This window comes from Squalius cephalus (assembly GCF_949319135.1).
Source record: "Squalius cephalus genome assembly, chromosome: 12".
In the NCBI taxonomy this organism is placed as follows: Eukaryota; Metazoa; Chordata; class Actinopteri; order Cypriniformes; family Leuciscidae; genus Squalius; species Squalius cephalus.
Genome location: NC_137133.1, coordinates 26,004,396 through 26,148,574, shown reverse-complemented (window position 1 = coordinate 26,148,574; position 144,179 = coordinate 26,004,396). Strand labels below are relative to the sequence as shown.

Below are 144,179 nucleotides of genomic sequence, written 5' to 3'. Positions count from 1 at the left end.
GTGCTAAAATGCTGTATTTTAAGAACGCATAAACGGATTGTTACGAAACTTGGGTCATCAGCACGATGTCCTGAAGGAGCGTGAGAAGCTTCGAAACAGCGCCACCTAGTGGTGATTTTTTTTCCAAATGCTTATAACTTTGGGTGTGGTCGACTTATTTTCACGAGACTCATCTAATTAGACTCCTGAATCCTTGCCGAGTCCAACGATACTAATCATGCTAGGTTTCGCCTTACGGTTTGTGTAGCATTGTGATTTAGCGCTTAAAAAACATTTGCCGATATCTTCGAAACCGCTAGTCCGATCGAGACGAAACCACCATCAGAAGTTTGGAAACATAGGTCGATAGCTAACCACCACTGCCCAAATGCGAAAATATTGATAGTAAGGGGTAGTAAAATCCAATCAAAGTCATGTGTCAGTCATTTTTTATGTTTTTTTTCATATAAATGTCTATAACTCCGAAGCGAATTGAGATATCAAATTCGGAGATTTCACCAAAATTGACACACATATGTATGGGCTCACTCTGAGGACGCATAAAAAAAATGGTGGGACTGAGCCTCTTGGTGGCGCTATAACAGAACAAAACATGAAATTCCCATTGACTTCAATACAGTTTTGTGAAATAAAATGCTATACAAAACAAATGCATTGGTGTAATATTACAAAACTCAGAATGTACCATCAGCACCATCGTCTGAAGGTACCCAAAATATTTCGAGACAGCGCCACCTAGTGGTCAAAAGTGATAATCAATTAAATAATATTTTTAATTACTGTTTCTATGATTTTTCAGCCATTTCGCCTAAAATCCTCTTTAAATGTCTTTAATTGCTCATTGTTGCAGTTGGTCTGACACTCCCAGCCATGTTGGCATGTCTTATTGTCTTTTTTTGCGCTTGGCCCCGGTAATGGCTGCTTGCAGCTATATTTTACATAATACTTTTGATAGTTATGTATACATTATTGTATTTTAAATGGCGGAAAACCCTGTTATTGACATAAAAATAAAGCATTTTCCGGGGACGAGCACTTCTGTGGTGCTTGAAATTCTATATAATTAATTAAAAATCAAATATTGCCACATTGATGGCTCAAGAAGGTGTAACCGTTCAAATAACATATTGTTTTATTTTAAAAATAAAGAAATTGTAACCCTAAAGTGTCTTTTAAGACAGAAAAATGGACATTAGTAGATCGCCCTGGAGTGGTCACTGTGGTGCTTTTGAGTGACAATTCCTCATTTGTCCTTAAACCCTCATTGTGTTGCCTTTCAATTAAAAGATTTTGTTATGGGTGTGCTTGTTGTTCATTTGTCTTAAAAGTATCATAAGATTTGTTTGTCAGCGGTGCATTTAGCAGTCCTTTAGTGCTGTTGATATCAGTCAACATTTTTAATCATCAGCAAGTCAGTCATACAATAAGACAAAAGATGTTTAAAATTATTTATTAAAAAAAAAAGAAAAAAAAAAGAAATAAAGCCCAATTTCAAAAGGAAATATTAGTGCTTGCTCCACACTTTAGTTGAGGTGGGAAGAATAATTGATAAAACAAATTAAACAATACATCGCAATATGGTTTCTTGCAATACATTTTCAATACCCTGGCAGATTACCACTACCATTACCCCTGGCAATCAATACCAGATTGCAGCTTGCTTTACTGCATACCAAAACAAGTATTTCGGTTCTTGAACAGCTAAGAGTCAGTTTAATCAACTCTAGTATGTTCTGTTTATGTTAAAGGGACTGTAAGTAGGAATTTCTCCCATCTAGTGGTGAAATTATATTTTGCATTCAAACGAATAATGCTCTCCAGCGCCTCACTTTTTCAAATGCGTGTTGCATCTACGGTAGCCGTTATGTACCAAAAAGCTATGACAGGATGTCTTATAATAGCACTTCGAGTTTTTCTTTGGGTGAACAGGTTTGTTATTTAAAACAAACTGAAACTTGAAACAACGAAAAAAGAATGTTACAGTATGAATTACTGACTGTGAAAAACATTAACTAAGGTAGTAATAAAGCCTTCTTTACTCGTTATATTTTTTGAAGTACTTGCATTGTTAGATATCATCATCATCAGAGCCTTCTCTAATGTTACTTTACTCAATAGCTGCTATTCATCAAAGAGCCTGTTTAACTTTTATTATAAATGTTCTTCTGTCTATATAATAAAGTACTTCTCTATATAATAAAAAACTTATATAGTTTTTTTTTCTGTCTATATAATAAAAAACTTCTCTAATGTTACTTTACGCAATAGCTGCTATTCATCAAAGAGCCTGTTTAACTTTTACTATAAATGTTCTTCTGTCTATATAATAAAGTACACAACCAAGCAATGAAAAAAAAAAAGCTTGTAATTAAGATCGTAACATTGACTTACCTGTCGAGAAGAAAGCAGGCAACTTCAGGGTCTCTTTTAAAAGCTTTCTCCTGCATTAGCTATCCCGACATTAGCCCTTGTTTTTGTAATCTCCGGTCACGTTTCCTTTTACGGTCTATTTTGGACTTTTTCGACGACGAGGACTCCTTATCCTGTGACTCATATGCAGGGGTTAAAGTGGGCCGGAACGGTCCGGAACTGCGTTCCGGCACCTCAGATAAATTAATAAATAAATAGATTCAAATCAAATTATTCTCATCAAATTCAATGATTCTCATCATTCATCAAATCAAAACTGAATATCACCGCCTGGCCCCGCCTTCACAAACACGCTTCCCGAGTCCCGACGTTATGTTCTCATGGTTCTCCTGTCTGATTTGAGTGCATCTGCACCGGTTCACGCCTCCCTTCCCCGCTGAACGCCAGCGATTACTAATGCGTGAAATGCACTCACGGTGGTTGAGCGCGGTAAAGTTAGTTTTAGATTCGATATTCGCCGGACATTTGTTTTCCCTTATAATATATTTTATTATTTATTATTTTATTATATATTATATTTATACCTGAGAATGCTTTGACGCGTTTCCACAGCACAAGGGAACGTCTGCCAATTCCACCAACCAACTGCATACAGTCCAGTCATTATAAGCCAAAATGGGGGTCAACCTTGAACAAATTGCAACAGAAGCAAACTCAACTGATATTGTTTCCTCAATATGTCCTGAGTAAGGAAAAAAAGCCCCGAGGAATCCCATTAGGGGAAAGTTTAGAAAAAGACCCAAATATAGCCTATTCATAGGCTACACCTATTCATTCTTTTACTTACGTGAATAGGGTAAAAAATCAAGACAAACAAAAAATGTATTACAAGTTTTTTTTAAATTGTTTGTTAACATGGACAAACGGTGCAGAATCTAATTACGTATGTGCTAATTTGCATAAATACCACAACAGGTCTAAACATTGGGTACAGCCAATGAAAATGAAAAGACTATCAGTCAAAGTTCAGCTTTAGGAGGGGAAGAATTAGGGCAGAAGGAGACTGAGAGAAAAAGAAAGATGAAGATGAGGAGAGAGCAGGTATTGACAAATAATCTAATGAAAAAGTTTTAAAGCTATTTCTTTTCAATTTTTTTTGGCCTTCAAAAGCCCTAAATTGCACATATGTTGGTCAGAGAAATCCAAATTTTCTCGGGGGAGCATGCCCCCGAACCCCCCTAACTATATCACATTTCAGTCAGTTTTGGACTTCTCATTTTTATGTTTAAATTTTCATTGTGAAAAACAAGGTTGTGTTCCATATCGTGGTGTTCAGCAATTTTAACATAGTATCGTCATCATATCAGTGTAGATGGACCAAAATTAAAACATTAAAAGTATTAAATAAGTATTGTGATACTTGGTGCCACAGTGACAATCTTGTCCCAAAAAGTATTGCTATACCACGATACTCAATATGTTGTCCCACGGTGAGTAATTTTTCCCTGTTGCTCCTACACAAAATTTGAGGGTTCCCCCACCTGCCAAATCCCACTTTAACCACTGCTCATATGTATGTATGAATGAACAGTGTATAAATAACCGTGCAGTGCAGCCTTTTAAACTTGCCGCGGCAGTGACTCACTGCTCTGCTCCTCCGTTTCTGCTGGCTTCAGTCACGTGACGCTGGCTCTGAACGAAACGCGTTGTGGAAACGCGTTGGCCTAGTACTTTTTGTCCCTCTCTGCTATTATAGTTTTTCAAGATGGCGGAACTACATGGAAGCCTCCGTGGACCTACCCGTCCCATGTATATAAAGATAATAAATTCTTCGTTTACGAGGATTAGTCTGATCATTGGCATAGGTATTTGTACATAATTGAGGGCATATTTATTAATAAAAATATTGATTTTAGATAATAAAATACCTAAAAAGTTACACACAGTCCCTTTAAACTCGTGCGAGAGCGATTCAAAAGCATACAGAACTGTCTGTTCTCTAATCGCTCTCGCGCAGAGGTGTAGTGGTAAAAAAAGAGGTGGGTAAACTATAAATTCTGATGGACCACGACATGGTCACCCGGTGTATGTGGATCCTGATGACATCGCTATATCATTTGATGGTACTACCAAGGGTATCACTGGTTGTTCCCTCATCATATGGTCACACAATCACTATTCAATACATACATTAATCTAACCCAGCAAACATTTGGACGTTTAATGACCGTTGAAAAGACGTCCGTCCGAGACGTCCCGTCATGGTTGAAAAATAGTTCCAAAATGGAAGTTGAACCGACGTCTTTTCTGGCCGTGAATTCCACGTCTTTTCTGGCCGTGAATTCCACGTCTCTTCTGCGCGTCCCTGGACGTCTAAATGCGTCGTCATATGTGTTTAAATGTGTTGCTGCATAATTTAAGTGTATAAGCCTGCATATAAAATAATCACACACCTATTGTGTAACATCGTGAAAGACAATCAAGTCTTGAGGTTTACACATCTTGACAAAGGTTCTAAAAAGGTCCAAAATTGGTCCAGTCAGACCTGAACGTCAATAAAACGTTTTAATCACGTGGTGTACATCAAAAACAATAACACATTATTTGTGGACATAAGCAAAAAAGAAGCATGTTCTGATTAAGCACAACATTTTATTGATCTTGAACAGCCAAAATTTCTCTTTATTTTTTTCAATGTTTAACATTTCGTGAGCTTAGAATTATAAGGTTCTATCTCCACTTTTGGTCGAAATTGAGTTTTTGACAATCTGATTCATTAGGTGTTTATTAATGCCTGTGTGGTGTTATTTTTGTAAAAAAAATATTTTGTTAGTAGTTATTAATAAAATAAAAGGTTCCATCTCACAAAACATAAACCGAGTTTAAAAACTTTGATCCTCAATAAACTACAATAAACGGAGATAGAACCTTATAATTCTAAGCTCTCGATTTGTTAACCAAACTAAATACCAATAGCAAAATACTGAATTATTATATAAAGATAGTTCACCCAAAAATGAAAATTATGTAATTTACTCACCAAATTCCAAACCTGTATGAGTTTCTTTCTTCTGCTGAACACAAAAGAAGATATTTTGAAGAATGTTTGTAACCAAGCAAATAGAGCATCCACTGACTACCATTATTGGAGAAAAAATGATTATTAATGGGAAGCGACATCTGCTTGGTTACAAACATTCTTCTAAATATCTTTGTGTTTAGCATAGAAAGTTATACAGGTTTGAAACATGAGGTTGAGTAAATGATGACAATTTTCATTTTTGGGTGAACTATCCCTTAAACACATTGTTTGGCTCATTTTTTGTATCCACCACCCCCAGCTCTTCCAGGAGCGTGTTTCAGGTGTTCTGCCATTGCTGCATCAATTTCAGTGTCTGTAGCATGTGGGCTCCACCTCTTCACAGCATCTAAGGGAAGAGAATATATTTCTTTTTAAAATAAATGAAAATTAAAAATGAGGTAAATGACATGCACTTATTTTCAAAATATTTTTATGGTCTTCAGCTAAATTCAAAACAGCATTTGTCCCCTGCCTCTTCAATACCACTGTGGTGCCCTTGAGAAAGACCCTTAACTAGGTGTGTAACAGTGAGAAAGTGAACAGGACATTTCTGATAAAGACAGGTGGGCTGTGATGTCCCCTGAATAGACATGTTTAGCAATTCTAAAATTACAAAATATTTTTAAAGCAGTTACTGAAAACATACATGTTCAAATCCAGCTAATTTCATTCTACTTCAGATAATTTACTTTCTGAAAGAAACTCTCAAAAGGCTACATTAATAATTTACAGTAATAACTTTGACTGTATCATTAAACATACTTTATACTATGGTATACCGTTGTATAAGTTCAAATTAACTTTTAGCCTACTAGCTAATTTTAGCCAAACTCAGTTAGCCAATTTCAGTTGACAATGTGGGCATCATTTCTTTCGGTTCATTCATGTCAAACAAGTAAAACTCTAGCACGTGAATCTAATAATACAAAATGTACGTAACGTTACCCAACAGATTTCTAATAAAATGGGCCTCAATTCCTCCTCTCTCCGTGGTTGTTCAAACTTCAGTGTTCCGGAGTGAGTCTATGGGGAAAACGCGTTAACATCTCGTGAGATAATCTAACCTATCGCGGGATTTGGTAATGTCGGGAGATCTTTTGTTACATCTTGGCAGCACAGTTTTGGCAATTACATCCAACTCAGACATAAATGGTGACCAGATATATTTCTGTTTTACATGTATATGCATACATTCCATAAAAAAAAAAAATAATAAAAAAAACACACACAACGTATCAGGTAGGCTACAGGTTGAAATAATGACTAAAATGCAGAGGCTTTGCATTCACTTAACCACACTAGGAACTGTGTGATTATAATTTATTTAAACAAGATAAAGTAAATATATTTACTTTGTATACAATTCGTGTATTTCATAAAGATAATTCCTGGGTTTTTTTTCTGTCTTGCTTGACTAGACGTGTAAAAGACATCAGTGGACGTCTATTCACAGCCTTGACGTGTAAAGGACGTCAGTGGACGTCTTCACAACCTCTTAAAAACTACTTGGGCAATTAAATTAATTTTTACAGTATTAACCATGCAAGGATTAAGCACAGCTTTTGCATATTTCACAAGGATTCCATGATGGAGGGTCATGATGGACTATAAATGCACGTGTAAAAGACGTCGCCAGGTGACGTCCTCTCACCCGATACACTATATTGAACTACACGTAGCTAAAAGTCAAAATAACAATTATACATGCAACCCCAGAGAACTGTAGACATGTACAAATGTATCTGAATGCATTTTTAGGAAATGTTCTGTGTTACATATTTTTACCGATTTATGCCGTCCTACCGCGACTATTTTTGGCCAGGGACACGACGTTGCCGTCGGACCAATGTTTGCTGGGAAGTTCTTGTTAAAGAGACTCAAGAAGGAATAAACTGACTGTGTTGCTTTTTAGTCCAAATGTGTGGGTGGCATCTTCTCTCGGTCTCTCCTCTCTCTGTTCCTTCGTCCTCAGCTTCTCCTCTCTCTGTTCCTTCTCTCTCGAATTGTCCTGTCTCTGTTTCTTCATTCTCTGTTTGTCTTACCTCTTTTCCTCCTCTTTCCACATCTCCTCTCTCTATCTCTCTCCTCTCTATATCTCCTCTCTCTGTGCTCTCTGCATAATTGTCTGTCTCACCTCTGTCTGTAAAATGAAGTTAAAATGGAGAAAAGACAGCTTAGCACACCACATCCAGTCAATTTTTTTCCACCTCAACAAACTTCCTCTGAAACTCCAAATTCTGTTTTTACATTAATGCATGAGTAATAATGATATAATAGTCACAGTTCACTTTTACTCCTTTATGTAAATTTTCCTGATTATACTTGTTTGTATAATGTAAGCTACAAAAATGTATACTTGTTTGTAGAAATGTTTAGATCGGATTATACTTGTATAAATTTTTAACGCAGGACTTTAACGTGTATCAGAGTATTTTTACAGTGTGGTATAACTTAACTACTTTTTACTTTATTAAGTAAATAATAATAGTTAATTATTATTATTAAAGGATCTAAATACTACTTTGTCCACAACTGGAAAATAGCATTTAAGAACCAATGAAAACAATATTCAATATCCAACCCATTGAAAATACAAAACGAAATACTTATAAAAATATAAAGAAACAAATTAAACCATAAAGAACAAAAATCTCGAACTCACCATAGACAGATTGCGAGGCGCTCAGCCGCATTAATAGCACGCCTATAGTTGGTATCTTGCCTTCCAATTCGCGGCCCCACTTTTGACAGCAGGTTGTCAAACTGGTCCCTGTCCAGTCTGAAATATTGCTGGAACCTGCTGTCATCCAAACGCAGCTCCTGCACCAGCCGGTGATATTCACCAAGCTGCTGACGGGCTTGGAGAATATCATGCACCCACACTGATCTCCGACGTCTTCTCCGCAGGTAGAGCAATGCCACACCAAACGCAATAACTTGCTCATCCATAGTGTTGTCAGTTTGATTAGAAAAAGCCGCGCAACATTATTTATAGGCAACATTTTCGCGCTAGAACGCTTGTTTATTCAGCGGGAATGCAATTCATTTGCTCAAAATAATACTGATTTTGACTAATTTCAGCTACAACCAGGACAGTTATTGTAATGTAGATTGCACACAAATGAATGTTAATTAAATACCAAGTCTATTAAACATCCTATTATCTGCATGTTGAAATTAGACTCATGAACACAAAAGCCAGAACACACAAATGGATTTTTTTTTACATTTTCGTTAGCAAAATAACTATAATTGTTAAGGTCTTTCCATCTGCCATTTTGTTACTTTCACATTTAAAAGATTTCATTAGGTTAACTTATACCCTACGTGAGGCCACTCTGCACAAAATAGGATACTGATTTATGTTAAGTTCTTATTTGCTTTGCGGCCCCTTTAAATAAAGTTCACACATAAAAATTCACGTGATAAAAAAAAAAAAAAATAAAAAAAAAAAAATCACACATTCTAATCTACGTCAGAGCGTCCCCGAATCTTTCTACGGCGTCGGTGGCAGGGCGGCGAGAGCGAATTTTGCCGCATCCTCCTGGCAGTGGTGGACGCACAGTACTGCTTCCGGGTAGTGGATGTTGGCAGCTACGGGAGGACAAGCGATGGTAGTGTGCTGGCTAACTCCACCTTTGGCCAGGCACTGCGAGATGGGACCCTTGGCCTGCCACAAGATGCTCTGCTGCCAGGTGCAGAGCATTTGGGACCACAGCCACATGTTTTTGTGGCTGATGAGGCCTTTCCACTCCGCCGGGACCTCATGCGGCCTTTCCCAGGACGCAATCTCTCCGGCAGGCAAAGGGTATTCAACTACAGGCTGTCACGGGCAAGGCTGATTGTTGAGAATACCTTTGGCATTCTCACAGCCCAGTGGCGGATGTACAGGCGAGTTATTGCGATCAGCCCTGCCAACGTGGACGCCTGTGTGAAGGCTACATGTGTCCTGCACAACTTCCTGAGGAGGTCCACTAGCATTGTCAAGTTCTCAGGGTTTCTTTGCCTTAATGTCTGCCCAAACTTGAAAAGGCTTCAATCAACTTTAAGAGGAGGGTGCATGGAATAACTCAAAGCATTGAATTCTTCTTCATCAAATCAATTTATTGAAAATCTTTCCACAATGACTTGATCTTCTTGTTTCAATGAATATCTCAGATGCTTAGCTTAATAACCTATATAGAAAGACATATAAATATATGAGTCACTACACAGAGTATAAATAAATGTACATTCAGAGATATTAAAAGTACAATATTGTTAAACTATTTGCGGTTTATATAGCAGCTTGTAAACAGCAACAACAATGTAAAATCAAATACACCTAGTGCACATGTTCAGTTAGCATGCTAGATGCTAGATGCTAAATGCTAACATCAAACAACTTTCAAACACAATGAATATTTGTCCTACCAGTAGCACTCCAAGTTGATGAATACATTTGGCTTTTCCCAGTAGTCTTTGAACAACTCAATTGACTCGATGCTGATTTACCAAACTTTCTCATTTGATTGTGTAATCTCCAAAATCCACCAGTTTAGGTAGGAGAAGAATATCCACTGCTCAAAGATCTCAGCATGCTGACAATCACACACACCTGGTCCTTTGTGCCATGTGGAGTTTCAATGGCCAATCAGCTTCCCTGGTTGTTCCAGCAACACTGTGCTCACAGCCAATAGGCTGCACCCATTTTGATCTCAATTCTTTTAATTAAACAATGATGAATATTTATTTCTCCCTCTTTCCTTCAATTTCAGATTTAACTTAACACCTCCCACTTGAGCTCCTGGTCAACTGACCCAAGGAGGTCACACACTTCTCGCCTGAAATTTCTTTTACTGTTCTTCAATGGGAATTAGAACCACCAAGCGTCTCACATCCCTATGCAGAATCGTAGCTGAGATCTTATCAACAAGCTTCTTTGCTGGTTTGACATTCTTGGCTGTTTCTGCTTGGTTTGGTTTAACAATCGAGACAGGATAGCTGGGGAATACTCTGACCATTACATCTCTTACGGTTCCTTTCTTGTCTGCATTTATACTGACGACTCTGGCCATCTTGTACTGACCTCTTAGAGCATTCTGGTCAGCCAACCATACCACATCTCCCACGGCAATATTCCGTTCTTTAGTATGCCACTTGTTTCTTACAAAGAGGTTCGGTCCTGCGAGCTGACACCAACTTCTCCAGAACTTGTTGACTTCTTCCTGGATGATCCTTAGTCTTTTGTATGGATAGCCTTCATACTCAAACCTTCCTTGATCCCCTCTTTTTCCAGTACGTCCCAGGAGAAGAGAGTTTGGACTTATGTACTCCACGCAGTCTTCCCGACTTTGTGTCCTGGCATCGATAGGTCTTTCATTGACCAAATTGGTTGCAGTGTAAAGAAAAGTTTGAAATTCTCCCCATGACATACCACCATTACAGCCTAGATTCTGGAGGGCTCGCTTCACCAGACGGACAGCTGCTTCTGCTGCTTCATTTCTGTGAGGGGAATCTGCCGGATGAATTTTCCAAGACCACTCTGTACCATTCTTGGCTGCCTCAATCTCTAACTTTACCCCGTCTTGTCGCTCTAGGAACTTATGAAGATCTTCAAGAACAGGCTTGGCCCCTATGAAATTTGATCCCGAGTCTGACCACAGTTTCCGGGGATGTCCCCTTAAAGCTGTAAACCTTTGGTATGCCATCAAAAATCCTTCTGTTGATTGGTCACTGACAACATCAGTATGGATAGCTCTTGATGCCATACAACAGAAGACAACTCCCCAAACTTTGAGCCCCACCCTTTTCTTTACCTCATCTTTTACCAGATATGGTCCAAACAAATCCAGGGTTGTGAACTCAAATGGCGCAGCTGGTTCAGACCGCTCTGGTGGAAGGTCTCCCATAATCTGTTGGCATTGCTTTGACCTTGCCTTTCTGCAGGTCACACAGTAGTCTACAGATTTCTTAGCTAGTCTGCGGCCTTTTACAACCCAGGCTTTCCTTCTCATTCTCAACAAAGTTCCATCCACTCCTTCATGGTTTACTTGATGAGCTTCCTGAGCCAAAAGTGTAGACACATATGCATTATATGGTAAAATAGGAACAGCAGTTTTGTTCTCATTGAAGATCTGAATTCTTCCTCCACAAACAATCAGTCCAGAATTTCCATCCTTGTACACTGCCAACCTACTAAGGGTAGTATCAGGAAAGACCACATTCTCTTGGGCTGCTAGAAAGAGATCTTCAAGAGCATCCTCCTGTTCACCTACTGTCAGGATTGCTTCATTGATTCCTTCCAAAGACTTTACCTCCCACTTTGATGAACCCGAGGTCTTAGTTCTTATCTTCAGCCACTTCTTGACAGCTCGACGCACCCAAGCAGTAACTCTGACCAGTCTGGACAATTTGCTGAATTTTTCAACATCAAGTAACTTGCTTGCTACTATGCCGTCAGACATCCTTCCTGATGGAACAATCATATGCTTTTCCTTTTGATTTGCAGAGGTGCCTGGATCTGCAATGAGGATATTACCCTTCTCTCCATCCTCATTAACTCTCACTTTAGTTTTCTTCAGGAGGTCTGAGTCTTGCTCTTTTTTGGCCAGACTTCTGGTTAGTACTGCAGAGAATGCCTTTCTCTGCAGTTTGTTAATAGCTTCTCTTGCAGCAGTTGCAACCTCAGCAGCTGACTTAATTGGCCAATCCTCTACTGGCCACTTCAAGAACACAGGCCCTTTCTGCCATGTAGAATCTTGGTTTAGGCCTTCTGGACTACCTCCCCTAGTTATAATGTCCGCAATGTTCAATTCGCCTGGGATCCACCACCAATCCTTAACAAGCGTAGTTCTCTGGATCTCTCCAATTCTGTTGGCAAAGAAGGACTGGTAGCCATAGCTAGCCCGCTGAATAGCTCCCAAAACTGTTTGGCTGTCCACCAGATGGAACCATCGGTCAATCTCCACTTGACAATGTTAAACTGTAAACTGCACCACACATTTCAGCCTTGACTGCTTCCCCTTTTTGATCCAAAGGAGTCAATTTGGCCTTGGATTCAACTAGCCTCACTTCAATTCCTTGGTCTGTTTCCCACCTAAAATATATTACAGCTCCATAGGTCTTATCGCTTCCATCAGAGAAGGTTATTCCCAACGGTTTGCCTTTCCAGCCTCCAGGTGTTAAGCCTCTGGGAAACGTTATCTTGCTTAGCTGAACATACTCTTCAAACATTTTAATGGCTTCTTCTCTGAGGTTTTCTGACAATGGTGTATCCCATGTATCTTTGGTCAAATTCCCACGTCCTGCCTCCTGAAATGCCCTTCGTACAAGGATGGCCCCTTTTTGCTTTTTGCTACCGGTGTGACCAGGCCAATCGGATCATACAGTCCTGCCACCTGACTGAGCAGCTCTCTTCTAGTCAGAGGATTAGGGGTTTTGGCCCTGACCTCCTATCTAAGGAGGTTTTGTCCCATTCTCATTTTCTTTTTTCGCTTGGAGAAGTTAATTGATGTCATGATGTAAAGTTTCTCTTCTTCTGCCAGATACCCAACTCCAAGGGCCCTGTTGTCTTTATCCCTCAACTGGTTTGGAAGTTTTAGGATTCTGTTTTCTGCTGTTGATTCTGACTCACCATCACCAGGCTTCCAACTTTGTCCTGACCGAACCCAGTGCTTCAAGAAAAACCCTCCAGCTCTTAGAATCTCCTCAACGCCTTCGGTTACTTTGTCCAGCTTTTCCTGATCATTGTGGGAAGTTAGAATATCATCTACATAACTATCCTCTTCGATGACTTTGCGCTCTTCATGCAGATGAGAGAACTTTGCCAGTTTTGCAGTTTCACGCATGGCTAACTGCGCAATGCACCCTGCTGGTCGGTCACCAATGTTAACTCTGGTGATTGCATATTCTCCTATTTTTTCATTCTGATCATCTCTCCACAGAAACCTATGTAGATGCATTTCTCTCTCCTCCAGCCATACAGAGTTGTACATCTTCCGGATATCTCCTAGGACAGCATAAACTCCTTTCCTAAACCTTAGGAGGACAGCTCTGATCGGATTAAGAAAATCTGGGCCTTTCAGAAGAAGATCATTCATACTCACTCATTTAAATTTTTGACTGCTGTTCCATACCAAGTGCACTAGAGTCGTAACTGAGTGAGGATTTGGTGCAATCAAATGACTCACATACCATACAGGTCCATTCCAGGAAGTAATCGTATCTTCAGTGAGCTTGATTGCTGCTCCGCGCTCCACCATTTCATTAATTTGAGCTGTATAAGCGACTTGCCACTCTGGTTCCCTCTTGAGCCGTTTTTCTGTTCTCAGGAATGTTGCCTCTACTCCCCCTCTATTATTGGGAAGGGAAGCTGGATCTTCAGTCCAGGGATATTTTGCATGCCAATGAGGAGACTTGCTGTGATCATCACTTTCTAGGTAGGTAAGAAACTTTTATAACCTCGAGTTCTCTTTCCTCTGCCAATGTCATCTCCTTACCACCTGGCTGACAATTCCCACAGCGACAAGATCCACACACTGGTTCACAAGCTGCCCCAATGCTGTCCCACTTCCACCATTCCAAGAACTCACGGTTGGTAACAGCAATGTTTGTCTCAGCTCTGGTTTCTTGAAGTATCTGGACTGACATAGACATCACTTGCATTTCAGGTCCTCCCACTTTCTCTTCATATTTTGTTGCGGCTGTTCTCATTGAGCGAGCAAAATGCGTTTTGGACTCATATGCAGCTACGTTAATTTCCTCAAATAAATCTGGATGAGCTCCGCCTACTGTCTTTCCCAAAAGACTGTCCCATAAGACAAGATCCCCCACAACCTTTACTCTTTGTGGGGCTAATCTCCCTTCTCGATGGCTAATCAGAAGTTCAATCTCTTTAGGTCTTACCAACTCTTCAAGCCTGACTTCTGGGAAGAATCTCTGCAATTGCTTAGGTTCGATGACTTTATGCACTTTAGCAATTTCCTCCAAGCCGTAACAGAGAAGCTCATGTGCTCTTTCTTTGTCCTCATCAGTCTTGACTCTGACTCGAAGAAGATATCGCTTGGTTTTCACCTTGATGGCCATTCCAGCAACTCCATGCACTATCAGTGTGACATCTTCGCTCCTTAACCTCAAACGTTCTGCAGCCTTGTGGGTAATATAGTTGGTATCTGATGCAAGATCTACCAAAGTTCCAATCTTCTGCCCTGCATTGGCTGTTACTTCCATGAGCATCATAATGACAGGTAGTTCTTGTACCCCACTTTCCTTTAGAAGTCCAACTCTGGCTTTTCCAGTGCAAGTCACTGTTGCAGTTTTGTTGGTGAAGGCATTTCTGCACCTCTCAGCAAGCTCTGGGGAAAGTTCAGCTAGAAGTTCCTCTTGCTCTGCTGTTAGCACATTTATCTTCCTACTGTCCTTTCCAAACCTTTTCTCACTCCCACTCGTGAATTCTCTTCTTGGACAGAGAAAATAATGATGATCTGGGACATTTTCTCTTCTGCAGTCTCTATTTTTACACAAGAATGTGTCTCTACAGTCGGTGTTACCTTCATGACATCCAAGGCACTTCTTGCATGCTCCAATCTTCCTCAGAGCAGCTTTCTTTTCAGCTAGCTTTAGCTCCTTAAACTTCTTACAGAAGAAAATCTTGTCCTTATGATTCACAGCTCCACACACAGCACACCCACCGTCAGAATCTCTCTTTGTGGTTCTAGTAGATGCATGCTTCCTCTCAAATCTATTTTCAGATCTATCTACCTTGTCGGTGATTCTGAGCTGTTCGAGTTTTTCCAAGAACATTTTCCTGCTTCCTCAAAAACTTCAACAGGAGGTCAAAGTGATTCTCTGGAGTCACACCATTGTCAGAGTCAATCATGAAGAAAAGCCAGTCCCTTTTTACAAACTCAGGGAGTTTACTCTCAGACTTGATTACGAGAGGGTTCTTAATTGCACCAATGTTCCCAAGATCTGTCAGGTCAGATAGAGCTTTTTCAACAGTCTGGATCAAGTCTATCACTTTTCTGGGTTGATTGCCCTTCACACCAGGAATTCTTTCCAGTTCTTCAATAATTTCCATGGCAATTGTTACCTTGTTGCCAAATCAATTTTCCAGCACTCTAAACACATCCTCAGCAGTGCTATAACTTGACAGCCTTAAGTCCTTGACAATTCTGTCATCCAAACTGTCCAGGAGCTGGATTTTCTTGACCTCTACCGATCCAGTTGGTTCACCTTGTTTCTGCAAACTTTCCCAATCCTTCTTCCAGCGGAAGAAATCTCTCTTGATTCCATTAAATCTAGGCAAACTAGTTGGTTTTATTCTCACAACTGGTGTCATCGGCATAGTTTGGAGAACTGCGTTTGGGTCTATAGGGCCTGCAAATTGAGAACTTCTTTCAGCATTACGTGCAGTAATAAACTCACTGTTTCTTGAAACAAGTGCATTATTTTCTACTTTTAACTGCTTTACTCTGCTCTCAAAGTCCTTTTTCTCTCCTGTAGGAATCCATCGCTCCCAGCTGGATAGAGTTTTGACTGCTCTACTCAAGAGCCTCTCCAAGTGAATTAGTTGAACTTCATATCCTTCACAATTGACACCAGCAACAGGTATTGAAGCACAGTGATTACAAGCCTTCTCAGCTTCATGGACTGCAACAGTCAATTCCTCTTGGCCATACCTCTGCCACAAGTTAATTTGGACAATTTTCCGCACCTCTTCGAGCTTTGTCTCACAATCATTAACAGTCTTTTCAATATCTGCTGCACTTCAAGTTCCACTTTCTCATCACTCTTTGTTTTAACTTCCAGCTCTGCCAGCAACCCCATGTTGTAGTCATCATTCGCATCAAAAAGTGCTCTTGCACTAGAAGAGAGTTTCTGGAATTCCTTCCGAAGTTCAGATTCAATCATTTGACTTGACTCTCGAATGAGAAGGTTGGCTTGCCTTGTGAAACACATCTTTGCAGTGGTTCTCTCTCTTTTAAGTTGATCCACCGTTTTCCCCAAAGCTTCTTCTGCCATCTTATCTTCAAGTCTCAATGATACGTCTTCTTCAACAACTCAATTCTCTGATGACTTGTTTTGACAATGTTGATTCTTGTTTGCACCAGCTTTATTATTTGGACCATCAGAAGCCTTTAATCTTCTTATCCACAAGCGTTGGTTATTAAGTGTCAAGTTCTCAGGGTTTTTTTGCCTTAATGTCTGCCCAAACTTGAAAAGGCTTCAATCAACTTTAAGAGGAGGGTGCATGGAATAACTCAAAGCATTGAATTCTTCATCAAATCAATTTATTGAAAATCTTTCCACAATGACTTGATCTTCTTGTTTCAATGAATATCTCAGATGCTTAGCTTAATAACCTATATAGAAAGACATATAAATATATGAGTCACTACACAGAGTATAAATAAATGTACATTCAGAGATATTAAAAGTACAATATTGTTAAACTATTTGCGGTTTATATAGCAGCTTGTAAACAGCAACAACAATGTAAAATCAAATACACCTAGTGCACATGTTCAGTTAGCATGCTAGATGCTAAATGCTAGCATCAAACAACTTTCAAACACAATGAATATTTGTCCTACCAGTAGCACTCCAAGTTGATGAATACATTTGGCTTTTCCCAGTAGTCTTTGAACAACTCAATTGACTCGATGCTGATTTACCAATCTTTCTCATTTGATTGTGTAATCTCCAAAATCCACCAGTTTAGGTAGGAGAAGAATATCCACTGCTCAAAGATCTCAGCATACTGACAATCACACACACCTGGTCCTTTGTGCCATGTGGAGTTTCAATGGCCAATCAGCTTCCCTGGTTGTTCCAGCAACACTGTGCTCACAGCCAATAGGCTGCACCCATTTTGATCTCAATTCTTTTAATTAAACAATGATGAATATTTATTTCTCCCTCTTTCCTTCAATTTCAGATTTAACTTAACAAGCATCACCAGGACGCCCATACCATCTGCTGGAGACAGAGAAGCTGCTGGCCTACAGGAGGTCAGCCGAGTGGGCAGCAATAATGCCACACGGGAGTCCATCCGTGTCCGGGATAAATTCATGGCCTATTTCTCCACAGAGGGAGCTGTCCCCTGGCAACCTGTGGCATAAGCCATGCCTTTAAACGGCTCTTTTAAGAGCCACCAATTAAAAACAAATTTAAGTTCATATTCATGGTGTCTCGATTTTTTTAAAACAAATTTAAGTTCATATTCATGGTGTTTCGATATTTTAAAAACACATCTCGGTTCATAAACATGGTTTCTCCATATTTTAAAAACAAAATTTTAGTTCATATTAATAGACTGAGCAAGACTGCTCTAAAAACACTTATCGAAGTGTACTTTTAATCTCACCTGGGTTCCCTACACGTTTTCAATATATGGTAGAATATGAAAGATTTGTAATAATATAAAACACACATAACCAGAAATGTTGACAATATTTTATTGCCTCTTTTACTAATAACGTAAAAAAATAAAATGAGATAAAAATGAATAACAAAGTTTTAAACATAGAACTAATACTTTCATACAATACTTTCATACAGAACTGTTTTGTACTTTACAAGAACTAATACTTTCATACAATACTTTCATACAGAACAGTTTTGTACTTTTGAACTAATACTTTCAGAACACTGAACACTTTTTTTAACACTGTTAGAACAAAGGGAGAAAGCACAAGGTGCAGCTGACAAGACTGCGAGGGAAATAAGCTTACAATCACCCCTCACAGACTTGTCAGCTGCCCCCCGTTACTCTCACCCCAGTGTTCTTCAACTTCAGCCTCCAGACATCTAGCCTCATACACAAGCCTGTGTATTTTAAACTTCAGGTCCTGTCTGGTCCTCACAGACAGCGACCTGAAGTCTTCCATGAGGCTTTGAAAAAAAAGGCTGTCACTGTCCTCATTGGTGGTAGCTCTTCTACTAACAGCTTCCAAAGCTGTTAGCATGCGCTCATCAAAGTTGGAGCTGTGGTGTGGTCTCTTTCTCCTCAATGAGGAGGGCTGAAGGCTGGGCTGGCCCTGGCTTACACCTGCCTGTCCCTGGCTTACACCTGCCTGTCCATGAAGGTTGGCCTGGCTCTGGCTTCCACCTTCCTGTCCCTGGCTTATACCTGCCTGGCTCTGGCTTCCACCTGCCTGTCCCTGGCTTATACCTGCCTGGCTCTGGCTTCCACCTGCCTGTCCAAGAAGGCTGGACTGGCTCTGGCTTCCACCTGCCTGTCCAAGAAGGCTGGACTGGCTCTGGCTTTCATCTGGCTGTCCCTGAAGGCTGGACTCACACTGATGACTGGGAACACTTCCAAAAACTTCCCAAAAATCTTGATGTACTCGTTACATCATGAGAAGAATGGCATCTACGCTAATTTTAGTGTCTGTGTTTATCCCGAGGTTTTCCTGCAGCCTGCCGGATCCAGGCCGTATCCAGATCTGACGAAGGACCTTCGCCTGGACCGATGACAACGCAGTGCTGAAGTGCCAACTAGTCTCTCCCTATGGAGGATCCCACTACCACTATACAGATAAGGTGTTGTCGGGAAAATTTGTTTCGCGTTCCTACCCCAAAGCAACAAAATAAAATAAAATTCTTTATCAAAATTTATAAGGAAAGACAAGTACTTTGTTTAGGCTTGGCTTGTAGGGAATTCCAAACCTGCGTATATTCAAACGCACATAACTATAGAACCCATTCTAAATGCGCATGTGAGCGCCATCAGCGTTTCTCACAGGTTCGGGTTTAAAGTCTGTGTAGAGGGAATGGTGTCGTCTTAGCGGCCCCTAATTTAATAACAAATGATCGTTGCGACGGAAGCAAATCAATCAAAACTAACTTTAGATGGAAATAACTTAACTCTGCTATAAAGCCAAAACAATCTCTGTTACCTTAAATTATACGCTTATCTCTGTAAAGCTGCTTTGAAGCAATCTACATTGTTAAAAGCGCTATATAAATGAAGATGACTTGACTTGACTTGACTGTGTGTGCGCATCTCCTCTACCTGACTGTGCCCGGCCATGGCATATTCTCTTTCATCTGGGGTCAGGTCTTCCCCAACCCCCCCTACCATATTACTGCACGTTAACCTATCTTCTAGGAATGGGTTGAGGAAGCCCATGACCCCACTGTAGCGCCATGGCCGGACACTGCTTGCGCCTGCCCCACTCCTATTCCTCTCTGCCTCCTTCCTCTTCTCCTTTCTGATTGTGTCTCTAAGGGACTTCCATCTTTTCCTGCACTCATCCGCTAGTAAAAAGACAATATGAAACTTTATTAAATATGTGACTGATGACATTTTTTATTTATTCAGTATGTGACTGTAATGACATTTATCATTATTTTCTCCAGCTAAGCAATTTGTAGATATATACCACAAGGGGAACAGGAATAGTACACTTTTGTTTTTCCTTGCAGAATTATTTTTAATTAAAAAAAGGCAGAAGTGACTGCTTTCATTTTAAAATATGTAAGAAATATGTTGTACTTCAAAATGAGATAACTATGATTATAACAGCTGATAATTACATCTAATGAAATTTGGCAGGCTAAAGTAGGCTATTGTACAGCATCAGTAAATTGCCATATCATAGTTGCACATTTAATTATGTAGAGACAAAAACTGATCTTGTAAAAACCGTAAAATTAACTTTACTGACTGATTTGCATAAACAACTGTTTTGCGTGACATGGCTCTAAAGTTATTATGCAATTCCCGCTTTTTTCTAGAAAATATATAACGTTAATGCCCATCAGCAACTCACCAGAAACACCAACAATTTCAGACACCTTGTTCCATGCGTCGTTCTTTTTATTAATGTCCCTGTATTTAAACAGGGAGAAGTCGTATAATAACGGGAAACCAGCAACAGAAATGATTAATTTTTCCTCCATTTTGCTTAGGAACTAATGTGGTCGGAACTAAAGTTTACAGGACTGCGTTCTCTTGTATCCTCTCAGGCGGAGGACTTCTACATTCAGATTTGTAGAACAGAGTGCTCTGTAGCTTTAAATCCAACAGACTAAGTGGTAAAAGCTGGTTTCTACGCATGCGCGAGTATGTGTTACGGTGATGAAGTTATATGCTTGTATGTTGAACTTCTGCATCTCCTCTAGTAAAGTTATATGTTGTTAAACAAACCTTTGCCTTGCCGCTCGTCATTCAACATGGTGTCAGAAGTGGTCCTCACGGAATCGTGAATGCAGCGAAGAAAAGAAGATACTCTTCCAACGAACATTCACACAGTAAGCCACCTGTCACACCACTGTATGAACGAGGACACAGAGTAAAGGATAACCAAGGTTTATTTAGACACTGTATGCAGCTCCGGATAACTGGGAAGCACAAAGGGTCAAACTCAGGGAATATAACGTAGAACTAGAGTCTTTTAGAATGCATGAAACATAGGAAGTCACTCGGGGCGTGGAACTGGATAAATGAAGCTTAGCTGGTTGAGACAAACAGGACGGGTCTGGATCTTGAGGGATTCCAGGAGAACACCGGATACTGAGGCTGGCAGGGAACACACAGAGAGAGTAATGAGAGTCTTGAACTTGAGATATACTTGCAAATGTAGAGCATGGAGAATAGCGCTGAAGAGTCACGGGTGTCTGAAGACGAGACCGGACAGTGAGCTGTGGTGTGACTGGGGTTTATATCCAGAGTGAAGTGATGAGTTGCAGGTGCAGACAATCAGAATTCGGGTGAGTGAGATCGCGACCAGGTGTGTTGAGTTGACGCTGGCTGAGGTGTGCTGAGTGGATCCGTGACAGTACCCCCTCCTCCACGGCCAGCTCCTGAGGGCCGTATGCCCCGACGACGAGGGCGACCCCTAGGACGAGGGGCTGGACGATCCGGGTGTTCACGGTGAAAGTCCTGGAGGAGCGTGGGGTCTAAGATGTCGTCCCGGTGTACCCAACAGCGCTCCTCTGGTCCGAACCCCTCCCAGTCCACGAGATACTGCAGTTGGCCCCCCCGTCGTCGGGAATCTAGAATGGCGTGGACCTGATACACGGCTTCGTCAGTGGGGTCCACTGGAGGAGGAGGGGGTACCTCACCAGCGTCAGCTTCTGTGGAAGGGGAAGAGAGAGGTGCAATGTAAGGTTTCAGCAGGGATACGTGGAAAGTGGGTGCAATCCTGTAGTGACGGGGTAGTGCGAGTCGATACGTGACTTCATTGACCTGCCTCAGTATCGCAAACGGACCTATGAACCTGGGACTCAGCTTACGAGAGGGCAGCCGGAGGCGAATGTCCCGGGTGGAGAGCCACACCAGCTGGCCAGGAGTATAATGGGGTGTGGCTCTACGACGTGCGTCGGCCTGTTGTTGGAACCTCCGGACTGCCCCCTGAAGATGGACATGGGCTGAGTCCCAGACCCTCTCACTCTCGGTGAACCAGTGTTGGACCGCTGGAACGTCCGAAGGTTCACCTGTCCAAGGAAAAAGAGGTGGTTGATACCCTAGAACGCACTGGAACGGTGTCAATCCGGTGGATGTCTGGCGTAGGGAGTTCTGGGCATACTCTGCCCATGGGAGGTACTGGTTCCAGCGGTCCTGAGCTTCATGGCAGTAGGTCCTCAGGTACCTCCCGATCTCCTGGATTTTACGTTCTGCTTGGCCGTTAGACTGTGGATGGTACCCCGACGTCAAGCTGACCGATACCCCCAGAAGTTTGAAGAAGGATTTCCAGACTCTTGATATGAACTGTGGTCCCCGATCCGAGACAATATCCTCTGGTATACCGAAATGGCGGAAGATTTCGGAAAACAACATTTCTGCTGTCTTGAAGGCTGTGGGAAGACCAGATAGGGAAATCAATTTGCAGGACTTGGAAAATCTGTCCACGACCACTAGAATGCAGGTCTTGGAGTCGGATGATGGTAGATCGGTGACGAAATCCACGGCCAGATGGGACCAGGGTCGATTCGGAAGAGGCAGTGGCAGGAGCTTTCCTTCGGGTAGACGTCGGGGTACTTTGGCCATAGCACAAGCAGTGCATCCCTGCACGTATCGGGAGGTATCCTGAGCCATGCTGGGCCACCAGTACCGTTGTTGAAGGAGTGAGAGGGTCTGCTGGCTGCCTGGGTGTCCAGAGCCCGGAGAGGTGTGTACAGAGTCCATGAGGGGAAGACGGAGATTGGTGGGTACGAAAACCTTCCCCTCAGGACCTCCCGGCGGAGCAGGTTCGGCAAGGGTGGCGTCGGCTATGAGTTCGTCGATGTTCCACTGGATGGGGCTGACAATCATAGTTGGAGGGAGGATGGTTTCGTTGCTCTCTGTGGTGGATTCAGGCTGATATAAACGTGACAGGGCGTCTGCTTTGAGATTCTTGGAACCAGGGCGGTAAGTAACCGTTAAGTTAAAGCGTGTGAAGAAGAGAGCCCACCTAGCCTGGCGAGGATTTAATCTCTTGGCCTCCCGGAGATACTCAAGGTTGCGGTGATCTGTGATCACTTGGAACGGATGATTGGCTCCCTCCAACCAGTGTCTCCATTCCTCTAGCGCCAACTTAATAGCCAGGAGTTCTCGGTTACCGACATCCTAATTCTGCTCCGCCGGGGACATCTTACGTGAAAAGAAGGCGCATGGATGAAGTCGTGGAGGGGTCCCCTGCCGCTGGGATAGAACTGCTCCAACTCCGTTGGTGGAGGCGTCCACTTCCACTAGAAATGGTAGTTCTGGATCTGGATGACTTAGCATAGGAGCAGAACAGAAGGCTTCTTTGAGGTTTACAAAGGCTTGACTCGCCTCTGTAGACCAGGTTAGCTGCTTGGTGCCCTTCTTCACCATGGATGTCACTGGAGCGCAGATTTTACTGTAGTCGCGGATGAACCGGCGATAGAAATTGGCAAAGCCGAGAAAGCGTTGCAGCTCTTTCAGGGTTTGAGGCTTAGGCCAGTTGATTACCGCCTCCACTTTACTTTGATCCATTGAGATGCCGTCTGGACGGATTACATACCCGAGGAAGTGCATGGATTCTCGATGGAATTCGCATTTTTCTAACTTCAGGTATAACTGGTACTCACGGAGGCGTCTTAGCACTTTCTTCACCTGAAGGATGTGTTCGTCGAGGTTGGAGGAGTAGATTAGGATGTCATCAATGTAGATGATCACAAACCGGTGGAGCATATCTCGGAAGATTTCATTCATGAAGCCCTGGAATATCGCTGGACTGTTGGACAGGCCAAAGGGCATAACCCGATATTCGTAGTGCCCCGCAGGAGTGATGAAGGCCGTTTTCCACTCGTCTCCTTCACGGATACGAACCAGGTTGTAAGCACTTCTCAAGTCGAGTTTGGTGAAGATTTTCGCTGAACGGAGTTGCTCCAGGGCTGAGGGCACCAAAGGTAACGGATATCTGTACTTGACTGTGGCTGCGTTAAGAATGCGATAATCAATACATGGACGGAGTCCTCCGTCTTTTTTCCCAACGAAGAAGAAGCTTGAAGCGGCAGGGGACGTGGATGATCGAATGTATCCTTGGCGTAGAGCTTCCTCCACGTACTCCTCCATGGCCTTCTGCTCCGGGATGGACAATGGATAAATTTTCCCATGCGGTAGTGTGGCCCCAGGCAGCAGGTCGATTGCGCAGTCCCATGGCCGGTGAGGTGGAAGAATGGTGGCGAGTTGCTTACTAAACACGTCCTGGAACGCCCGGTATTCTGGAGGAATCTGAGGAGTTGTATCTGTGGCTGGACTCTCGATGGAGGTTGAACCCAGGATAGCAGGAGAAGTGACCAAGGACGGGGCGGTTGAGTTCTTCTTGATGGGACGTAAACAATGCGATTTGCAGTAATCACTCCATTGGCGTACCTCTCCAGATGTCCAGCAGATGTCAGGCGAGTGCTGGTTAAGCCAAGGGCGTCCCAGGACGATATCAGATGTGGAGCCCTCCAGTACCAGTAATGAACATTTTTCCTGATGTAAGCATCCGATGGAAAGTTGTAACTCGGGGCTGCAGTGAAGAATATTTCTGTTACTGAGGGGTTTTCCCAGAATGGAGTGAATACTCAGTGGGCGACTCAAGCGACGACGGCGGGCTTGTAACCGGCTGAGCAGAGAGGCTGATATGAAATTCCCCGCAGCACCAGAGTCGATCAGAGCTTTCGCTGAAACAGAATGGTTTCGGTAGGTAAGTGACACTGGAGTTTGCTTCAGGTTTGATACAGGAAATGGTAGTTCAACTGTACTCACCGCCGAACGACTGGGACGAACGGGACATTCAGCTCGGTAATGTTCAGAATCCCCACAGTAGAAACACAGATTATTGGTACGACGTCGATTACGTTCTGTTGTGGTTAGACGTCCTGAGTCGATCTCCATTGGCTCTGGTACTGGAGGGTTTACGGGCTCGGAGAGGCGAGGAGTTCGTGCAGAGAAATTTTGAAAGCAAGCATTGCGGTGTTGAGCTATGAGTATGGAGCGTTGAATAAGTTTTTCTATCCCGATGGTGTCGTCATAAATGGCCAGTTGTAAACAGATGTCAGAGTTGAGGCCTTGCCGATAGGCTGTCATCAAAGCGATTTCATTCCACCCACTGCTTGCAGCGATAGTTCGGAACTTCAGGGCGTAATCTGAAACAGAGGATTTGCCTTGCCGTAGGCGATACAACTGATCATGAATTGATATGGTATTGGATGCTTGAGAAAATACTATATTGAAATGATCAAGGAACTCGTTGAAAGACTGTAATGCCGGTGCATTGGAATCCCAGAGAGCTTGAGCCCAGTTCAACGCTCGACCTGTGAGTAGGGAAATTATGAAAGCAATTTTGGCTTTTTCAGAAATGAACTGAACAGCATTTACCTCCATATAAAGCTTGCACTGTAGCAGAAACCCTTTGCACTCTCCGTCGCCCGAATAATTAGCAGGTTTGGCCATGGGACTTACTGAGGCAGGTCGATAGTTCTGAAGAATATGACTGAATTCCCTTAGTGTTTCTTGTAGTGTTGGTTGCGGGGTGACGGCTGCGTGCGCAGGGGTACTCTGAGAGGCTTCGGTGGGTGAAGCGGAGATTCCGGAAGCCGTGGGAGCCTGCATTGTGTGTGGTCCGGTCTTCTGTCACACCACTGTATGAACGAGGACACAGAGTAAAGGATAACCAAGGTTTATTTAGACACTGTATGCAGCTCCGGATAACTGGGAAGCACAAAGGGTCAAACTCAGGGAATATAACGTAGAACTAGAGTCTTTTAGAATGCATGAAACATAGGAAGTCACTCGGGGCGTGGAACTGGATAAATGAAGCTTAGCTGGTTGAGACAAACAGGACGGGTCTGGATCTTGAGGGATTCCAGGAGAACACCGGATACTGAGGCTGGCAGGGAACACACAGAGAGAGTAATGAGAGTCTTGAACTTGAGATATACTTGCAAATGTGGAGCATGGAGAATAGCGCTGAAGAGTCACGGGTGTCTGAAGACGAGACCGGACAGTGAGCTGTGGTGTGACTGGGGTTTATATCCAGAGTGAAGTGATGAGTTGCAGGTGCAGACAATCAGAATTCGGGTGAGTGAGATCGCGACCAGGTGTGTTGAGTTGACGCTGGCTGAGGTGTGCTGAGTGGATCCGTGACACCACCATCGTTCATCGCACAATAAAACATGGCTGAAGGGTTTCGCAGACCTGATCCACTTGTCTTTGATGGCAATATCGCCGAAAATTGGCGTGTGTTTGAGCAGGAATTTGACATATTTATTGCTGCTGCACACTCAGAAAAAGAGCCTCGCACAAAAGCTTTCATACTGCTTAATCTGGCTGGCTCGGAGGCCATTGAGCGCGAACGAACGTTCGTCTATGCACCCGCTGTTTACACGGGTGAGGGAGAAAACCGACGAATAATTACTCCGGCTGAGTCACGTGAGGACCCGGAATGTCTAAAACGCAAGTTTCGCGAACTTTGTAGTCCACAAACAAACATAACGATGGAAAGACACAAATTTAATTCAAGAAATCAAAGGCCAGGAGAGACAATAGAAGCATATGTAACCGACCTACGAAACAAGGCGCAGAGTTGCAGGTTTGGAGATTTACAAGAGGAACTGATAAGGGATCGACTTGTGTGTGGGATACTTAATGATGGAATGAGAAAACTCCTGCTGCGTGACAATGAGCTAACATTGACAAAAGCCATTGAAACATGTCAAATACATGAACTGACAGACCAGCACACTAAAACACTAGCTGGACCAAAGCATAATTTGGCAAATGTGGACAGTGTTCAACAAACGGTAAAAAGAAAAACGTTTCGTACTCCCAAACACAAATCAGACAAGTTTGCCCCACAACAAATTAATAATTGCAGCAATTGTGGAAGCAACCATGAGGCAAAACGGGAGAAATGTCCTGCATATGGCCAGCAGTGTCACAGGTGCAACAAATGGAACCACTTCCAAAAATGCTGCAAATCTATGAAAGTTCATCGTACACGGAATCTAAAAAAGACTGTGAATCAAATTGATGTTGCAAGAGCTTCAAACAGCAGTGAAGACTCATTCTTTATAGATGGAGTTTCCTTAAATCACCAGAAGGTGGCAGAAATTGACGCAAAACAGTCAAAGAAAACCGCAATATCTTGCACAGTCCAAACCAATGGAAAGCCTCTCGAACTAAAGATCGACACAGGAGCATCATGCAACATCATGTCTATGCAGACATTTGCACAGGTAAAGCAAGAAGAGAATCTTCAGTTATCAAGCCATGTGAAGCTTGTTGCGTATGGTGGAGAGGAGATCCAGACTGCGGGTTCAACTGTGTTGTCATGCAACCTGAGTGACAAGAACTATTCTCTACAGTTCTACGTGGTGAAAAAAAATGTACAGCCATTGCTTGGGCTATATGACTGTCTTCGGATGGGCCTCATTTCTCTCAATAACGCAGTGCACCAGGTCAGTCTAAAAGAGAGATCAAGTTTTGCGCAGGAGATTAACACAGAATATGCAGATCTTTTCCTAGATGAAGTAGGAAGGCTTCCTGTAACATACTGCATGAAACTTGACAAAGAAGCTCAACCTGTCGTCCGTCCAGCACGGAGAATTCCTGCAGCAGTGCAACACAAGGTAAAAGCAGAGCTGGAAAGAATGGTCGCTATCGGCGTTATCACTCCTATATCTGAGCCAACCGATTGGGTGTCATCTATGGTGGCCACTCACAAGAAAAACTCAGATGAAATAAGACTGTGTATAGACCCTAGAGACCTGAACAAATTTCTAAAACGTCCACATCACCCTATGCGCACAGTGGAAGAAGTGGCAGCGCAGATGCCAAACTCCACTGTATTCTCAGTACTAGACGCCAAAAGCTCATTCTGGCAGATTTCACTGGATCATAAGTCTTCCCTACTGACTACTTTCAGTACACCATTTGGAAGATTTAGATTTCTTCGGATGCCCTTTGGCATCAATTCAGCCAGCGAGGTCTTTCAGCGTGCTATGGAACAGATCTTCGCTGGCTACCCGTGCGCAGTCATAGTTGATGACATCATTGTGGGGGGCAACGGCGAGCAGGAACACGATGTAAATTTGAAGAAAGTGTTAGACCGTGCTCGTGAAGTGAACTTGAGACTGAATCCTCAAAAGTGCAAATTCCGCCTAAATGAGGTGAGCTATGTTGGACATATTTTCACAAGCAAGGGACTACAACCTGACCCTGCTAAAACAAAAGCAATCACAGAAATGCTGCCGCCAGACAATGTTACTGCACTGCAGCGCTTCCTGGGTATGATCAACTATTTAGGAAAATTCATACCAAACCTCAGTGAGTTGTCTGCACCCCTGCGTGAGCTGACCTGTAAAAACACAGAATGGTGCTGGTTTAAACAGCATCAGGATGCTTTCGAAGATCTGAAGCACAGGATTTCCAGTCCACCTACCTTGAAATACTATGACGTCCAGAAACCCGTCACACTCACCTGTGATGCTTCCCAGTTTGGACTCGGAGCTGCGTGTCTTCAAGAAGATGCACCTGTCGCGTACGCTTCTCGCACTCTGACGCAAACAGAAGTGCGTTACGCACAGATTGAAAAAGAGCTTCTGGCTGTGGTATTCGCGTGCACCAAATTCAATGACTACATATATGGTAAACAAATTCTCATTGAAACGGACCACTAGCCATTGGTAACCATCCTTAACAAGCCTATCCACACAGCTCCAGCAAGGCTGCAACGCATGATGCTACGATTGCAGAAATACAACTTCACAATCACATACAAGAAAGGAAAACATATGTTCGTCGCTGACACATTGTCACGTTCCCCCAGAGACTCACCAGACGAACGCACTGATGACAGAGCTGACTTCGAGGTCATGTCAGTTCAACACATCTCATCATCCAGACTGAAAGAGCTTCAAACTCACACAACACAAGATCCGACCCTTCAACGGCTCTGCAGTATTATCAAGTCAGGATGGCCCTCTAGCCAATCAAAGCTGCCAGCAGAAATTCGTGAGTATTTTCCGTTCAGGGATGAGCTCACAGTCGATGAAGATGTGCTCATGAAGGGGTCGAGAACAGTTGTTCCAGAATCATTGCGCAGCGAGTATATCACTATAATTCACAGAGGTCACCCCGGCCTTGATGCAACTAAACGCAGGGCCCGAGGCATTGTGTTCTGGCCTTCTCTTACCAAAGACATTGAAAAGGAGGTACTGTCGTGCTCCGTCTGTAATAGTATGAAGCCCCATCAACAAAAAGAGCCTCTTCATTTACACGACATCCCTGAACTTCCGTGGTCAAGTGTGGCTACATATATCTTTGAGTGGAATGGTCAACACTATCTCGTACTAGTTGACTCCTTTTCAGGATGGTTTGAAATTGATCTGCTTCGTGACCTGTCCTCCAGTACAGTGATTACAAAACTCAAAAGGCATTTTGCAGTTCATGGGAGTCCACACAAAGTCTTTTCAGACAATGGTACCCAATTTTCAAGCCAACGGTTCAAAGAATTTGCTGCTGCCTGGGATTTTATACACACTACCAGTAGCCCTGAGTATCCACAAGCTAATGGGCTAGCCGAGAGGGCAGTGCGGAGTGCAAAACATCTAATGGAGAAATCCAAAAGGGATGGCTCGGATGTGTTTCAAAACTTGCTCAACCTCAGAAATGTTCCACGCGATGAGACATTGGGTTCGCCAGCGGAGAGATTAATGTCGAGGCAGACACGCACAACTCTGCCAATCAGCAAGTCCATTCTGGTGCCAGCCTCAAAGGACAACGTTGCTGTCAAGACTCAACTCTCAAAAAAGAGACACTGTCAAAAGAGATACTACGACAAGTCCAGCAGAGCTCTCCGGCCACTCATACAAGGTGAGATAGTGAGACTTGCAACTTCTAAAGGCCATAACAGAATCGGACTCGTCAAACAGCTCTGTGATGAACCAAGGTCATATCTTGTGGAGACTGAAGGAAAAGAATACAGACGAAACCGAAAACATATCCTTCCTGTCGCGGAGCCACAACCACAATGGTTCGAGCACAGCGATGTGACATTTCCCATTGTCCAGACCCCCTCTGTTGAATCTAAGCACAAATACTCCACTCCAAGTGAAGTCAAAGAACAATGCACCCCACAAGGAGCCGAGAAGAAGCCGCTGAATGAACATTCAACAAGAATTCCTTCCACAGTTCCATATGTGACCAGAGCAGGTCGCCTTTGCAAACCAAACCCTAAATACATGGAATGAAGAAAAAAAAAAGACAGAGGAAACAGTTTAGTTTAGTAACAAAATGTTCAATTTGTAAATGTTGAGGTTATTTCGGAAAAAAAAAAAAGAGGTTAAGTGTAAAAAGACTTTTTACACTCAGCTTAACTAATCTGTTAAATGTGTTGCTTATAAAGATAAAGGCTTTGAGTTAACTTACAATTTAAGGAACTTTGTAGGGAACTTTTCATTAAGGAATATCTGTCACAATTAAAGAAGGAGGATGTAGAACAGAGTGCTCTGTAGCTTTAAATCCAACAGACTAAGTGGTAAAAGCTGGTTTCTACGCATGCGCGAGTATGTTGAACTTCTGCATCTCCTCTAGTAAAGTTATATGTTGTTAAACAAACCTTTGCCTTGCCGCTCGTCATTCAACACGATTGGTTGCCAAATGTTTAAATGCAAATGTTTATAGGTGTGTTTGGGTTGTTTTAAATTTAAAAAATTATAATTAATATATCATAGAGTTGTCTGATGTGGTGGTGATTAGACGATATATGTGGTGACGTCACAATCGTACTGCATTGTGGGACATATAGGTGCCTGAAGTGTACATTTGAAGCAGACTCGCTCCCTCGGTCAAAATCGAGGGAACGAGGGTTTGTCCATATAAACTTCCCTCGTCCACTTCACGAAGTGGAACGCACTTCAAAATGGCGGCAGGGATTCCCCCAAGGGGAAGTGCTTAGGGAAGTTCGCAAGTGCATGTCTAAAAGTGGACTGGTGGTGATATATATCACACACACAAACGGAAAGAAAAATGTAATTCATTTATTTGACAAATTCAATTCCTTAAGGCCTCTCCTTAGGAGGTTAGACCCTAATTTGTACAATAACAACAACACTCCTCTACTAGGGGTTGCACGACTACTACTAGTCGATTTCTTATCAAAACAATACTCGAGTTACTCGACTACTCGTGGTTCATGCTACTGTAAATGAAAAGACATGAAATAGCTAGGCTAGATCTTATCAATAAACATTTATTACTTCATAGCCTAATGCAACAATTACATAAGTAAACTCTCAAAACATTATAATTATGACATTTCATTTTTAAATTTTCATGTAACAGTCTAAAGCTAAATAAATAGCTGTTCTTGCCTTTCATTTCAGACATCTGCTTCTAGGGGCCGTTCACATATCGCGTCTTTTTCGCGCTCAAGGTCGTTATTTCAACCGTAGGCGCGCGGCCGCGGTGAGCACGCTCATAATGGAAGCAACGTGGTGCGCTAGTTTTTCCAGGCGGGTTTTTCCTTCTCATCTGCAGAAATATATCTAGTAGTAAAGCTAATGCGAGGGCTAGAAATCAATTAATCCTTTGCTGATACTTCTTCGTCGTCATCATGGAGAGCGCAGTTTGGTTGCATAGCAACGACAGACGCCATGGGAGCGCAAGCGTTTGGTCTGAAACGGCGCCCAGTGACGGATGGTGTAGCAATATTGTTGTCCGGGTGGAAATCGGGAGAAATTCGGGAGAAAGGTCGGTCCGGGAGATTTTCGGGAGGGGCTTTGAAATTCGGGAGTCTCCCGGACAAATCGGGAGGGTTGACATGTATGGCGGAGGCTCGTTGCGGACTGGCGCGTGCCTCCCATTTTTTGTGACCGCGCGGACCAAGGGCGCGCGTTCATTAGGTTAAAACCATAGATATCATATAAAGGCTAGATGTCTCGTCCGCGCTGCTGGCCAATGGAGCTCGACATCCGCACACGGCGGCCATCTTACGACAGGGTGCTCGCTCACTCATAACATGGTGCATGTACTTTTAAATAACCATAACTTGCTCAATTTTCTACCGATTTTCAAACGGTTTGGTTTGTTATAAACGTCAGAGATGTAGCTATTATACTGCATACATATGAATAATTATGTTCAAAATGTTTAAGCATTCAGAATTATAGCCACGTTAATAACGTTTGTAAGAAACCAAACCGTTTGTAAATCTGTCCAGATTTCAGCGAGATAAGAGGATTTGTGTGCGTGCTGCTCACTCACCTTAATTCACAGAGCCCTGTCCTAAGATGGCCGCCGGCCAAATATAAACTATAAATATTTAAAATATTATCGATTATACTGGCCAGACCGATCTACTGCGCATGCGTTTAACGCGTTTACCGAGCGGACCTCAGCAGAAAGTATAAATACAAGTAGTCCGCGTCCGAGCTGTGCGCAGCTGTCGTGTACGCGTCCAAACTGGAGCAGAGGCTTTAATGGGCCTTTCACACAGGACGCGGTATGCGCGGCGCTTGCCGCTGGGTTCAGCGTTGCCCTTCAGATACAACGCGATTTTATATACTTTAATATCTGAATCAAAACAAGAATCATGAAGTCAGCTCTTTTTTAGAATAAAACATTTATTCAAACATTAATCCTGAAACTAAAAAACAAATTATATACTAGCCGTTCATCCATTTTGATTTCCGTGCTTGTTTGGATCCCCCGATTCTATTGGACGCGCTGGCGCTGGTAATCGTCACAGAGCGCAGCGGCAAAAGTTGAACTATTTTGAACTTTGACCGCGGCGTGAGCACGCCAATGATGCGCACCGCTGCGCTTGCGCTTTGGTCGACGCAGCAACAAAACGTCCTTGCGCGGCGCAGGCCATTGAAATGAATGGGTTTTATAGCGCAGCGCCGCGCATACCGCGTCCTGTGTGAAAGGCCCATAAGACAGCACGCGGCCGGCTTCAACTTCCGGTCGATGGATTACCCGCCTGCCGCCGATCGGTCTGCGCAGAGCTGCATGAAGTCGAAAAAGCCTCTTGTCTTGCTCTGATGTCATGCTGACGTACGTCAAAAAACTCTCGCGATCGCAAGGCGGATGTGTCGGATTCTGCAGTCGGGCGCAGTTGCTCTCCGCCGACTGCGCTGATCAAAAGCATGATGGGAAACGACTTGCTGACGACACAGCTTAATGCTCATTGGTTTAAACAACCGTGATGTATTGTTCTCTTTTAAAATGTTTGAATTTAAAACTCTGATATCGTGTTTTTATGTGGATAAATTATGTGTGAGTAGGCCTATTCCCAAACTCTCTATATTTGATTGTTGTCATCAGGGCCGTGCAGAGACCTCTGGAGGGGCAGGTGCTCAAAGTATAAAAGGGGGGCACATGGAACAAGGCTTTAAATGGGGCTGTGTTTTTCCTGGCTTAAAATGAGACGGAGGTGGTAAAATCCTAATAATGTATTTTAATAATAAGATAATTAAATTTGTATTTTTTTGTAGATCATCATATAGCCTAATGTGTTTCCCACAGTATTTTTTTGGGTTGAGCTCGCTACCTCTAGGGGGGTCCGGGGGCATGCCCCCCCGTAAGAAAATTTTGTACATTTTAAAGATAAATTCATTAATCTGGTGCACTTTGAGTCACCCGAATCCACTGTTAAAAATAATTAATCCACCCGCAAACCACCCATATTCTTTGATTTAGATATCTTCATCTGATCATCACATTACAATTATTCACATTCTTAGTGTTAAGCATGATAATATGGTAACATATCACACTGAAGTAGGCTGATTTAAAATTAACATTTATATAAAATAAAAGTTCTTCTTTTGGCAAAATTACATTTCCTTAATAGCCTAAACAGAGGCTTTTCTCCCTTCAAACTTAAATTGTCAATGTTTCATTACATCACTGTTTGAAAACTCTAATTTTTTGTACCTTTTATAAAGGGCATCTTTCCCCTAATTTTATTAAATGTATGCTCCATCTTTCATTTCAAATTCTTAAATTTGATCAATATATTCAATTAAAATAATAAGACACTAGGCTGTTACCAATCAAATTAAATAATTTACATTGAAAAATTATAACTGTATTAAATTAGATTATTTTAAATATTTTTGAATATACAAAAATAAGGAATGTTGAAAAGATGATACTTTATGAAACTAAACCGCCAGTAGGAGGCGGCAGGCGACCGTTTTAATGAGCGAGTCATTGAGTCATTCATTCAAACGATTCGTTCAAAAAGCTGATTTATTCAGAATGAGGCAGTTTGTGAATGGGTAATTGAATTTTTGACTCAACCGATTCGTTCAAAACGCTGAATCATTCAGTAATGCAACAAGTGTTGCTGTGAGATGCCCTATGGTTCTGCTGTGATCTTTGTTTGGAACTATTTTCGCTGCTGAAACAGAACAAAAACAGTCATTGCGTCTAAAATGTAAGTGACTTAATTTTAACTATTTGTTTATTGACCTGTTATGAAATCAGTCTCGGTTTCAATCTTGATGGCATTCAGGAAAACAGTTACTTCTACAGCCTACACACTGCAATATAAACAACATCTCTGCATGCTCTCTTCACGTCGTCCTTGTAAAATAATAATAATAAGTAAACAAACATCAAAATCACTTCGCTGAGAATGAAACGCCACTTACCAGCAGCCGCAGATTTGAAGATTTCTTCTGGTAGTGCGCGTAGCCGCGCGAAATTAAAAAATGTGCGTGTAGCGTAAGGAATCGCCCCGGATGAGTTCGTCAGGTGAAAGGACATCATGTGGGTCATTTCATTTACGGCTAAATTATTATTAATTAATTTTACTAATAGTTAGGTTGGGCAGGCATCCACAAAAGGGCCTTTAATTACAAAAAAAGGAGAGGAAATTTAGCCTTGACAAAAGGGCACTTTGGGCACCAAGGGGCAAAGAGGCAGGTGCTCGAGCACCAAAGCCCCCCCCCCCCTCTGCACGTGCCTGGTTGTCATATTTATAATATCCCAATATCGTGTACAGGTAGCAGATCCATTGCGAGAAGAGAGAACTGTCCGTCTTGCCTGCGCTTTTTTCACTGCTCCCCTCACTGCAGCCGCCTACTCTTGCATACATTTCAGGCGAGGCAAGGCGCATCTCAAACAAGCCTACTATTTCCGAATTTTGGGAGGTGCGTAAACTACATCCCTGCTCTCGCGGTACTTTGATATCATACACCGACCGGTCTGTGCAGCGCTGCTTTAAACAGTGAGCAACTTGAAGTGGACGTAACTTGAATGGACGTAACTTGAAGGGGCGTAACTTGAAGTGGGGCGTAACTTGAAGTCTTGCAGGACTGTGTAGACTCGGAATCATCCCACTCTGAAGTTTTTAGTGGTGAAGTTTACCCTTTCATTTCCACAGAACTCACACAAGTAGCTGAAATGAAAACAGCGTTCACGTTGACCAAATGAACCAAACACTTATAAGGTCAGAGGTCTGCACCAAGAGCTCCAGCTCCAATATGAAAAAACAAGCTCCAGACTAAATAGTACGAGAAGGATGGCTCTGGTGTAATTTTTTATTATTATTATTATTATTATTATTTACAAACGGTAGAACCACTACTTGCTTACTGTATGTATCCAGGGCTGGAAATGGGGGGTAACGCGGGGATAACGCGGGGGGACGGCATTCCAGTTCATATTGTTTAAAAAAACAAAAAATTAGGGAAATGAAGGGATTTCTATGTTACTCTCTCAAGTGACTACAAAAGCGATACGAGTTCAGAATAGCGCAATTAAATTGCATAATTAATCATTAAAAGATCACGATTTGGTTCCAAACACCCACTCTCTCTTACTCAGTGCTTGAAGCGGACCGGTGTTGTACCGAAATCCGGCACTCCTCGGACAAATCACACTCCCCTTCGCGTGCATGCGCCTCCCACATAACTAGTTTAAACGCACTTCCTTTGCCATATCCGTTTATCGATGGATTTCACACAGCAAGCACCCAGATCCTGCATGGAAGCTTTATCTACACTTAAATAAATTAACAGAAAGTGAACTAGTGTGGATAAAAGATGCAAACAAACAAACAAACAAACAAAAAAACATGGCAGATCGATTCAAAATATAGGCTAAACTTTGACGGGTAAGGAATAAAGCTACCAGCTGTCAAAACAAAACTGTTAATTTCACTTAATTTAACTTAACTTTTGTGTGTTAAACACACGGTGGTTCATAGGAAAATACTGTATTACTCTCCCCACTGCACATGAATGTCATTAAAAATAATAATATTTAACCTTTTTTCATGAAGGTAGGTGTTGAGAATTCCTATGGATCACATGACGTAGCCAGTCAGGGGAGGAGCTAAGCCTCCTCAGGTGCACTTAATCACTAGTGTTTGGTGTGTTGGTGTGTGCCAGATGCAATGGAAGCAGACTGTCCGTTCTTTCTCTCCTAATGAGAACCTTTTGTAGAGTTGATGTGTTCCTGACAATGTAAGTTTGTGTTCTTTTGATTTGTTTTATAATGTTAATTCTTGAGATTCTGTTTGTGTCGAATTCTGAAATGTTCTATGTGATTACTCTACTTATGTTTCAGTGTTCTTACTAGTACTGGACCCCTGTGTTTTAATGGACACACCATCCTGGTAGCACATTTCCTGAACCAAACATTCAAAACTTTACATGGTCCTTCGAGCCGGAGAGGCTGCTAGGATGGATCAAGATGATTTTAAGAGACCTAAACGGATCTCAAACCCCCCTAGATGGCATCAAGATTATTTATTGACTCAGTCAAGGACACCAGCTTGCACACAGGGACAAACCACTTCTGATCATGTGCTTCGGGAAGTATCACCGAGAGCTGCCATATCTGAAACTCGGGCTGAGGTGAGGGATCTTGCCGAAGATGTACAGCAAATAAAAGAAATGTTGTCAGAACTGAGCCAGAGAATGAGAACAATCCAGATAAGAAGTCGAAACTCTTCCTTTTCGATCAGTTCAAAACAGAGTTCTAAGACAACATCTCCTGTTGTTAAACATAATCAGGAGAATGACAATTCTAGAGCATCTCTTGTTCATGAATTGGGTGAATGCCTAAGACAACATGAGGCAAATCGACATGATATTGATCCACCTCCATCACCTCCTCAACTCAGCAGACAAAGTACTCTCCCTCCTCCACCAAGATCTATGTTGCCTACGCCATTGCCACAAGAAGGGGGAGGATCATTAGAGCCTTGCTCTCTACGGCTGCCTGAGGCACAAACGTTAACGGAACCTGTTGTTACACGGCATGTTCACTCTCAGTCCCAGTCCTCTGAGAATCTTCCTGGAATGAGTAGAAATCCAACTCAGTTTGGCAATGTTCCGCCTTGGTCCTTAATCCAACAGCCATCGTATCCAGTCTATCCAGCCAATCATCCGCATGTAACAAGAAGCGGTGGGCCTGTTCCTAGTCAAGGGCAAGGCAATGGAATTTCCCCATGGATGTTTCCAAATTATCCAGTACCCTTTCCTCCTCCTGCATTATATCCCCCTTATGGTTCTTTTGTTTATCCAAGTAATGTCTTTCCGATGGCCGTACCATCATTAAATGGTCAAGTTCCGTCAATACCTCCAGCACAGTTTGGACCATTCATGGGCACTTAAAACGTGACTGCTACTGGTAATGTTCCTGTGTTTAGACCTCAGACATCGTTTGGACCTACGGGTATGATCCAATCAGGAGATTCAATGGTGAGTCAACCGGTAGTAGCCGCCTATGTTCAGCCTTCCACTGTAACTGGGAATTCAAGATTAGCTGCAATTGAGAAACCTTCATTTCCATGTTTCAGAAGAAATGATCCTCAAGAATTTGCAATGCTAAATATGGCATTAAAAAATCTATTGCCTTCAGAGGAATCAGAACGATACAAATATCATATCCTTTTGGATCATCTGAAGCTTGACGATGCGCGGCATTTAGCCCTGGCATATGCTCAGCCTTATACTACAGCACTACACGCTCTCCAGAGGAAGTATGGCCAACCTCATCATTTAGGCTGCGTTCGAAACCGCATACTCAATGAGTAGGTACTTAATTTCAATAAGTACTTACTTAACGAGCGCTAAAAGAGTAGGTACTTTATAGCAAGATCTCGTTGAGTATAGAGCTGGTAAGTCCCGCCCATCCGTAAAACCCCAAGTGGACCTCTAGGTTGAAAAATCATCAATGCAAGTGAATGGGAGAAAATAATTATTTTCTGATACCGTTTGAATTGTGCCATGAATGTGAACATATGTTGTATGTGAATTTTTTATATAATGTTTCACGTTACGAGTTTGACAGTATATTGTATGATTCTTTGGCTAGCAGTTGTGGAAAAGACATAACGAGAAAGACTACATGTCGCCTATGTGACGTCACCCCATAACACATTTTCCCTCCACTTGTCAAATCACGGTGCTAGTGCTGCGATAATCTATGGAGACAGATCGAGATGCCTGTGTGTTTTGTACCCAAATGTCACCATTCAAACCAAATGGGCTGTTCTTTCTTCAGATTCGCGTCGAAAGCAGCGAAGAGTTGTAGTCCACAAAGTGCTCTCACACAAAGTCTAACCGTATCAAACTTCTACCAGCTAAATTGTAGCATTCTTTACACGAAACATTATATTAAAAATTCACAGACAACATATGTCACATTCATGGCAAAATTCAAACGGGACCAGAAAATAATTATTTTCTCCCATTCACTTGCATTGACGATTTTTCAACCTAGAGGTCCAGTGGGGTTAGCGGAAGGGGCGGGACTTACCAGCTGAATGCGAGCCGGACATCTGCCATGTTGACGTTATCATGTGACCCACGACGCGTTATCACAAGCGCAACAACTTAAAAGATTTGAACGAGATTTAATTAATCTATCTGTAAATATCTTGATATTGATTAAACTTGCTCATTTTGTGGTCTTTTTGAAGAAACTGCTGCCCATTTATTTTGTGAATACATTTAGGGTTGATTTAAGTTCTTATATTTAACCCTACTAATGTGACCCACCGTTTTATCCTTAACGATATTATTTATTTTTATTACGAAATCTCAGAATTGTCATCTCTTGAATATGTTGCTAATTTCTTTATTTTATATCCAAACATTTTCAACCACAAGCAAAGGTGGCAATTATTGCTTTGTTGTCCTCTTTTTCTTGTTGAATTTAACTCTTTTCATCCCTCGGGCCTATAAATAACAAAAAAATCATTTTTTTTAAATGTATTATAATGAATTATTTAAGAAAATATATATTAATATATTCAACCTTGTAGGTTATTTTTTCCTGTGTATAAAATTTTAAAATGTCATACTATGTATGCAAACCCATGATATATATATATATTAAAATGTATAAAATTATAAAATTAAAATTATAATTTTAAAATTATAATTTTTATATATATATATATATATACACCTCATAACATCAGTAACTTGACAGCTCTACCTAGAATGGTTTTCCTCAGCATTTGGAATGTCTGCACAAAGGGCAGCTGTGCAAAGATTCGCCTTTGGAGAAAACTGTTGATTTTATATGCAAAAAATGTATCTTTGGTAAAGTATCATTAATATGTATGTCATATGAAATAGCTATGCATGAATACACTCTAGATGTGTATATAGTGAACATATCTACATTTTCATTCAAACAATAAATAAAGTATTAATTAAATAATTATATTTTATTTACTGACAACAATGTCTTTACAATAAATTAGTAAAAGAATGAATCAAAGTCACCATCACACAATAAACAAATGCATATACAAGTCAACACATGAAACAAAGCTTTATTGAAACTACATTCATGTATGTAGGCTGAAGGCGCTGAGGTTGTTGCGTGATGTGTTGTGCTTCACAATCTGAGGCAATAAGGGCTGGTGGAGTAACTGATGGAGGTTCTCGTAAGAGCAGGTGGAGTGATGGAGGGTCTCGTAAGAACAGGTGGAGTGATGGAGGGTCTCGTAAGAACAGGTGGAGTGATGGAAGGTCTCGTAAGAGCAGGTGGAGTGATGGAGGTTCTCGTAAGAGCAGGTGGAGTGATGGAGGGACTCGTAAGGGCAGGTGGAGTGATGGAGGGTCTCGTAAGGGCAGGTGGAGTGATGGAGGGTCTCATCCATGGCATCATCTCCAGGATTCAGCTCTGGGCTCTTCATCCTCAGTGTTCACACCAGCCTGCTGACATTTCAGATCCTACAAAAATGCACAAACATAACACAAAAGCAGTCATTTTAACAGCACAATGTCATTTGATTTCAGTATTATTTAGAAGACAAAAACGCTTTTTCTCACAAATGCCACCATCATCTTCCCTTGCAGGTCCTGCTCCACCACAAAAGCTCTGCAGCAAATGCACAGAAATCAAGAATCAGAAAAGTGCTGTAATAGCTGTGTTTGAAATTACAATAATTAAAATAAACTACAACTTAATATTTAAATAGATTTTGTTATTCATTTCTGTAGTATACTCACTCAAAGCCTTCATGAGCCACTCTCCACCGGATAAACACACATCTGTTCATCTGTCCCTGTAACATCCAGACGAGATTCACATTACCTCTGTGATTTATGAGCTCAACACTACATTTACATGTTGAGGTTGTTTGAACTTTTTATCCAACATAAATGTTCCTCAATTTATCAACAGTACTAATGGACAAATAAAATAGATAACTTATGTTTAATTACTTTATTTGTTCTACATAAAAGCACACATTCATCACTCAGATGTCTATTTCATGTTGTGATGTGCTCTTCTGCAATACTTACTGAAGATTTTCCTGTCAGATGTAAATAGATATTTAAAATAATCGTTTTTAAGATGTATATGGATTATGTAAATCCACTTTAGAGACGCAAGTTAACTTACATGTCCGTACTGGAGCTCCCCTGTTAGCTAACGTTATACATAAAACGTGTTTTTACAGCAAAATCACAACTATACTATACTGTAACGTCTTTACACCTCCAACAATTCAACAGTTTACTCTACAGTAGTTCAAAACATGCAATTTTAACACAAGGAACCGTGTTTACTCACATTTGAAAGCACCCGCGTCGCCGATCTCTGCGATGTTTAATAATGATGTATCCTCTCGCGTGGTCTCCTGGGATAGAAGAGTATCCATCGGTCGAGCACTCGAAAATCTGGCCGGAAGCAGTAAGCCATCCGGGAACTTCTCGCCTACTCTTTTATGAATACTGATGTTTCTAACATACTGCTTCCTTCACGTACTGTTTTCGCCTACTATATAGTAGGAAAGTAGGCATATTCGAACGCACTTAAGTCCGAATCTCGCCATAATTAGTACTTCACCCAGGTAATTCTTGCCTACTCTTTTGGATTCGTACATACTTTTTTGCTCGCCTACTCTTTTTCCCATACTAAATAGTAGGGAAGTATGCGGTTTCAAACGCAGCCTTAGTGTTGCGGGAGTTGGCTTCCATTCAGAACCTTCCAGCTATACGTTCTGGGGATTCCCTTGGGTTTAGTCAGTTTGCACTACGAGTCCAGGCTGTGGTAGGCATGCTCCAATCATGGGGTCAAGATCAAGGGGCGAAGGAGTTTTTCCAGTTTTGCTAGACATATCCGAACTGTTAATCCGAATGTTCCGTGTAATTTGATGGATTTTGCAAGATGGCTGGAGGAGGAAGCAGAATGCTAAAGTCTAGTAGTTCAAGTATCTGACCAATCAAAGAGGGCAACAAAGTCTCAAGTGAGAGAAGAGAGGCCTCCAAAATCTCTGTATCCTACAGCCACCTTTCTGCAGGGTGCGAATCAAGAGAAACATTATAACACGAAAGGTAGAATGTCTCAGCCTAATAAGTCGTATAGCAAACAATTAGACCCAGGACCTTTCTGTGCTTTTTGTGGTCATCAAGCCCATCACTTGAGTCAGTGTATACAGTTCCAACAGTTTGATGTGGAGGCTAAAAGGAAATGGATCCTGGATAATGGTCGTTGTTGGAGATGTGGGCGGACCCATCGTTCAGCTAATTGTGACTTGAAGAAGCCTTGTCCATACTGCAAAGAGCGTCATTTGGGAGTTTTGCATGAAGTTAATGTTCGTAAACCTGACTCTGGGAAATTCTACTTGAGTAGACCAAGTGGCCTTAATTCTGTGCTTTTGAAAGTGGTAAGAGTCATTCTAAGTTATGAAGGAAGGACGGTGGAGACCTACGCCATTCTTGATGATGGTTCAGAAAGAACTATGCTCCTTTCTCCGGCTGCAGAGATGCTGGGCCTAAATGGGCCAGCTGAGTCTCTAAGGTTGAGAACAATTCGACAGGGTTCTGAGGAGATTAATGGCACTAACGTTACATTTTCGATTTCTCCAGCATCTTTCAGCCAAAGGAAATATGACATCAGTGCAGCATTTACATCCAAGATGTTGGACTTACCTGAACAGACTTACCCTGTCTGTACTCTCCAAAGATGCTATCAGCATCTTAGAAGGATTCCTCTTGAAGAGTTCCATCAGGTTAAGCCCCTGTTGTTAGTGGGAGCAGATCATCCTCATTTGCTATGCTCTACGGAACGAGTAATATTTGGTCCTCCTGGAAGTCCTGTTGCACTGCATACTCGTCTAGGATGGGTATTGCAGGGTCCCACTTCCTTGATACCAGAGACTGATTCTATCTCTCAGTGCCACTTCTTAGCTACTTCCATCGAAGATCAGTTACAGAGGGATGTAGAAAGATTGTGGCAAGTCGATGTCCTTCCCTATCCTCAGACATCAAAGGCAGTTTTTCGATCAAAGCAAGACCAATACGCTCTTGAGTGTCTGGAGCAGTGAACAGAATGTCTAGAAATAAATGGAGTTGCAAGATATGCTACTCCTTTACTTCGAGCCAAACAAGCACCTAGATTGAATGCGCTGCAGCAATCAGTAATGCCAGCATTGCGTCGCACAGAACGCCAGATGGCAAAGAATCCAGTGCGTGCAGCAATATATGAGGAGGAGATTCAAAAGCTAGTGGAATCTGGCTATGTGAAGAAACTGAACCCAAAGGCAATGGCTTTTACTGAGGAATCTTGGTATGTACCCCATCATCTAGTTGAACATAATGGGAAACACCGTTTAGTATTTGATTGTTCCTATCAATATAATGGTGAAAGCCTGAATTCCTATTTGTTATCTGGCCCTACCTTGGGTTCCTCCCTTCTCGGAGTTCTTCTTCGTTTCAGAGAACATCAAGTTGCAATAAGTGGCGACATCCGGGCCATGTTCCATCAAGTTCGATTACTACCTTCAGATAGGCCATTGTTACGCTTTCTGTGGAGAAATATGCACCAGTTGAAGTTTATGAATGGCAAGTTTTACCATTTGGTACTACATCAAGTCCGTGCTGTGCCATTTATGCTCTTCAAAGACATGCAAAAAGAATCTCAATTACCTATCCAGAAGTTCAAGATTCAGTCCTGCATTCATTCTATGTCGATAATTGCTTACAAAGTCTGCCTACTATTGACGACGCAAAGGAAATGATCATGAAACTACGTTCTGCACTGAGTGAGGGAGGCTTTGAGATCAGACAATGGAGTAGTAATTATGCCTCTGTGGTTGACCACTTACCAGAAGAAGCACGTTCCCTGCAGACCGACTTATGGCTGAGCCATGATTGTAAGGATCCGTGTGAGGGCACACTTGGGATGAGCTGGCACTGTTTGAGGGATACTTTGGGGTTTAAGCATCGACCTGTGGAATACCAGACTCTGACTTTGCGGATTTTGTATCGCATCCTTGCTCGACAATATGACCCGTTGGGGTTTATTGTTCCCTTTACTACACGTGCGAAGATCATGCTCCAGCAGTTGTGGATCAAACCTGGGCGTGGATGGGATGATCCAGATATTCCTGAAGGCATTAAGAGAAGCTGGATGGCTTGGGAAGAGGAGCTATCTGGCTTGAGCAAGATCCAAGTTCCTCAATGGTATGGATTAGTAGGATCAGGTGAAGAGAGGAGAGAACTGCATGTATTTTGTGACGCATCAGAACGGGCTTATGGAGCCGTATCATATCTTCATCTTTCAAATGGGAATGAAGTTGTCACCTCATTTGTTATGGCTCGATCTAGAGTATCCCCAAAGAAGACCACTTCTATCCCACGTCTGGAACTATGTGCAGCTCTAGCCGGATCTCAACTGGCGAATCTCCTCGTAAAGGAACTTTCTGTGCCCCTCCATAAAGTGACTCTCTGGACTGATTCAACCACAGTTTTGACGTGGATCTGCTCTGAATCTTGTCGGTATAAGATATTTGTAGCTAATCGGATAACTGAGATCTTAGATTACACTACACCAGAACAATGGAGATATGTGGACACTGGAAATAATCCAGCCGATGAAATTACTAGAGGAAAGAAATTGACAGAGATGTCACCTACTAGTCGTTGGTTTCGAGGACCTCCTTTCCTTGCTTTACCATCTAATCAATGGCCCAAGTATCCAATCAATTCTCCTGAGGAAGTATCACTAGAATTGAGAAAACCTTTGTTTTGTAGCCAGACACAAGTTTTATCAAGCCTTTCCAAAGTGGACCCTGTCCAATTTAATACGTGGTCAGAGCTGGTTGCACATACAATTGAGAACTTTTCTCCTGATCAAGTACCAGAGAACAAGCTCAGTCAGATTCAAGCAGAGCTGTTACTCCTTCGTCAGGCACAAGAGGAGGATTTTCCTGAGGAGAGCAAGCTACTCCAACTAGATCAAGGTGTTTTAGCACATAGTAGACTTGTCGAACTGGCACCTGAGTGGGACCCTGTGACAGGTCTCATAAGAGTGGGAGGTCGCCTTCGACAGAGCGAGGACTTGGAGTTAGAAGCTATCCATCCCATCGTTTTGGACCCTAAGAATCCTATAACTAAGCTTCTGATTGCAGATCTTGATTCAACTCTGTGTCACCCAGGACCACAAAGAGTTTTTGCTCAACTTCGTAGAAAGTATTGGGTTCTACGTGGACGACAAGCCGTAAAATCAGTTCAACGATTATGTTGTGAATGTAAAAGATGGAAAGGGTCTCCTTCAGTCCCTAGGATGGCGGATCTTCCTCTCTCTAGACTCCGCCTCTACAAGCCCCCATTTTGGTCAACTGGAATGGACTGCTTTGGTCCCTTTAATGTCAGTGTAGGCCGTAGACATGAGAAACGATGGGGTCTTATATTCAAATGTCAGACGACACGATGTGTTCATCTTGAGCTGTTATCTGGTTTAGATACAGACAGTTTGCTATTGGCCCTCCGGCGTTTCATAGCTCGCCGAGGTCGGCCCTATGAACTTATATCAGACCAAGGAACTAATTTTCGGGGAGGAGAGCAAGAGCTCAGAGAAGTATTCAATCAACTCAGCCCTGCCCATCAAGAACTGCTTTCTCAGCACCAGATTCAATTCAACTTTAACCCTCCATATTCCCCGCATTTTGGAGGATGCTGGGAGAGAGAGGTCAGATCCATTAAGGCAGCTTTACGGGTGACATTGGGTACACGGGTGCTTTCAGCAGAAGTCTTATATACAGTGCTAGTTGAAGTGGAAGAGATGTTGAACTCTAAACCTCTTGGATATGTGACATCTAATATATTGGATCCTGATCCCATAACTCCTAATATACTGTTGATGGGGCGGCAAGATGCTTCCCTGCCTCAAGTAATGTATGCTGATTCTGAAATACTTTCACCAAGAAAGTGGAGGCATAGTCAAGTTCTGTCTGATAGATTCTGGTCAAGTTTTATCAGAGATTATCTTCCTTCCCTCCAAAGTCGTCAGAAGTGGATGCAGGAGGGAAATCCGATTTCACGTGATGCTGTAGTGATGGTCGTTGACCCGCAGCTTCCACGGGGACTCTGGCCTATGGGAACTGTCACAAAGATCTTGCCAAGTCCTGATGGCAGGATAGGGGTTGTGGAGGTTCTCATTGAAGGGAAACGCTATATACGCCCAGTCAGTCGTCTGGTGGTCCTTACTAAGTTTTCAGATGACTTGAATTAATAATTGTGCAGAATTCTCTAGGGTCAAATGTTTATACATTTGGGGGCGGCTGTTGAGAATTCCTATGGATCACATGACGTAGCCAGTCAGGGGAGGAGCTAAGTCTCCTCAGGTGCACTTAATCACTAGTGTTTGGTGTGTTGGTGTGTGCCAGATGCAATGGAAGCAGACTGTCCGTTCTTTCTCTCCTAATGAGAACCTTTTGTAGAGTTGATGTGTTCCTGACAATGTAAGTTTGTGTTCTTTTGATTTGTTTTATAATGTTAATTCTTGAGATTCTGTTTGTGTCAAATTCTGAAATGTTCTATGTGATTACTCATGTTTCAGTGTTCTTACTAGTTTGATGTTGAACTGTTTAGGATTGGATTATGAGATTAATGATTTATTAGTTGAAGTTCTGTGGTGTTAAAAATTCTGTTTGTTGTTTATTTGTTTATAGAAACCATACAACTCTATATCAGATTCCTATCCTACACTATGACCTGATTCACGATCTGTTATAATAAATGAGTATGGACTGAGTACTGGACCCCTGTGTTTTAATGGACACACCATCCTGGTAGCACATTTCCTGAACCAAACATTCAAAACTTTACAGTAGGCTTTATATAGAGTTCATCAAATACATTTATGTATATTGTATATAATAGACTATATAATAGGCAAATACATGTTTGGTTTTTTTTGTTGCTTAATTGCATCTTAAAAATAGAAATAAAACAAATTATTAGTGATAATTGACACTTAAAAAGTTAAAGTTAAAGAAACCTTAGACATTTCTTTTAATTAATAGTTATTTTCCAGCACATTAGGGCCCCAAAAAGCATTATTTATTTCATTAATTCTTTCAATTTTACATCTTGTATAGCTAGGGATATAGGGACATCCCGCGTGACGTCACGCCATTTGGAGCAGCCATTTTGACGGAATAGAAAATGCTAAACCGCCGGTGATACTCATAGACAGTATAAACAGAGACGGGCTCTGGTATAAACTACATTGATACTGCAGCTCGTCGCGATATTCTATCATGCCCGAGCGATGCTGTGCAGTTGGATGCGATCAGATACGTGATCATACAAAAGGAATAGGCCTATCTTTATACCGTATCCCGAAAGAAACAAAACGGAGAAACAAGTGGTTGGCGGCAATATACAGGCAAAACGCTGATGGTGGTGCTTGGCTTCCAACTGTTTGTGATATAAGGTACAAGAAGAAAAATGTAAACAAATAATAAAAGTGCATGTAAAATATACAATAAAGTTGAGATGAAATTATACAAGGTTACTTGACTTTTTACGTCTATTCAGTTTTTGTAACATGTCCATGACAACCGATAGCCTGCTTTTGTATGCTTTTAATGAAGCTCTGGTGTAGCGTGATGGGAAGTGAATAAGGTAACGTCAGCTGTAAATGTCACCGAACTCAATGTCAGGAAGTTTTTCTACACATTAAATGCCTGTAAAAAGAACTTGCGGTGCTTCATATGGATCTATGATTCCTATCTTCCTCTTGTATACTTGATATATATTTTTGTGATGCTAATAAGTGCGATGACATGACGTGAAGAGTTAGCTGAAGGCCACTGCGCTAATAATAGTGGTGGGGGAAAACTCGATTCTGTTCAGTATCGAGATATTTTGCGCACGCAATTATATCAATACTGTAGCGCAAAGTATTGCAATATTTAGGCTAATTATAAAACAATTATACTAATAATTATATTATTAGTATAATAATATACTCCCTAATATATTACCCACCCCTAATAATAGATCTATTGCCATTAGACAGTCCATAGACAGTATTGCCAATGTGAGTAGCTGACGGATGTATACCGTCAAAATGGCTGACACACGGCTAGGGGTCACGTGACTGGGAGATCCCTATACAATTAAAATAGCTGGAGCAAGTGCTTTGTGGTCAGGTGCTCTTTTTTTAAGGAAAAACTGCTGCCATATTACAAAAAAATAAAGATTGAGTGCATGCAAGGGTTTAATACAAACATGACTTATGTAAACGTTAACACAGGGTGTGCCATCAAAATAATTACATTGTAACTTAAGATGGGTCTACCAGAGGGAGTGGGATTTTCACACAATTAAAATACCACCTGTTAAAATCACACTCCCCTCACCAGCACAGGTTTATAAGGTCACAGACTCACCACACTACTGCCACTGTCACATCTTGGTTTTGATATTGTGTGGTGATAAAAGCATTTAATTGTAACTTAATTTATATGGGTTTACCAGGGGGAGTGGGATTTTCAAAAACAATGTTTTATCCAAAAATATTTATACAAATTATTTTGCATTTTAGTATGCACATCAGCTTCCCTTCCCTTAAAACTGGATTCACCTTTAAATGTTTAATAATTGTTGATTAAGTACTAAACTGAGAGGCTGCCATCCAAAATATTCCTCAGTTTTCTTTAACCCGAGGACATGTATTTAAAAGGTTTGTGTGACCTGTTCAGTTCTGTATGCACCACATATGCAGATCTTTAATTTGGCCAAAATCAAACAGGTGATTTTCTCCAAGCAGAGATTCTGTTGAATAAACGTGTTTCTGCCACACACAATTAATAAATGTTGTTCATTTACCTTTCATGTGCCTGTCTTGATAATTAAGAAAATATATTGTTTGGAGGAAACATGGAATTGGCGTGTTTAATGCTATTATAGATTATATCATATTTAAGAGTACATACTTTTAGGGCGTAGTATAATTAGGCGAATTGAGACGCAGCATTGGTTTGAAATCGCTGGTGTTTCTAACGTAAAAAACTACCTTGTAACCAGAGCCATATGTAACTATAGGAGCCAAAACACTGTACATATTATTTGGGATATGGAATAACCTTATATTTGATTTATAAGGGTTATATTACTACATTAATAGCTTATTGCTAATAGTAGTCAAACGTAACTTTATTAAAAGATTATTATTTCTCAGTTATGTTTCTTAGTAATGTTAAAGAGGTTTACAGAAAACGATCATTGATATAATTTGAATTATAAATGCTGTTTTTGTGATTTGGAAACAATAAAAACCATTTTCTGTTTAGCTCAGGGTTTAGGTTGAATTTAGGGCTACCGCCCCTTTAAGAGAATTGTGCTGGGTTTCCCGCAATACCGTTGAAGCGTCATAACTGACTTTGGACGCTCGGAGCCAGCGGTGAACTAGGACCTGAGCGATATAGTTTTCTTACCGTAGCCTATGGACGTTACATTGTCTTAGAAATATCAGACAGCATTAGTTTTGGTTTAAGAAACATTTATTTTATTACTCCTGTAAGAAGATTTCACTGTGGGACCTGAATAAACGGTCATTTATGTTATCCTTTGACATTGGAGTCCAGTGGAGGTTTTTTTTGTCCTGATACAACGTTCTACGGCACGAGTAACTAACTGTAGCAAGGGATTGGACAGCTGGCCCGAACATAGTAAGAAAACTGTGCTCTAGGAGGAAAAAGGATTCAAGAATCACAAACTGCTGGAGCTCTGCAAGGAAGGAAAAGAAGCAGATTGGTGGGCAGTGAGTACTGAAGAAAAGAGAATGTGGATGCTATTTGTGCTTTTTCTGTTGAGTGGAGAAGTCAAAATTTAACATGCTTGTTGCTAATTAGCTAAGTTGGTGCAACTTTAGCTACAATTTGTAGCACTGACAGCCTCTTGTGAGAGTGATAGAGAAACGTCTTCACCAGGCAAATAGGCAAATAGATTTTTTGGTTCTCACTGTAACTTAAATTCATCAAGATGAGCCAAGCAGACTATTCAAACCCACAACCTGAACCTACTGAAGCTAGACAGGTTAAAGTCACAGTCAAGGCTTATGAAGAAAAAGTCCATCATGCCATTAATAAAAGGAAAAACAAGCTAGGTCAGCTAACCAGCAAAATGAATCAGATAACTCAGTCAATGGATGAAGGTAACGACAGTAACCTGCCAGCTGTAGAGAAAATGTTAACAGTAGAGTTCAATAAACTGTTTGGAGAGTTTTGTGAACTAAATACATCAGTCAAAGTGTTACTGGATGAAACATCAGAAATGAATGCAGATCAGGAAGGATGGTTTAAGCCGAAGGCCGATATGTTTGATAACTTTGCTACTAAGGCTGAGAAATGGATAAAAGAGGTGCATCAACGTATAGCCGAGGCTAAAAAGACAAATGAAGAGATTTCTCCTGAAGATAGTGCATCAGTGTCTATTGCTTCGAGAAAGTTAAGGAAAGGGTCTAAAGCACCATCCTCAGTACATTCCAAAGCATCCTCTGCATCAGCGGCCCGTCTGAAGGCTGAATTAGAGAGAGCTGAGCTACAAGCTCGAGCTTTCACTCTAAAACAAAAACAACTACTTGATGAACAGGAAGCTAAGATAAAAGCTGAGAGAGAAGAGTTGCAAATGCAGATCGCGCTTGCCGCCTCCGATGCTAAGTGCAGAGTACTAGAGGAGTTTGAAGGTATCAGAGCCTGGTCTAGAGTTAGCCAGCAAGATGGTATGAACTCTTACATAGAGAAAGCAAAGCACACGGTACCACAAGCTCCTAGGCAAGCTACGACTACTCCCCAAGCAGAAGTCAGAATAGAACCTGCTCGCAGAGGTAGCCATGAAGCCCCTACTAGGGATGTGAGGACGGAACAGGAGACTTTGCGACAAGAATCTTCGCCATTATCCATTATTGACTTCCTAATGAAACAACAGAACCTCGCTACCCTGCCACCTCAGAAGATTCCAATATTCAAGGGGGACCCTATGGAATACAGGCTATTCATCAGGGCCTTTGAACATGGAGTAGAGGATAAGACGGATAGTGACAGGGACCGGCTGTACTACATGGAGCAGTACACGGACGGGCAGCCGAGAGAGCTTATACGAAGTTGTTTTCACATGGAACCGCAAACTGGCTATCGTGAAGCCAAGAGGCTCTTAAAGGAGCACTTTGGTAATGGATATAAGATTTCAATGGCGTACATCGATAAAGCACTGGCCTGGCCGACAATTAAGTCAGATGACGGAGAAGCACTTCACTCCTTTGGCCTTTACCTCACAGGATGCCTCAACGCAAAGTCGGGTGTAGAGTACATGCAAGAGCTTGACAGTGTGTCCAATATGCGAGCTATCGCTGCCAAGCTTCCATACAAGCAGAGGGAGAGGTGGAGAAGCAAAGCATGTGCTCTCCTAGAGAAGGAGCAACGCAGCGCTAAGTTCATGGACCTTGTCGGCTTTGTGATTCAGCAAGCGGAAGAAGCTCTCCACCCACTCTTCGGCGACATTACGGATGGAAACAAGAGCCATGTCAGGGCTCACAAGACTGAGAAATCAGCCAGAACGAGTGGTGCTCAGAGAAGCTTCACTACTGCAGCCACAGCAGTCAAGAATCCGGCAGAGACAAAATTAAAGCCCAAGGGAGAATTACTGTGTGCTTTCTCGAACCCTTGTCTCGTCTGCCAAGGAGAACAGCACACCTTGGAACACTGCAAAAGGATGAAAAGGTCTCTTCACAAGGAGAAGATCGACTTTCTTAAGAGTAAAGGACTATGCTTCAGTTGCCTGAAACAAGGACACATGAGCAAGACCTGCGATGAGAAAATGGCCTGCCATGTGTGCCAGCTTACTCACCCGACAGTTCTCCATAAGAAGAATAAGGATGCTACTGATGAAGCAAGGCAGAAGGAGCCATTGACTGACACGTCCAAAAACACAAAGTACAAGGTGGAACGAGCAGATGGAGAATCCAGTTCAGTAGTAAGTGGATGCATCAATGCAGAGAGGAGGACCTGCAAAGCTACTGGGGCCGGCAATGTTAATAGTGTTCTGGCGATCGTTCCAGTACATGTCAAAGCCAAGAAAGGTAATAAGATTGTGACTACTTATGCGTTCCTCGATCCAGGCAGCAATGTCACCTTCTGCACAGAGAAGTTAATGGCCTCACTCAATGTCACAGGGAGGAAAACAAGTATTCTGCTGAAGACCATGGGAGACGAGCGGCTGGTGAGCAGCCAAGTGGTGTCTGGTCTGGAAGTCAGCGGCATGGATGGCAACAGCTTCCTGGAGCTGCCCAACATCTATTCTCAGAGGGTGATCCCGGCACGTGAACAGAACATCCCTCTGCAGGAGGAAGTAGACAAGTGGCCTCATCTCAGTCAAGTGAAGATCCCAAAGATTCAGGCAGAGGTAGATCTTCTCATCGGGACTGACGTACCCAAGGCCATGGAGCCGTGGCAGGTGGTACCCAGCTTGGAAGATGGGCCATACGCGGTAAAAACACGACTGGGCTGGATTGTCAATGGTCCTCTCCGTGGAGTCAACAGCCATGACACGACTAGTGGACTCATACAGGTCACTTCCAATCGCATATCAGTGGCTACGCTAGATGAGCTGTGGAACCATCAACAGTTCAAGATCGACTTTCCAGAGTGTCAAAACGACCGTGTAGAGATGTCAAGGGAAGACATCCAGTTTCTGGAAATGGTCTCGCAGTCAGCAAAACTCATAGAGGGTCACTACAGCATCGGTTTACCACTGAGGAACACAGTTTTCAAGATGCCGAACAACAGGAAAGTAGCTGAACAGCGAGCTCTCAACTTAAAGAAGAAGTTCACAAAGAATCCTCAGTTCCATGCTGAATACTCTGCGTTTGTGGAAGACTGGATCGTGAAGGATTACGCTGTCAAGGTTCCCAATGAAGAGATCAGCCGTAGCGATGGAAAGGTGTGGTACTTGCCACATCAAGGCGTATATCATGCTAAAAAGCTGAAGATCCGAGTGGTGTTCAATTGTGGGGCGTCCTTCCAAGGCACCACATTGAATGATCAGCTCCTACAGGGGCCGGATCTGACGAGTACTTTGCTTGGTGTCATCATAAGGTTTCGGCAAGAGGTTGTGGCTGTCATGGCAGATGTGGAAGCCATGTTCCACCAGGTACGGGTGCCGGCTGAAGATGCTGACCTTCTGCGGTTTCTCTGGTGGCCCTCTGGTGACATCAGACAAAACATCGCAGAGTACCGAATGAGGGTGCACATATTCGGTGCCACCTCATCTCCGAGTTGTGCCACGTTTGCCCTACAGAAATGTGCACACGACAGCAGAGGTCAGTACAATGCTGCAAGTGTTGACACAGTACTACGCAACTTCTATGTTGATGACTGTCTCAAGTCTGTCTGCTCAGAAGAGGAAGCAGTATCTATGTACAGCAACTTGAGGGCCATCCTTCATTCAGGAGGATTCCGCCTTACGAAGTGGGTGAGCAACAGCAGAGCCGTGCTGTCTGCAATCCCTGTGGAGGAGAGATCTGAAGAACTAAGAGACCTCAATCTTGACTTGGATATGCTACCTGTCGAACGAGCATTGGGGGTCCGATGGTGTATTGAGAGCGACAACTTCAAATTTAGGATCATCATCCAAGAGAGGCCACCCACAAGAAGAGGCATTCTCTCTGTAGTTGGCTCTATCTACGACCCGCTGGGTATTCTAGCACCGGTGGTCTTGACAGCAAAGCTAATCCTCCAGGAGCTCTGCCGACTCAAGCTGGGATGGGACGATGACATTCCAGAGCACCTCGCTAAAGAATGGAACAGCTGGTTGGAGGATCTTCACTTGCTGAAGGATTTTGGAGTGTCTAGATGCTTCAAGCCCAGGGACTTTGGCAAGGTAATATTCAATCAGCTGCATCACTTTGCAGATGCTAGCCAAGAAGGCTACGGAACGGTGAGCTACTTGCTGCAGGAGAACGAAGAAAACAAGCTTCACGTTGCCTTCGTCATGGCAAAGGCCAGGGTGGCACCCCTCAAGCCCCTCACCATCCCACGCATGGAACTAGCGGCAGCTACCATGGCAGCGCGCATGGACAAAGCCCTGAGGTCAGAAATGGAACTCCACTTGTACGAATCGGTGTTCTGGTCAGACAGCACCACGGTGCTCAAGTACATCGGAAATAGAACCAGCCGATTTCGCACCTTCGTCGCTAATCGAGTGGAAATGATTTTGAAGCTGTCAGAAGTAAGACAGTGGCGACATGTAAATACAGCCAAGAATCCTGCTGACATTGCGTCAAGAGGGCTCGACGTGAGATCCTTCCTGCGCAATGAGTCATGGATAAAGGGGCCGGACTTTCTCACAAAGCCAGAGGAGGAATGGCCACAGAACCCAGACAACCATGGGGATCTAACCACGGAGGACCCAGAGGTAAGGAAAGCCGTGGTTAACACTACTGCAGTCGAGGAGCAGTTGGACACAGTGCAGCGGTTCCTTGAGTATTACTCCTCCTGGAGTCGTCTGAAGAAGGCAGTCAGCTGGATGCTGAAGCTGAGAAGCACGCTGCTGACTCTGTGTCGTAAGAGGGAGGAGATGAATGCGTTACTTCCACAGTCTGAGGTCCAGAAAAAGATGAAGATCTTCAAGGAGAGTCTTCCAAAGACCAACCTCACTGTGGAGAACCTCAAGGAAGCGGAGCTTGAGATCATTCGTTTCTGTCAGCGGCGAAAGTACTCTGAGGAGATCTCTGTACTTCGGAAAGGTGAAGACGTTAAAGGGGGGGTGAAATGCTCATTTTCACTCAATCTCCTGTTAATCTTGAGTACCTATAGAGTAGTATTGCATCCTTCATATCTCCAAAACGTCTTTAGTTTTATTATATTTATAAGTTAAAGATTGGCTGTACCGAGTCTTTCCGGAAAAAACCGAGCGGCTGGGGGCGGGCCGTGTGGGCGGTGTGCTATAGCTGTGCTAACTGATCTAACAACAACACAGAGAGACATTTGAAGTAGTTTACTCACCGTGACTGCTCGATCCTTAAGCATTAGACGATCTGCAAATAAGTCGATCTGGGCTTTGTTTATAAAACAATCATCGTCGAAATGCAGGGAACAAAGAGTCGTGCACAACCTCCGTTGATGCTTCGAAAAAACAAACTCCATCCACTATTCCCTTAACGCTGGGTTCTTTGGGAATCTGTGCAGGGTTGTCTTGCCCTGCCAACCAAAAACCCACTTCTTTGGTGACATTGACTTCCCTAAAAGCCGAGCATAGCGCTTTGAGGTAACGTACTGCTTTCGCTCTCTTCTCTCTCTGGTCTGCGAGTGCGCGCGCGGCCGCGGAGAAGTGCCCTTAGGACCCATATAAGGAAATTCCGCTCTATCTTATGTAAGACAGAGCCATACTCGAAAAAAACTTTCCGAAACTTGTGACAAACCGGAAGGAGTATTTTTGGAACAAAAATACTCCTTCAAACGTACAACTTAACTTTTGAAACTTTGTCCATGTTTAGCATGGGAATCCAACTCTTTAACAGTGTAAAAAACTCAGTATGCATGAAACAGCAATTCACCCCCCCTTTAAGATGAGCAGTCACATCTACAAGCTCAAACCCAAACTACAGGAGGGGATCCTTAGAGTAGGAGGAAGACTCAGCAGATCAGCGATGCCTGAAGAGGTGAAACACCCTGCCATCCTACCTAAGGACTTCCATGTGACGGAGCTTATACTCAGAGATATACATGAGTGCGTGGGTCACAGTGGTCGCAACCATGTACTGTCCAAGTTGCGACTGAAGTATTGGGTTCCTGGTGCTCACTCAGCCATAAGAAGAGTCCTATCAAGGTGTGTGACATGTCGACGCTCGCATGGTGCAGCTGGACAACAGCAGATGGCAGATTTGCCCCAGGACAGGGTACTTCCAGATGAACCCCCTTTCACCTACACTGGAGTTGACTACTTCAGTCCGTTCGAAGTCAAACGGGGCAGAAGCTTAGTAAAGAGGTGGGGCGTTATCTTCACCTGCCTGGCTATCCGTGCTGTCCATCTGGAGGTGGCATCATCGTTAGACACGGACTCATTCATTGACGCTCTTCGTCGATTTCTAGCAAGACGAGGCCAAGTGAAAACCCTCCGTTCAGATAATGGGACTAATTTTGTGGGGGCGGAGAAGGAGCTAAGGAGAGCTATGGAGGAATGGAATGTCTCCAAGATTGAAAGCAGTCTGCGTCAGAGGGGCATCCAGTGGATTTTCAACCCCCCGACTGGTTCCCACCATGGCGGCGTCTGGGAACGGATGATTCGGTCGGTCAGGAAGATCCTCAGTAGCACTGTAAGGCTTCAGACTCTGGATGAGGAAGGCCTGCACACCGTCTTGTGTGAGGCAGAAGCCATCATCAACAGTCGACCTATAACCAAAGCCTCTAATGACCCATCAGACCTGGAAGCGCTTACCCCCAATCACCTCTTGCTTCTTCAATCAAAGCCTTCCCTGCCACCAGGCCTCTTTATGAAGGAGGATGTCTACGCCCGCAGGAGGTGGAAACAGGTCCAGTATATAGCCGACATATTCTGGAAGCGATGGACAAGAGAATACCTCCCGCAGTTACAGGAAAGGCAGAAGTGGACTCATGCTTCCCGGAACTTCGCTGAGGGGGACATCGTCTTGATCGTCGATGATTCTGCGCCCCGCAACTCCTGGGTCCTTGGTAAGATCATCGAGGTGGTTCCAGACGCGCATGGGCTCGTGCGCCGGGTCCGCATCAAGACGAAGACAACCACATTAGATAGACCCATTACCAAGGTCTGTCTTCTCCAAGAAGCTGCATGAGGCGGTGCTGAAGACAGCTACAGAGACACTCGACAGTTATTAGTTATTAGTTTAAGTTTGTTGGCTCCTTGTTGTTTTGTAAGGTAATTGTTTCTGAAATAAGAAAAATTAGGGGCCGGAATATAGGAGCCAAAACACTGTACATATTATTTGGGATATGGAATAACCTTATATTTGATTTATAAGGGTTATATTACTACATTAATAGCTTATTGCTAATAGTAGTCAAACGTAACTTTATTAAAAGATTATTATTTCTCAGTTATGTTTCTTAGTAATGTTAAAGAGGTTTACAGAAAACGATCATTGATATAATTTGAATTATAAATGCTGTTTTTGTGATTTGGAAACAATAAAAACCATTTTCTGTTTAGCTCAGGGTTTAGGTTGAATTTAGGGCTACCGCCCCTTTAAGAGAATTGTGCTGGGTTTCCCGCAATACCGTTGAAGCGTCATAACTGACTTTGGACGCTCGGAGCCAGCGGTGAACTAGGACCTGAGCGATATAGTTTTCTTACCGTAGCCTATGGACGTTACATTGTCTTAGAAATATCAGACAGCATTAGTTTTGGTTTAAGAAACATTTATTTTATTACTCCTGTAAGAAGATTTCACTGTGGGACCTGAATAAACGGTCATTTTTGTTATCCTTTGACATTGGAGTCCAGTGGAGGTTTTTTTTGTCCTGATACAACGTTCTACGGCACGAGTAACTAACTGTAGCAAGGGATTGGACAGCTGGCCCGAACAGTAACCAATCATGTAAAAGTGTGATCGTCAAGGAGTATGGCAAGCCGTTTTAACTTATGGATATGTATTCTTAATATCAACAATTACATTTTCACTAGTTAAAATGATAATTATTGATATCTGGAATTGGATTTCTACAAGTAACAATGGCAATTTTTTATATCAGGAATTACATTTCCACTAGTAACAATGCTAATTCTTGATATCAACAATTACATTTTCACTAGTTAAAATGCTAATTCTTGATATCAACAATTGAATTTCAACTAGTAAAAACTAATTCTTGATATCTGTAATTGTATTTTCACTAGTGAAATGTCACCATAGGCTGCCATTCAAATTCAATTGTTGATATCAACAATTGATTTCTTACTAGTTGAAATTCCAATTTCACATATCAGAAATACAATTCTTACTAGTAAATCCTTTATTGTCACTAGTTGAAATGTCTATTCTTGATATCAACAACTGAATTGCTACTAGTAACAATGTTCATTGTTAATTTTTTATATCAATAATTACATTTTCATAATTCGAGACGGTGGTGTCCGTTCCGGAGACGTTGGTGTCCGTACCGGAGACGGTGGTGTCCGTGCCGGAGACGGTGATGTCCATTCCGGAGACGGCGGAGTCCATGCACTTGTCTATGCTGGAGACGGTGGTGTCCGTGCCAGTGTCCGTGCCGGAGATGTTGGTGTCCATGCCGGAGACGGTGGTGTCCATTCCGGAGACGGCGGAGTCCATGCACTTGTCCTTGCCAGAGACGTTGGTGTCCATGCTGGAGACGGTGGTGTCTGTGTGCCTGTCCGTGCCGGAGACGGTGGTATCCGTGTTGGAGTCCTTGGTGTCCATGCCGGAGACTTTGGTGTCCTTGCCGGAGATGGTGGTGTCCATGCCGGTGTCTTTGCTGGAGATGGTGGTGTCCATTCCGGAGACATTAGTGTCCATGCCGAAGACGGTGGTGTCCGTGCCGGAGTCGTTGCTGTCTGTGCCGGAGACGTTGGTGTCATTGCCGGAGACTGTGGTGTCCATTCCGGAGATGCTAGAGTCTGTTTCGGAGACGATGGTGTCCATGCCGGTGACGTTGGTGTCCGTTCCGGAGACGCTAGCATCCGTTCCGGAGACGGTGGTGCCCGTGCCGGTGACGTTGGTGTCCGGTCCGGAGACGGTGGTGTCTGTGCCGGAGAAGGTGGTGACCCTACCGGAGACGGTGGTGTCCCTGCCAGTGACGGTGGTGTCTTTCAGTCTTTATTCACCTTTTTCTCATGTTTTCTCAATAGAATTCATAAAAGTATGAAATAGAATAGCATAGGGGCACATTGTAACGCAGTGTTACAACATGCCCCACCTGCACAACTGGGATTTAAACCCTGCTAGTGTCTTCTTGCTAGTTAGCGAAGCATTAAAGAACAATATCAACTGTTAACACATTGGAGATTAAAATATTATCAGATTTGTCTAATTTAAAATAAACACTAAAAATAGAGATGAAAAATTAACATAAGTAAGAAATTTACATGAGGTTTTATTAACAAATTTCGGGAGGAGCACGTTCAGATTAACACAAGTGGAGAGCACTCAGCAATCAATAGTAAGAGGTATACACTCAGCAGTCTCACCTCAATCCATTGACAGTTTTGCAGCATCCCCCCACCACCCCTTCTCCACACTTCTAGTCCTAAACACTTACATACGGGGGGAGTACTCTGGGTTCGGGCCGAACTCCGAGCTCGGAGCCCTCCCTCCGGACAGCACGCCAAATACGCATTAAACTTTACCCCCTCAAATTGTATGTAAGTGTGAACTCGTGAATTTTGCTATGGTTAGATAAATGTTCAGTGATATCTTCCAAAGATTTCTGAATTTTGGCACAATTATTTCTCTATAGAGTGTTGATATGGCAACTAGTAAATACACTAAGTTTCGTCATGCTAGCATGTGTGGAAGTATTTAAAACAAGGGTGTTACAACTAGCCCCGCGTTAGGTTGTGCCCCGCTCTCCCCTATCCCTGGTAGTCTGGGAGCCAAAGTCTCAAAAATGGGTTGAACCTAACATGGTCTGCCATACTTTTTATTTGTGTTTTTTCTGTTAACTTTGACCCAAAGAACCAATAATTGGAGGGTCTGCTCTGCCAGAAATATCGCGAAAAAAAAATTGTGGCCATTTTAGTGTATGCACCCTTTATTTTTTATCAGAAAAATGTGAAAAAAAATTTTTTTCCTCAAATCCTCAGTGGGTTGGGTAGGCTGTCAATAAATGCATTCCAGATACACAGAACACATGTGCTGACAACATCCACTGAAAAAATAACTCTTAAAACACATTTCTACATGATTTTGCATCAATTTAATGCAAAAAAATAGGCGTTTTCTCACTTTTTTCCAATATTTCCATTTTTACTTAATTGGCAATCAACTATTCCCCCAAGTTATGACATCAGTCAATATGTCATTCTTTTCACCAAACAGAATACTCATTCCACAGAAAAAATCATAAAAATCCAACCACAATCAATGGATCTGTGATGATTTCACTACTAGTTGATCAACAGGCTCAGAACCTCAATAGAATTTTAGGCTACTCTCAAAATTCTGAAAAACATGCTGGATATTTAACATCATGGCACACTTATGCACAAACATGATCTTAGTAATATGAATGAGTTTGTTTGGAACAACCAACCAACGGTTTTATACGGTATTATAGTAATCCTATAGGAATACTAGTATTTTGGGATACTATAGAAGTACTATAGAGGTAACGTTATTACAGAGCATCACAGAAGTATTATACACTACTATAGAAATCTTATAGGATTTCTATAGTTCTTTTTCGTAAGGGATGTAGACAAGTCTGGCCCACTGCCTAATACGAGTTTAACACCAACTACTATATCACACAGGGATCTACTCACACAGTAATCTCAAAAAAAGAAAGCTCAAAAGCCATTTTGTCCTCCTTTCCGGTTCTGTGTGTTTATTAGGAAGAATGTAGAACTTCAATTCATAATTTGTTTGTTTATTGGCGGTACAGAAAACGACACAGCAACTCTTCGGCATGATTGTCCCGTGTATTTCAATTAGCGCCAAGGCAATGTTTTCCCCCACGGGCTAAATTCACATCACGTGACGGGGCGTTCCCAGACCAACCGTCGGTATGTATATTGAATAGAGGGCAGGGTTTTACTTTAGCGCTCCTCCTCTTCATCTCTCGCTCATAGCAGACTAATGGTTTGAGGGGAGTTGCCATGCCCTCATGCCATAGCACATGACAGGAAGAGAAAAGAAGTCGTTTCGAGGGGGGAGGGAAGGATAACATATTTGATTAAAGAATATAAGGGCACATGAATTTTTAAAAATTAATGAAGTGCACAGACAAATCATTTATAATAAACACTACAATATTACATATAAAAATACGAATTGTAAAATTTGATTTCATGGCGACTTTAAAGCTGGTTTTTATTTAGTTATCGTCTCGTTTTCGTCTGTGAATTTTTTTTATGTCACTGCAGTTAAATCTGTGTCTGTATTGCATGTTCAAACTTTAAAAATGATTCATATTAACAGGTTAATTAATAGATGTTTTCTCCGGGAGTAAATAATGGGTTTGGAAATTTTAGAGAAATTCTAAATTAATGCATTACAATTTAACTAAACCCATTTGATTTTAGATTTAGTCGACTAAAATCTTATTGTATTTCGTCGACTAAAACTAGAGTAAAACTAAAACAATTCAGATGACTAAAATATGACTAAAACTAAAATGGCATTTTAGTCAAAAGACTATGACTAAAACTAAATCAAAATTTGCTGTCAAAATGAATATGCTGTAACCAACAGAAAGGATGATGTCTCATACAGACTTGACAATCAGCTGAAAGCTCAATGTGACTTTCTGGGGAGGAATCCTTTGTGGCACACACAATGTCGTGCAAAGTACACAAATCGTAAAACTGTTGACCAGAGGAGGAAAAAAGTTGAAAATCCAGAAGGCACTTCATTTGAAGCAGAACTTAATCCAGAGCCAGACAGCAGCAGGCCTACTAAAAAAACATGGATGTCAATGCCATAGCCCATCAAACACAAGGAAGAGTGCTTCATTTGTGGAAGAGCATGCACGACCAGAGGGAATAGATCCCCCATTTTGATCGCCACTTATGGCAGACAGAATGCTGTATGGGAAAAAGCAAACAAACTTGAAGATTTGAAGAGTTGACACCAGATGACACCATAGTCTCTTCTTACAACACTGCAAAGAGAATACGGAAGGAGCTCCAGGACCAACGTAAGCAGACCCTGAAGGAAGCAAGAGAAGCCAGAACAGCTCAAGCCAGTGGAAGTCACCAGATGCCTAGAAGTATGACTGAAGACCCGTCACTGCAGCTAGAGATATCATACCTGGAAGCATCCCGAAGAGTGAGCTCAAACCTGTATAACCACCTGGCATGGATGATAACAGATGCATCTCCAGAGTTAGGTGAGGACGGCCGGGTGAAAGTCAGTCCTAAGCAGCAAGAACAAGTTCTCAACCTTGCCCAGGATGACCCCACACCAACGGTTAGTTTACCTCTACTGAAAACCCGCCAACCAGCCCTGGAATCTTCTCAGCCTTTTCAAACCAAGGAAAGCCACCTCAGTCTAAAAGATTGTCAAAAGAGTCGCTCCCTGGTTGGAGTTGAAACAAAGCCTAAGCTTCCTGTGTGTCTAGCAGAACCTCTTGACCACCTGAGCATCCTCTGGCATTTAGTGCATAGCTGCCCTACTGTACTATTAGAGGACCTGAAACCAAGTTGTGCTGCTCCAACATGGAGTTCATTCCAAGCATTTCTCATCCCAGATACCATCCCTGCAACTTTGATCAGGTATGGTCCCTTCTTCCCAAAGTCACCAACAAACCCAGATGTGGTTCAACAGTCTTTTCAGTACTGCATGGATGTGTCGAGAAAACATGGTCAAGAGTATGCCATCATCACATGTAACCAAGCAATCTATGAGGTGGTTCTGAGTCTGCAAAAGAAGAACAAAAAGAAGTATGCCAAACTTATCTTGCGCATAGGTGGCTTCCATATTGCTCAGAATTTCCTTGGAGCCATTGGGCATTTGATGCAGTCCACTGGAATCGAAGAGATCATGGTCGAAGCTGATGTCTGTCTCTGTGTAACAGCCAACAAAATCATCAGTAGGAAAGACTACTATGCAATGCTGCATGCCCATACTATGGTGTATGCAGCCATGTTTGCCCTACACTGGGAAGCATTTGCCAGACCTGGAGTACATGTGTGTGCTTAGCAACAATGTCCAGCTACTCCTAGATGCCCTGTCAGAAGAGGATGTAGAGAAGGCAACTTCTGCGTGTGCTGATGCAACTGACCAACTGAAAAAGCTGACATGTTTGATGGAGCACGTACCTCACCTACCACAGAGCCATGGTTAATGTACATGGATATGGTGATGATTCTTAGATGGTTCATCCATGCTGAGCGTGCAGGTCTGTGGGAGGAACATCTGGCTGAAGTGGAAAAGATGCTACCATACCTTGTAGCTGCTGGCCACTACAAGTACGTATCCTGCCTGCCCCGCTACCTAGAAGCTATGAGAAGCTTGCCTACACTGGCGCCAAACGTCTATAGGGAATTTAAGGATGGGAAGTTCACTGTACGTCAAACAGAAGGACGGTTCAATGGTGTCTGGACAGACATGGCACTTGAAAAAACCTACAACCGTGATGCCAAGACAAAACTCTTCACTGGCATCAGTCAGCAGCCATGGAGAAATACTTGAAAGCTCTTCCAGTTCTGACAGCTGTGTCAGAGCAGACAAAGTCTATGGCACACCTGGATGCGGATGACACCAAACACGACGAGGACAAGGACAGCCAAGGTGCAAAGGAGGCAGAAGGTGTAAGGAAAATAACAGATATCATCAACAACCAGATGATCAATCCTTTCACATGTGAAGAACAGGAGCTGATCAACATTTCAACAGGCCACAAAGCCACATCTGCTGACTTGATCTGCGCTCGTGAAAAAGGACTGGAGGCACTGGCTGCAGCAAGAAGAACAGACAGTTAGAAAGTAGCCCAAATTAAACTTTAAAACTTTGCAGCAAAGCCAAAGAAGTCAATGTCCATGGCATTCAAAGCCAAAAAGGTCTATGAGGAGGAGAGTGCAGTTGTGCGGAACCTGTACTTTGTTCAGGACTTAGAGGAAGACAGGAAGGTGGAAGTGTTTGGCCATGAATGGACAAGTTGCCCAGCCTCCCTGTTTGAGCCAGATCCGTCCCTTGACCAAAGTTCCACAATGCGTAAAGGAAACAAGGCAGACTACCTGGCTGCAATCAAGACAGCCCTTGGCAGCTCATGGGGAGAAGTGGACAAAGTACCGCCGTCTGACAAGCCTGTTGTAATGGTAGTAGATGCCATGGCGTTCATTCAACGTTACCAACATCTTGGGAGCAGCACCTTCCATGAACTGCAAGTACCTGAGGCAGCTCCTTGGAATCCTCCCAGACAAGTGTGACTGTATCCACTTTGTTGGTGATCGATATGATGTCTCCCCTGCTGAAAGTCTGAAAGGTGAGGAACGAGAGAACAGGATGAAGACCTGCCCCAGCAAAATGAAGGAGTACAAGCCACATGATACTCTCCCTATACCTGAATGGAAAGGCTTCATTCACAATCCACTGAATAAAGCTAATCTGTTGAACTACATGGGGGAAGCATGGGCAGCTCAGAACAAGTCACTTCCTGCAGGATGCACACTTATTCTTGGTGGAATCTTTTGTGATCCTGGTCGCACTGTCCTCTTGTCAGTGGATTGTCGGGTTGAGCTTCCAGAACTTTCCTGTGAGAAACATGAGGAGGCAGATACCAGGATGTTTGCTCACATTGCATACTCAGTTGCAACCACTACAGCCCGTTTGTGGTGCAGAATTTTTACTGACACAGATGTGATCATGATGTGCACTACATCACACACATGGATGGGCTGCAGGAGCTGTGGGTGAAGACGATGGATATCTTCCTACCTGTTCATGCCATCACAGAAGCTCTAGCGGGGAAGTATGATGTTGCAGCTTCAGATCTTACATCCCTTCTCCTCAGCACTTACATACTTACCGGATGTGACACAGTAAGCTATCTGTACAGAAGAGGAAAAAGGCGGGCCTACACAACTGCTTTTAAACACCTGACAGACCTTCTGCCGCTGAGCAGGTACGGTGACCCTGAGGAAAGCCTGGATGTTCAGGAAGAGGTTATAACAGCAGCACGGCGATACATGGTGTCACTCTTTGACAGGAGTGACTTTGGTGGTACTCTAGATGCACTGCGAGCCCATCTCTTTGCGAGCATCAAAGGAGACATGCGTTGCCTTCCACCAACTGAAGATGCCTTCCTATTACACCTTCGGCGAGATGCGCCGAGGGGTGCATCTTTTAACGTGCTGCTGTATAACCCACCCTGCCGGTCTTGTTTGCTGTCTCCTCAGGTGGTGAGGGTGAAGGTCTGTCCCCAGAGAAGTATCTGCAGTGTGCCACCCTCCTGATTATCCCACCTCACAGGGACTTGCACCTAGTTAATTAAGTTATGTTAAATTATTTTGTTCCATTAAAGTTGTAATAGTTGTCATCTGAGGCAATAAAATAATGAAAGTAATTTTGCAGTATTATATTTCTTGTGTAACACATTTCCATTGGGAGAACAGGGTTATGTTGAAATTAAAAAGATTCATAGGCCATGATGCTTAATAATGTGGACATTAAAAACCATATATCCAGTTAAATATCCAGTATGGCTTGAGAGTAGCCTAAAATTCTATTGAGGTTCTGAGCCTGTTGATCAAGTAGTAGTGAAATCATCACAGATCAATTGATTTTGGTTGGATTTTTATTTATTTTTTCTGTGGAATGAGTATAATGTTTGGTGAAAAGAATGACATATTGACTGATGTCATAACTTGGGGGAAAAGTTGATTGCCATTTGCCAATGAAGTAAAGATGGAAATATTGGAAAAAGGTGAGAAAACGCCTAATTTTTTGCATTAAATTGATGCAAAATCATGTAGAAATGTGTTTTAAGAGTTATTTTTTCAGTGGATGTTGTCAGCACATGTGTTCTATGTATCTGGAATGCATTTATTGACAGCCTACCCAACCCACTGAGGATTTGAGGAAACAACTTTTTTTCACATTTTTCTGATAAAAAATAAAGGGTGCATACACAAAAATGGCCAAAAAATTTTTTCACGATATTTCCGGCAGAGCAGACCCTCCAATTATTGGTTCTTAGGGTCAAAGTTAACAGACAGAAACACGAATAAAAAATATGGCAGACCATGTCAGGTTCAACCCATTTTATTGAGCTTTTGAGACTTTGGCTCCCCGACTATGGGGAGCTTTCATTCTACATGAGGTGACAGAAGGGGGTACGCGAAAAAAATGCTTAGTTTTGTGTTCATTTAATTCTACCCCACCTTAAAATAACATTAAAACTAAACATGTACTTCTAGCAGGTAAAATGCTGGTCGTGAGATAGCGTTGAATTACCTCATCTTTTGCAGTCAAAACTGACTGCATTCACTGTACAATGTTGCCTTGGCAAATCGCGCTATTGCCTACTGCCGTTCTTAACCATGTAGCCTAAGCCTACCTTTGTAAAATTGGGGATTTAGCACTTAGGCTACTAGCATGAAGAACAAATCACACAGACTCTGCATAGGGATCGATTTAAGATTTAAACTCTCTTCGATACGAAAACATAGGCTACCCTGTGTGAGTTCCTGTGTTTAATGTTGATCACATTGATCGACTATCCACATGATTGCAAATGTGACATTGATTTTATAACAATAGTTCAACAAACGAAAGGTAGCCTATTAATATTAAGTGATGTTAATTTTAAACAGTATTGTCAGTATATATTTTTTTTCAACAAAATAATGCTCCACGAAAGCCACAGCAGAACAGCAGCACACAGCAGTGTTTGTGAATGAATCTGCGGCTTTGAACAAATCGTGAGAGTCAACGCTTCAATGATTCATTCATAATTACAGCCACTTGCTTCAGTAGCCTACTGAATGAATGAATGAATGACTCGATGACTCACTCATAAAGACAGTGACTTGCCACCACCGAATGGCGGTTTTAATTTAATATTTAAAAGCATCACTTCCTTTTTTACCATCATTGCATATTTCTCTATTGAACATTTTTTTATTTATTTAAAGCATTTTTTTATTTTATAAAGGTAAAAAATGCACTGGAAAAATCGATTTAAGGGGCCAAATATTGCCCCTTACTGAAAAAGTTGTGACTGCAGAGAGGGGGTACACAGAAGGATGTTAAAAGCCTTAGGTACGATACTCTAAAAAGTTCGAGAGCCTAACTATACAAATGGTAGCTAATGTTTACAAAAATGTTTTAGTTTTAGTTTTGTTTGTATTGTGTTTTCATTTGATGCATTAGAACAAAGTGTGAAGAAAACAAAAATTTTCGTTTTGAAGACAAAAACGAGAACACAAATGATCTAACCAACAAAAAGTTATGTTAAGTAAACCACTAATTTATTGCAGCGAACATATGGAAACTTTATCAATAACAGTGCATTAGCCAAGCTCTAGCATCAATGACTGATGTAACATTAACGTTGGTAAAACAAATCTTGCTCCATGCTTAATCTTTACTCAAAGTAGTGAGAACGACAGACGATCTGCATTAATAGACACAGTTATGGGTAATAGTGGCCCACAAACTGATTAGCATAAGTATTTCAGTAAGACAGTAATAATGTGAGTTAAGCAGTTAGCAGGAGACCTACACAATATAAAACACAAAACTAAGAATTTTGAACACCATCTTTCAAGAGCAAGCAGTTTGCGAATCCTGCATTGAACTCCGAGATTTGAGAAGCAGTCGTCAGTAAAATAAATGGAACACATGAAAAGTTTAGGATTATACTGCTGTGGTATCATGCTAAAGATGATTTTTAACCACCGATTCTTCACATGCTCGTCCTTGGGCAGAGAAAAAAACTGGCTTTACCTTCACACTGAAGAGCACAGTTTCTTCTCGACATGATGCTATCAGTATCCACAGGAATAAGCTGCAGTGTTTGAGGTTCAAGTTTTCCCTGGGGCCCGTTCTTCGTACGTCGCTAACTCAGTTAGCTGGATTTGATTGTTGGCGATTTGGCATGATCTTGGATTGTTTGGTTCTTCGACGCTCATCCTGGACTTGCTGTCATAGCAACAGGTCCGTAAGCTTAAACCTGCTCGGGAGCAGGCTTATTTCATGTTAACAGGATTAGATCGCGGCTTCATAAGCGGAGCTGATACGGGAAGTCCAGCGCAGCGCGATAGTGCACTTTATGAGATATATATTTTTTGTCGTGACTCGTGAGATTGTCGTTTACATTATTAATTTGTTGGAAACGCACATTTATTTTCGACTTGTCGGAGTCCGGCTTTAACCACAGCACAAACTGTTTGCATTGCCCTAAGATTATTTGCGAGTGTCTCTTTCATTACACTATTGGAAATGCGGAGAACTTGATGGAAAGTGCTGTCTGTCGTGTCATTCGGAGTTTACCTGGCGCTTTTAGGTTTAAAAAACTGTTTTAGGTTTTTTTGTGGCATTTCCAAGCCAATTAAAGGGACTGTGTGTAACTTTTTAGGTATTTTATTATCTAAAATCAATATTTTCATTAATAAATATGCCCTCAATTATGTACAAATACCTATGCCAATGATCAGACTAATTTAATTGAAGAATTTATTATCTTTATATACATGGGACGGGTAGGTCCACGGAGGCTTCCATGTAGTTCCGCCATCTTGAAAAACTATAATAGCAGAGAGGGACAAAAAGCACTAGGCCAATGCGTTTCCACAACGCGTTTCGTTCAGAGCCAGCGTCACGTGACTGAAGCCAGCAGAAACGGAGGAGCAGAGCAGTGAGCCACTGCCGCGGCAAGTTTAAAAGGCTGCACTGCACGGTTATTTATACACTGTTCATTCATACATACATATGAGTCACAGCAGTGGCGTGCACAGGGGGGGGGCCGGGGGGGCTCAAGCCCCTGCCCCTTTTGTCTCAAAATATATTGTGCCCCTCTCTGATAAATGTAAATAATTATTATTATTAAAATAAATATTATAATAAATAACAATACACTTATACACCATTGCCACGAACAATAATAATACAAACAAATATTAAATATTATTTTTTTGGCGGAAGCATTTGGCGGAGGTGAAGTGGCAGTAGGCGGAGTTCTTTTTTTCAGCGCTAAGTACGCAGCAGTTCGCCGCGAGTCTTCAAACTGCACGGGCAGCAGGTAATATTAAGCTAATACGGAAAAGTTACATTTATCCTACCATGCTACTGTAAAAGTTGCGGCAGCATGTGAGTTATGCTTAACAATCATAAAAGTATAACTCAATTTCAGCCGCATTCTGAGTCTGACAATGTCATTCGTTTTTGTCCAGGCCATAGCAAGTGTAATTAGCTTGGGGAAATACATCTAGTGAAAGGAAATTTCATGTCCAAGGAAAAGTCCATGTCCAGCTCTAAATTGTAAGGAATTTATATCTTTGATTTCATAGCCTACACTTTACAATGAGGTTTATTTGTTTATTATTCATATTAACTAACATTAACTAGTCATGCAAAACAACTAAAAACATTACAGATCATGTACAAAGTAAAAAATCATCAATTGCCAGAAAGTATCCAAGGGTTGTTCACAGAAAGAGAATGCCAACATGACTTAAAGGAATACTCCACCGTGTTTTCATATTAAACTATGTTTTTCCCTTAACTAAGACGAGTTGATACATACCTCTCTCGTCTCAGTGCGTGCACTCAATCGCTCTGTCTTGCGCGAAACTTTTTTAGCACTTAGCTTAGCCCAGTTCATTCAATATGGGCCAAGCAGAGAAGCAACCAAACACCTCCACGTTTTCCCTATTTAAATACAGTTACTCGCGTAGTGTAACTCGACCTAGGACGGTGACACAAAACAAAACGTTGCGCTTTTCTAAGCGTGTAAAATGGATAACTATATTGTATGGCGGAATACCATTGCAAGTGCTTGTAAGCACTTCGTCTTGGCGGAGTAATATCTTCACTCGTGAAAAATCCTCTCACCGGCCCCCGCTCCCTCTAGCGAAGATATTACTGCGCCAAGACGAAGTGCTTACAAGCACTTGCAATGGTATTCCGCCATACAATATAGTTATCCATTTTACACGCTTAGAAAAGCGCAACGTTTTGTTTTGTGTCACCGTCCTAGGTCGAGTTACACTACGCGAGTACCTGTATTTAAATAGGGAAAACGTGGAGGTGTTTGGTTGTTTCTCTGCTTGGCCCATATAGGGCTTGGGCGTCGTGACGTCATACTTGGCGTGGCGGCCATGTTGATGGCCTCGCGAATGTAAACATACAGCAAGTCGAACGAGGAGAAGCAGAGTTGGGAGAAAGAAAAAAGATGTTAAAATCCCGAAAAGGATGTGGAATTTACGGGGATACGTTAAATAGGGAAACCAGGGTCCAGTAAGTTATGTGGACAAATTTTCCTGTAAAATATCCCGTATTTTAATAACTTACTATCATAACATTAATGTTAGCCCTTCCATCGGACCTGTCAGTCTCTGTACTGTTGTCCTGTTGCTACCCCCTTGCCCTTCCAGAAAAACAGATGTTTTCAAAGCATCGTTTTGCTTACTTGAAGGCAACCTTAGCGTGATATTGGCCTTTTTTAGATAACAGCGTGGTTGTGAGAGCACGATTTCACGCCAATCTGTAAGCAAAGTCACGTTAGACCTAGCTTCACAACTCGCTTAGTTAATGCTGCAGTTTTGTAGTACGAATTTTTGCTGTCAGCAGAGGGATAGCAACAGAAAGATGAATGTTGAAATTGTAATTTTTCGGGATATTTTATAGGTAAATACTAAAACGGGAAGACAGCGGGAAAAGAGCTCAAATACATGAGAAACCCGGAAAAAACGGGAGGGTTGACAGCTACTAACTACACTTTTTTTTTGCCGATTTTGTCCACATACTGGTCCCTGGCTTCCCTATTTAACGTATCCCCGTAAATTCCACATCCTTTTCGGGATTTTAACATCTTTTTTCTTTCTCCCAACTCTGCTTCTCCTCGTTGACTTGCTGTATGTTTACATTCGCGAGGCCATCAACATGGCCGCCACGCCAAGTATGACGTCACGACGCCCAAGCCCTATTGAATGAACTGGGCTTTCAAAGTGTCACCGCGCGCCTGAGCGATTAAGTGCACGCACTGAGACGAGAGAGGTATGTATCAACTCGTCTTAGTTAAGGGAAAAACATAGTTTAATATGAAAACACGGTGGAGTATTCCTTTAAGGGGAACTTGTACAATTCAAAAAGAACATAGGACCAATGCAAAATACCATTGCATTTCAGTTAAAGGTGTAAATCTATGGAATAGCTGTCATGAGGAACTAAAAAAAAATATGTGGGGCACTTAATAAGTTAAAGAAACTATTTAAAAAATAATGCACTGAAACTATATGAAACCATTTAAAGAATGATAAATGAACAAGCTGCTTTTGTTGTATTTGGATTGTGCAACGGTATTGCACAGGAAATACTAATGTTTTTGTATTCTGTTTATATTTGTTTGTCAACATTATAATGATGTAAGACAATAATTATTTGTATTTTTAATTAAAATATGAGATGTTTTAAAAAGGTAGGCATTATAAGCAAGAGCTTCAGCCTACACCTCAGACTGTGCTGTTGTTTGTTAGCTCAACTGTGTCTGAAACTAAACTAAACATTTGTTAGGCTACTGTATAGGCCTATTTGTTAATCTTAGTTAATAATAATACAACTTTTAATTGTTTGTTCATGTTATGTCACAGTCAGTGCATTAACTAATGTTAACAAATACAACTTTTGATTTTAATAATGTTTTAGTAAAGGCTGAAATTAATATTAATTAAGATTAATAAATTGTGTAGAAGTGTAGTTCATTATTAGTTCATGTTAACAAATTTAACTAATGAAACCTTATTGTAAAGTGTTGCTGATTTCATGATAGCTAACACTTTATTGAATACATAGGCCTACAATTTATAACATCAACATAACTAAACATGAATTCCTCATAATTACCGACTTGATTCTCTGTTTTGTTTGGTAAAGTAAATAATAATTAGTTATATTATCATCATTTCCGAGAGAGGCTCTCTGACCGACTGCTGCTCTCCATCGAGTGAGATATTCCAAATAATTGTGAGGAAGTCATTAAAATATATAAAACACAACAGACAGACGGGTGCTGCTTTAAATACAGGTGATTTATTTTAAAAATAAATGTTTTTTTTTTTTAAGTGCCCTTTTTGGTCCTTCCGCCCCTGCCCCTGAGGAGGTCTGTGCACGCCACTGAGTCACAGGATAAGGAGTCCTCGTCGTCGAAAAAGTCCAAAATAGACCGTAAAAGGAAACGTGACCGGAGATTACAAAAACAAGGGCTAATGTCGGGATAGCTAATGCAGGAGAAAGCTTTTAAAAGAGACCCTGAAGTTGCCTGCTTTCTTCTCGACAGGTAAGTCAATGTTACGGTCTTAATTACAAGCTTTTTTTTTTCATTGCTTGGTTGTGTACTTTATTATATAGACAGAAGAACATTTATAGTAAAAGTTAAACAGGCTCTTTTATGAATAGCAGCTATTGAGTAAAGTAACATTAGAGAAGTTTTTTATTATATAGACAGAAAAAAAAACTATATAAGTTTTTTATTATATAGAGAAGTACTTTATTATATAGACAGAAGAACATTTATAGTAAAAGTTAAACAGGCTCTTTGATGAATAGCAGCTACTGAGTAAAGTAACATTAGAGAAGGCTCTGATGATGATGATATCTAACAATGCAAGTACTTCAAAAAATATAACGAGTAAAGAAGGCTTTATTACTACCTTAGTTAATGTTTTTCACAGTCAGTAATTCATACTGTAACATTCTTTTTTCGTTGTTTCAAGTTTCAGTTTGTTTTAAATAAACCTGTTCACCCGAAGAAAAACTCGAAGTGCTATTATAAGACATCCTGTCATAGCTTTTTGGTACATAACGGCTACCGTAGATGCAACGCGCATTTGAAAAAGTGAGGCGCTGGAGAGCATTATTCGTTTGAATGCAAAATATAATTTCACCACTAGATGGGAGAAATTCCTACTTAAGACCCAATGTTGTAAAGCATTTTTTTTAAAGCAGTTTTTTTTTTTAGGCTATCATAATTTTTATGAAGATCATGCAATCATGACCATGCCGATTACAGTATATGTCACTCAGGCTTCACTAAGGTGATTGGTACCAGACTATAGGCTAGACCATAGACTGCCATCAAGGCCTCAATGAAGGGGATTATGTGAACAGAAAGGGGGATTATGTGAACAGAAAGGGGGTTCACAATGTAAATGTGCAGCCCAGTTACTATTGTGATTCTTAATATTCCAGATTAGTAATATTATATCAAATAAAAAAAAAGGCAGTTGACTAAAATCTTCCATATCACAAAAGTGAAAGCAAAATGGCCAGGATCTATGCATGACTTAAGAATTTTCAGAGATTCACATTTATGCACATTATTTGAAAGTGGTAAGGAAAGTTCCACAATTAAATATCAAGCTCACTGCATTACATACACTTATACTGATCCTAACAGAACTGCATTTTTTTCATAGGTGATTATGACATGTTCCTGCCTGCAGACAGGTGTTTTATGACCCCATTGCCTGACCCAAACCAGTTACAATGCAGCTCTAGCCAGGACAAGGGCACACAATGAAATTAACTTTGGCTAACTAAAGGGAAGATTTCAGTGTCTGAAAAGTCTGAGGGTTGCACACCTGACAGGGCCTGTGACATTGTTGCATGTGCCATATTACACAACATTTCCCAAAAAAAACCCCACTTTTCATTGATTGTTTAATAAAAGACAAATATGCTTAGTTCCTTGAGTTTTATTTCAGTTGTTCTTTGTAAAGAAAAGCCAGTGGTAAAGTGCCTGCAACAAGAGATATTAGACACATGCCTCATGCAACAAATAAAAAGGAAAAGTTTGCTATACACTGCCCACCTGTAGGCCTATGTCTCCTCTGTCTGTGCAGACTCTTCTGTAGGCCTTTCTGTAGGAATCCTGCAACTTATATTGCAGCCATAAAGCATACAAGTATAAATTAAGTAAAGTTATTTATGCACTTGCAGGTAGGCTAGTTCCTCCATATGACAGTTATCTGAGAGGGTTTATTCACTGTCCAGTGCAATGGAAACAAATGGACATTACAATGTCTTATACTTTCTTTCCTTTGGAAAGTTAGAAAATGTCCACTTACTGCACATATTTCAGCCACCACTTTCTTGGGAACAGATACAAGTGTTTGTGTATTATGTAAAAGTGCACAAAAGAGGAAAACACAATGTCATTACAATGAACTACACTCAGGCAAAATATTTTTACATTAACATAAGTTTATCAGGTTTCACTTTCACAAGTCAAAGCAATTCATCATTACTCAAGATTTAACAGTTGAAATGACTATATACGGCCTTAATTTAATGCAGCAAAAATTATTTTACAGTGTAGGCTACTAAGATCTTTTCTTCTTTTTTTTCTCAGCCTTTTTCTTGGTTGCTTTTATAAACAGACAACCATTTATTTAACAGTGGCTTTTATAAAAGTGACTATAATATATTATATATAACTAAAAATTACCATTATGTAGAATATTTTTAATATATATTTTTTTAGTAATTTAATAATAATAAATAATAATAATAATACATTTAATAATAATAAATTTCTAGTAATTATGCAATTATTAAAATAAAAATAGGCTAATAAGTGATAAAAACATCTAACATGGCCACTTCTAACGGATTTAAATTGTCTGCTACTTTTTGCCAGCCCTCTCTCTTGGCTTTTGCAGACTTTGAGGTGTTCCCTGGCGTTTTGATTAAACATTAAAATTACGAATAAACTTCGACTATTAGTTCTTGCTCTGCTGAGGAGAAAAACTGACCCCACTCTTTGGCCACACTGAACAGCCAATAGCAGCGTTGCTGATCAATGTTTCTACTATCGATACATATCCCCTTTTAAACCATGAACGCGCAGTTAATCTCAGATAGACTGTAAAAAATAGCTCTCAATACTAATCATATCCGGCAAGTGTGTTCGAAGAACCTAATTAGCCAGATCATGATTTGCACGATGATATCATCTTGGATGTGTAATTTGATCTCGGATGTTTTAAGCAACGTACGAAGAACGGGCCCCTGGTGTCTGCCCACGTCACAACGAAATGGCTTATGACTCGTTTGAAAAAAGATTAATTTCATTGACTCAGAGCAGACTCTTGCTCCGTTTGTGTAGTACTATCAATATTATATACAACTAGTGCAAAATGCCCGTAAAAAATCAGTTTTTGTGTGTGTTTTTAGTAATTGTTGGTTTGGTGCGTTTGAGTGCTCATTGTAATTACACAGCAAAATTTCAGTGATATTTTTATTTGTGCATGGTAAAAAGCACACAGTGAACTCCGAGAAAACGCTATGCTTGAGCAAACAGTTTGTGAATAGGCTACTACAAATGATGCCCGTGAAAGAGACTGTGAACACATTGAATAGGATATGTTTAGCATAGGCTACTATTACACAGTAGCGATAACGTTAAGTGCTCCAGAATGAAATATAATATTCAGAAGTAAACAGCATAGCTGACTTCAGTGGCGTAACTTTGTTTTAAAAAGTGGGTGGGACGGGTTTTTTTTTTAAAAAACGGGGGGGGGGGGGGGGGGGGGGGTTTATGAATGCTAAATCATAAATCGATGTATGTACAATAACATTACGATGTCCAGCAATCGATTGAAATAGTGCATGGGTTTAATTTGTCGTTTAATGAGGTTTGATATATGTTGGTGTGGGTAAATCCGTTATAAGAATATGTATATTGAAATGGTTCAGTGGTAGAGCTTTTGCCAAGCGTGTCAGAGGTCGTGGGTTCTAATCCGCACTCGTATAAGTTTTTTTTTTTTTTTTTTTTTTTTTCTCATTAAAACCGATTATGTTTATCAGTGGTTGTATATCAGTCAAGCATACGTTTGTATGCATTTTGTTTTGTAATTTCACCGGAACGAATAGAGAGTCTCCACAACGGATTGAACACTGTGCGCGAGCCACAAGAGAACAGTATCCGCGCCTGTGTCTCTGATCGCAGCGCAACGAGCACTTTGATCACTTGATTTCAAAAACAACACATTTCAGTGCTAGGTCGCCTCTTACAAACGAACTAAATGAATGCTCTGCTAGTTAACTGGAGATGTTTTATTTATTTGTATTGGTACATTCGTGCCGCGAGATGTTTCAAAAGTGGTGGGGACAATATCGACCTTAGCAAAAAGTGGTGGGGACATGCCCCACCCGCCCCACCCGCAAATTACGCCTATGGCTGACTTATAGATTCAGTTTACATCCACAAATGAATAAGCGCGTCGCGATTCAGAGAGCAGTGCAAAGTGCCCGTGCAAAATCAGTTTTTGTGAGCTGATCGCCGTCAAAAAAGTTCAGGAGATATTTCTTAGTGATGTTTGATTTCAACCGTTTCAATATGATAGCATTTTGGAAAAAAAGTGTCATGAATTTATTGCATTTTTGGGGAAAAATAATCCGTTTTTATAATAGATCTTTGAAAATCCAAATCTGGATTTGAATTTTTTATGATATTATAACCTAAAGATGCTATGTGAAAGTTTTAAACAGAAAATAGTGGTTTTCATCTTGCCACTTTCTTGGTAAAGAAAACACATTTTTACTCAAATTAATCAAAATTGATTTATCACGTTCTGGAACCAAACTATAATATTCAGAAGTAAACAGTGTAGCTGACAGAGTGTTTATGTCAGAATGTTTATTTTTAAAACCACAACCTTCTTGGGGCTTCTTTGACCGATACAACCCTCTAATGTCAGAATGTTTATTTTTAAACCACAACCTTTTAAAAATGATATATTTAACGATATCTTTAGCATTTCTCATCCAAACAACGTCAAACTTGGCACTGCACTTACTCGTGCCCGTAGCAAGACACCTGTCAAGTTTGAAATCCATCGGACTAACGGTTCGAGAGATATGTGGTTAACAGACACACACACAGACAGACACACACACAGACAGACAGACGTTTCTGTAATTTATAGAGAGATAAAAAACAAACAAAAAAATTATTTAAATGTGAACTGGTTGAACTATGATTTGTCCTTTGTACCCCTGCTTCACTCTAGGGGCTCGTTCTTCGTACGTCGCTAACTCAGTTAGCAGGATTTGATTGTTGGCGATTTGGCATGATCTTGGATCGTTTGGTTCTTCGAAGCTCATCCTGGACTTGCTGTCATAGCAAAGATGCGCAAGCTCAAACCTGCTCGGGAGCAGGCTTATTTCATGTAAACAGGATTAGATCGCGGCTTCATAAGCGGAGTTGATACGGGAAGTCCAGCGCAGCGCGATAGTGCACTTTCTGAGATGTTTTTTTTTCTCGTGACTCGTTTTTTTTTTTTTTTTTTTTTTTTGGCATTTCCAAGCCACTTAAGACCCAATGTTGTAAAGCAGTTTTTTTTTAAGCAATTTTTTTTTTAGGCTATCATCATTTTTTATGAAGATCATACAATCATGACCATGCCGATTACAGTATATCACTCAGGCTTCACTAACGTGATTGGTAGGGGTCGGCAATAGGCGGCCCGCGGGCCAAAACTGGCCCGCCAGCAATATTTCCTGGCCCGCCGGATTATTTTGGATTATTTTTTTTATTTTTTTTCAGCCTATTTTTATTTTACAATAACGGTTTACAAATAGGCCCCGTGTATCATTCGTTACTTATTATTTACTCGGGTAGGCCTATAACACACTGATAAATAATATGTATTAGCCTACCTGATAAAAAATATTTGCACTAAATGCTGCACAAAACTCTTCCACTAGGCTACTTGAGAAAAGCCGTAGCCGCGCGGCGATTTCACCGCCGCATACTGTGTAAAACGCGCATGAATCATGCGGGATTCAATTTTAAAATATAAAGACGGTAGCGGTCGGAACTCTGTAGGTACCTATACTTTGGACGGAGCGGGCGGTCTGACTGACAATAGCCCACTCCCGACATCTTTTGACAGCGTATCCGCACTTCATTCTGACCACCTGTAGGCTCCTAGCTCTGAGGAGCTGTTTGGTACTGAAACCATTGTTAATAAATAATAAACAACATTATTTTTTTGCAAGGATGTTTGAAATAGTTGGCAGAAAATAGCATGCTTCATTTGTCAGTAGGGCAATATGGTTTTCGTTTATGTTGCTTAACAATTTGAGTGATAGGCTTTGTCCTATTTAATTTATTTATATTTCATTATTTTTTTCTGTGACATTTTTTTCTCTGCTGACAGTAGCCTACAATGTTAAAATAATATTTTATGTTGACACGAACACAAAGCATTTATAATTGTTATAGGCTGCTACTTAATCTCTCAAATTTCCGTTAGAGACATTTGAATGTGAGATTCTGGAAACTAGATCTAAATTTTGCGGACCCGTCAGGTCGGGAAATAATGCGGGTGTATTTTAATTGCTGAATTGAACCTTGTGGGAGCGGGACGAAAAGAAGAAAAAAAAAAAAACAGTCCCGCGCAGACCTCCTTAAACCATAGGTGTGTATGTGTGTGTGACAGTGTGTCCCGAATAAATAATAATAATAAAAAAGGAATAAAGTTCAAAAGTCGGACTGTAAGCAAATTAGGCATTGTATTGCTATTCACACCTTTATTAAAATAGCTGTAATATGTTAACACAATAGTACTTGATCTGTTTAAAATGATTTCATTGATATATGCAATGTAGACGTTAAGAGTATTCATTAAGACAGAGAATGTCTAATAGGAGACGGGCTCTGATTAAAGGGTCATTTCACCCATTTGAACATTGTTTTTTATTTAAAGTGGGTCATATATGTAGTCGAAATGTAAAATAATTTTTGAATTTGGTGCCTTCGTGACCGAGAAAAGACAAAAAATAACTTCAGAACGCATTTGTATGAAAGACAACAACTCCCACAATGCACCACATTGCACAGCTCCGCAAGCCACTCCCACTAATCCAGAAAGCGCATATCTGCCTATAAGAGAAATCACTCTTCCGTCTACAAGGCTAGCTACTACCAGAGCTTGAAATTCATTTCACATTCACACAAAATGTCTAGTTAGTTGGCGAACTCATATAGTGCATTACTCCTCGTTTGTATTTCTTTCGAAAAGGTGAATTATTGCATGGTACCTGGATGTTCAGTCAGAACATATGCGGTGCGAAACTAGGATAGTTCTCAACACAAACGTCCGTGTCCTCGTCTGATTCAGAGATTTCGTCCAGGAGAAATTGTCATCGTTGAAATTCTTTGCCGCAGACGGACTCTATCTCTGTGTTCGTAGCGGTTCGTAGCTGCATTGTGAGATCACCGGCGCCACCAGTCCGCCCTAACTCGAGCCAGTCCGGGCTCCTCGTCCGCGGCAGGCAGGTCTTCTGCCTCGGCTGCTCTTCGCTATAATGCGGCTTGTAAAGGTAGCCACAAACACCAGATTCAAGCATCAGACTTCCGAAATCCTCTTCTTCTACTATAGGCTGCCATCAAGGCCTCAATGAAGGGGATTATGTGAACAGAAAGGGGGTTCACAATGTAAATGTGCAGCCCAGTTACTATTGGGATTCTTAATATTCCAGATTAATAATATTATATCAAATAAAAAAAAGGCAGTTGACTAAAATCTTCCATAATCACAAATGTGAAAGCAAAAAGGTCAGGATCTGTGCATGACTTAAGAATTTTCAGAGATTCACATTCCTGCACATTATTTGAAAGTGGTAAGGAAAGTTCCACAATTAAATATCAAGCTCACTGTATTACATACACTTATTGATCCTAACAGAACTGCATTTTTTCATAGGTGATTATGACATGTTCCTGTAGACAGGTGTTTTATGACCCCATTCCCTGACCCAAACCAGTTACAATGCAGCTCTAGCCAGGACAAGGGCACACAATAAAAATGAACTTCAGCTAACTAAAGGGAAGATTTCAGTGTCTGAAAAGTCTGAGGGTTGCACTGCACACCTGACAGGGCCTGTGACATTGTTGCATGTGCCATATTACACAACATTGCCAAAAAACAAACAAACAAAAAAAAAAAAAAAAACATTAAATGTTTAATAAAAGACAAATATTCTTAGTTCCTTGAGTTTTATTTCAATTGTTCTTTGTAAAGAAAAGCCAGTGGTCTAGTGCCTGCAACAAGAGATATTAGACACATGCCTCATGCAACAAATAAAAAGGAAAAGTTGGCTATACACTGCCCACCTGTAGGCCTATGTCTCCTCTGTCTGTGCAGACTCTTCTGTAGGCCTTTCTGTAGATGTGGAATCCTGCAACTTATATTGCAGCCATAAAGCATACAAGTATAAATTAAGTAAAGTTATTTATGCACTTGCAGGTAGGCTAGTTCCTCCATATGACAGTTATCTGAGAGGGTTTATTCACTGTCCAGTGCAATGGAAACAAATGGACATTACAATGTCTTATACTTTCTTTCCTTTGGAAAGTTATAAAATGTCCACTTACTGCACATATTTCAGCCACCACTTTCTTGGGAACAGATACAAGTGTTGGTGTATTGTGTAAAAGTGCACAAAAGAGGAAAACACAATGTCATTACAATGAACTACATTCGGGAAAATGTGATCAATAACTCATGGCAAAATATTTTTACATTAATAGTTTATCAGTTTTCACTTTCACAAGTCAAAGCAATTCATCATTACTTTTAATGCGGCCTTCATTTAATGCCGCAATATTTGTACAATTATTTTACAGTGTAGGCTACTAAGATCTTTTCTTTTTTTCAGCCTTTTTCTTGGTTGCTTTTATAAACAGACAACCATTTATTTAACAGTGCCTTTTATAGAAGAGAAGAGACTATAATATAACTAAAAATTACCATTAGGCTGTGTAGAATATTTTTGTACTTCACTTTTATTTGTTCCCATGTTCTAGTGTGGTGAATCTGACATTACAATGAACAAAGTAGCCCAATTATGCAATTATTAAAATACAAAAAAGGCTAATAAGTGATAAAAACATCTAACATGGCCACTTCTAACAGATTTAAATTGTCTGCTACTTTTTGCCAGCCCTCTCTCCTGGCTTTTGCAGACTTTGTGTTCCCTGGCGTTTTGATTAAACATTGAAATTCCGAATAAACTTCGACTATTAGTTCTTGCTCTGTTGAGGAGAAAAACTGTGCGCGCTCTTTGGCCACGCTGAGCAGCCAATAGCAGCGTTGCTGATCAATGTTTCTACTATCGATACATATCCCCTTTTAAGCCAGCGCATGAACGCGCAGTTATCTCAGATAACTCAATCCAGCGATACTAATCATAAACAACAGGTGAGTTCGAAGAACCCAATTAGCCGGATCATGATTAGCACGATGATATCATCTTGGATGTGTCATTTGATCTCGGATGTAAGTAATAAGCAACGTACGAAGAACGAGCCCCAGGTTTATGAGTTGACTGGCCCTTTAAGAAGCGTCGCCTGTGTTTCCACTACTACACGACAACACACAATACAGCAGCAGCACAACACAAGCCTCTACCGAGCGAAACAGTCCATCATCCACAGGCTGCATATCCAATGACGAACATATCCATTTTCAGTAACATCTTTTTTTTTACTGTAACAATGTAGTAGATGACAGAAGAATTCGTTTAGACTATATTATTATCATCGTTAGCTTAGCTTTCTTACATCATCATCAGCAAAGGGAGATTCTAGTAACGTTAGTGGCTAACGGCTATCAGATCCAACAACAGAGCTTAACCAAAAATGTGCAAATAGAAGTGATGCCCCTCCACCGCGTATGACCAAAGGTACTATCAAGCGCAACAGGACTGGTAGCAATCGACGTCAAGATGATGAAGAAAAAGAAGTTTAAGTTCAGAGTGGATTTTGAGCTTGACGAGCTGTCTTCGGTTCCGTTCGTGAACGGAGTTCTGTTCTGTAAAGTCCGCCTGCTCGACGGCGGATTTTCAGAGGAGTCATCGCGGTAAGGAGGCTGTTAAATGTGGAGGAATTAAGATGGGTATTATTTTGGGAATAGGTGATATTGAGCTGCTTTCATTCTGTATTAACGTTACTTTCTAATAAAGCATAACCAAAACATAAAACGTTAGGCTATTCATTCATATTGAGAATCAGAAATTAGTGCACATGCAGTAGTACGTATATATTCAGAGCTGGGGGACGAAGGGTCTGTGTTAAAAGGTGTAAAGATTGTTAGTTGTTTACGTTCGTGTGTAAGAGATGTAACGTTACATTAAGTTACTTAGGTCAAGACTGATGTGGTCTGATCATTTCAAAGCAAGTTTAATGGTGAATTCATTTTGTCATGCTAGATTAGTAATGTAGGATTATTTTACATATAATGTCCATATTATGTGGAATTTACTCAAAATGAATTAATTTCATGTAGATTTTTAGCCAACTTTAGGTTGTCAAAAACCTAAAGTTTATGTGTCAAAACCCTTGTCCAAACTACTCAAATATCAGAATGCAAGTCGTATTTTTATATAGCCTACAAATGAAGTTTAAACCGTCATAGCTTATGAATAATTACACCATGCTTGACCTTAACCTCATCATGCATTAACATTTATCAATCAACCACATCCTGTATGCTGTTTGTGCTTTATTTTTTTAAGCAGTTCTTGAGCTGAGTCACTTCAGGCCACGCATTAAAACAGTATGTGTGTGTGTTTGATATGCGAATGAGCTGTTCTGTTCTCAGACCTGCACACAGGTTGACCTCCATGCAGTATGTTAATGCATCACAGGTTTAAATGTAGAGCAGCAAAGAGAACTGTTCAGTGTTACAGATTATTTCTGCAGATGAATTTCTTGTAAATGTGACAGTCAAGTGCTGGAACCTCCAGTGTTATGTTTAATTTATTCATGTTTTTGGCATAAAGATTATTTTATCCAGGGGTTATACAGGGGTTGGACAATGAAACTGAAACACTGGCTAATATAGTATTGGAGGTTTCACGCCCATATATGCGCGGCCTAGTGGCCAATCTTCACTGATCACAATTCCATCAGTAAGCAATAGCACAGCTTTACATAAAATATTGCAATCCACACAAAATAATATGAGACATATCAGAGTTCAAAAGAGGACAGATTGTTGGTGCTCGTCTTACTGGCTCATCTGTGATCAGGACAGCAAGTCTTTGTGGTGTATCGAGAGCTATGGCATCCAGGGCAATGTCAGTATACCACTACGTGACGAACTACATCCAACAGGAATAACTGTTGACACAAGAGGAAGCTGTCTGAAAGGGATGTCCAGGTACTAACCTGGATTGTAGGGGTGGGAATCACCAGAGGCACCACGATACGATATTATCCCGATACTTGGGTCACGATACGATATTATTGCGATTTTAAACATATTGCGATATTCTGCAATATATTGCAATTTATTACCTTTTTCCAAATTCAAATTATGTCCGCAAAGGAAAACTGTCAACATCTGTTTGTTCATGTCACATCAATTTTAATAATCTCCGTTAATAATCTGCGTTAATAATCTGTTACACAGAACTTTATTAAATATTAATCAAAAATGATTCACACCTTCACAAAATCCAAACATTCAGTGTAAGAGTAAAACAATGACATAACATTATTTATAGTAAGTTTATTTGATTCACATCTTATTTAGAGTTTTGACCTCGACAACCCAAATCCATTTACCGCAAACAGTCTAAACTAAAAGATTGTTTTGGTTGAATCGGTTCAAAGGAGTAGTTCGCGAATCAGACGTGTCATTAGCGGACTTGTACAACGCGTGTGATTATCCCGGCAGTCAGGACATCGCACAAGATTTGTCAACACAGAAAACATTTCATCATTGGATTTTGTTTTGTTTATTGAAAGTGTTTTTCATGTCAGCTGAATGTACGGAACGCTTTTCAGAGAAGATAAGGCAACGTAAAAGTTTTTCTTCTTTTTTTTTTTGCACAACACCCAGCAGTAATTCAGGGAAAAAATACCCGAATGCTGCACGTGAAACTTCGGTCTTCCGATCTTTTACCATCGTGTCAATTCTCAATTGATTTTGATTAATATGCGCGAGGGAGCGAGAGTGAGAGAGAGCAAGACAGTTTGAAGACGGCGAGGGTGCGCGCGCGCGACCGGGGCTCTCTCTCTCTGCTCGTTCTTTCAGTAATATGCGCATTATCGCAAGCGCAGCAGTCATGTACATCACTCACCGATCAAATAAGGCTTTGGCGAGACAAAAAATTGCTTGTGAGAGAGACGCGTGAGTGACAGAGAGACGGAGGGAGAGCAGGGAAAGAAAATGCCGCTGAATGAATATGCTGCGTGTTTTAAATTGCGTAAACATTTTTTTATAACGAAACGCAATATGTGGCCGGTGTTGATTCTGTGGCGCACCGCCACGAATTAGTCTATGTGTGGGATTTCTTTCTCTGATGCTGCCATGTTTATTTTATCTACGTCCTCCAGCACGCTGACAGTGGGACTCGTAAATTTTGGGGCATCTCGCCCGGGGGGCGGGATTACGTCCTGCGTCACATCTCTCTGGGTTCTCGTCGACCAGGCCACCAGGGTCAGCGCGCACCATAGCGCACACAGGCAGGCACGGAACTAGCTAGCGAACCTAGGTCTTAAATCTAATAAATTATGTTTTTTACAACACGTTTTTTGACGGAAAAGTGATGTTTAATTTCCATAGTCTTTGTTTAGTGAACGAAAGCGAAATCAGGAATTGCGGTCTTTCAGTTTGTTTATCGTTACCTAGCTACCAAGGGTTTAAGTTGTACAAGATGTGCTGTAGCCTTAATTACAATGGCCAAGTCGCGTTTCATATTAACAGATGAATAGGCTTCGCTCAGTTTATTAAATACATCCAACCTGAAATGTCTCTTACAAACTATGAAGGGACAATGAATCAATACACTGACATGGCAATGCTAGACAGCTAGCCTACTTTGTTTGCACAGTCCTACCGTGATTTTGTCACTCTTCTCTCCACTCCTAGACCTACGTCTGGGAAACTTTTACCTCGATAAAGTTAGGCCTACTTATTGTATTGCAGAAAAGAAAAGTAAACTTACAGTAAACTCCAGTTAACCAGTTCATGTTTCTTCTTTAGGTGATTCAAGCAGTAACGACTAATTAGACTCAATACTGCTATTACAGGTGGAATTATGAAATAGAAACAGGCCTTAATGCAAGATTTTAGTCATGTCATAACCATAGACTGTGGTCTAACACAATAAATAGAACATTTAATTAATAAGTTAATCAATAAGTCAGGACAGCCCATTCATGCAGGTAGTGAAATAGTTCAATCAAATACAAATACACAGTAAAAAAAAAAAAAAAAGTCGTTGTTAACCTTAACCCGTTATCAAGTCAATTAAAAAATATATTTCATGGTGTGCATGGTGTGTTAATTGTTTATGTATGGTGTGTATGTTTTTTTTTTTTTTTTTTGTAATACAATGTTTTCAACATAGGGAAATATATACAGCATTTGTCAAAATTTCCCATAACCTTAACCGACTTGACCTTTTTCAAGTCGAGCCCGAAGCAAACAGCATAAATTTGTAGCTATCGCGAGAGCCGGGATCGAACACGGGTCTCAAGCGCGAAAGCCTAAGATTCTGCCACTGAGCCACAGGGGGAAAACACATTAACTTTTGGTCAGCGCGAGCATAAGAAAGCATATACGACATTGAGAGCTCTTCGCACTCGGGAGTGCGGTGACGGTTGGAAAAACTATAGAATCTTTGACGGGTCCCCGCTGGTGCGCGCTGACCCTGGTCGACGAGAACCCGCATGAGAGATGTGACGCAGGACGTAACCCCGCCCCCCGGGCGAGATGCCCCAAAATTTATGAATCCCCGCTGACAGTCAACCCGACAGTCACCCCGCTGACCTCACCAGAAAACAAACAGCACCATCTAGTGGACTGAATGAGCAATTGATTTTTAGCATTCTACTACCAAAGTTAAATTCTCATGTGTAATTTAAATAATAAAAGATCGATACTTGGCGCCCGTGTATCGATACAGTATTGCCACAGAAAATATCGCGATACTATGCAGTATCGATTTTTCCCCCACCCCTACTGGATTGTATCCAAAAAAATATAAACCCAACTCACTGCAGAATTAAATGAGCACCTCGACTCTCCTGTTCACCAAAACTGTTCGTCGGGAGCTCCACATCCACTGTGTCAATATTCATGGTCGGGCTGCTATAGCCAAACAACCTTTGGTCACTCTTGTCAATGCCAGAGTTTGGATTAATTTGTTCCAACAGTGCAAATCCTGGGCTGTGGACAATGTGAAACATGAATTGTTCTTTGAGTTCACCTTCTCTGGTGTGGAGAAGCCCCAAAGAGGTTTAACCTCTTTTGCTGTTGCTGCCCAGAGTAAAGCACAGGGGTGGATCAGTGATGGTTTGGGCTGCAATATCATGGCATTCCCTACTGTGCTTGATTACTTGACAACTGTTCTGGAAGAGGAATCCCTCTTGCCACTGTGAAGAACTTGTATCTGTCATTCCCAAGACAAAATGATTCTGGATTGGCTGCAAAAAGAGACTCTGCACAATACTAATAAATGATTGTGGTCTAAAACCACAAAATATAATAATAAAATTAATTAAAAAAAAGTATTGACAGATCATTTTATTGTTGATTGGTCGGGTGTGTGGTCTTGTCGTTTTTTTAAAATTATTTAGTTAGTTAAATAGTTAGAGTTATATTAGAGTTACCTTACATAAAGTTATATTTATGTTACCTTTCATTTTTGAAACTATTTTTGCACACACAATGTGTTAGATTTGTTATATAGACTTGTGCACTGATCAAGATGTGCAATATCCAATTAATCAATAAAATGGAGACAATTAATTGATCCCTTAAAAAACTATTTGTACAAAATCAGCTGTCTTTTCCCTCTCAGTTTGTCTGTGTTCTGCTGCAACGTTTGTCATTCACTCGCTTTTGGAGCTCCGCAATACAAAGGCTTCCCACAGTTCAATATTAACGTGTCAGGCAGTGACAGTGGGCTGTCAAACTTCACCATGACAACATTCTCCTCAAAGCATCTCCCCCACAATACATAAGCAAGTAGCTTATTCATCCATACAGAAAGAGAGTTGTAGACTAACACTGCAGCAGCTTCCCAGCAAACATTGGTCCGACGGCAACGTCGTGTCCCTGGCCAAAAATAGTCGCGGTAGGACGGCATAAATCGGTAAAAATATGTAACACAGAACATTTCCTAAAAATGCATTCAGATACATTTGTACATGTCTACAGTTCTCTGGGGTTGCATGTATAATTGTTATTTTGACTTTTAGCTACGTGTAGTTCAATATAGGGACATCCCGCGTGACGTCACGCCATTTGGAGCAGCCATTTTGACGGAATAGAAAATGCTAAACCGCCGGTGATACTCATAGACAGTATAAACAGAGACGGGCTCTGGTATAAACTACATTGATCCTGCAGCTCGTCGCGATATTCTATCATGCCCGAGCGATGCTGTGCAGTTGGATGCGATCAGATACGTGATCATACTAAAGGAATAGGCCTATCTTTATACCGTATCCCGAAAGAAACAAAACGGAGAAACAAGTGTTGGCGGCAATATACAGGCAAAACGCTGATGGTGGTGCTTGGCTTCCAACTGTTTGTGATATAAGGTACAAGAAGAAAAATGTAACAAATAATAAAAGTGCATGTAAAATATACAATAAAGTTGAGATGAAATTAGACAAGGTTACTTGACTTTTTACGTCTATTCAGTTTTTGTAACATGTCCATGACAACCGATAGCCTGCTTTTGTATGCTTTTAATGAAGCTCTGGTGTAGCGTGATGGGAAGTGAATAAGGTAACGTCAGCTGTAAATGTCACCGAACTCAATGTCAGGAAGTTTTTCTACACATTAAATGCCTGTAAAAAGAACTTGCGGTGCTTCATATGGATCTATGATTCCTATCTTCCTCTTGTATACTTGATATATATTTGTGTGATGCTAATAAGTGCGATGACATGACGTGAAGAGTTAGCTGAAGCTAATAATAGTGGTGGAGGAAAACTCGATTCTGTTCAGTATCGAGATATTTTGCGCACGCAATTATATCAATACTGTAGCGCAAAGTATTGCAATATTTAGGCTAATTATAAAACAATTATACTAATAATTATATTATTAGTATAATAATATACTCCCTAATATATTACCCACCCCTAATAATAGATCTATTGCCATTAGACAGTCCATAGACAGTATAGCCAATGTGAGTAGCTGACGGATGTATACCGTCAAAATGGCTGACACACGGCTAGGGGTCACGTGACTGGGAGATCCCTATAGTGCACAGATACTCAACAGGCGGCCCGCGGGCCGCATCCGGCCCATCGGCATTAATTTCATGGCCCGCGTCATGCAAAAGATGAACGCACTTTTTTTTATAATTTGAGCTCAAAAGTTACGCGAATATTAGACAGTGTGATTTTTATCTATATAATTGCGGACGGTCGATAATCCGTTGGTCGATTAATAAAAAGAAACATTCATCATCATCATTGTGATGTGTGTGGAATGTTTAGTGATAGTGCAGCAGATTAGTAAAAAAATCGTTCACTTTGGTATAGAAGCATGAAATTTGGCACAGATACTCTCTAAGGGCCACTATTTTGGAAAAAGGCGTTGGCCACTCAAAAATTCAATATGGCGGCCATTTTTCAAAATGGCCGCCATTGCTATTCAATGCTTATTATATCAATTATTCAAACAGTGATCCAAGCATAACATTTGATACAAAAATACTCTCTAAAGGACATGTTAATAGAAAAAGATGCTTGTCCCTCAAAAATTCAAGATGGTCGCCATTTTTAAAGATGGCCACTGTTCCTGTCGAATATTAAGGTGAGACATGGCAGGCAAAAACATTGTTTTTTTTTTTACTGGTCAATTTTGAGATTTTTGGATATTTGTCTTCAATAACATGTCTTCTTTCAGACTGTGGTGAAAAAAAGTCCAAAAAACACATTTAGATCTTTATTTTACTACACTTTGTCTGTTTGCGCCTGTAGATATTGCGTAAATTCAACAAAAGTTGTCGTTGTAAATCCTCCTGCCGATCCGCGATCTCTGTCTGCTCTCTGTCTTCACAGGCATCGCTGGAAAGCTCTCTCTTCACTGCACAATGCTGTCGGATCCAAATATGGTCATTTCCTTTTTATCAGCAGCCAATCGCGAAAGTAAAAGGGCTGAATGCGCAATCTCATTGGCTGATGATAAATCTTTAAAGCCTGTTTTCTCAAAATTACCTTTCTCTCATACTCCAAGTCTGAAATCTCCACTTCAGTAGCACCTATATACACCAATCTTTCCAGTCTTGTACCTAGTCATATTATGAAGACATTTACAGAGGGATCTGTAAATATATTTTTCCTAGCCTGATTTATATAACATTTTATTCCAAAAAACATGGCGAAAATCATTTTTTAAGGCTATTGACAGTATATTATGATTTACAGGATAACAAAAGTAGATATCCATAAATGCCTCTGTATTTTTTCCCCATCTAATATGTGAACACAATGAAAAAATAATTTTTAATCTGGCTTTATCCAATACTCAGATTTCGTTTTTTTAAATATATACAAATTAGCGCATATTTAATTAGATATTGCCTAATTTGCTCATTTAAACATTAAATTACAGAAAACTTTTAATACATTTTTTTCTCATCTTAATGTAGGTAATCAACTGGGAAAGTTTCATGGTGATATCTGCTAGTTTTTAAATTTTTACCCTATTCACCCGTAGTGTCTCGCCTTAATTATTTAAATTGTTAAAATGGTGATGCAAGCATACAATTAGGCAGAAATACTCTTCAAGGAACACTCTTTTGGAAAAAGGTATGTGCCACTCAAAATTTCAGGATGGCCACCATTTTCAAGATGGCCACCATTTCTGTCAAATAGTTATAATGTCTGCTTTGTCTGCCTCCTCTTCTTTGACCTGTCCAGCTTAGTTAAACTTGCCAGGGATATGAAATCCCCGCCGGCATAGCTCTCAGGTTCAATGGAGTTCATACACAAGCCTCTCCACCACGGCAAGGTGTAGTCCACAGAGAGGAAGGGCCACTGTTAGAAAAAAGGATACGCTACTGGTACAGGTTGCACATACAGTGGGGAGAACAAGTATTGGATACACTGCTGATTTTGAAGGTTTTCCTACTTACAAAGCATGTAGCGGTCTGTAATTTTTATTATAGGTACACTTCAACTGTGAGAGACGGAAATCCAGAAAATCACATTGTATGATTTTTAAATAATTAATTTGCATTTTATTGCATGACATAAGTATTTGATCACCTACCAACCAGTAAGAATTCCGACTCTCTCAGACCTGTTAGTTTTTCTTTAAGAAGCCCTCCGGTTCTCCACTCATTACCTGTATTAACGGCACCTGTTTGAACTCGTTACCTGTATACCTGTACACAAACTCAATCAAACAGACTCTAACCTCTCCACAATGGCCAAGACCAGAGAGCTTTGTAAGGACATCAGGGATAAAATTGTAGACCTGCTCAAGGCTGGGATGGGCTACAGGACAATAGGCAAGCAGCTTGGTGAGAAGGCAACAACTGTTGGCGCAATTATTAGAAAATGGAAGAAGTTCAAGATGACGGTCAATCTCCCTCCATCTGGGGCACCATGCAAAATCTCACCTCGTGGGGCATCAATGATCATGAGGAAGGTGAGGGATCAGCCCAGAACTACACGGCAGAACCTGGTCAATGACCTGAAGAGAGCAGGGACGACAGTCTCAAAGAAAACCATTAGTAGTAACACACTACGCCGTCATGGATTCAAATCCTGCAGTGCACGCAAGGTCCCCCTGCTCAAGCCGAAGCATGTCCAGGCCCGTCTGAAGTTTGCCAATAACCATCTGGATGATCCAGAGGAGGAATGGGAGAAGGTCATGTGGTCTGATGAGACAAAAATAGAGCTTTTTGGTCTAAACTCCACTCGCCGTGTTTGGAGGAAGAAGAAGGATGAGTACAACCCCAAGAACACCATCCCAACCGTGAAGCATGGAGGTGGAAACATCATTCTTTGGGGATGCTTTTCTGCAAAGGGGACAGGCCGACTGCACCGTATTGAGGGGAGGATGGATGGGGCCATGTATTGCGAGATCTTGGCCAACAACCTCCTTCCCTTAGTAAGAGCATTGAAGATGGGTCGTGGCTGGATCTTCCAGCAGGACAACGACCCGAAACACACAGCCAGGGCAACTAAGGAGTGGTTCCGTAAGAGGCATCTCAGGGTCCTGGAGTGGCCTAGCCAGTCTCCAGACTTGAACCCAATAGAAGATCTTTGGAGGAGCTGAAAGTCCGTATTGCCCAGCGACAGCCCCGACACCTGAAGGATCTGGAGAAGGTCTGTATGGAGGAGTGGGCCAGAATCCCTGCAGTGTGTGCAAACCTGGTCAAGAACTACAGGAAACGTATGATCTCTGTAATTGCAAACAAAGGTTTCTGTACCAAATATTAAGTTCTGCTTTTCTGATGTATCAAATACTTATGTCTTGCAATAAAATGCAAATTAATTACTTAAAAATCATACAATGTGATTTTCTGGATTTTTGTTTTAGATTCCGTCACTCACAGTTGAAGAGTACCTATGATAAAAATTACAGACTTCTACATGCTTTGTAAGTGGGAAAACCTGCAAAATCAGCAGTGTATCAAATACTTGTTCTCCCCACTGTATCTGCGAGAGGGAAGGCGGAAGGACCATCAGAATTAAGACTGGTTTCAACAATATAGGTGACCAGTTCAGAAAGAGCCATAAGAAAGATGGCTGGTTGAATCGTTTCACTCTGTGACTCTTTCTCAAGCCTTCTGAGGTGGAGTTTCTCTCTGTTGTAAAGATGAATGAGACACAAATGATGGTATTTCAGCTCCTGTGCAATGGCATCAGCACCACTTAGTTGAGACAATAATTTAGCATCATTCAGTGTTTGTGCACATTCATGTAGTCTGTCATTCAGTTGCAGTGTCATTACCTGACGTAGGTCAGATTCAGGAGATATGTTATCACAAAAAAAGCAAACCTGATCATCTAGACTTTTCTGCATCATGGTTCTGCGATGCTTTGTTTGGCCTTCATCTGTCTCACTACATTGAGCATCGGATTGTTGCTTCTGGGCACGAAGTAACTTTGTGTTGTTGAACCGAAGTCGACAATTGTAGTGATACTTTGCTTGGTTCCTTCTCAAAGTAGCTTCTATACCACCACCAGTCGTTCCAGGTCCAGGGTCATTGGCATTTTGTTCATCTTGTGAAAGAGTGGAATGTTGGTGGCAATCATTTTATAGCCATCATGTTGAGAAACATGATGGGTAGGTGGTGATTGGAGGGGTTCCTTTGTGTCTGTCTGACAAAGACAACATTTCATCCAATCAGTTGGCCTCTTGGCTGACATGGGATTTTCATTTGCCATTTTGGAGGTTTGTTGTCTGATTAAGGCCGAGGGGTTATCCTTTTACCACCTCAATCATAGACATAGTACACATTCAGGTATGGGATACAACTAGGTACGGGTCACCTACACCTAGCCCGATCATTCATCCAGTGCCATTTAAGTCCCGTGTGATCTGTACACCTTCCAGGTAAGCATACATGAACAAGTCATGTATTGCCCCGCTTACCCTTGGCTCGGCTCTCCCACGCTGGCACAACCTGTCAATTCGGGTGCGGTTTAGGGACACTAAACTTAGCTATACTATTACTACTAGTCAAGAACTACAGTGAAAGTAAAACTAGATCAGCTGATACTGAATCCCATGCTGAGTTCCACAGCAGTGAAGTCACCAGTGTGCCCTGGTTGTGTAATGACGTTCACACTATTAAACAAAACCTTCCTTAACATTAAATTGAGCTCTGACAGAAATGGTGGCCATCTTGAAAATGGTCGCCATCTTCAATTTTTGAGTGGCACACATCTTTTTCCATGATAATGTTCCTTTAAGAATATTTGTACCAAATTTCATGATAGCATCACCATTTGAAAAAAAAAAATTAAGGATTCAAGAAAAATGGCGGCCATCTTGAAAAATGGCGGCCATCTTGAAAAATGGTTGCCATCTTGAATTTTTGAGGGACAAGCACCGTTTTCCAAAAAAAACATTCTGAAGAGAGTATTTTCACAAAATGTTATGCCTACATCACTGTTTGAACGATTGACATAATGAGCATTTGACAGAAATAGCGGCCATCTTGAAAAAATGGCCGCCATGTTGAATTTTTGGATGGCCAGCGCCTTTTTCCCAAAGAGTGACCCTTAGAGAGTATCTGTGCCAAATTTCATGCTTCTATACCAATTTGAACGATTCTCTTGAAATATGCCATTAATCTGCTGCACTATGAGACTTTAAATAGCTACTTGATATCTCCGAAATGTACCATTAACTTGCTAAGCGCAACAATAGCAAAACAAGCGGTAAAACTGTCAGGCAACTTGTGTGTGCGGCACGCTATGCATAGCTCGTGCATTCAGAGCTGCGCACTTTCACAGCTGATTCGGGTGACGTTAGAGCTGATCCGCGCATCTCTACTGCAGTGTGTAATTAGCCGATGATCCTCTTAACAGCATAAAAAACAAAATTATTTTCAAAGTGTCAATGGGTTATAAACAGTAGCAAAAAGCGCTCCCATTACAATTACGAGCTGTCAATACGTCAATGAGTTTGCGACACTCTTGCAAAGCCTCCAGTTTTAACCTGCAGTTTTGTTCGGAACGGGGCACGGCTCGCATGAAAAACTGATCAAAGCTGCTTTTGAGCGAATTCTGGCAAACTTAAAAGTTATATGTAGCCTACTGGGATAATAGTTGGCCTAGTATTAGTATACTAATAATAATAGCCTTATAAATTTGTAAAGCGACCCTGTATAACGTCATCTAAAGAAAACATATAATAAATAATTGAACATTTGATGTAGGCAAATTGCCTATATATAGGCCTAATCAATAATTGTTAAATATTTAAATATAAAGATAATATATGAAGAGCTCTTTTCCAAAACGCGATAAACGCCATTTTTAAAGAAAGGTTTGTGCTTTCTGTTTGAGGTCTCTGTGAAAGTTTGAAAGTCTTTTAGTGCCGCTCACGTCCGTAATGGAGAACTGTCACGTAACATTGTTTTTGCCTCATAAATGCAAACACGAAAAATAAAAGACAAAAGACTTTTTAAAAAGATTTATAGCGTTTTGGGGGGAAAAAAGGATGGATTTATAGCGTTTTGAAAAGAAAAAAAAATTAACTCTGTTTGAATATGAACTTATATTAAGATAGGTAATAAACTGAATTTCTATATAAGTAAAAACTGTAAATATTGTCATAAATAAAGTTTTATGATGCAAGTTGTAATTTGTGGCCCTTCACATTTAATATGGTTTAAATGTGGCCCCCTTGGCATCTGAACTTGAGTACCCCTGCTATAGTGTATCGGGTGAGAGGACGTCACCTGGCGACGTCTTTTACACGTGCATTTATAGTCCATCATGACCCTCCATCATGGAATCCTTGTGAAATATGCAAAAGCTGTGCTTAATCCTTGCATGGTTAATACTGTAAAAATTAATTTAATTGCCCAAGTAGTTTTTAAGAGGTTGTGAAGACGTCCACTGACGTCCTTTACACGTCAAGGCTGTGAATAGACGTCCACTGATGTCTTTTACACGTCTAGTCAAGCAAGACAGAAAAAAAACCCAGGAATTATCTTTATGAAATACACAAATTGTATACAAAGTAAATATATTTACTTTATCTTGTTTAAATAAATTATAATCACACAGTTCCTAGTGTGGTTAAGTGAATGCAAAGCCTCTGCATTTTAGTCATTATTTCAACCTGTAGCCTACCTGATACGTTGTGTGTGTTTTTTTTATTATTTTTTTTTTTTATGGAATGTATGCATATACATGTAAAACAGAAATATATCTGGTCACCATTTATGTCTGAGTTGGATGTAATTGCCAAAACTGTGCTGCCAAGATGTAACAAAAGATCTCCCGACATTACCAAATCCCGCGATAGGTTAGATTATCTCACGAGATGTTAACGCGTTTTCCCCATAGACTCACTCCGGAACACTGAAGTTTGAACAACCACGGAGAGAGGAGGAATTGAGGCCCATTTTATTAGAAATCTGTTGGGTACGTACATTTTGTATTATTAGATTCACGTGCTAGAGTTTTACTTGTTTGACATGAATGAACCGAAAGAAATGATGCCCACATTGTCAACTGAAATTGGCTAACTGAGTTTGGCTAAAATTAGCTAGTAGGCTAAAAGTTAATTTGAACTTATACAACGGTATACCATAGTATAAAGTATGTTTAATGATACAGTCAAAGTTATTACTGTAAATTATTAATGTAGCCTTTTGAGAGTTTCTTTCAGAAAGTAAATTATCTGAAGTAGAATGAAATTAGCTGGATTTGAACATGTATGTTTTCAGTAACTGCTTTAAAAATATTTTGTAATTTTAGAATTGCTAAACATGTCTATTCAGGGGACATCACAGCCCACCTGTCTTTATCAGAAATGTCCTGTTCACTTTCTCACTGTTACACACCTAGTTAAGGGTCTTTCTCAAGGGCACCACAGTGGTATTGAAGAGGCAGGGGACAAATGCTGTTTTGAATTTAGCTGAAGACCATAAAAATATTTTGAAAATAAGTGCATGTCATTTACCTCATTTTTAATTTTCATTTATTTTAAAAAGAAATATATTCTCTTCCCTTAGATGCTGTGAAGAGGTGGAGCCCACATGCTACAGACACTGAAATTGATGCAGCAATGGCAGAACACCTGAAACACGCTCCTGGAAGAGCTGGGGGTGGTGGATACAAAAAATGAGCCAAACAATGTGTTTAAGGGATAGTTCACCCAAAAATGAAAATTGTCATCATTTACTCAACCTCATGTTTCAAACCTGTATACCTTTCTATGCTAAACACAAAGATATTTAGAAGAATGTTTGTAACCAAGCAGATGTCGCTTCCCATTAATAATCATTTTTTCTCCAATAATGGTAGTCAGTGGATGCTCTATTTGCTTGGTTACAAACATTCTTCAAAATATCTTCTTTTGTGTTCAGCAGAAGAAAGAAACTCATACAGGTTTGGAATTTGGTGAGTAAATTACATAATTTTCATTTTTGGGTGAACTATCTTTATATAATAATTCAGTATTTTGCTATTGGTATTTAGTTTGGTTAACAAATCGAGAGCTTAGAATTATAAGGTTCGATCTCCGTTTATTGTAGTTTATTGAGGATCAAAGTTTTTAAACTCGGTTTATGTTTTGTGAGATGGAACCTTTTATTTTATTAATAACTACTAACAAAATATTTTTTTTACAAAAATAACACCACACAGGCATTAATAAACACCTAATGAATCAGATTGTCAAAAACTCAATTTCGACCAAAAGTGAAGATAGAACCTTATAATTCTAAGCTCACGAAATGTTAAACATTGAAAAAAATAAAGAGAAATTTTGGCTGTTCAAGATCAATAAAATGTTGTGCTTAATCAGAACATGCTTCTTTTTTGCTTATGTCCACAAATAATGTGTTATTGTTTTTGATGTACACCACGTGATTAAAACGTTTTATTGACGTTCAGGTCTGACTGGACCAATTTTGGACCTTTTTAGAACCTTTGTCAAGATGTGTAAACCTCAAGACTTGATTGTCTTTCACGATGTTACACAATAGGTGAGTGATTATTTTATATGCAGGCTTATACACTTAAATTATGCAGCAACACATTTAAACACATATGACGACGCATTTAGACGTCCAGGGACGCGCAGAAGAGACGTGGAATTCACGGCCAGAAAAGACGTGGAATTCACGGCCAGAAAAGACGTCGGTTCAACTTCCATTTTGGAACTATTTTTCAACCATGACGGGACGTCTCGGACGGACGTCTTTTCAACGGTCATTAAACGTCCAAATGTTTGCTGGGTTAGATCTAGCTTGGGCTGCACCAGTGCTTCTCTTTTCAACTGCAGTTTGCAGGGAGTGTCTTGAGGTTCGTGAGTTTATTCTCCTTCTAGGCTTGAGTGTGCCTCCATCTGCCTGTGGTGATCATTTTGAAGAACTCCTGTTTCATTGCAGACATCCTTTGGGAGAACCCAAGGAAGAAGCACACAGAACCAACGCACTCCTGCTTTCATTCATTCAACTGACTTTGCCATGGCAACGGCATATATTCTAAATACGGAAATCAGACCAGTGGCTTGTCATGGTTATGGTTCTGTATTACAATATTAGGCCTGTTGCACATTTTGGCATAATCAAGCCCATCAATGAGATTAACAGCTTGTTTTTCCCATGAGAGGAGTGATGCTAATGACTCTAGCACATGCATAATTGTGTCTAATGGACCAATGGGAAAAAAGTATTGTACCATAAAGTATTTCCTGGAAGAATTGTTTTCATTTGTGCTATTAATGCTTGGCATTAGCACTTAATGCTACTAAATACATTATGTTCTTTATGTTTTCACATCATTAGTGCTTTGTAGTGAAGGTTATAATGAGTCATTGTGATGCTGAATTTGTTTCAGTAAGCTCTGTGCGCCAGCAATGGTGTCTATTATATCAGAGCGTCAGTGGCTAAACATAATTCATTATGTGATGGCTGGAAAGCAAAAGTCTTAAGTTTGACCTGTGGTGCAGTTATTACAAACATGGAGCATCTTGTATCGATTGGAGCTCTGGCCTTGGCCAGGTTTTATGTCTGATTTATGAGTCTGCAGTTTTTCTTTTATAGTCTCACTGCCAGTAATTTGCCTATAATCATATTGGTTAGGAAAGGAGTCAAATTACCTGACATTATCATGTCCTCCTTTTATTATAAGTATAACCTTAAAAATAACCTTTTATGTTGGTGAGAAGAGGCAGCAAAGCAGCACTTTGGACTGGTAAGGGAGCAATAACGGTTTAAATCAACATGAAATCTACATGTAATATAATTTGATGGCATATTAGAATCCTGTTTTGATCAGAAATATGTCCTATTACAGAGGAAAATGGCTTGCTAAATTAATTTTGCATTGATTTTAACTTCTTGTCAATGTTTTTGTAATATGCATGCCAAGAGCTCAATTTATAAAGTGAAATGCAGGTTGTTGTTTACAGTGAGTCATGCAAAGATCTGTAGAGCCTTAGTTGTTTACAAGACAACTAAAAATGGGATACTTTGGGAACTGCATTTTGGCCGTTCATTTACACAACAACGGCTTTTTGGGGGCCTGAAAATGTAAACTTTTGAAAATGGGATTCATTGTTTCTGCGTAAACTACAAAAATGAGAATTTGTGAAAACTGATGTCATGTGCATGCGTTTTATGCGTTCAGTCTATAGACAACTTTTCCGTTTGCAGTACATCATGTAAACGTACTCTACGTCCAGGGTTTTCAGTGCTGGCTAAGTCATCTGAGGTTTTTCTTAACACAGCAGGATCATTTTCCTCTGCCCATCTATTGTGAATAAAAAGTGTGATAATCTGAGCATTACAGCCATTATGAATCACTCCTACATGTGTCATTGTGTTGTTAGTAAGGAACTCTCGCACTGTTTATTTCCTTAGAAACTGCCCATGTTTAGTAGAAGAAAAAATATTTCTTGTTGGGAGGATACATACTGTATATTGACATTTGTTTTGGGAAGTCATTGGCCTCTGCTGCCTTGGTGAGAGAATCAGAGTTGAGGGTTTCATCCAGCTGTGGTTTCACCCAATGACTCAATCAGCACTAAGCTTGAGCCTTATGGTAGGGAATCTCTCCAGCTGGATGGGAGGTGCCCGATTATGTGTTATTTTGGCTGTGTTTCCCACAAACGACATTGTGGACCGTTATGAAATGATAGAATATGAGGATGTTAATGTAACTGTAGTATGTGGTGTGGAATTGTTTTGTTTTATTTGTAAAAAAAAAAATGTGGTCACACTTTATATTAGGGTACACACATTCACTATTAACTAGGAGTTTTCCCCTCAATAAACTCCTAAGGGTCATGTTTTGGGGTAGGGTTTATCTATCTATCTATCTATCTATCTATCTATCTATCTATCTATCTATCTATCTATCTATCTATCTATCTATCTATCTATCTATCTATCTATCTATCTATCTATCTATCTATCTATCTATCTATCTATCTATCTATCTATCTATCATCATATTAGAATGATTTCTGAAGGATCATGTAACACTGAAGTCTGGAGTAATGATGCTGAAAATTCAGCTTTGCCATCACAGGAATAAAGTACATTTAAAAGAATATTAGAATAGAATAGTTATTTGTAATAATATTTTCTATATTTATGATCAAATAAATGCAGCCTTGGTGAGCATAGGAGACTTCTTTTACCCCAAACAGTAGTCTATATGCTTTTAACAAAATATTTATTTATTAATATGGTACACTTTCCCTCAATACCTTTGACATTTTAGTCAGATGTGAAAATCTAGTTTTACAAGCAATGCTGCTTTCAGTTCATCAAAGATGGTGCAAGGGCACAACCATGCATCTTTGAGTTAGCAGCCCTGTCCTTTGACTACAACTTCATCCTTAAATTCACACCACTCTCTTAGTCTTACGTGTGTATAATAGCATCACAATTTCCCTGAAGTTCATTTCATAGACTCATATCTCTCCAAAAGCCCTCTGGGTATCGCTCGTCTGCCCTGTCTGCAAACATCTGCAAACATCTGTCTAATTAGGAAGGAGAGCACTCCTGCACAGGGAGGTCCATTTTCAGATGGGAAATTAATTAAACTTCTTGTTGTCAGTATGGCCTTTTGACTCCAGGCTCTAATTAATCACAGAATGTGAGTCAGACTCTTTTAATGCAGTCGACTTGAAATGAATATTAAAATCACTCTATTGAATTGGGGCTGGATTATGTGACTCATTCTGTTGTGAAATCATTTCAAAATCGTCCTGAGGAGCAATGCTGCAGGAACTGTCCACCCGTTGGATTTTGCAAATGCAGGTCAGATGGTGGTGTGAGAGAGGGTTCACGCTGTTTTGGATGAGTGCGTGTTTGTTTTAAAGCCTTGAGCCAATGCTGGGTTCTTTACTGTGACACCCTGAATTAACAACCTAATGTGTGTTTGCATTTTGCAGGGAGACGGTCCAGGCAAACTGTGTACGCTGGAGAAAAAGATTCTCCTTTCCCTGTAAAATGAGCGCAAATGCTGTAACCGGAGTCCTTGACCCCTGTGTGTGTCGAGTTTCAGTCAGAAAGGTACAAACACACTCCTGCACATTCTGTTGGTTTGCAATAAACAGTTTGGAGTTGAAATACTGAGAATGATTTGATTTTTTTTTTTATGTAACAGGAACTAAAAGGTGGAAAGACTTATGCAAAGGTAATAATATTTTTTTTTTTATTAAACATACCAACACTATTCAATATATTTTGGTAGCTTACATGATGTGCAATGTTTAACATGCTGTAAGTCATCTAAAACGATTTAAGCATTTTCTAATTATTTTGTAATTATTACACATTTGCTTTTTATAGTATGATAATAGTTGAGAAGGTATGTGGAATAGTTTTAGAAATTAAAATATTAGTCACACTGCAGGGCTATTTAAATCAACTACAAAAAAGCTAAAATGTGATTCTAAATGGTGAAAAAAAATATAAAATATAAACATTTACTTATAAATTCATATATGTTTCATATAGCTAAAATCTTTTTTTACCAATTTACCCTTCATGAATGGAAACTAACACAGGGCATTGGTAATTCATCAAATAGACAGTTCTGAGAGGATTATAAAATATTGATAGCAAAGTAGCAGCTAAAAATAGATCACCCTGGAACATTGTGTTTGTATGCGCTTCTGTTTGTGTATGAGCAGGGCACTTCTGTCCATAAAGGCATTAACCTTTTTATTTAGCTTTTTATTCAAAAGCTGCATTGCCTTTTATTTTTAATAATTATTTTATTGGCAAAAGCAAGATTAAACTGAATTTCTTTCCTGAATGTGTACTGCTTTGTCTCTCTGTATAGCTGGGTTTTGCTGATCTCAACCTGGCGGAGTTTGCGGGATCGGGTAGCACTACACGCAGGTGTCTGCTGGAGGGTTATGACACCAAAAACACTAGACAAGACAACTCCATCCTTAAGGTATAGAAAGGCTCAGACTTCCTCTCAGGATCTTTCTTCTCAGCTAAACTCCATTGATGCTTTGAGTCTTGATTTATGTAACTTGTTGTTGCTATTAAGTTATAAGTTAGTAAGTGGTTCTTAGTGGTGCTATTTGTCACTAATTAGTATTACAAACTCCTCAACTTAGATGAGTATATCTTTAATCATACTATCTTAAAGAGGTCATATGCTTTTTAATATTTTCTTTTTCTTTTAGTGTGTAATGTCTTTCTTTGTGCATGTATACGTTCTGCGTTCTGCCTAAAAAGCCTTGATCAAAGTCCAGATACTACTTCCCCAAAGGAATGTGCAAAGAAAGTAGGACAGGTTTCAGTGAATTAAAGTGTTGTCATATCACGGAGACGCTGTGTGTTTGGATGAGAAAGCAAAATCACTTTTGCTTTTAGAGGTTAAGGTTTATTTATAAAGCTGTTTCTGAGCAGTACAACCCAAAGTTTGCTTGTGCACAGGGCATTTTACAGAGGACAGCTTTCTGAACCTAGGAGAGTACAACGCAGGTTATATACAGTAGTCAAGTCAAGTCAAGTCATCCTCGTTTATATAGTGCTTTTAACAATGTAGATTGTTTCAAAGCAGCTTTACAGAGACAAACATATAATTTAGGGTAACAGAGATTGTTTTGGCTTTATAGCGGTTCTTTAATAAAGTTATTTTCCAGCTAAAGTTAGTTTTGATTGATTCGCTTCCGTCGCAACGATCATTTGTTATTAAATTAGGGGCCGCTAAGACGACACCATTCTCTCTACACAGACTTTAAACGCGAACCTGTGATAAACGCTGATGGCGTTCACATGCGCATTAAGAATTGGTTCTATAGTTATATGCATTTGAATATATGTGCGCAGGTTTGGAATTCCCTACAGACCAAGCCTAAACAAAGTACTGGTCTTTGCTTATAAATTTGGTACAGACTTTTATTTTATTTTGTCACTTCGGGGTAGGTACGCGAAACAAATTTTCCGGCAACGCTTTATCTGTAGAGTGGTAAAGGGATCCTCCATAGGGAGAGACTAGTTGGCACTTCAGCACTGCGTTGACATCGGGTCCAGGCGAAGGTCCTTTGTCAGATCTGGATACAGCCTGGATCCGGCAGGCTGCGGGAAAACCTTGTGATAAACAAAGACACTAAAATTAGCGTAGATGCCATTCTTCTTATGATGTAACGAGTACATCAGGATTTATGGGAAGTGTTCCCGTTTCCTGCTGACCTAATCTATGCAGCCTAACATTGAATTATAGATGTCTATAATGTATTATGTGAATGCTAGGTCAAAGAGATGTGTCTTTAATCTAGCTTTGAACTGACAGAGTGCGTCTGCTTCCCGGACAATGGTAGGAAGACTGTTCCAAAGTTTTGGTGCTAAATAGGAAAAGGATCTACCGCCAGCAGTCGATTTTGATATTCTAGGTATTATTAACTGGCCGGAATTTTGAGATCGCAATAGACGTGAAGGACTATAATGCGTTAAGAGCTCGCTCAAGTACTGCGGAGCTAAACCATTTAGTGCTTTGTAAGTAATCAGCAATATTTAAAAATTTATGCAATGTTTAATAGGGAGCCAATGCAGTGTTGACAGAACAGGGCTAATATGGTCATACTTCCTGGTTCTGGTAAGAACTCGAGCTGCTGCGTTTTGGACCAGCTGTAATTTGTTTATTAAGCGTGCAGGGCAACCACCCAGTAGAGCATTACAATAATCTAGCCTTGAGATCATGAACGCATGAACTAATTGTTCCGCATTTGTCACTGAGAGCATATGGTGTAATTTAGATATATTTTTAAGATGGAAGAATGTGGTTTTACAGATACTAGACACATGACTTTCAAATGAAAGATTGGTATCAAATAGCACACCAAGGTTCCTAACCGACGATGAAGACTTAACAGAGCAGCCATCAAGTGTTAGACAGTATTCTAGGTTATTACGTGAGGACGTTTTTTGTCCAATAATTAGAATCTCTGTTTTTTCAGAATTTAGTAGTAGGAAATTGCTAGTCATCCAATTTTTTATATCACCTATGCATTCCGTTAATTTTGTGAATTGGTAAGTTTCGTTAGGTTTTGAAGAAATATAGAGCTGTTTTAACTGCAAAGGGTCGTTACACCATATATTGATTTGAATTAGTTAATAGAAGTTAGATCATAAATAAATTCAATTTGTGATTTTATTTTTGAAAGCATACTCACTTTACAGCATTTTAACACAAGTGCCAGTACTTTTCATAGTACTGTAGCTTTGCAGGAAGGTTTCTTCAAGCATCTCGGACACGTTCCCGCAGTTCTTCTGGATTTAGTTTGTCTCAGTTTTTTCTGTTTCTTCATGTAATCACAGACGGACTCGATGATGGTGAGATCAGATCATACCGGCTGTTGTCAGACTCCTTGTGCTTACACAAATTTTTTGGAAATGTAAACTAATATTTCCTACTGACACACTACAGCAAAAGATATAAATAACTGACTTAAAGCCATTTTTTTTGTGGGGGGCGGTTATTAACATGCCTGACTTTTGCACAGTACTGTACAAAGATTACTTTCCACTGTGAAACATTCTGCACAAGTTGTGTTTGCAAAGTTGGTCCCGGTCGATAGGCTTGATCCATCCGCATTTTCAGAATCTGACTCGGGCTCGATCTAATACCGTAAAACAGACAAAATTATTATTAACTGTGTGTTTACAAAAATTGCTTTAGAAGCCTTGGAAGCTGAAGCTCACGATTATGGCATGAGGCGTTATATTTCTGACACACGCTTGAGGTGTTTGGCCAATCACTGGGTCAGCTGGCCAATCAGAGCACTCTAAGCTTCTCGGAAGGAGAAATCAGCGTGTTTCAGTAAGACTGGGAATAGAGGAGCTGCAATAAATGTACCAGTGGTGTGCAGTGGTGTTCTAAAATGAGGAGGCAATGTCCTCACATTTTTTTTTCAATAAATCAAATGTAAATTCATGTCCCATGTTACACTTGATGTTGTCACATTTCCCTGGTTAAATAAACATTACATTACATAAAATAAGAAACTAAATACAATTCTGTATTTTTAATTAAAACCAAGTATAAATCTCATCAAATTAGTGATTTTAAGCATGTTTACATATATTCCAAAATAATATCTAATGGCAGTATTAATTTAAACAATATATTTTATTTGTGAACTGAAGTTTTGCTGTTATTTATAGGCTAATAGTCTATTTATTTTTGGATTTTCAATCATCAAGCTTGGTAAACACTAGGGTGGCCATTTCCTTAACACCAAAAAGGAGGACACTTTGCGGCATTTAGTGAGGCAAGAATAATTGCATAGGACTCTGGTGTACTCGCAACTACAATACAATTTTGTCCATCATATCAATGGTATCATGATACAGTGATTCTGAAATAGCCTACTCTATTCGCTAGGACGAATGCGCATGCGTCGCGTCTGAACGCGTTGTTGTCTTTGGAGTTCCATCGATTTGATTTATAATTCTTGATTTTTCTCTTTAAACTCACTTACAACGAACATTTTCTACTTTTCCTCACCTCATAGTTACAACGCGGACTGTTGAGCAGACGCGTCTCAAGCCTATTATGGTGCGTTCACACCGGACGCGAATAGCGCGTCAGGCGCGAGTGATTTCAATGTTAAGTCAATGCAAAGACGCGTAAAAATTCCTGCGGCGCGAATGAGGCGTAGAGCGCGGCGCGGTAGGCGCGAATACGCCTCATTCGGGCGAATGGCGCGAATTGAGCGTCTGGCGCGTTACGCGCGAATGTTTTTATAGTGCTTTTTGTGCATTCACGCGTTTGACGCGAATTCGCGTCTGCCGCCCGAGTTGAAAAATCTGAACTTCTGCGTCAATTCGCACCGCGTTAACCAATCAGGAGCCTGCTTGCTGCAGCTGTCACGTGGTGAAGTGACAGTTTATAATGTTATTTTATGTTTCACCTCAATAAATTATTTTGTAATATGACTAAAATGCACAAAGCAAATCTTTCACATAAAAACTGTCGCTGTCCTCGTCAGCGTCCTCGCCGGTAGGTAGCTCCTGGAGCAAATTGTGAAACTCCTGAAACCCTCCGGAGGGTCTGGTGGACCCGAGTACAGCGACGATGTCCCCTACGCAGCTGTTTCTGCTCTCCAGAGCATATACGAGCTGTGACTCTCTCGATTAATGCTAATGCTAATGCTCGATAAACATCTAAAAAAGATGGCCACCAACGGGTTTCGAAACTTTCGCCTCCGGATTTCGCCTCTGACGCGCGTAAATTTCGCTTCAAACTTTTGTTTTTACGCGCGTCAATTTCGCTCTTGACGCGTGAATTAACACAAAGTGGTCAAGCGTATAACTAGACGCGGCAGGCGCAAATTTGACGCGCTATTCGCGTCCGGTGTGAACGCACAGTTAGTGATCCAACATCGGATACTCTTATAGGTTACTCCTGTGGATCACGGCTGAACGCGTCTTCTCCACACTCACTTACAAACAAACATTTTTTCGCCTATCGTGCGTCTACTCTACACCCGTACCACTAAAAAGATGGATTATATCCAAGACTTCAGTCATAAATTAGTATTAATATTGATAGCATCACTGGTAGCGTCGCTGCTAACTTACTGTCCATCTGTTAAAATGGCGTATATATCAGATGTAAGTAGTCTACCTTTTGGTGCAGGTGAGGACACATTTGAGCTGCACGCACTGCAGTCTGAGCTGGAAGCTGTTGAGAAACAGATCCACGACCTTTTAGTGAGACAAGCCGAGCTGAGAGACCGGCGTTTAGCTCTTGAAACATCACTCGCCGATGCACACAAATCAGTGATTAACGTTACTAACCCGCTGACTCCGACCTCGTCTACTCCGTGCGTTTCTCAGCATCGGTCCCGAGCGCCGAGGTCGCGATCAGCCATGGTCTCGTTCACTCCGGCTCCAACACGCCACCACGAAGCCTGGATGATTCCGCAGCGGAAGACGCGAGTCAGGTCTAGACCAAGACTCTCTCCGACCCTCCCGGTTTTCGAGATATCCACCCAAAATCGTTTCTCCCCTCTTCGCGAAACAGAACGCGATGCTGTCATCATCGGCGATTCCATCGTTCGGCACGTACACGCTACGTCAGGTAAAAGTAAGGTGCACAGTCACTGCTTTCCTGGTGCTCGTGTTTCTGAAATCGCTGCGCGCGTTCCCGAGATTCTGAACGGTGACGAGCGCGTCGGAACTGTGGTCCTGCACGCGGGAGTGAACGACATCAGGCTGCGCCAGACGGAGGTTCTGAAGAAAGACTTCAGGACTCTGATCGATACGGTACGCAGCACATCGCCTGAAACAACGATCATTGTGTCAGGACCGTTTCCCACGTACCGACTAGGACATGAAAAGTTTAGTAGATTATTCGCGCTAAATGAATGGTTAATGTCATGGTGCAATGAGCAGAAACTGCTCTTTGTAAATAATTGGAATCTGTTTTGGGAGCGTCCTAGGCTTTTCCGTGCTGATGGCTTCGGAGCAGACACCCAAGCAGATTCGGAGCGGATCTTCTGTCGGATAACATCTCCAAAATGTTAAATACCTTTTGACTAGTAACCAAAAGTCCAAATCACAGTCTCTGCTGCACCAATTTAACTGATATAAATACTAGTGTAGAACATTGCATAGAAACTGTGTCTATTCCTCGTTTAGTGAGATCAAATAATAAATCTACTGCAGGATCTAGGAAAAATCTAATTGTTATTAAAACAGAAAATGTTGCTATTAGTAAACAAAAACAATTTCTAAAGCTAGGTCTTCTAAACATTAGATCACTCACACCTAAGGCAGTTATTGTAAATGAAATAGTCACAGATAATAGCTTCGATGTACTTTGCCTTACTGAAACCTGGCTTAAACCAAATGATTATTTCGGTCTAAATGAGTCTACTCCATCAGGATACTCCTATAAGCATGAGCCCCGTCTGATTGGTCGTGGCGGCGGTGTTGCAACAATCTATAGAGATATTCTCAATGTTACTCAGAAAACGGGTTATAAGTTTATTTCGTTTGAAGTACTTGTACTAAATGTTACACTCTTAGATGTTAGAAAAACATCCCTATTATCTCTAGCCTTGGCTACCGTATATAGACCGCCTGGGCCTTACGCTGATTTCCTAAAAGAGTTTGCAGATTTTCTCTCAGACCTATTAGTCAATGTCGATAAAGCATTAATTGTTGAAGATTTTAACATACACGTAGATAATCCAAATGATGCGTTAGGGGCTGCGTTTACAGATTTATTAAACTCCTTTGGGGTCAAGCAAAACGTTACCGGACCAACTCATCGTTTTAATCATACACTCGATTTAATTATATCACATGGAACCGATCCAACCGATATAGACATCATTCCACAAAGTGATGATGTCACTGACCATTACATGGTAACTTGCATATTACGTACTCCTGTAATATGTCATGCTGCACCGCGTTATCGATCAGGCAGAACAATCCTTCCATCCACCATAGATAATTTTTCAAATAGCTTATTTGATCTGTCTCAGCTGCTCAGTGAACCCAAACAAATAGATGAACTAGAGGAATTAACTAGCACTATGAGCACCATTCTCTCTGGAAAATTGGATATTGTTTCACCCATTAGATTAAAAAAGGTCAGAGAGAAAAGTAAAGCACCCTGGTACAACAATACTACGCATGTTCTAAAGAGAGAAACCCGTAATTTAGAGCGTAAAATTTCCTAGGTTTTTATTTAACACCGTGGCTAGACTAACAAATAAACAGATGTCACCTGAACAAAATATTCCGTTACAGTTTAGTAGCAATGATTTCATGAAGTTCTTCACTGAGAAAATAGAAAACATCAGAACCACAATTGTAAACGTTCAGTCCTCAATCGCGCCTTATAATCCAGCCTCAATTATCACCCCGCAAGAACAATTACAGTGCTTTACAACTATAGAACAAAAAGAGTTAAATAAACTTATCACTTCATCTAAAACAACAACATGTTTATTAGATCCTATACCAACTAAACTACTGAAAGAAGTGTTACCTGTAGTGGAAGAGCCTCTCCTCAATAGTATTAACTCATCTTTATCTTTAGGTCATGTTCCAAGAACATTTAAATTGGCAGTTATAAAACCACTCATTAAGAAACCACAATTAGATCATAATAACCTAGCAAATTATAGACCCATTTCAAATCTTCCTTTTATGTCTAAAATACTAGAAAAAGTTGTATCCGCCCAACTGGGCTCTTTCTTGCAAGAAAATGACATCTATGAAAAGTTTCAGTCTGGATTCAGACCGCATCATAGCACTGAAACTGCACTCGTTAAAATCACAAATGATTTACTATTAGCTTCTGACAAAGGCTGTATCTCAATACTAGTTTTACTTGATCTTAGTGCTGCGTTCGATACTATAGATCACACAATACCCTTAGATCGACTACAAAATTATACTGGTGTTCAAGGACAAGCATTAAGCTGGTTCAGATCATACTTATCTGACCGCTACCATTTTTTCTATTTAAATGGAGAAAAATCAATCATAACTCCAGTAAACTATGGAGTGCCGCAGGGATCTGTGTTAGGCCCTCTGTTATTCTCAATATATATGCTGCCACTTGGAAATATTATAAGGAAACATGGAATTAGTTTCCATTGTTATGCTGATGACACTCAAATCTATATTTCATCACAGCCAGATGAAAACGCTAAATTATCCAAATTGACAGAGTGTGTTAAAGATATAAAAGATTGGATGACGCGCAATTTTTTTTTATTAAATCCAGACAAGACAGAGGTACTAATCATCGGTTCAAAAAAACGCCCACAAAACCTCTCACACTACAACTTTAACATAGTAGGATGTCCTGTTACTTTATCCTCTACAGTAAAAGACCTGGGTGTTATACTTGACTGCAACCTGTCTTTTGAAAATCATATTTCATATGTTACAAGAACCGCCTTTTTCCACCTTAGAAACATTGCTAAGCTACGTAACATGCTATCAGTTTCTGATGCAGAAAAGTTAGTTCATGCATTCATGACATCGAGACTAGATTACTGTAATGCTTTATTAGCTGGTTGTCCTGCATCTTCAATAAACAAGCTACAGTTAGTCCAAAATGCCACCGCTAGAGTTCTTACTAGATCAAGAAAATATGATCATATAACACCAATTTTATCACCACTACATTGGTTACCTATAAAGTTTCGTATTAATTACAAGGTATTGCTACTGACTTATAAAGCCCTAAACGGCTTAGCTCCAGTCTATTTAACGGACCTTCTGTCGCCCTATAATCCATCGCGCTCTTTAAGATCACTAAATTCGAGGCTTTTGGTCATACCTAGGATATTTAGGTCCACCAATGGAGGGAGAGCATTTTCACATTTAGCTCCAAAACTCTGGAATAGTCTTCCAGATACTGTTCGTTGCTCAGACTCGCTCTCCCAGTTTAAAACTAGATTAAAGATGCATCTCTTCAGCCAGGCATTCATTTAATACTTTTAATCTTACAGTTAAATCCGACCTCTAGTTCATAGACGCCAGAGGAGAACTGGCTCCCGACTGAGCCTGGGTTCTCCAAAGGTTTTTTTTTTCTCCATCAGGTCACCTGATGGAGTTTTTTCGGTTCCTTGCCACTGTTGCCTTTGGCTTGCTCAGTTGGGGATATTTAATTTAATTAATCAATCAACAATACTATTGATCAGCATTACCAAACGTGGACGTTTTACACTAGAAACAAACATTGATGTATTATTTTAATTTAATAATTTAATACTGTGAAGCTGCTTTGATACAATCTGTATTGTGAAAAGCGCTATATAAATAAACTTGACTTGACTTGACTTGACTATTCATAGCCAGACAATTTGATCTACGATATATCTTGATGTAGACCTATGTGTAACAGAAGAGGCAAAAAAAGTGTTTGTTCACAGTATTTGTATTTATTCAAGACATTGTGATGTCTGTTTCAAAAACTGACCACTGAGATGAACCTGTCTTGCGAAGTGCACAGTGCCAGAAAACATAAAATTTCTGGACTTCTGGAAATATCAGAAATACATAAATAAACAAATAATGAATGCGAAAAATAAATAAGTACACATTTCAGTTCTTAACAAATAAGTTAACCCTCTGCAGCAGCTCAGGCGACAACAGCACCTCTAGGGTCATCATGGCCAAATTCGTGCTCTTTTATCCTGACGTTTCGGCATGTTAATGTTATGATATGACGTAACCAGCATTGGACTCCACGTCGTGGAGGCTTGTTTACATTTTTAACCAATGATATATCAGATATTTATTTGACACTGCTTTCAGCCAATCATTTGTTTGACCAGAGATCTTACGGCATTAGACTCTATGCTGCTGCGTCCCAATAAAGATTCTAGAGCGGGTTTTTTTTTCAGGCCGATTCAGCGCAACTCCAAAAAGGAGGACAAATGAGTGTCCGGCTTGAGGTTGCGCCGGACACCGGACAGAGGGCTTAAAATCCGGACTGTCCGGCCAAAATCCGGACGTATGGCCACCCTATTAAACACTGATCACAGACATGGGATGAAAATGTACAAAAAATTTACCTTTAATTTCACCATGCTGATTGATCACTAAAAAAACCCCAGTCATCATGATATCTAAGTGGGTGAGTTGTTTACTTGCTCTTTAATTAGTCTTCCCATTAATTCCATTATTTTGTTCATTCAGACTGATTTGCGAATGCGGAATATGCACGAAAACGAGAGGTAGGATTTATCGCACAAACCAATCATATACAATCATAACACGATGGAGGCATTGCCTCTCATGTGACATTTCCCCATTCATTATTAATGACCCAATTACCCCACCAAACACACCGCACGCTTTAGAAAGTCTGTTAAAATTGAGGGAAAAAACCTTAAAAACAAAAACAAACAAAAAAACATTCAACCTAGAATTTTACCTGGCAGATGATTAAACAGGTGAAAAAGTCCCTCTCTTTTTACCTGGGTAGTAAGTAGCAACCATTCAGAACACCCTAGCAATCGCATAGCAATGCTCTAATAAACACTTTAGCAACTGCCTTGCAACATCCTGGAAACCATCCAAACATTATTTATTTATTTAGTTTCTGCAAGGGCCAAAAATAAAATGTTAAATGTCATACACATCCAGTTTCTTACATTTTGTCATTTGTCTTTGCCTGCAGGTGATTATTAGCACACAGCTGATGTCTGGGGACCCCTGCTTCAAAACGTGAGTGTGTTATAATTCAGTATTGAAGTGAGAAAGAATTGACGTTTAGGGCCTATTTCTATCTCTATGGCATCCTATCTGCATTTTTAAATTTAGATTTAGCTAAAGACCCACAGAGACCTTTCCTGTTAAACATTTGAAGTTGCTATAACAGTATTTTCTCAGAAATGGCCCGTGTGTTGGGAAGGAGTGTTAATTTGTGCTCTGGGGAAGTCAGAGCTTTGAACACAGATTTGCATACTGGAAACCAACACAGTCCACCCACACACTGTAGCTCACACTGTGCGTGAAGGCAAAAACCTGCTAAAAACATTTGTGTGGGTTAAAGCGTGCAGGAGAGAGTATGGAGTTCGGGAATTCTGGGGGTTGCTTTTGGACCACCGTCAGCAGGCGGACTGAAATGGTTTAGTTCTTTAATTCAGCATTTTTTTACAATCTGTTCATTCAAATCCATTTGAACCATATTGTTGAATGCGGGTTCTCCATGTATTAGGCCTCCGTCCACCGCCATGGTGATAGGCATTCAAGGTGATGCCGAGAGCCTGCTGGAAGACAGGAAAGGAGGAGACACACAGAAACCTTTTCTGAGCCTCTCAGGTAAACTTAACACAAAATGCACTGGTCACTGTTTGTAATGAATCGAAATGAGACACACAAATACAACAACTCCAAACACAGACCTTGTTTTTTGTTTTTTGTTTTTTTTTACATTTGTCCTTTACATGTGCTTAAATGTGTATGCATTTCTGATATTTTTATGTTTTCATTGTGTTGGTTGCTCTAATCAACTGTCCAAATCAAACACCCTTTGAAAAGCTTCTCATTAATTCTGCATCCAGTCCTGGAGTAAAGAACAAGACTGTGTGTTTGATTTGATGCGGCTGAACTAACAGGAGCTTGAAAGAGTGCTCTCTCTCCCCCACTCTCTCTTTTATCCTTTCTTTTCCCTCATACATGCTATGTGCCTTTTCTGTCCAGAGGCTGGCGAAAGCTTTAGTCTTTAATGTATAATTTAGCCATGTGCCGCTGTTGACGCTTAACTCGTTTTCATAGTGATTCACTATGACTGACTGCTTATGATGAAGAGCAGGCTTACGATTCATAAAACATGATTAGCTTCCAAGTGCCTCTTCTGTAGTGATTTTGAGTTGCGATCACTGAACAATATTAAAGCCATATTAATATTCATAGTATTTAATCTGAAATTTTAATGCAATACAAGACAAGATGCCAAAAGTGGCTTGCTGTCTGAGGCGATTGATGAATTAATCAGTATCACCATTTGTTCAGAGGAACATGTTGAAGAGTTAAATATGATTTGGCCTGGGATTTTGGCAGAGAAGTGCTACTCTTTTGAAGGGAGTTTGTGGAGAAGACTCATTTAGAGATTGGTCAGGATGGTCTCTAGTCTTCGAACACCCAACAAGTCAGTGAGAGCAACGATTTGATGTAGATATTTTTAATTGTTTTTTCAGCTTGAATATTTTAGAGTTTCCCGCCATTGACGGAATTTTACATAATTTATGAGAACGATTCCCGCCATTGACGGAATTTTCCGGCTTTCCGTGTTTTCATTGTTATACGGTAGGGGGCACTATTAGGCATTGAGCAGAAACAAGCGATAAAAGCATTGCTTAATCTGTTACCTTTAAGGCTGTGCATATGTTAGCCAGTGTTATTTTAGCATTTTTTTAAAAATACTATTATTGTATTTATTCATATTTTGAATTAGCTTTTATTTGGATTTTCTCTTATTTTATATTTAAAAAAAAAAAATTTGTTGCTTTTGTCATTTTTCAAACAATTTTAGTAATTTTAGTACTTGAACTTAAACTTATTTTATTAGTTTAAGTTCAAGTAAAACTTAATTGTCAAAGGCAACATTTAAAATTGTTTTTAAGTGTAAGTTTTCCATCTAATATTTATAATTTATTTAATTTAATATTTATTTAAATTATTTTTAATAGTTTAAGACACTGATGCTAACCAAAATATTAATGGCAAAAAATGATTAATGAAAATGATTATTATTTTGTGGATATGCACATTTCTAGCCAATAAAATACTTAATAGAATAAGAAATTCCTTCCTTCTAATACACCACCTGCTCTCAACTAGAATTAGCAAGTAGAAAATCATGATTCATATATGTGATGTTAACAGAAGGATCATTTAAAAATGTGCCATGCCTCAACCGGTTTTAATAGGAAATATGCTAACACAGGAAATAAAACCTTGTGCTTGCAATTTTAAAGGCTACAATCTTCATAAACTTTTGTAACCAATTCAACAAATTTTGAATTTTGCTTTTAATTAATATCCATAATCCTTTTTTTCTCTTTGTGAACACTAAAGGTTATAGTGGCAAAAAGTTTGTAGGTATTTAGTATATATAAGGAAAATAAGTATTTGAACACCCTGCTATTTTGCAAGTTCTCCCACTTGGAAATAATGGAGGGGTCTGAAATTGTCATCGTAGGTGCATGTCCACTGTGAGAGACATAATCTAAAAAAAAAAATCCAGAAATCACAATATATGATTTTTTAACTATATATTTGTATGATACAGCTGCAAATAAGTATTTGAACACCTGTCTATCAGCTAGAATTCTGACCCTCAAAGACCTGTTAGTCTGCCTTTAAAATGTCCACCTCCACTCCATTTATTATCCTAAATTAGATGCACCTGTTTGAGGTCGTTAGCCGCATAAAGACACCTGTCCACCCCATACAATCAGTAAGAATCCAACTACTAACATGGCCAAGACCAAAGAGCTGTCCAAAGACACTAGAGACAAAATTGTACACCTCCAGAAGGCTGGAAAGGGCTACGGGGAAATTGCCAAGCAGCTTGGTGAAAAAAGGTCCACTGTTGGAGCAATCATTAGAAAATGGAAGAAGCTAAACATGACTGTCAATCTCCCTCGGACTGGGGCTCCATGCAAGATCTCACCTCGTGGGGTCTCAATGATCCTAAGAAAGGTGAGAAATCAGCCCAGAACTACACGGGAGGAGCTGGTCAATGACCTGAAAAGAGCTGGGACCACCGTTTCCAAGGTTACTGTTGGTAATACACTAAGACGTCATGGTTTGAAATCATGCATGGCACGGAAGGTTCCCCTGCTTAAACCAGCACATGTCAAGGCCCGTCTTAAGTTTGCCAATGACCATTTGGATGATCCAGAGGAGTCATGGGAGAAAGTCATGTGGTCAGATGAGACCAAAATAGAACTTTTTGGTCATAATTCCACTAAACGTGTTTGGAGGAAGAAGAATGATGAATACCATCCCAAGAACACCATCCCTACTGTGAAGCATGGGGGTGGTAGCATTATGCTTTGGGGGTGTTTTTCTGCACATGGGACAGGGCGACTGCACTGTATTAAGGAGAGGATGACCGGGGCCATGTATTGCGAGATTTTGGGGAACAACCTCCTTCCCTCAGTTAGAGCATTGAAGATGGGTCGAGGCTGGGTCTTCCAACATGACAATGACCCGAAGCACACAGCCAGGATAACCAAGGAGTGGCTCTGTAAGAAGCAGTCTCCAGACCTTAACCCAATAGAGAATCTTTGGAGGGAGCTCAAACTCCGTGTTTCTCAGTGACAGCCCAGAAACCTGACTGATCTAGAGAAGATCTGTGTGGAGGAGTGGGCCAAAATCCCTCCTGCAGTGTGTGCAAACCTGGTGAAAAACTACAGGAAACGTTTGACCTCTGTAATTGCAAACAAAGGCTACTGTAACAAATATTAACATTGATTTTCTCAGGTGTTCAAATACTTATTTGCATCTGTATCATACAAATAAATAGTTAAAAAATCATACATTGTGATTTCTGGATTTTTTTTTTTTAGATTATGTCTCTCACAGTGGACATGCACCTACGATGACAATTTCAGACCCCTCCATGATTTCTAAGTGGGAGAACTTGCAAAATAGCAGGGTGTTCAAATACTTATTTTCCTCACTGTATTTATGTATCAAATAAAAATATATTTATTGAAATTGAGCCATGTTTGCCATTTATATATCCCTTATATGTCTGATCAGTATCTGGTGGACATGACCCTAAACCAATCTAATTATATTGGATTTCCACTGACTAATCGATTTCGAGAAGTTTTATTTTGAGAATGTTGATTTTCTAATCAACAGCCCTAATTTAAATTGCCAAATCATATTGAATGCCTGAAAACTGTCAATGGACAAGTGCATGGCTACATCAGATATATAATCTATTATAAGGTTAAAAAATGTGAGAAGAATGATTAAATTGGCATTGAATCCCGTAAAGAGATTGAGCAGGATTAATTAGGACTGAACTGAATCCCTTATGTCCACAGAGACATCAGGGAAGTGTGGCTCTCTGCCTGATGAACTGGGGCTGTGCGGACACTCTCGAACATCCAGTTATGCTAGTCAGCAGTCCAAAGTATCAGGTAGGCTTTCCTTTTCCACTGTTTTCTCTCTAATCACTAATTGGCGATGTGTCAATGTAACTGCTGTCTTGCTCGACTTGAATGGATTGTATTGTCTGCTACCCTGGCTGTAACATCAGGCTGTCAATCAACATCATGCCGTTGTATTGCAAGATGATTAAAGAATTTTGTATTTTGCACGTAGGCTGCATGTCATGTGACTCTGTTCTATGTGATGGAGTGGAGATATGTGTGTGCACATATGAGAAAGAAAGAATCTGTGCGCAAATTATTATTTATATTATATTATATTTAGTTAGGTTGCACTTTCCACATATAGGGTACTTTTTGGTGTCCCATTATTTTGACCTTTTGAGTTTGAACAATTAACAATTTAAGCACCTCCTTTCACTGACCATTTTGCTAAACAAGACATTTTAAGGCCCTATTTTGTTTTCAGTTTGTGGAAAGTGCTATTTGCTTTATTAAATAATATGAAACTGGGCTCTTAGAAAGATTCTGTGCCATCACAAAATGGCTGGATTAAATGTCCCAGATCTAATTTGATAACACTACTTCCTCTAGTACTTCCAGAGAGGAGACAGCACTCAGTCCTTATTTCATTAAGCTATTCTCTTAGATTCAGTTACACATTCCTCACTTTGACCTTTTTGCATTAGAGCTGCGAGCATCTCAAAGTGTAAAGTTAGTTTTAAAGTCCCACAAAGCAAACAGAAGTCATCACTAGGGTTGGAAATCTAAAATTGTTTCCAATTCTGGAATTGGATATTTAAGGTCAGGAATTAGATACTTGTCAAAAAATTACAATTTTGATTCCGCTTATTGATTTCTGTGTGCGCATTTTAATGTGGTTTTAAACCATTAAAGCGCAAGAAGACGCGAAAGAGAACTCAATTCGGCACTAGAGCGCTATTTTCTGTGCTGGGCACATCCAGATCGAACACACAAAAACCTGCCTTCCATATTGTGTACTAATACTGAATTGAGTTCTCTATCGCGTCTTCTTGTGCTTGCATGGACAAATACACACAAAATTATGTCAAAATATCCTCGTAAACACAGTTGGTTATGTTTTAAGTGAACATAAACAGTTGAGAAAGAAAACACATGTGTAACAGTATATTGGATCCGTGCATTAGGTCTTAAAGTGACAGCAGGCTAATAAACCTGCTGCCGTCATTACTGTTAATCAAAGAACAAAAGAAAAAGAAAATCACTAACTGTGATTGACTGAATAACTTTTGTAACTTAAATAAGGATAATCTATGTTTTATTAATAAAAACTATGCAGTGTTTTACATTTGATTTCAATTTCTGAACTTTGTTCAGTTGTATTTTTATTTGCTAATTTGCTTATTTGTTCTTATTTTATTACTGACTGTATACTTGTCTTTAATAATGTTTGAAATTCAGATTAGTTAGTCTAGTTTATTGGTTAGTTGTTCTTTAGGCTACTGGTTTTTGTTCATGGTATTTCAGCTGCGACAGAATGTTTTGCAAAAAGACACAAATGTTTGATATCTAGCCTAAATGTTTGAGCTTTTTTTTTTTTTAGCATATTGGATTCGAAACTGGGAATCAGAATCTGAATTGTAATTAAAATCACTAAAATTAAAAGGATACCTAACCCTAGTCATCACATATCTGTCCGGGACCATGGGAGTTGTTGTGCATAGGCATGTATGGGATGATATTCGTCCTCCACTGGTGGCCCATACAGTGTTTTCATTTTCTGAAGCTCCCCGGCCTTCAATACAAAGTGATTGATTCATCTGTGAAGGTTTTTAAAGTGTATATAGGCTGTGCATTACCAGGGCAGATCAACTTTTTCCTGTCTTTAAAAAAAAAAAAAAAATTAACTGAATTTTAATTTTAAAACAATGTTGTGTCATGTTTTCTTAGGCTATAGTACGAGTCACTCGCGTTCCTCCAGTCTGTCGGAGTTCTCCCACAGGAGAAACACTTCGATCGGCAGTGCTTCCACTGGCATTGCAAGCATCCCTGAGCCCAGTGAGGAGAGTGACCAAACTACAGCGCCACCTACAGCCTGTGCTGCTGTGCCTGAACACCCATCAACCCCTGACAGGGCTGCCAGCAGGTCAGGCAGACACTGCTACCACTGCATGCTCAATATTCATCAAGCTTTAGATGCAGGATATTAAATCAATATAGGTTATTTTTCTCATATATACAAAGGTACCCAGTGAAACAGGACTCCATGGAGTCTCAGCTGAAAAGGGTGGATGCCACACGGGTGGATGCTGATGATGTAGTAGAGAAGATCCTGCAAAGTCAGGATTTCACCCACAGTATGCTGGACTCCAGCGCTGAAGGTAAAAATGGCTTCTTCATGTTTATTAGCAGACATCCCCAAAGGTACTACTAGAAAATTTCCATCAGAGTTTGTGAGAGGCACTAAATAACATTTTGTAATGTAAAAAACATTTATAATGTTTATATTACAAATAAATGTTTTTTTATTCATTAAAGAATCCTGAAAAAAATCCATGTTTATTTTATTTTGACTGCTTAAGCGTCCTGGAGCACTGGAAATGCGCTATATAAATAAAATGTATTATTATTATAAATCTCATTTTATATTGTACCATTATTTGTTTAAATAATTTGTTTCATGGGATTCAAGTTCATCTCTCATTAATTGTTACTAAACATTCATATTTTTGATTTGTTGTCTGTCCAATAATATTGCATAAATTCCATCTTTATTTCATTCTGATTGCTAATAACATGGCGAATTCTTGCTGACATGAAATTGCATTTTGGCCCATTTATTTGTCATGCTTGAGATGAAGTGGTATCAGAGCAAACTTGGATCAATAGAAAACGCAGAGCTAGAAACAGTATGTGTAATTGGTAGCAATGTTTACCGGTACCTGCTTCTGCTACTCAGTTGGTGTATTGAAGTGTATCTGTGCCAGAGCCTGTCTTTATATGTGTGTCCTACTGTATTAGTTTTCATATTATTTTTTTGATGACCTGTCGACAGGTTCTCATTAGAATTGGACCGATTTGTTTTTTGTATGCCCCAGAGAAGTCGTGACTTTGTGTGTGCGCAATGGAGGCGATATCTGATTCAAGTGTGTGTGTGTTTCAGAGGAAGGTCTGCGCTTGTTTGTGGGTCCTGGTGGGAGCACAGCACTTGGTAGCCACCACCTTCCTGCCAGGTAAGTTTGAAGGAAAATGTTGTCATCATGTACTCACCCTCATGCTGTTCCGAACCCAAATGACTTTCTTTCTTCCTTTGAACACAAAAGCACATGTTTAGCATAATGTCCTAGCAGCTCTTTTCCACACAATGAAAGTGAATGGGGACTGGGTCTGCCAAGCTTTAAAAAAATACCTAAAGGGATCATAAATGTATTTGTGTGCCACCTTCTAAGTCTTCTGAAGCCATACAATAGCCTGTATGATGAAGATGTGAAATATAATACATAGATTTATATGGATTACTTTTATGGTAATTTCTGGAGCTTGACATCTCCAGTCACCATTCACTTTCATTATATGAAAAAAAGGGCTTGGATGTTCTGATAAACCTCCTTTTCTGCTAAATCTCTTTTTTAGAAGAAGAAAGTAAGCCATGTAGGTTTGAAACAACATGAGGGTGAGTAAATGATGACAATTTTATTTTCGGGTTACTGTCTCTTTAAATAACACAGCAAAATTAAATACTAAGCAGTGGTATTCCCCCACGCTTTTAAAAAAGTGTAAATCAGTTGTTGTATGTAAATGCTGATTTCTTCTTTTCAGGGTTGGAGCTGGTGCCTACGAACAGGTGGTGATTAAACGCTAGAGTTGGGAGATGCCAGAAGGAGAAGTGTCAAAAACCAAAGTCTGTTTCGTGGGAGGAGAAAGGGACAAAGAGATTCAGACATGTTCGTCTCCTCTCACATTAGCAGTGTTAGTCACAAACTTGTTTCAGCCTTTCGATGAAACAGTGTCCTCTGCTGGCTACATAAAGAACTGACAGCTCCTCTGGATGAGGCTGCCATTTGGTGTCTTGTGTTTCACTGTGAGGTAAAGTTTGTCTTATAATATGTCTGCAATTGCAAATCAGAGAGCTTTTCCCTATATTTTCCTCGCTGATTTAAAAAAAATTATATTTCATATTGTTATTTTAGTGAGATATGTTTATTTTTTACCATGTTTACAGGTTTGAGCCATTTTAAGGGGTCTGTCAGTAACATTTGGTGGATTATATACATCATTACATATACATCTATATGTCTGCAGATGAAGGTGACCTCTTTACGCATTTTTTTTGTCATTTCATTACTGTACGAATGGAAATCAAACCGTCCTCACCCACCCGCGTCTCACTTTTTAGCGTGTAAGAAGCATAGACTGTAAAAAAATATGGACGTAGTGCCCGTGACGTCACCCGTAGGTTTCTGAAGAGCATTTTTGAAGCCTAAAGTGGGCGTAGCCGTCCGTCGCCATCTTGGCCTTGCGTCACTCCAGGATAACAGAAAATAGGCAAACAGGCGGGGCGTGAGTGGAGCTGAGCAGCCTGGCTATCTGAAATCACCTAGCTCGACGTGATCGAGTTAGCTGATAATGTAAAACCAATTAAACATTCCTATTTTTGCCCTTCGAAATATTATAATAGTTAAAAGACGTGGCTACAAGTTAGACTGTGTATTACTTCGAGAGTGTTTGTGTGTGACAGTGATTTATGTGCATACATGTCCGTCACTCTTTCATGGTCCGTCAGCGCGGCATCGCTCAAGTTCGTAGAGAGCTTTATTCAGTCCATTTTAAATTCTGATTTTGGCCGTCTCTCAAATGGGTTAAACCATAGATATATTACCTTTGAATTGCAAGTAAATGCGCTAGAAAATCCGCGCTCATTCATGTGCATTTATTGCACGGACGGAGAAAGCGCCGACGCCTGCATGATTTCATCTGACGGTAATTTACATAAGCATATTATAATCCATCTGTTCGGTGAGAGCAGAACGAACGAGCATTTATTGACGTTTTAAATGTGAAAACCCCAAAAAGCAACGAAATTGTCAGACATCCATTAGTGCATGTTCACAGAGGAAAACAACTGAAATACAGCTCTGGTTGTTCTCTCGAACGATAACGACGGAATCCAAAGACGTGGGCTTTGTAACGTTACCCAAGTATTAAATTGTATGAAATAATCCCGAAAAAAAGCACAAACACTGCAGAGATGGCAAGTTCAGCAGCTAACATTTGCTGAGGTGAAGTGTGACGACTAGTAACAGCAGACAAACGGCTAGCAGCCTAGCACTGACAGCGGCAATCCATCTGTCACTCAAGTGGCCACTGGCCACACCCTTAAATTTAAATATTAATCAACTAAACGGACGAGTTATAAAATAATTCACCCCCCTCACAGTTGTTATGAAGGGCAAAATTAGCTGTATAGACCAAAGCCACATAGAGATCCAGGCTGTAAACATGTTTTTTTCTGCTGTAAAGTTGGTAATTTTAACATGAGGGAGATACAGATTTGACTCACTCCTGCAGCCAGGCCAAGCGGCCAGTTAATGAATTGCAGTTTAACTCACTTCCGTGTTGGTTTCAAGAGAGAGACGGGGAGGTTGCCGCTTGGTAAGAAGTCGTGATGTGTTTGACAGATGGAGGCGTTTTCAGACTTGAAAAAAATGTGCAACTGAATAGCACTTTGAATTGAAGGACTTTACATGAACTTTTTATGTATCGCCAACATTGTAGGGAGTTTTGAGACTGAGCTTTTGATCAAGTTAACTCATACACATTAAATGTGTTATTCTTCTTTATTTGTAGCTGAAAATGACTTTCGGCTTGAGCATTTAAATGTAGATTAAACTCCTACAGCTCCATTATATGTTAAATGGGACTAAGTCATTTTGCAGTTCAGTTTATAGACACATTAGCTACTTCAAATCTGGGCAGGTGAATATCTGATAAGTACTTCTCTGGCAGCAGTCTATGACATAATTAATGACATCACCTAACTATATTACGCTTTCACACAAGGACAAAATGAGCCAAGCTGTTCTCAAGCTACACTTAGTAACATAGCAGCACAGAATGAAGCATTTAACCATGTCAGCAATGCTTGAAATGTTTAGCACAAGGCTCTTAAGCGGCGTGTACCGTGTAGCTCTTCTAATCCTATCTATAACACTACAAAAACATCTTTTTATCCATGTTTTTGTAGTTACTTGATGTATCGTTAAAATGAAGGTATTTTAATGACTACTTTTCATGGTATCTCTGTCTGTAAGATCAGCTATAGGGCATATCAGAAGCATAAGTTAGTGCTTCTCTAGTTTTATGTGACCGTATTCCCATATCTTCTCAAAAGCCATTTACTGTTTTATAAATGTAAACTTACTTGCCTCTGCAATTTAAGTGTGTGTGGGGATTATCAGCTGAGAGTGTGTACAATCTATTTGTAGCACTTGATTATATCATATTGTCTAGAGTTATAGTGTAGAAATGCATGGGTGTCACACCAACTCAACGTGTCCGAAGTGTTTTTTTTTTTTTTTTTGTAGTCTTTGCTAGGCCCGCTGAGATCCAAACACTAAAAAAATACTGACAGGAAGCTTGGTTTCAACTCAGCCACACATCTCAGGTTTATTATTTCCTTTCACTATTACTGCACAAATATCGAAGCACCACACTGCGAATGTACGGAGCCCCTAAAGAGTTTTCTGTGACAGAAAAAATATGAGATGGGAGAGAAAATTCTATTTCATTGCTTTTGTGTTCTTTCGCAAAAAGAAATTTTGCGGTCACTTGCAAAGAACTCAAAAGTTTTACGAGCGAAAGCAAAGTTTCTCACAGGAACGCAAAGAATTTGTGAGCAAATGAAACATTTCTTCTGGGAACGCAAAAGTATCTCATACTTTTTCCATCAAGGTGTCCTTTTAAGGGCTCTGTAGTGAATGTTTGCAAATATTCATTTATTTAGAGGTTATCTGCGATATGTTAGCCTCATTACTTTTCAGCAGACACTCAGTAATATGAGTTACTTTGAACTTGATTTTTAATTGTTTAATTGATCTACTGCCAAAATGAAGTCTATTTTTATGTATTTGAGCTTTAGTGATACTGATATTGTAAGATTTTACTATAATTTTTCTTCCCTAATTCTCTTACATAACCTGTAAGTAGGTCCTGGTACTTAACATGTTGTAAAAACATGGTGGCTTTATCTCTTCTGTGAAGTTTTGGTCCTCGTAATTGTACTGTGTCTGATGTTTAAAGGTGACATTGCTTTTTAAATGTCTCGCAATGTTGTGTTCCAACTTTTGACCAATAGTGGCTTCCATGCCATGTGTTCTGTTATGATGCTGGTAAGGTATGTACCACACACTGTTAAATAAAACCACATTCCAAAGAAGGTGTCACATATTTGCATTTTTAATTACATGTTTAATTGTTGTCTTTTCAAGAACATTTCCAATCGATAACAGTTTTGGCCATATTATCTAAATATGTCCTTCAAATATGGTTTTGACAGAACAAACATCAAGTGCACCTTCCTTTTTTACATTTTGGTTACAGAGCTTTGCGGATCTGTTATACACCTTCGTAACCCCCAAGCTCCCTATCCCAGTCCTCCTCCACAATGTTTGATACACCTGATACTGTTTTCACAACCTCCTCCTCTTCTTTTTCTTCCTCTACCTCTTCCTCATCATCTGCAGGCAGGTTTAGCACCGTTCCATCAGCGCTCATCCTCACCCGCTCCTCCTCCAGCAGTTCCTCCCTGAGACGCTGCACGCTCCCGCACAGCGCTCTCACTTTGGGGCTAAACCACACACGCGTCAAGGGCACACAAATGCTGCGGTCCTGCTGGTAGACAGGCTGCCACTCACATGCATCCCCATGCTGCAAAGCTTCCATAAATGGAGGACCATAAAAATGTGCATTGTTGTTGGAGTCCATGTTCAGCCTACTAAGCCATTCCTGTTTTAGGTGTTGTGCCTCATACAGGACTTCATTAACCAAAGTCTTCTGGTAGATGTTGTTGTCACACAGGCTCGGATACACCACCTTGTACAACTTAATGAGGAACAACAAAAAAAAAGATGAGTTGCGAGTGCAATAAGCAGTTTTCAGACAAGAAATAACACACATATTGTAAGCCCGTCTATTGGTCCAATGGAGGTCTCCAATAATACGGGGAAGGTTTCTCTGCGCGTTACTGTCTTTCCTTTTACGCAACACAACAAGATTAAATGCAATATATTTTCTCACATGCAATAGCTCGTTTCATCTGACTCCATAAATGAAAGGGTTTTAATGATATCTGTGCATCATTAAACGTGATCGAATATTTGATTATTCTCTTAAACTCTGTTTATATTTTACCCGCTTAGATCAGGAAGACTATATCGCTCCGAGTTCCTTACCCAGGTCTCCGACACAAGTGGTCAGCCCCGAAGATCAGAAGCTGAGGCAGTTGGCTAAATATCTAGGATTTTGCCGTACACGCGCAACAATCAAAGATATATACAATAGCCCCCTTGGATGCCCTTCAGGAACTTAATTCAATCGTTTTACTTTAGTAGGTTTTGGTTTTTTAATAGCTTTGGATTAGCCAAGCCCGTACCTTTATCTAAAGCTGTGGTTCTCAACCTTTTTTGGGCCAGCGCCCCCTATCCAATATCCAGGTCCCTGAACGCCCCCAACCCCCAAACTAATGAGCGACCAGGAACGAGTGAGACTTAATAGATGAAATAAGTGCAAAATTGTCTTTTAATTGAACTATACTCCACAGTGATTCATCCAAAAAACAAGTTATAAACTGCATTGACATAGCAATACCAGTGTTTCTCACATGATTTTGGTAAATCTGTGGTGGGTGGACCTCGGGCCTTCTAGGGGGGTCCGGGGGCATGCACCCCCGTAAGAAAATTTTGTGCATTTTAATGTTAAATTCATCAATCTGGTGCACTTTGAGAGTTCAAAATTAAAAGTGCCAACCCATATTCAGTTTTAGTTGTGTCTGTCTACATTACACTACTACATAATAATAGTTATAATATTAATCCCATGACAGTGATAGCCATATATTGTAAAACAAATGCACTGAAAAATAAAGGACAGTCATTAAAGTAGTAATGTTTGCACTTAGGTTTTATTTCGCATTTAGGAGAGTATTGGAAGAAGCTGCTGCTTACATTAACCTTACTTTCGAAAAATAAATAAATACAATCTTGATTCATGAAAATTATGTTAGAATTGTCGGCCTAAAATACCATGGTATAAGCTTGTTTTCTTTAATGGTATAATTAATACAATTACAATTAATTTGGTTTGTTGTGATTAATTTGTGTTCATAATCAGTAAAAAAAAAATCTTCTAACAAGAATAAACACATATGAATAATTCAATTATTATTGTATTATTAATTATTTTTATATCTTGAAACTACCCAAACGCTCAGATGGCGGAATGAATACATTACCAAAATGTGATTGCAGAATATATTTAAATTATCCATCAAATTGTCATTTTCTCCTTACAGTCTTGCAAGTTAACAATAATGCCTGACCAGTAAATTACTTGGTGAACAAAGAAAACATTTTGGCATTTGGGATTTGAATTAGTTAATGCCTAAAAATGTAAAAGTTTTACCTTATAAATAGAATATAGTTTAATTAATTTTAAAATTCGTCGCCAGAATGAATGGGAACATGATTTATTTAAAATATTTGAAAAAAATATAAGTGTTTCTTAAGTCAATACTTTTTAATGGCTTGTTAACTTTATATTCCTCCGCTGCGTGATTCTAGTCAGCGCTGGATTCTAGGCACCACCGGATTGTTGTCAGCGCGAAACACATTTTTGAGCTCGTGTTTGCTGATTCTTGTCAGCGCTGGATTCTAGTCAGTGCTTGAGCGCTGGTCTATGACTGGAAAAATAATAGAGTCGTTGCAAAAGTAACGATAGGCTACATGTCGCATTAAACTGGAAGATTTTAGAATGTTAGGCATTCTAAACTTTTGAATAAGAAATAATATCAAGTCGTCAAAATACAACTCGTCAAAACTCCTCCAATCACAACAAGCGCGCGCGGTGAGAACACTCACAGCATACACATACCCGAACTTGATATGACTGCACATCATATTTTTGACATTATTGATACTGCTTTGTGCTTTCAATCGTAATGCAATAGAAATGAACACAAAAAACCTGACTAGTGCCTACCTACAACACTGACGGTCGACTTGCGGTCAGGAGTAGAGCAGCTGTGGACAAATGTTTTTTTTGTTTGTTTGTTTTTTAGCGCTGCTGAGGTATTCTTTCACGCGCACCCACAATATGATATCACACTCTGCGCATATGTTTTACAACATAATTTAACAAAAACATAGTCCTAACACTTTTTAAATAGCCCACTTAAAGTGTTTATTACAACTAAATTACTAAATGCTTAAAATGAATAAAAGTAAATGAACAAAAATGTGCGTTACATATTTAAACTCGTGAACGCCCCCCTTTCAAAAATCTTGCTTCCAACGCCCCCCGTTGTTCTCTGAACGCCCCCGTTGAGAACCACTAATCTAAAGTAACATTAAATTAGAACAGAAGTCATCGGAAGCGTCCAAGCTAGGTTAACCAACCAGCGTCTTGCTGATCCTAGACGGACAAACACATCCTCTCATCCAAGCAGTGTTTTTGGCAGCCCTTTTAGTTTTAGTCTTAGTCTTTTGGACGAAAATTCTTTTTAGTTTTAGTCACATTTTAGTCACTTATAAACTTGATAGTTTTAGTCAAGTTTTAGTCGACGAAAACACAAAAAGGTTTTAGTCAAGTTTTAGTCAATTTTAGTAAAAAAAAAAAAAAAGTAGTCTTTAACAATTTAATTTAGGTTAAAAAGTATTGGAAATGGGCTTGGTTTGACAGGTTGTAACAAGTGTTGCAATTCATAATTTTTTTTTTGTTGAAAAATAATCCCTGAAATGATGACTTCTGGTGAATATTGTGAAAACTAATTGATACATTTAGATAAATATATTTCATACCTTATAGCATATTATAATACAACTTATTAGGCCTATATATTTATAGAATAGCAAAGTAGGCCTAATCAATATACAAGACTGAACCACATAGTGAAATATAAAGGCTATCATGATCATTTTGCCAACAATGAACCATGGATTTGTTTAGTTTATAATACGTTTTATTTTTAACTTAAACAAATACAACATATAACATTCAAAACTCACCGGCTTAGACTGCATTTGAAGAAAAATAAACACAAGTTTTCTGTAGCCTTGTGCGAATTTATTCAATAGAATTATTAGATTATCTCCTGATGCGTGCTGCTTAATATCACACACTCCGCCGTGACAAACAGAAAAAACGCGATGGCATATGGTACAATTGGCCTTGTATTCATTGTCCCTCACGCATTCCAGCCACGGGTAGTCATTTTCCCATTCAATTTTACATTTCTGTGCTCTTTTCTTTTTCGCCGGCTGCTCGGAGGTAGTCATTTTTACATTTCCCGCTGTTGTCACTTGTTGTCGTCATCATTGCTACGATACGTGACTCACAATGACTGAAACGACCAATTAAAAGGGCATTCTCTGATGATGTTCCAAGATGTTAAAAACGCTACGCTGATCATAGACAAACAGAGGGAGAAATTAGTATCTACCGCACCGTCAGGTTTTTTTCTCATAGCCTAGTAAGCCTACAAATGTCTTCGTTCATAGTCTGACATATATTAGTAGCTATGTGTCTGTCATGGATTTGCACTGAATTGATTCTCAAAAATACGAAACAAAGTGCGTTCCGTATCAGTTCACTACGGAACAAGACTTGAGTTGTACGTGTCAAATACGGGACGATTCCGTAGGCTATTATACGGAACGGTTGGCAACGAACGTCAGACTTAATTTTCGTTCCGTCTCGTCTCGTCAACGAAAACTCGAAAACGTCTCGTCATGTTTTAGTCATCTTAGAGCCATTTTTAGCTAGTCATCGTCGCGTTATCGTCATAAAAAAAGGTGCGTCAACGAAATCATTTAGTTATCGTCATCGTTGACGAAAACAACACTGCATCCAAGTCGCCCGCACACTTCCTGATATCAGTTTTTAGCCGTCGCTAATCTCTGACGCAACCTTAATATACGAATCCGTTACTTATTTGGGAAAAACAAGTCTCAGAGTCGTTCAGAATAAAATCAAACGTTTACAATTTATTGACCAGGTAATGAAGCAATAATTCAAAATACAATTCGCAAGAATAAAATCATCAGTTAATCATAACATAACAACAATTCAGGAATCGAAGAGTTTGTAAAGATTATTACCTGGCAACGAAAATTACACACAGCGTTTGTGTGGGCAGTCAACCTACAGACTCCTCGAACTTTTCTACACCTTTTCCTTATATACCCAGATAATTAAATATTCTTACCAAATGGCCGTCTATCATTATAATTAGATTTTGGTTCCCTATTCAGGGATTCACACTGGGAGATCAGAATTTGTACTTGAATAGGTTCTTGTTTTACATACAGGAGGTACAGTCTATATGGAGGACCTGGGGGAGGGAAACACCTTTAGAGGATACATCACTTTTCTCATATTGTATAACTTCTTTTAGCTTTTCCTTATGGTTGGGAGAATGAGACCATTTTACCAGACGCACTGAGACACTTTAAATGATATCAAACATGCATAGATACTTGTACATACTTTACATTGCATAGGTTTTCAGTGTATTTCAGGTGAGGAGGAGGGGGGATGAAGGGGAGATAGTGTGTGTGGAGTGTGAAATGCGTCTCGAAATCCCTGTTACATATGCAGGAGATAGTTCGTGTTAAGGTCCAGGGGGGCCTTTTGTTCCATCGAGGGGTCGGCCAGACATACTGGCAGCAGCCTTACACACACACACACACATACATATACATATATATATATATATATATATATATATATATATATATATATATATATACTGCCCTACAAAACAAAAAGGCAGTAACTGCATTTTTGGTCAAAAATTTGTTATTATCATTTTCATGACATTCAAGGCATCCTTTGTTATGTGACAAAACATCTTATCTCAAATGTGTGTCGTTTTGGAGAAAAATGGTAATAGTTTTTGGAGAATCTGTAGTTACTGCCTTTTTCCTTGGTATGGTGCCACGTTTTTGGTAAGTAATACAAAGCAAATTTACAAAGCAAGAATACAGTAACTGCAAAATAGGGGTAAAATATCAAATTAAATATGAGGATTGATATGTACAAAGAATAAGCTAATATAACGTAACAAAACAGCCACATGTCCAATAATCTACCTACAACTACTTAGGCTGGATGACAGGATAAATTTAAAGTAATTTTTCTCAGTTCTGCACTCAGCGTAGTTACTGCCTTTTTGCTTTGTAGGGCAGTATACATACATACATACACTCACCTAAAGGATTATTAGGAAGTAGTGTTGTCACGGTACCAAAATTTCAGTATTCGGTACCAATACCAGTGAAAATCCACGGTTCTCGGTACCAATTTCGGTACCAAAGCTTAATTTAGATTAAATATACATAATTATATTAAAGTGTATATCACAGTTACAAAGATGGAAATTGTAGTACTAAAAACACTTTATAATAAGATTCCATTTATTAGATAACATTAGATAAAATGACCTAACAATAAACAATAGTTATATACTGTCGCAATTATTCTCCTTTAGGGGTTAATTTAAAAATACATTTTTAAAATCAAAAGTTAACATTATTTCTGTTAACATTATTTAATGCACAATGAATGAAGTGAACAAACATGACCAATCAAGTGTTTGTATTAAATAATATTCACAAACATTAATTAATGTTGTAAAAATATATTGTTCACTCAATGTGTTATGTTAGAAGATAACGCATTAAGTGATGTTAATGAATGGTATCTTATTGTAGCGTTACCAAACTATACAGGAGATAAAACGTGTTTTATTTGACTTGACTGTACTTTTATTTAATCCAAAACTGCATTCATATTTAATTTTAAAAGGGCTTTTTAAAACTGCTAGGAGTTATCCAGCCAAGAATAAGCCTAGAACTGCTTTTCTGACGGACTGATATTAATGACGGCTTTTTATTTCTCAGCTCCATAAATATATCTAGTAGTAAAGCTAATGCAAGGGCTAGAAATCAATTAATTCTTTGCTAATACTTTCTCGTCATCATGGAGAGTGCAGTTCGCACCGCTTTCTCCTTTCCACAAGCGCTTGTTCTCCCGTGGTGTCTGTCATTGCTATGCATCCATGAACATAGGCGCGCATGGAAAAACGAGCGCGCCACTTCTATTATGAGCGCGCTTGCCGCGCGCCATTTGAAATAACGTATCTGCACGCGCAAAAACATCAGCACCACATCAGCAGCACCGCCGGTCGCCATGTCTCAGCGCTTTTATGAAGAGGACGCAACTGCACGCGCTTCGGACATGCACGCGCATCAAGTACCGGGTTTGAGAAAACCTGGTACCGTGACGTTTAAAAAAAATTTAGTACCGCCTTGTCCCGAAGTACCGGGTCTTTTGACAACACTATTAGGAACACCATACTAATACTGTGTTTGACCCCCTTTCGCCTTCAGAACTGCCTTAATTCTACGTGGCATTGATTCAACAAGGTGCTGAAAGCATTCTTTAGAAATGTTGGCCCATATTGATAGGATAGCATCTTGCAGTTGATGGAGATTTGTGGGATGCACATCCAGGGCACGAAGCTCCCGTTCTACCACATCCCAAAGATGCTCTATTGGGTTGAGATCTGTGACTGTGACTGTGGGGGCCATTTTAGTACAGTGAACTCATTGTCATGTTCAAGAAACCAATTTGAAATGATTCGAGCTTTGTGACATGGTGCATTATCCTGCTGGAAGTAGCCATCAGAGGATGGGTACATGGTGGTCATAAAGGGATGGACATGGTCAAAAACAATGCTCAGGTAGGCCGTGGCATTTAAATCTGAATGTCTCAACAGAAATCGAGACTCATCAGACCAGGCAACATTTTTCCAGTCTTCAACTGTCCAATTTTGGTGAGCTCGTGCAAATTGTAGCCTCTTTCTCCTATTTGTAGTGGAGATGAGTGGGGGACCCCGGTGGGGTCTTCTGCTGTTGTAGCCCATCCGCCTCAAGGTTGTGCGTGTTGTGGCTTCACAAATGCTTTGCTGCATACCTTGGTTGTAACGAGTGGTTATTTCAGTCAAAGTTGCTCTTCTATCAGCTTGAATCAGTCGGCCCATTCTCCTCTGACCTCTAGCATCAACAAGGCATTTTCACCCACAGGACTGCCGCATACTGGATGTTTTTCCCTTTTCACACCATTCTTTGTAAACCCTAGAAATGGCTGTGCGTGAAAATCCCAGTAACTGAGCAGATTGTGAAATACTCAGACCGGCCCGTCTGGCACCAACAACCATGCCACGCTCAAAATTGCTTAAATCACCTTTCTTTCCCATTCTGACATTCAGTTTGGAGTTCAGGAGATTGTCTTGACCAGGACCACACCCCTAAATGCATTGTAGCAACTGCCATGTGATTGGTTGATTAGATAATTGCATTAATGAGAAATTGAACAGGTGTTCCTAATAATCCTTTAGGTGAGTGTATATATATATATACAGTCAAGTCAAATAAAACACGTTTTATCTCCTGTATAGTTTGGTAACGGTACAATAAGTACCTCGACCTCAGTGCTGCATTTGACACTGTTGATCATAACATACTTCTTGACAGGCTGGAAAACTGGGTGGGGCTTTCTGGGATAGTCCTAAAATGGTTCAGGTCATACTTAGATGGGAGAGGTTATTATGTGAGTATAGGAGACCATAAGTCTGAGTGGACATCCATGACATGCGGAGTACCTCAAGGCTCAATTCTTGCACCACTCCTGTTCAACCTGTATATGCTCCCAATGAGCCAAATAATGAGAAAGAACCAAATTGCTTACCACAGCTATGCAGACGACACACAGATCTACTTAGCCCTATCGCCTAACGATTACAGCCCCATTGACTCCCTGTGCCAATGCATTGACGAAGTCAACAGTTGGATGTGTCAAAACTTTCTTCAGTTAAACAAAGACAAAACTGAAGTCATTGCGTTTGGAAACAAAGATGAAGTTCTCAAGGTGAACGCATACCTTCACTCTAGGGGTCAAACAACTAAAAATCAAGTCAGGAATCTCGGTGTGTCCCTAGAGTCAGACCTTAGTTTCAGTAGTCATGTCAAAGCAATAACTAAATCAGCATACTATCATCTGAAAAATATTGCAAGAATTAGATGCTTTGTTTCCAGACAAGACTTAGAGAAACTTGTTCATGCTTTCATCACCAGCAGGGTGGATTATTGTAATGGACTCCTCACTGGCCTTCCCAAAAAGACCATAAGACAGTTGCAGCTCATACAGAATGCTGCCGCCAGGATTCTGAGCAGAACCAGAAAATATGAACACATCACACCAGTCCTCAGGTCTTTACACTGGCTCCCAGTTAAATTTAGGATTGATTTTAAAGTATTATTACTGGTATATAAATCATTCAATGGCCTAGGACCTCAATACATTGCAGATATGCTCACTGAATATAAACCCAACAGATCACTCAGATCACTAGGATCATATCAGCTAGAAATACCAAGGGTTCACTCTAAGCATGGCGAGTCCGCTTTTAGCTATTATGCCAGCCGCAGCTGGAACCAGCTTCCAGAGGAGATCAGACGTGCTCCTACAGTAGTCACTTTCAAATCCAGACTCAAAACACATCTGTTTAGCTGTGCATTTACTGAATGAGCACTGTGCCAATGTTCGTCCGACTGTTTGTACTGTATTTTATTTTATTTTTCTAAACTGTTTTAATTATTCCTATTTCTTTTATTATTTTAATTTCTTCTATGTAAAGCACTTTGAATTGCCATTGTGTATGAAATGTGCTATATACAGGCATGAAAACAGGCCAGGGGTAAAAAAGGTGAGAAGGATGCGGCATATATACTACCCCCCCCCTCACCACAAAAAAAAAAAAAAAAAAAAGCTGCATTAGTAATACCAGTGTTTCTCACAGGATTTTTTTGGATCACTGTGGTGAGTGGACCTCTGCCACTCTATAGTTAGGGAAAGGTAGGAATTTTTTTTGCCAATCTGCAAAAAAATGTCTTACCAATAGCTTTTTTTACCATGTGTTCCTATAGGTGTCTAGTAACACCTCCCAATTTATCCACGGCCAAATCCTCGGGGAAACGCCTGGAGAGGCAATCAAAGTTGGGGTGCCCAGACGGCCTGGGTAAAAATAATGATTTTTTTTTATTTTTTTTAATATTACCTTTTGAGATGTCTAACTAGGGGTTTTTAGGGGTGCCGAATCTATCCCAACCATTAGTTTTGAGTAAAAATGACTTTACAAAAAAAAAAAAAAAAATGACCACATAAAATGGTTTTATTGAACAATTACAATACAAAACTTACTAAATCGGTTTAAGGCGAGACACTACAGGTGAATAGAGTCAAATTTTTAACTAGCAGATATCACCATGAAACTTTCCCAGTTGATTACCTATATTACGATGAGAAAAAAATGTATTACAAGTTTTCTGTAATTTAATGTTTAAATATGCAAATTAGGCAATATCTAATTAAATATGCGCTAATTTGCATATATTTTAAAAAACGAAATCTGAGTATTGGATAAAGCCAGGTTAAAAATTATTTTTTCATTGTGTTCACATATTAGATGGGAAAAAAATTACTGAGGGATTTATGGATATCTACTTTTGTTATCCTGTAAATCCCAAAAAAACTGTCAATAGCCTTAAAAAAATGATTTTCGCCATGTTTTTTGGAATAAAATGTTATATAAATCAGGCTAGGAATAATATATTTACAAATCACTCTGTATATGTCTTCATAATATAACTAGGTACAAGACTGGGAAGTTTGGTGTATATAGGTGCTACTGAAGTGGAGATTTCGGACTTGGAGTATGAGAGAAAAGTCATTTTGAGAAAACGGGCTTTAAAGATTTATCATCAGCCAATGAGATTGCGCATTCAGCCCTTTTACTTTCACGATTGGTTGCTGATAAAAAGGAAATGACCATATTTGGATCCGACAGCATTGTACAGGAGAGAGAGAGAGCTTCCTAACGGTGTGTGAGATGACAGGGTGACGGCAGAGATCGCGGAGCAGCGTGTTGATTAAGAACGCCAACTTTTGTTGAATTTATGAGAAATCTACAGACGCAAACAGACAAAGTGTCGAAAAATAAAGACCTAAATGTGTATTTCTGACTTTTTTTCACCACAAGTTTGAAAGAAGACATGTTATTGAAGACAAATATCCAAAAATCTCAAAATTGAGTAAAAAAAACACGATGTTTTTGCCTGCCGTGTCTCGCCTTAAAATTTAACAAACCTCATCCAACTCCCCTGCATCTTCCTCACTCCTGTTATCATCTGGCTGGTTGATGTTCTGGCAAGAGTTACCATGACAGTTCCCACAAACAGAAATACGCTTGACGCCTTGCTTTTTACAGCAGCACCTGAGAGTGTCACAGTCCCCTGCACAGTTGAAGCTAACAAACTTCAGAAGGTAGTGCAGGGCAATGGGATCTGTTGTAGGGACTGGTGCTTAACCTTGTTCTTCTTGTTTCCATCCATACTCAAGGACATCCAGTGATGGACTTTGTAGCAGTAGCCGATCTCTGGTCTGGAGATATGCCCGCAGAGAGTGCTGTGCTGCAGCTCCTGATGCTCCCGGCTGCGACCCGCTTGCTGATGATATCAAATCTTAAGTCTTTCAAATCTTCAGGTGGATTTCCACAGAATGAGCTTGAACAGTTCGCAGCCAGCTTTGATGATGTCACTTTTCTTGGCTCTGATGTCATTGAACACATCCATGGCCCCCTCTGCTTTGTCAGTCTTGCAGAGCTTGGTGAGCAAAGTTGGTTTGCTAAACCCAGAAATTGCTGATATGGTATCGCAACCAGAGAAGCTGTGTAGGAAGATCAGGTATTTACGGTATCTCTCCGGGAGGGCCTTTCAGATCTTTCTGACATCGTAAGATGTGTCTTTAAGGTAGTTTGTGACGTCAGAAACACCAGTGATTTCAAATCGCGTTTTTGAAACTGTCTTTAGTTCACTGCAGATCTTTTTTGACCTCACTCAGACCGTCACCACGGTCTTCCCTTGAATGACACCATTCTTCCACCTATCCTCGAGAGGCAGAGGCGGACAAAGTACACAACTTCCTTACTTGAGTGAAAGTACAGATACTACTGGTCAAATATTACTCCGTTACAAGTAAAAGTTCTAAAGACCGATTTTTACTGTAGGGAACTGTGACACTCTCAGGTGCTGCTGTAAAAAGCAAGGTGTCAAGCGTATTTCTGTTTGTGGGAACTGTCATGGTAACTCTTGCCAGAACATCAACCAGCCAGATGATAACAGGCGTGAGTGAGATGTAGGGGAGTTGGATGAGGTTTGTTAAATTTTAAGGCGAGACACGGCAGGCAAAAACATCGTGTTTTTTTTACTGGTCAATTTTGAGATTTTTGGATATTTGTCTTCAATAACAAGTCTTCTTTCAGACTTGTGGTGAAAAAAAGTCTGAAATACACATTTAGGTCTTTATTTTCCTACACTTTGTCTGTTTGCGTCTGTAGATTTCTCATAAATTCAACAAAAGTTGGCGTCCTTAAAGGTATAGCGGAGGATTTTCCCGAATTTTAGAAAAGAACCGCCCTCTCCACTTTTTGAAAAAATGTACATGCGCAACACTCTACCTGCTCCCGAGAGGGAACGCCTATTAAACGTGTGCACGAGAGAGCATCCACGAGCTAATCATAGCTTACATTAACTTTTACTAGCAGTGATTTTAAATGGATTTCTCCAAATAGCATGCCAAACTTTACCTGTCAAGTAGAAACTTCACGACTGAGGCATCAGTGGGAAGCCCAACCTGTGTTTTGAGCGCACGCCATCGTGTGAATCGTGTGCACGAGCACGTACGACGGCCTTACGTAAACATATCACCAGAATGATTGACACTTAGAAGGACCAATAGTCTTGATGATCCACCCGGAAAAAGAAAATCCTCCGCTATACCTTTAATCAACACGCTGCTCCGCGATCTCTGCCGTCACCCTGTCATCACACACACCGTTAGGAAGCCCTCTCTCCTGTACAATGCTGTCGGATCCAAATATGGTCATTTCCTTTTTATCAGCAACCAATCGTGAAAGTAAAAGGGCTGAATGCACAATCTCATTGGCTGATGATAAATCTTTAAAGCCCGTTTTCTCAAAATGACTTTTTTCTCATACTCCAAGTCCGAAATCTCCACTTCAGTAGCACCTATATACACCAAACATCCCAGTCTTGTACTTAGTTATATTATGAAGACATATACAGAGGGATTTGTAAATATATTATTCCTAGCCTGATTTATATAACATTTTATTCCAAAAAACATGGCGAAAATCATTTTTTTAAGGCTATTGACAGTTTTTTGGGGATTTACAGGATAACAAAAGTAGATATCCATAAATCCCTCAGTAATTTTTTTCCCATCTAATATGTGAACACAATGAAAAAATAATTTTTAACCTGGCTTTATCCAATACTCAGATTTCGTTTTTTAAAATATATGCAAATTAGCACATATTTAATTAGATATTGCCTAATTTGCATATTTAAACATTAAATTACAGAAAACTTGTAATACATTTTTTCTCATCGTAATATAGGTAATCAACTGGGAAAGTTTCATGGTGATATCTGCTAGTTAAAAATTTGACTCTATTCACCTGTAGTGTCTCGCCTTAAACCGATTTAGTAAGTTTTGTATTGTAATTGTTCAATAAAACCATTTTATGTGGTCATTTTTTTTTTTTTTTGTAAAGTCATTTTTACTCAAAACTAATGGCTGGGATAGATTTGGCACCCCTAAAAACCCCTAGTTAGACATCTCAAAAGGTAATAAAAAAAATAAAAATAAAAATCATTATTTTTACCCAGGCCGTCTGGGCACCCCAACTTTGATTGCCTCTCCAGGCGTTTCCCCGAGGATTTGGCCGTGGATAAATTGGGAGGTGTTACTAGACACCTATAGGAACACATGGTAAAAAAAGCTATTGGTAAGAAATTTTTTTGCAGATTGGCAAAAAAAAATCCTAACTTTCCCTAACTACTAGGGGGGTTCGGGGGCATGCTCCCCCGTAAGAAAATTTTGTGCTTTTTAATGTTAAATTCATCAATCTGGTGCAAATTAAACAAAGAAAAATTCAAAACTCTTTTAGTGTCTGTCTACATTACTACTACAATAATAGTTATAATATTAATCCCATGATAGTAATAGCCATATATTGTAAAACAAATGCACTGAAAAATAAAGGAAACTTTCATAATTAGTTTTGTACTAATTTCTATACTTGAAAGAGTATATTTCTATACTTCACATTAAAGATGTGATTGGGCTAGCCCAGTATCAATCAAGAAAAGAACCAATGGGCCGCTGATCTACGTGTTTCATCCACTGATTTATATAATGACATGTCATTATATAGAGCCGTGGTTTCATCGGGTGTCAGAAAAAAAAACTAGCGCCGACTTTTTTTTGACCAATGCATTACACACTAATTACGCACTGTCTAACCCAGCGCCGCCAAATAAGCAAAACAAAACGTATGGGCCGCCGATGTACGAGTTTTATGGGCCGTTAAGACAAAAACAAAACAAAAAAGTATGAGATGTATCGGCCCAAAAAGCACGTCGATCCACCGGGAATCTCCCGGTAGTCCCGATGGCATTAGCCTACATGCCTGGACGTCACACAAAACAAAATCCTACCTGTAGCCTTTCACCATACACTTATTTAGCTGCTTTCGCATCAGTTGACATGCCATCTCATTTCCCCTCTTTCTTTTTCTATTTTTAGCCCCCAACAGCTTTTTTGCGTTATCCATCTTTTTCGACGACAACTCACTGTTACTCGTTCCTGCTCGCTCAGAGCTCACGGTGCCCGCGCCCGCTCGCGTAATTATCCCGCCCACTTCTATGTCAAAATTAAAAATAATGACATTGGCAACATTGCTGTCTGTATCTGACAGGACAGTTAACATTGTAAGCTATCTTACCTCAGGCTTGCTTTCCGACGTGCGGTTCTTTGTTCGGCAGTGTGTCCAGTTGTCAGACTCGCGGTGTAAAAGACTTTGAAAACATTTCTGCCCTAACGTTACTCTAACTCGTATTGGCGGTCATGTTTTGGCATTAGGAATGATGATTGTTTTTTAAAGCTGCGAAGTTTATGGTAACTTTACAGCGGGTAAATGCTGGCCTCGGCCTCGACCATACATCATACATTGTGATTTCGGCTTTTTTTTTTTTAGATTATGTCTCTCACAGTGGACATGCACCTACGATGACAATTTCAGACCCCTCCATGATTTCTAAGTGGGAGAACTATTTATTTATATATTCAGAGTTATAACTATATATTCAGAGTTACATTTATATATTCAGAGTTATAACTATATATTCAGGATTTACATTTATATATTCAGATTTACATTTATATATTCAGAGTTATAACTATATATTCAGGTTTACATTTATGTAACGCAAAGAAGATGATCAGATTGTCAGCTCTCTCCCTACATGATTAAATTACTGAAATTACCCCTATTGTCTCAAGATTCCGCCGCCAGGACGTGCAGACCAAATGGCACCACAAACGGCGTAAATCAACGACTGCCTATCTGAAAACACAGATCTCTCACTTTTGAATCAAGCGTGAACTTTCAGCCTCGGTCAGCACACACACACACACACACACACAGAAACACACACAGATCCTACCACGTGTGATCAAAATAATTTTGTACAATGTTTAAAATGTATTTTCTTGATGTGTGCATGATCCCTTGTCCCAAATATTATGCCTATATAGCTTTATTGGTGTGTAATCAATTTGATGTGACTATAATCGCGAGAAATCATGTATCTGTGTGTAATTAGGTCATAGAATTGCCATTCGTGGTATCGTCTTGTTCCAGAAATCCCAACGGTCTTGAATCTTTAACACAACATATCAGAGGATGCATTGTTTTATTAATACCAGTGATATTAATGTTACGAACGAATCTATCGTTCCAATTTCTAAGAGTAAGGGGCGTATAGATCTCGAAACGTCAGGAGGTGGGCCCGATCCGTTGTTAAAGACGATTGGCCCACGTACGTGAGAGGGCGTGAGTTTGGCCCCTTCAAAATATCATGCTTCCCTCCTCTTTTCTCTCTTCTTTCATCGATCGCTCTGATCTCCTCCTCTCCTCCCCGGCAACGCTTCTCCAGGAACCTCTGGAAAGGCTTTGGCCTTCTCCTCGGACCAACACATGTTCGAGTCGTAGCTGCCGGTCTTTGCAACTAAGCTCATACGTGCCTTTCCCCTCCAAAAGGGAAACGATCTGAACTTTCTCGGTAACGTTACATTCAGTGAGCCTTTTTAAGCTTCCCGCGACACCGGAAGACGCAGCAGAAACAGGACACCATCCTCGCTTCCTGCCTCAGCCTCAGCCTCACCCGAAAGAGCACAGAATCTTGCAAGTAGGCTATATTGATTTCTATACAAGCTGTTCCAGGGGTCTCGTGAACTTAGGTTTCTGTATGTAATAATTACTAGCTTTTCCCTTCTCTCTATTTCTTTCTTTCTTTCATTTCATTCTGATCATGCTATGTTTTATGTTTTGGTTCGGTTAGGTGTTTGTTTGTTTATTGTTTGCATTTTTACGTACGTTTATATTTGTAGCTCATATAATCTCTAGTCTTACATTTATTAAAATCCATGAAATACTTTTCACTGTCTCTGTGTTTGAAAGCCTACCTTATAAGTCAATGAAACTAAAAGATCTAAGCTACAAGCTCGATATTACAGACTACATTCAGTAGTTTTAATTAATAAACTCAGAAAGTTTGATGTTCGTGGCCAGAAGATAAACTTTCTTGGAGTTTGTAAATAGATACCCCCTTCTTAACTGTGATAATCTTACATTTATTCGCTGGACGAATGATGGATGACCAGACCAGTTACAGAACAAGGTAATCTCGATAATTGATAAAGTGAATGTACATGCGATTTCTGAATTATTATGACCAGGAGTTATGATTATTAATATTTCCAAAATTCCCTATATCCTTGAGCTAATTCACATTTACTCAGAGTCGTAGTCGCTACATTTATATATTCAGGATTTACAATTATATATTCAAAGTTTTAACTATATATTCGGATTTACATAGAATTATTTCTTGTTTGGCCCCCCATACACACACACACATACATATACATATACATTATATATATATATATATATATATATATATATAGCTTAAACCTGTGAGTTTTAAAGTTGCCATGAAATGCAATGTTCATACGTGCATGTTTAATTTTTAATCAAATGTCATAACTCGATCTTCTGTGGCATATGCCGGATTTCTTTAATAATTTAGTTTGTTTAAACCCCAACTTCCATTTCATGCTGGGATGAGAGTAATTTTTACTATGAAAACATACGGAACATTCAGAACCTCTTCGTCAAAAAGATTATTATATAATTCTATATTGGGACATACATCCGAGTGAAACAGATTATTAAAAAATGCATGATTTGGAGAGGACTGGGTCTCCCCAAGATATCTTTGTTTCATTTTGCATTTGGTTTGAGGCACCTGGGACAATGGATGTTACCTCCAGAGCGAGCTCCGCCATGGTTAGCCATGGAAAAATCTGTTTGTCCACATTTACCATTTGAGTCCTTGCTGATAACAAAACTACCATTATCAGTGCGCAATCATCCAATTATTTCCCATCTACAAACAGTCTGGAAGAAAACTTCTTGTATTTTAGGGGTCGACCCCTTTCTAAGCCCTTCGTCTGCTATTTGGGCCAATCCAAAGTTGTTAATAGGTGGAACACCTGTGTTTTGGAAGGAATGGGTAGATACAAATATCAATATTCTGGAAGATCTTTTTGAGGATGATGCATTGATGTCTTTTGGAAGACTTAAACAAAAATTCATCTTGTCTAATGATCAATTCTGGAGATATCTTCAGATGAGACATATGCTCCAAAGCATTTTTGCCTCTCCCTCTTATGTTCCCAGGGGTAAAAACATTCTCAAGATGATCCAGAATATCGTGGGCACTGGTCACGAGGCATCTAAATATTATTCCTTACTGATTAGTCAGATGGGCCAAAATATTAGCTCTGCGGTTAAGATAAATTGGGAAAAGGACTTAGGACGCTCATTTGAAGATGAGGAATGGGGGAGGATCACTGGTAATTTAAAATTGATGTCTAGAGATATTAGAACACGTCTCATACAATTCAAAATTTTACACAGATTCTACTGGACACCCAGAAGGTTGTTTAGAGCAGGTTTTAAGGATAATCCTGAATGTTGGCGATGCCAGAGAGAGGAAGGCAACCTATTTCATGTCTTATGGCAATGCTCAGAAGTCCAGTATTTCTGGAGAGAGATACATGACTATATTTTAAAAATATCACAGACTCAGTATGATTTCTGTCCTAGTTTATACATTCTTGGTGACCCTAGGCCTTTAAGTCATGTTAAAAAAAAATGAATCACAGTGGATACAGAGCTGCATTATGCTGGGCAGACGTGTTATTGTAAAAAAATGGAAATCTTCCGGAAGGCCTCCGATATTTGAGTGGCTTTCAGATTTAGGGCAGGTCGCAGCCTTAAACTCTCCTATAGTGTGCACGGGAGGATTGATGTATATTTTGATAAATGGGGGAAATTTTTGCATTTCTGTAATCCACAGTAGTAGCAACATGTGGCAGGACAAAAAAAATAAATAAAAAATAACGGTCATGGCAAATATGATTTAGATTATAGTGGGAACTTATTATGTTGGCAACACCCCTTTCACCCTTTTTTTTTTTTTTTTTTTTTTTGTTCTTGTTTTCAAACTGTTCTAATTATTATTATTTATTTATTATTTATGTTGTTACTATTATATTGTTACCATTTATTGGTTAACTGTGTTGTTTTGTGCATATATCAGATTTTTTGTTTGTTTGTTTATATGTCAAGTACATGCGGGTTTATATAATTTCTTGTTTGCAAATGAGAAAATCAATAAAGTACAAATCATAAAAAAATAAAAAAAATGCATAATTTGTTGACTGGATGGCGGAAGATCTGAATGCGTGCTTGCAGTCCAAAAGGGGCGGGGTTTAAACTGACTAAATAATTGGAGAAGTCTGGCATGTCACCAGAGAAAAGTCTGTTGTTCCACCAGAAGATCAAGTTGTTATTTTGATTAAAAATGTGTGATCAATATGTTTTTTGCCTAATTGTGATCAAAAAGAAATCAAGTGCATTTAGTGCAAGTGATACAATGATGATTTAGAATGTTGAATGTACAATACAATTCATTTAAACAATTAAGAAAATGCAAGTGCAACACTTCTTAAGAAAAAAATACAGATTTCTCACCAGTCTGTACACTGAGGGTTCCAAGCGTTCAGCATTGCTCATGGACCAATTTATCCCATCAAAATTCCTCTGGAACACACCGATCTGTGTGCAGAATCCCACATCTCTCCAGTGGCCAAGAGCTTCTCCAACTCCAGTGAACTGCACAGAGTAACCATATTCTCTACAAACTCTGTGAGCCCTGAGGGAGAGACAGAATTGGGACATTTTTTAAAGGGTTAGTTTACCCAAAAATTAAAATAATCCCATAATTTACTCACCCTGCGTCGAATCATAGGTCACTCTTCCGCCGGAACTACAGTAGACTTGAGTACGGCAGTTACCGGAAACCAGTGATTATAGTTTATAAAGCTATAAATATGGATATTTTTCTTACAAAAACACATTGCTTCTCTTCAAAAGGCCTTTATTAACCCCCTGGAGCCATGTGGATTACTTTTATGATGGATGGGTGTGCTTTTTGGAGCTTCAAAAACTATGGTACCATTCACTCCCATTATAAAGCTTGGAAGAGCCAGGATATTTTTTTATTATTACTCCGGATTGTGTTTGGCTGAAAGAAGAAAGCCATATATACACCTAGGATGGCTTGAGGGTGAGTAAATTATGTGATATTTTCATTTTTGGGTGAACTAACCCTTTAAGCCAAAAATTTTTTTTAGAATTGATCCTTAAATCGGATCTTAAATCAACACTGGAAAATGTTTACACTAGATACTGAACATTTCCTTACCAAGTCTGAAACTCATCTCTAGTCCATTCGAATTTGTGATCGTGGTCTCTGAAGCCTCTCAGGCCCGGCAACAAAGGGTTGAACTCTGCATTGGGTGTGCTGACAATCACGGCACCTGGTGCCATGTACCCAAACACCACCTCTGAAAAGCTCTCCACCTTCTCAAGCTCCAGATGTTCAATTCTTAAAGGGGTAAGAGACGTTGGCAAGTTGAAAAACTCAAGTAGAACATACAATTTTAAGTAATGTTTAGTTTATATGCTTGAAAAACAAGATATGTGGCACACTCACAGCTCAACACATGTCACAAGATCAAATCCTCTGGTGCACGGCTCCCGCTCCGTGACAGACCCTTGGTACAACTCAATGGTCAAAGGCCCGTCGCTTGGCTGAAGGTAGTCACTCACAAGTGGAGCCAATGTATGCCTGGCAAGAAAAAAGATGGGTGAACACAGAAAGCCAGATTTTTTTGAGATGGCCCAAAGTATGCAGGCCCCTAATTCCACTTATGTAGTATAAAACGTTGGCCTTATGAGATTGTTCTTCCATTTTGATGCCGTATACTACACAATAGGGGTGTGAACCTACACTGGTCTCACGGTTCGGTTCGATTACGATTATCATGTCATCGATTCAGTTCAATTCGATATCACAATGCATCGCGATGCACCGCATCCTCAATTTTAAATTTCTCTTCAAAAGTGATGTGTGAGTCTATTATGGTCTATTACTGAACCGATACGTCCTCGTCTGCATCGCGATGCATCGTAGAAACGATCAATTTTGACACCCCTACTACACAAACATGAGTAGTTCACAGGCAAAATGCCAAACTTACATTTTTTTTAGGAGGACGACACTGTTGATATCAATTCCAACTAGTAACTGTATACCGTTGCGATGGAACTTCAGTTTTTTCATTAAGCGACATTCAGCGCATCCGAAATCGATGACCTGCGGACGGAGAAATGCGATCAAATTCAAGTAGGAAGATGTAAAAAGACTACTGATAAGCACGCAAGTTCAAACGAAGCGTCAAAAGTCAACGCAACTTAACTTTAAAATGCAAGTTTGAAATGTATTTACCTTTCTAGGTCGGCAGGTTTGCACGTAATTGATAACAAACTGGTATCGCTGCATGTACAGCGGGGGAGAAAACGGTGTGGTCATTGTGATGAGTGTCTTGGTCAGTCAGTCAGTCTGCTCGGTTGTCAGTCCTCATTAAACACATGGCATGCTCGAGGAGGGCGGTGCCACTTCAGCTCAGCAGTGTGAATGCTTTTAGTGCTTTACCCAAACACAATCAATCTTAACCAACGGCTATTAAAACAAATGCATTTTTTAAAAATGGACTATATTTCATGAACGAGGCCGTTGAGCTACAAAAATATCGTGTGATCCAATGAACCGTTTCCCATACGAAAATGTATTTTATAATAATTTCACCTATTTTTGTCAGGGATAAAATACTTTTTACAGTCTATGTAAAATACCCACTTATGCTTCCGCTAAGAAAAATAGTCCATTACAACGTACAAAAAGTAATCGGCCTAGCATCAAGGAACATTGCAACA

At 40.2% G+C, this 144,179-nt stretch overlaps 2 protein-coding genes across 2 annotated transcripts; one reads left to right on the top strand and one right to left on the bottom strand.

Annotated features, from left to right (window-relative positions):
* Positions 1-80,904: 80,904 nt before the first annotated feature.
* Positions 80,905-122,729, top strand: fam102bb (family with sequence similarity 102 member Bb). The gene is made up of 11 exons (XM_079887766.1): positions 80,905-81,397; positions 99,623-99,743; positions 99,838-99,867; positions 100,519-100,635; positions 110,854-110,900; positions 111,394-111,497; positions 115,244-115,339; positions 117,242-117,437; positions 117,536-117,672; positions 118,455-118,524; positions 119,111-122,729. Exons 1-11 carry the CDS (start codon positions 81,264-81,266, stop codon positions 119,151-119,153), a joined length of 1,095 nt encoding a protein of 364 aa, XP_079743892.1. The 5' UTR covers positions 80,905-81,263; the 3' UTR covers positions 119,154-122,729.
* On the bottom strand, positions 122,724-143,966 carry henmt1 (HEN methyltransferase 1). The gene is made up of 6 exons (XM_079887765.1): positions 143,692-143,966; positions 143,444-143,559; positions 142,897-143,031; positions 142,606-142,788; positions 141,873-142,053; positions 122,724-123,391 (listed from the first exon to the last, which is right to left on the bottom strand). The coding sequence occupies exons 1-6, from the start codon at positions 143,773-143,775 to the stop codon at positions 122,906-122,908; spliced, it is 1,185 nt and encodes a 394-aa protein (XP_079743891.1). The 5' UTR covers positions 143,776-143,966; the 3' UTR covers positions 122,724-122,905.
* Positions 143,967-144,179: the final 213 nt, after the last annotated feature.

Excerpts from the sequence above, each read along its gene's own strand:
- fam102bb (XM_079887766.1), top strand. The coding sequence starts at position 81,264 with ATGATGAAGAAAAAGAAGTTTAAGTTCAGAGTGGATTTTGAGCTTGAC. Across the intron at positions 99,744-99,837 it reads GTCGAGTTTCAGTCAGAAAG|GAACTAAAAGGTGGAAAGAC; the intron begins GTACAAACACAC and ends TTTATGTAACAG. Across the intron at positions 115,340-117,241 it reads TCAGCAGTCCAAAGTATCAG|GCTATAGTACGAGTCACTCG; the intron begins GTAGGCTTTCCT and ends ATGTTTTCTTAG.
- henmt1 (XM_079887765.1), bottom strand. The coding sequence starts at position 143,775 with ATGACCACACCGTTTTCTCCCCCGCTGTACATGCAGCGATACCAGTTT. Across the intron at positions 142,789-142,896 it reads CTTGTGACATGTGTTGAGCT|AATTGAACATCTGGAGCTTG; the intron begins GTGAGTGTGCCA and ends TACCCCTTTAAG. Across the intron at positions 142,054-142,605 it reads AGAGATGAGTTTCAGACTTG|GGCTCACAGAGTTTGTAGAG; the intron begins GTAAGGAAATGT and ends TCTCTCCCTCAG.